This window comes from Cupressus sempervirens, chromosome 11 (assembly GCF_028749045.1).
Source record: "Cupressus sempervirens isolate cs-2001-9-10 chromosome 11, ASM2874904v1, whole genome shotgun sequence".
NCBI lineage: Eukaryota > Viridiplantae > Streptophyta > Pinopsida > Cupressales > Cupressaceae > Cupressus > Cupressus sempervirens.
Window position 1 is genome coordinate 492,957,346 of NC_143128.1, and position 144,179 is coordinate 493,101,524.

Genomic DNA, 144,179 nt, shown 5'->3' on the forward strand with positions numbered 1-144,179 from the left:
TTCATATAGAAGCAATTGGAGATTCTTTGATAATAGTACAAAGAGATGTCCTCAATTTTGATTAGCCTGATGATACTGCCTATAATAATTGGAAAGATAAATTTATGTCAGAAGAGTAGATGCTACAGAATGATGAAACAGAAGATGAGGAGGAGGAGGAAGGTGCAAAAGTAAAAGTTACCCTCATAATTAATGATGAAGATAAGGAAAATCCTTGAATTAAAGTAAGTTTGCAGGTAATCAGAGATGACTCATGGTCACTTATTCTGAGGAATCAGAATAATCAAAGATTTAGATGGTAACACTTTTATCTGTCCAGGTAGAATAATAGAAAGGGGACCCACAAAGGAATGTTCAATGTATTAGCCTTTCTATTATTTTCATTTTGTCTTTTTGTTATAGGTGTATGTAAATATCTTTTTGAGGGACACCTGTCAATCACAAATTTCCCTTTGCTTGTTGCAACTCATGTTATATAAATGAGTTTTCAAGGCAATGTGGTGGTTTGAAACTTGTATGATTTTTGTGTTTCTTGAGAAAAGTACAGATAGTCGGCCTAATAGTATGTATTTGTTTTGAGTTTACTTCCACTTGTACTCTCTGATGACATATTGAAATGATAGAAATAGCAATCTGGTATGGGCTTTTCAATTGATTTCTATTGGTCATTGTATTAGTCATCTAAAAGGATAATACAAAGGGGTATTTATACTATATTTGTGTCATCAATTTCTGTCTCTTTTTTATGGGTTTGTCTACTTTGAAGTCATTTTAAATAAGGTTTAACTTGGCTGAATGCAATTTGGATGGGTTGTATGATGATATCATTGTTGCTTTTAATTCAAGGAATTATAGAAATGCTTCAATGAATCAATAGGGTTTATGAGTTTATAGAAAGAATATTTCATAACAATGGAAATGGGTGATTACAATTTATTAATTCATTTACAAGTTATTTGAATTATATCTCCTGCAAATAGTTAATTTTCTGCCCAATGGATAAGGCACTAGTCACATAAGTCAAAAGTGAGCAAGGATGAATTTTGTTGTGGCATATCAAATCATTTAAAAAAAAAAATCAAAACCATTTCATTCTATTTTGTTTAAAGTTACAAATGCTGGTTACCACTCATTTGCATATAGTTTTCTGAGTCTTAGATAGCCACTAATTCCAAAAATACTTGTAAACTAATAGGAGATTTATAACCAGATCTACTTATAGGGGATGCATATAGATCTAAGAGCTTTTAAAGAAAATTGATAAACTGTGTATGTGCCTGAGGGTAAAATATGAGAATCAGAATGAAACTAAGATAGTTTCATACAACAATTTGCATTTGAATCATCCCTAGGTATACCTACCTTGGTTTAGCAGAGCCTAAAGAGTAGGAAACCATCCTTTGGTTTTGTTGAAGTTGGGTCAAAGTGGTTTATTCATGTAATTGCTACTAGGAATTGGCTAATCCTTAGATTGTATGAGTAATTTCACTGTGATATTGAGCATTTTTTTGCTTAGTAGTTTCAAACACCAATAGGTGGACTAGATTTTTGATCATCTGCAAATTGCTTTCAGCATCCCCATGCCTAGTAAATGTAAAAGGAGCATGCATCTACTCAACTATGCATTGATTGGTACCATTTCCATCACCTTAGGGGTTCCATGATTTTTATGCCTCTACAAACATGCCAAATAAAATCTATTGTTTGGATCATCTTAATTATTCTCTGAGCACTTAATGGCATTGGTTGTAGAGTAACTTTGATTAGAAATACCTCAGTTATGCTTGAACTATAAAGGCAAAGTTTTAATTCTTTTGTTAGGTTGACTTTTCTTTGTTTCTCTGATATTACTCTACAAGTTCACTAAAAATTACCTTTTCCTCTACACATAATGACACCCTATTGTATCTCTTTTAGCCATTAACACACTGTGCAAGATTTCTTTGCCTCTGGTTAATGTTATTGTCTATGTTCTACAATTTGTATGATTGCATCTCTTTGACCTATGAATGATATATAAATGAATCTCCTCTTCCTTGTGTCATTTATTTGGGTTTTTTGATCTTCATGTGATTTTTAGATTAAAACAAATCTAGATGTGTATATATTTTGGTATCATGATGGTTCAAAAGTGCATGTATGGGTAGGGATTGGTTTGAACACTCTATTTTGGTGCATCACCCCTTAGATTAGAATAGATAGATTTTCTTTCTTGCATTTCCTTCTCCTTTTCCCTTCCAAGTGTAGTTAGGTGCACCTTGATAGTGAAGGAAGCCGGCCTCCTCTGCAGACTCAACCTCATAATTCTAGTCCCATAGCTTGGAGGTTGTTTCCATGTTTCAAAAGGTTGTCCCTAGGTAAAATTTTTTGTGACAACATACCTTTCACCATAAAAATCTAATTATTCTTGTAGGACCACTTAGATTTGTTTGTACAATCTCCAACTTCTCTTAAGTACTAAACATTTTACTTGGAAATGGACTTTTCTCCTCTTTTTCTAACACACATCCTTTGTACATCATATTAGTAAGCTTCACAATGTTAGAAAAATCTCTAACTACAAATGTAGTACTGACCTTCACAATGTTATTTTATATGACAAAATATATAATGCCATAACCAACTGTCATCCACTTTAGCAACCAAACATGTCATTTTAGTAGGGTTCAACTAAAATACATTACCTCTTATTCTTGTATTGATACCAATCAATATACCATTCTTATCCTTGATAATAAAAGTCTTTTCTAAAAATGAAAACTAATATCCCTTGTCAACAAGTTGTCCAACACTAAAATATTATATTTCAAGCCATCCACAAAGTAATCATCTTCAGTGTTAATTTTTCCAGCAGGAGTAATAGATCATTTTCCTTTTACATGACATGCTACATTATTTCAACCTCTAACTATATCTCCACCATAAAGTTATTGAATTCAAAAAATCTTCTCATATCTCTAGTCAAATGATGGGAACAAGCACTATCTATAATCTAAATTGACTTTTTCTAATGAAATTTTGATACTAATGCTCTTTCTTCTTTTACTTCTTCTTTTGTTTATTTTTAGGGTTTTCTTCATTAATAGAAACAAATCCTATCTCATCATCCTCATAATCACTATCTTCTTGAAAATTCACAATCTTAAAATTAAATTCACCATCCTTATTAGTATAGAAGCAATCCTTAGGTACTTTTGATTTGTAAGACTTTATAGGCTTAAACTTCTTCACTCTCTTAGGATATTTAGAAGAATAATGACCAAGTTCTTTACATGTACAACAAACAAAAATTTTGTTACCTTTAGGTTCTCTTTTTATAAGTAGGGAAAGTCCTTCATAAATATTCTTATCTTCTTCTTATTTTTCTCAGATACTACTAAAATAATATCCACTTGTACTTGCACTTCTTGTCAATATAGGTTTGTCTCTTTGTATGGTAAAACAAATTTCCACTCTAGGAAATTCCCTATTCTATTTCATCCACATTTTAGATGTATGTGACCTCACAAGAAGAGTCTCCCTTATAAACTTAGGTGTATAGGGAATAACTTGATCAATCATATATGATATTTGATGAAAATAAGGTGTCAAGGTCTTCATGATTTTCCCTACAATCTCATCTTTTGTCTTATCTCCTCCACAACTTTTGATTCCAACAATAATTTGTGATATTCTACTAAAATAAGCTCTTACAGTTTCATCTTCCAACATATTAACATCTTGAAATAAACATATCCAAATTTATAATTTAGCCTTCTTATTATGTTCACCACCTTAAAATGTTCTTTGTAAAGTAATCCAAATTTCTTGTGCAAGACTCAAAGATCTCACCTCTCCAAATTCTATTTCAGGAAGAGCATCAACAATGCTTCTCTAGCAAACATATTCTACATAATAGATATTTTCTGTCTTCTTCACAAGTTTCAAGCTTGTCTTCATCTATCACAATCTTCTTCTTTATATTAACCAACCAAAATTATAGACCCATGCATAACAGATGAGTTTTCATCTTCTCCTTCTAGTTGTCATAATTAACCCCATCAAACTTTAGACTTTATTTTTTGAAATGAATAGCTATGGATCTCATCAATCTATTAAGATTTTCCTTCAAGGACCCGATTCTCTAATATCAATTGTTAGAAAGTAAAGTCCACCAACATAAAAAAGAGGAAGGAAGGCGGTGAATATGTTATACACTTAAAACAAGTCTTAATATCTTTATTAATTTTGAAACATGTAAGAAATAGCTGTAACAACCATAAAAATATGACAATGCACAATAACACTAGATATGATAACTAGGGAGATTTTTAATTAGAGGGAAAACTTCAATGGGGATGCTACCCACAAGATGATGTACTAATATAAAAGTTTCTTGTGAAAGGATAGACCTTGTTAGGCGTAAATGAAATAGAATCAATGCTTATAGTTCCTTGTAGAAGACTATGCATCCTTGTTAGAAGCTTCCAACTATGTTAGGAGTGTATATGCTACTTTAGTATGCAAGAAACACTAATCTAATGAAATCGAAAGTATTAACATTAACTAAATTAACATTACATATATGATAGACAAAAGAGGAACCCCTAATTAGGAATGTGAGCCAAATGAATGGACTCTCCCAATAGGAATTAGCTCTTTGCTTGGTAGATGAGTCTAAGTAAAGGATTGGTATGTATTCTCAAAGGGCTTCAAACTTGCTTCAATGGATGTTGGAATTTGGATGTGGATGTATGTAAAAAGTATGGATTTTGGCTTCTCAAAATAACATTATAACTTTAGCTTAAGGATTGTGATGAAATGGCTTGGGAGGGGATTCAATTTATACGCTAAGGGCTTGAGGGTTTGAGGGCTAAGATGTAAGGATGGGGAAAAGTTCATGGAGGGCTCAGATTGCATGAGAGGAGAGCACATGGATTGTTCTTCCTTACAGCCAATCAGGGAGTGACACATGTCATAGGGTGAGAGGATGGAGGAAAGGGAAAGGATGAGTCAACAAAAGAGGCTCAAGGGATAATATATTCATAAAGACCCTCATAAATGGCTTGTAAGAGCAATGAATGGGCTTGTAAGAGTCTTTATGGCCTTGTAAGAGCTTTCATGGTTGGGTGGTTGGAATATTTTGGAGGGAGTTGAGATTGTTGACTTTGCTTGGTTTAGGAAAGTCTTAAGCTTGCTTAGGGAATGTGACAAGGTTAGGGGGGGATTATAGGTGATTTAGGATTAGATTAAGCTTGTTAGAGATGGGCAAGTGGATGGCATTTAATGAGGGTGGGTGAGTTAGTGGCTAAACTTGGTTAGTATGGGTGGATGGGGTGATTAGGCTAAAATGGAGGTTTAGAGATAGGCTTAGGGTGAGGATGAAGACCTTCTAGAAGAGTCTAGAATTTCCTAGGATGAGGATAAAAGGTTTTTTAGGAAATAAATAAAGTTTTATTTATTTCATGGGTTTTGGTTGAGGAGATATTCATTAAAACATTTTTAATAAACATGAGGATTAATATTTAACTTTAATTAAATATTTTGAGTTGGGATTAAGGGTAGAAAATGATGGGATTAGCCTTTAATTGAAATTAAAGAAGGATTAGAAGATTTTGGAAGAGGTTAGTGGTCTTAAGGAAATTGGCCAAGTTTTGGTCAAAAAATAAATAAATTATTTATTTTGGGATTTTTGGTCAATTTATTAATTAAATAATTAATAAATAAGGAAATAATGTTTAAATAAGATTTAAACATTTTTGGGAGGGATTCCTTAATTAAATATTTTTAATTAAGACAAAGGGATGTAATGGCATAAAAATAAATAAATAAATTAAATAAATAATTAATTAATAAATGATGATGTCATCGGGGACTTTTCAAAAAATAAAAATACTTTATTTTCTAAGGGATTTTAAGTGTCTACATTTTGCCCCTCTTTGATGTGATGTCGCAAGTGGCATGGCATCAAAGATAAGAAAATAAGATGCCCAAGGCTAGAGCAGAAGAGGAGAGAATGGACTGCGAGATGCCCCCTCAAGAAGGTAGTGGAAAGAGAAAGCGAGGCTCGACAGCTTCTTGAAAAAATCAAGAATCTGGGATGAGCAAGGAGACTCAGATTGGCAAAGAGAAGGGGCTGAATTAGCTCAAACTCTCACTATGGGAGAATGAGAAAGGGAGGATCAGAGGCACAAGAGGAAGCAAGCTTAAGACTTTAGGGAAGGTGGAGGATGAAGGAGCAGAGCACTATAAAAATGAATCCTAGATAGGGAGAAGGATGAGGGGATTATAAAGTTGATGCAATAGGATTTCAAAGAGTCAGGTTGGCAAAAGATGGGTTTTAGAGATCCCTAGGACTAGGATGGTGGATCTCGAAAGATGAGGCTTGGTGGATTGATTAGATTGGTGGATCCCTAAGACTAGGATCGTAGATCCCTAAATCTAAAAGTGAAAATTGATTCAAAGAGATACTGATGCATACACTGGGGTAGGAGAGACAGATCCTGGATATGGATGGGGAATAATGGAGATGAAGGGAATCCATTGAAGCTTTTTGAGCAGGGGGATACTTCAAAGAGAAGTATCACTAGGTAGTTGAGCACTAGATTTTCTATAGGACTATTGGTTAATTGCCAAGGTTACCAAGAACATCAAGGCTGTGTCACCAACTATCCAGAGAACTAACAGACTGACTCAAAACAAACATGCAAGGATTGCCCCAGCATCACACATGATTCCCAAAGGAAGTAGTGTGGAATTGACACTGGGTAACCCAAAAGCAGAAAAGAAAGACAAACAAAAGACTTGATCAAAACCATATGCCCAGGTTGCCCCATATGTAGTATAGCATGATATGGAAGATCTGAAAACCTTGAAGAGTGAACAAAAAGATTGTTTTGGAAAAGATACTTCAAGACCCAAAAGGGAAGATTCCAAATCAAAAGAAAGTGAAAATCCAAAAGAGAACTATTTTCCAATGAGATGGGTAGGATGAGGTACTAACGGACCAAGATCAGACATGAAGAAAGCTATATCCTGTAAGGATCTATCAGAGAGTACCTAAGCTGATGGATTTGGATGAGTGATGCGTTTGGCAAGCTGAACTAAGAAGGATAACACTTTGGTGATAGGAGATCTAGCTAAAGGTTGCATTGGACTAGCTAACCAAGATTTGTGCGATGTGCGCCAGATGTTGATCAAGGAAACAAAAGTTGGATAGATACAATGGTACTAAGCTAAAAAGGATGTACAAGCTGAAAAATCCAGATATGTTACAAATGTACAAGGTTGTTCAAGTTTTGATTTTTGTGAGAGGGAAATGTTTGTGAAGCGCGGGATGTCTGTAATAGTTGATAGGTGGATAGGTAGATGGTTTGCAAAAAGTTTAAGTGAAAATGGGGTTCTTTGTGTGCATGTGATAGGATACAAGCCAGGATACAAGCGTTGGCATATAATACAAGCTGGAATATGGTACAAGCTATGGACAAGATTTGGATATACAAGCTATGATACAAGGGATGATACAAGATTTACAAGCTAGGGTACAAGATTTACAAGCTAAGGTACAAGATTTACAAGCTGTACAGGAGGTATTTACAAGCTTCATTAGATTTTGGATATTTGGTTGGAACACCAAGGGAAAAAGCAAGTGTTTTATGGGATGGTGGGTGAATGGATGAGGGATAGGATAGTGATAGATAATGGATTAGTCTTAGTACAAAAGGTGCCTAAATTACCAGGTTTTCACCAAGGTACCTATCCAAGGCACTTGAATTGCCAAGTTTTCACCATTGGACACTTATTTCTCTTTACTATTTTTTTGTATTTTTCAAAAGCTAGGTATACCAAGGATCTTCAAGCATAGAACTTCTTGAGATGAATGATGTTAGTAGGATCATTCAAGAGTTCTCCTTCTGGTGTAGATAGCTGATAGGCTCTGAAGCCAAAGGATGTAGTGACAACATAAGGACCAAGCCATGTAGGTTCAAACTTGCTTTTCTTTTCTCGATCAACTTGGACTTTCATGTTTTCTTTGAGGACCATGTCGCTCGGCTGAAAATGTCGTGGAAGCACCTTCTTGTTGAAATTCCTTTTGAGACAAGTTTGATAGACTGTGAGATGATCATAGGCTTGTTGTCGTGTCTCATCTAAGAGATCTAGCTAGGTGAGTTGAGCTACTCTGTATTCTTCATCTGATATTTGCCCTTGCAAAGATATGCGCAAGCAGGGAAGTTCAACCTCTATGGGTAGTACTGCTTTGGCACCATAGACTAAGGATTATGGAGTTGTTCCTGTGGATGTACAAAAGGAAGTTTGATGGGCCCATAGGGCTGGATTTATTTGTAGGTGCCAATCGCGGTCGGCATCATTGACAACTTTCTTTAGGATTTTGAGGAGGGTTTTGTTAGTTGCCTCTGCCTGGCCATTACCTTGTGGGAAATATGGGATAGAAAAGAAGTGATGGATGTGAAGGGAAGTGCATAATTCTTCCATGTTGAGATTTTCAAAGTTACCTCCATGGTCGGTGAAGATTGTGGATGGGATGCCGAAGCAGCAAACAATGTGGTACAAGATGAACTTGGAGACCTGAACTCCTATAGCTGAGACTAGGGGGACTACTTCCACCCATTTAGTGAAATAGTCTATAGTTGTTATTATCCATTTATATCCATCAGATGAGAGAGGTGTGATAGTTCCAACTAGATCAAGGCCCCAACAACCGAAAGGCCAAGGTGGTGCAATAGGCTATAGATCTTGTGTTAGAGCGTGCACAAGATTTGCGTGCTACTGATATGGGAGACACTTTCCAACAAAGTCACAGGAGTCTTCTTCAATGGTAGGCCAATAGTATCCTACTCTAAGGATTTGTTGCACGAGGATAATACCACTCATGTGGCACCGAAAAGTTTGGAGTGTACTTCTTTTAATGCCATCACGGCCTCATTTTCATCTAAACATTGAGAGAGAGTATCATGATAACCTCGACGATATAGGGTATTGGCTATGATAACATAGCGGGATGATTTTTGGATGAGGTTTTGGCATTGGGTATGTGTAAGGTGAGGGGAGATGATACCATCTTTAAGGTAATCGTGAATCTCATGGTACCAAGGGGATTGGGGACCAACCAAAATACAAATATGGTTTGAGTCCTCATTTGCATAGGCGGGTGTGAGGATCTGCTCAACTAAAAACTCATACTGTGTAATCGCTTGGGAAATTTCCAAGACTGAGCTGATAGTAGCCATAGTGTCTATTGCTTTGTTTTGTATTCGAGGCACTTGTGTAAACTGAAGCTTTGTAAAATGCTAGGTTAGTTGATCAAATAGCTCTTTGTAGGGTAATAGCTTTTCATCTTTGGTTTGATATTCATTTAGGGCTTGCTTGATGATGAGCTGAGAATCACCACAGATTTGTAACTCAATGATGTTCCATTCTACAACTATCTTTAATCCTGCTATGAGAGCCTCATATTCAGCTATATTGTTGGTGCTAGGGAATTGTAGCTTGAATGCTTTTGGAATGTAATCTCCTTGAGGTGTAACCAACAATATTCCTTCCCTTGATCCATGAGATGTATATGAGCCATCAAAATAAAGTTTCCATGGGGGCTATTCTTCAATTAGAAAAATATACTCATCTAGAAATTCTGTGATCAAATTATATGCATCTATTAGAGGTGCATCAGCTAGGTGATCTACTATAGCTTGCCCTTTGATTGCCTTTCTGTCCACACACTAGATGTCAAATTTGCTAAGGAGCATAACCCATTTGGTACTTGAGAGGGTCGATCTTGGAGACTAGTTGGATGGTATGACTTAGCATGTAGTGGCGAAGCTTTTGAGTTGAGAAAACAACTGCCAAACAAGCTTTTTCCATAGGAGTGTAATTGAGTTCATAACCAACTAGGGCTCTACCTATATAGTAGATGGCTCTTTCTCTGTCGTAGTCATCGAGCTATGCTAGAAGTTCCCCTAGAGCAATAGGTGTTGCTGATATGTACAAGATCAAGGGACGACCAGGAACTAGTGGAACCAAGATAGGGGGATTGGCAAGATACTGCTTGAGTTGATCAAAGCTATGTTGACATAAAGGATCCCACTTAGAATTTTTCATCCTTCTTCAGTAAATGTGCAAATGGCGTACACTTATCTACAAGTTGGGAGATGAAGCATCAAATGGATTGAAGCTTTCCCTGAAGAGTACGAAGCTGTCACAGTGTCTGGGGAGGAGGCATGTCTAAGATAGATTTGACCTTCTTGGGGTCAATCTCTATACCTCATTTAGAAACTAAAGCTTAGAAGCTTGCCAGATGTGACCCCAAAGACACATTTCTTGGGATTCAGCATGAGATGATATTTGGCTAACCTATCAAAGACTTTCTCCAGGTCAGCAAGATGATCCATGAAGGTCTTTGGGTAGCTCTTTGATAGGTCTGCCCAAACTAGACCTAGACATAGAAAACTTGGTCAAAGAAGGACTAAGGAAAATATTGGCACTCGACAATACTAGCTGGACACATGTAGATGCTTAAAATCATCCCAAACACTATATTAATTTATTTAATATTTCCTTTGACATTATAATTAATTTTTTATTAATTAATTATATTTTTCATATTCTTCTACTTATTTAATTAAATAGGTTCATTTCCTTAATGTATTTAAATTTAATTTAAATACATCCCCTCTAATGTATTAAATTTATTTAATGCATAGTGCTTGATAAAATCCCCTTTAAACAAATTCTAATTTATTTAAGTCCCTCAACTTCATTAAATTCTTTAATCTTATGATTAAGTTAAATCCTAATCTCATCATAAAACCTAGTCTACACCCATCACTCTCATCCTTCTAAGCCTACCCATTAATTAATCCCACTTAATTAATCCTAAACACCTTTCTAAACACATTTTAGTCCCTACGTGTTTGCTCACACATGTCTAAACAACTCAAGATCCAAGAAAGCTTCCATTTTATTATTTTATTTAAAGCCTCGTACAAGTCTTACACACTTGTTCCCCTTTCCTTTCTCCAAGGTTTCTCACACATGTGTGAACAAACCTTGAGTCATCCCTTTCACCAAAAATTCCTATGTTAAACTTTGCATGACTTGTCTCCTTAGCCCATGTGTCTCCCTTGTGGCACCTATGTGGATGCCACATAGATGCCACCTCCCCAAGGCCTCTCTCAATCCTATAAATGAAGACCTTGTCTCAAGCATTTCTCATCTCCCTCATTTGCATTATTATCATGCTAGTATAGTGTTAGAGATTTCTTATAGATTTTCATGCTTATCACTAACCCTTTGGTAGATGTTAGATTTCTTGCATTTATGCTTTCATATTTCATGATAGCTTATTAATGTTAGTTTACTTCATTTCCATATTCACATCTTTAGAATCCTTTGAGGTTGGCTTACTCATAGCCATTTCTTGAAGGTATTATGCACTCATCTTAGTTTAGATTCATATTTCACATTGCATTTTCATTTCAATCAATTTGGTATTCATCATAGTTGTTTTTGGGGAGAGCACATCCACATCCCTTATTCTTGAGCACACCAACAAGGCCTCTTATGGGCACCCTTATTGAGCTGCTTTGAGGTTGGATGAGGATTCTAGTTTTTTGGTTGCATAGTTTCAAAACTTGAGTCTGTTAGCGTAATATATTTTTTTCTTACTACTTAAATCATTTTTATATGATTAGTTAATTTATTATTCTTTAGTGCTTAAGATTTCTCTTAGGTTAATTAATAATTAATTCTTTTATTAATTATTAATGTGAAACCTAGCTTTCTTAGGCTTTAGGGTTTCATTCACCTTTAAGGTTGAACTCTTGTAATTATTATTTTTTACATCTTGAAATACATTTTGTTCCCACTTTGCTAAGATTTCCAAGTTTTTCTTTTTCCTCTTTGGTTTTCTTTCAACAAAAAGTTATTTTGCATGTAGGTGTTCTTAATGATCTGTGAAGTTGGTTTTCTCAACTTCTACATGGTATCAGAGCTTCCTTCCTACTGCCTAGTCTAGAGAACTTGAAGTTGTGATTCAAAGACAAAAAACTAGCTTTTTGTGGTTGTTTTTCTTCAATCTGGAGGAGGCACCTTTTTCTGGTGCACTTTGAGCAAAAATGGATGGTACCATTGCACTCATAAGGCCTACTATAGTCAAAATCCATATAAAATTTGTCATTTTTGGCCATAATAGCCTCTGGGAAATTTCTTCCCTCTCCTAGGTTGTACGACTCAAAAAATGAGGAATTTTTTTGGGAGCACCACTACAACACCACCCATGCCCAACTTGTGATGCTTCACCCTTGCTAGTGCACTGCCTATCCACCACCTCTACTGCCACTGCCACCATCACATTTTCGGACTACCTCCTTGTCTGCCCAATCACTATTGCTGGCCGCTAACATCAACAACCCGATGGGTGACATCAACAATCCAGCGGCTGGAATTTTTTTTTTTAGGGATGGTAATTTTCCCAGTGACCAAAAAAAATTTTTTGGCAGATAGTCACTTGATGGTCATATGGCCATCAAATTTTTTCTATCTCTATAATTTTTCTAGAGAGCTTATTGTTTGGAGTAGTTAGTTTTTCGATCATATCTTTTGTATATAGTGTCTATTTTAAGAAAATTAAATATCATCAGAAATTTATTTCAAGCCATAGATGTTGATGCTAGTTCCATTTTATAACTCAATCATTTGACCTCTTATTTGTGGTGTTGAAGTAGAGGCTTTAGTTTCCTACCTCTTTGCATCTGACGTCTAGGTTTTCTTCTAGTTTTTGTGCCTTAGTTTTTTCTTTGGTATATGAGGGATAAATTTATACATTGTGGGGGGGGTGCATTTTCCTTTTTGTAATTTAATTCAGAAATGACCCTTCTACTTCTATCTACTTTCTCTCAATGGAAGAATCTTTTGTCGCCTACCTTACACCTCACAACTACCATACTTGGAAAGGACAAATGACTAGATTGCTTATGGCAAAGGGGTTATGGTCATGTCTCAATGTAGCTCTACCATTTCTACAGAGACCTTAAGAGGTTCTTATGTAGTGAAATAAGATGGATGAGGCAATGGTCCTCACTACACTAAATATTTTAGATAGGTTACTGTTTCACCTAGATGGTTTGACTACACCCAGGGCTATGTGGGACAAGTTTTCCACCTTTTTTGGCATAATGAAATAGTTCAGGGTTCTTCAGATAGATGTAGAGTTCACCTCCTTGGTACTTGAATCATTCACTAGCATTGAGGACTTCTTGATGAAGTTCAAGTCTTTTCGATCTATTTTATAGGTTGTTGGAAAGACAAATTCAAATGATGAGTGTATCTTTTTTATTCTCTCAAAGCTTTAAGGTCCTTGTCAAATTTTACTTCTACCTTCTACTCCACTATAGATGCACTAGGTGCATGACATGTTATGCCCTCTTTTGGGACATTCTATGATAGGTTAACTTGTGAGTAGTCCAAGATCACTTAGATGGATTCACTTATAGGTTCATAGTCATAGGCATTACTTGCTGAGACACCTTAGGGTACACAGAAGCAAAAGTTGAAGTAGATATTAGATTCCTCTTTTTTAGCACTCTGCTATCCCATCATCTTCTTCTAAGAAGGAGAAACAAAAGAATGAGATTCCAACATGTTCCTACTATTAGAAGGCATCTCATGATGAGTCACATTTTTTTTAGAAGAGATTTTATGGCTATGAAAAAAAAATTGTAGATTTGTAAGCTCTTCTTCATAAGAGCACAATTTCCTCTCCATCCTTTTCTACCTCATAGGGGCCTGATTTTTAGTCTTCTTCCATATCTTTGACATCTACACCAAATTTTGGATAGGGTCATGCATTATGGGCATCCATTACATCCCCTTCCTAGGTCCCTTGGATACTAGATTCAAGTACTTCTCACCATATTGCATCTTCTCAAGGGGTATTCTCTACTATTAAGGCTTATCTCATTCTTCATATTGTCAAGGGGAATAATAGTGCCCTAATATTCTATAAGAAAGGTTTAGTTGGAATTCAAGATGGCACATTCAATGATGTATTGTATGTTACATCTCTATCTATAAACCTTCTCTTGATTTATCAAATTACACACAGTGGATCAGGGAAGACAATTGAGTTCACTGTAGATTCATTCTTCATTTAGGATAGTGCAATAGAAGGGCTTATTTCTATAGGGATAGTTGATCATACCACCTATCTCTACACCTTCTCACACTTTGGTCCATCATCTCCATTGTTGAAGCATAGATCTTCTCTTTTGTGAGAGCATCATGTGGTGCAGTAAGGATTCTTGAACCTTTGTTTTGTTCCCGAGATAAATATTTTGACTACCACACCACATCCTGTTGAGGTCTTTTCTCTTCAATTAGGTTCTTCTTTAGCTCTTCTTGACCCTCTAGCTCCATTCATCATGCCTCCAAGTGCACTTATTGAGGATTCTATAGAGGACATTCATCTCCTCTTTCATGAAAATGTTAGCACCCCTGTCAACTCACCTACATTGTGGATTCCTTTTTAGGATCATCATATTTTCTCCTTTGAGCATGAGTTAGGTCTTCCAGTTTCCTCTCTCATTCAGGGGTTTCCTTGTTCTATGCCTTTGTTCTTCCGCATTGGAGTTTCATTGGTTTGATCATTCCTACAAGAGCTCCATCATTTTGGGGGGGGCTTTGGTGTCTCTTCTCTCCCTCATGGGGGGCTAGTTGTACTTATGGTTTTAAGAGTCTCTTGAGCCATTTCCTTTTTTTTATCACTTTTTTCTATCTCTATTTGGAGAGGAGTTTTTTCCATTTGGTTTTCTCCTTTGTCTCCAGTTTACAAATATTTTCTTGTATTGGGTACTTGATTAGGCCTTGTTTCTGGGGACCCATTTATTGATTTCATAGCTATGTTAGGTTTGTTTTTCCCCTGTGCTTAGCATAAGGGCGAGGGGGGGCAGGGGCGGGGTTCTTAGAGAAATATTTCATTTTCTTACTACTTAAATCATTTTGATTTAATTAGTTAAGTTATTACTCTTTAGTTCTTAAGCTTTCTGTTAGGTGCATTAATAATTAATTCTTTTATTAATTATTAATGTGCAATGTAGCTTTCTTAGGCTTTACGGTTTTGTTCACCTTTAAGGTTGAACTCTTTTAATTGTTGTTCTTTACATCTTGGAATTCATTTTTCTCTCACTCTATTGAGATTTCCAAGCTTCATTTTTTCCTCTCTGGTTTCTTTTCAGCATCAGGTTATTTTGCATGCAGGCATTCTTGGCAAACTATGAAGTTGGTTTTCTCAACTTCTATAGAGTTTAACATTAGTTGTATTTTGATTTATTTTGGATCTTTGATATGCACATGTACAAATAATTTTTTCTTGTTTACATGTGCTCTTGATAGGTTAGGATTTCTGCAATACATTTTGACATACCCAGTGGATCCACGTCCCTCTTCCACTTCCAAAATTGGGTCAAAAACTCAGATTTCATTGTTAAAAAACCATGCATTATCATCTATGTTGAGATGCAGTATCATCTATGAAGATGCTTCATCATCTTTGCAAATCAACATCTCCACTATTTGGCATCTCCACTTGTGACAACTTTTCAAAACCGTTTCATACTACAAACCAAACCCATTTGTCATCTCTATTTCATGTTGACATGTCTATAGTTTTGATTATCATTTGCATTATTTTACTTGGTCTGTCATCTCCATCATGGGTGACCTAATATCTGTAGAATCTTAAATTGTTGTCTCCATAGTTTACCAGTAAAGTGTCATTTGCATTGTGGGCAGACTTAAGCCTATCATCTACAATATTCTAGCATCTCTAAGTTTTGGCATCTTTGATATTATTTTTTCTTCTACAATTGTAATGTGTAAGTGAAAACCATACCGTACCGATTTGTGTTTTTTTGTCTTCGAGTTTTTCATCTCTATTATTTGTCACCTCTTCCTGTATTTTATCATCTTTGATTATTTACATATTGAGTTATGTTTTTGATGCCTAACTCACTAATTATTTGACATATAGGGATTGCTAATCTGATTTTTATTGTAGGAGACAAACCTTGGAGTATTTTTAGTGATTTTAATCACTTATAGGATTTAGATGAAAAATGAACTTTTATAAATTAATCACTTATCCTTGGAATGTGTGTTGCAACTAATACTAAAATCCAAGCAAACTCTTGAATGCATTTAAAGGTAACATTACACATACACTCTTGAATGTTTTAAGGGAATTTATAGACATTTCATTGGAATTAATGTTGCTCAAACACACCGTTGAATGCCTTAAGGAATGAACAAGATTTTTATTGGAATGGATGTGTAAAGTAACAAAATATAATCTTGAGTGCCTTAAGAAACTAACATTCTTTTCATTGGAATGAATTGTTTAATAGAAAATACACTCTTCAATGCTTAAGGATCAAAGAAGAATGAGATGAAATATTTCAGTTGGGTTTAAAACATGCTCATACAATCTTGAATTCTTAAGGGACAAATAATCTTGCTATGAAACATTTGGACTTGGTGCTTAAAATGAATACACTCAATCTTGAATGACTTAAGGGAATTTGTTCTACTTTCATCAATTTTCTTATGTTGATGATGATCGATTTAATTTTGTTGACAAATCCTCACTTTTATTATGTTGACGACACTGTCAAGTTGGAAAGAACAATGTATGCTTAAATGTGAGTGTCTTCAAGAGTAGATAGAAAATCTAAATCTTCATTGGAAAAGAACAAGTGGCTTTTAAACCCCGAGGCCAATTACCTCCTCTCATGCCTTCGGGTGATCTTGAGTGCATAAGAAATAAGTGGTCTTATTTTTATTTTTAGGAGGCTTGCTTGGCAATTTCATCACCCCTTAGAATGACCTCAACTCCAGTATTTTGGCAGAGTATAAATATCAGGAGGTGACTCAAAAGATACCTCTCTTGAAAGTAAAATCTTGTCACTCTTGGCTAAGCCCCAAATAACTTTATGAATTTGGGAAGTGAAGGTGGACATTCGGGTTACCATCTCCTGCTGGCTATTAGGAACTATTTTATTTCACCTATAGATTTGGGCCTCACGTACCTTGTGTATATCGAGGACACCCTCAAGTCGATCTTTGTTTGCAGCCTTATTAGGATTGTTGATGTGTTTAGTTTGCTTGAGTGTTTAAACATCCAAAAACCAAAACCAAACATCAAATGGGTCTAAAAATGAGTGAAATGGTGAGCTAAACATTCAGTGATCAAAATGGTTGTAAATAGGTCCTCCTCACCTATGGTTTTTTTCATAAGTCCTTGTACTTGGTCTAGCATTTGAGATTCATTGGGTCTTGTTATTCACAATAATTTTTGTAAGATTCTTGTGCTTGGTCTTTTAATTGGGGTTATCTTGTTCTTGCCATGTCTGACAAAGTCAAACTTAAGAAGGTGAAACTATCCAAACCATTTTTCTACAAGGAAAGAAAAAGCCTAGCACATAGTGATAAATTTTTTTGATACACTACTAAAGAAATAAAAAAGGAAGAGGCCAAATAGGATCGTTACGAAAAAATCTTATACAATGCTAAATTTTTTAATTGTTATATTTTCCCTAGAGTAAACCTGAGATTTCTATTTTCATTGAGAGAGGATTAAGCCACACACATATGACTGTATCACCCTCATTTTCCATACCAATCCATTTGTGAAGTTTCTAGTCTTCCATTTGCAAGATTTCCTCTAGAGAGCTTGATCATTTGAACCTTATTCCTTTGGCGTAAGAACATCTTAGTTACAAGAATTCTAAGTTTACAACATTAGACTTTTATCCACAAGAAAACATTTGTCATTGTTGCACTCACTCATTTGGGATTACAAGTCTATCTCCAAATATTGAGTCCTTTATTCGGTGTCCTATCCCACCTAAAGATCACTTGTCCATCTTTGGTAGGAGAAAGATACTTTTTATCCTATATCACACTAGATTTTCCAAATCAACAAGGTCTTTTGTTTACATTTAGATTTTTTTCCCTTTTATAATATAAGATTTAGTTTCTCTCTCACATCTCCTTCCGAAAAATTCCACCCATTCATTTGGTCACAATTGTATGGTACAAACATGATTCGATAGACTCATATTTAAACCTATGTCTCATTTATTGGAATCACTAAGACAACAAGAGATGGAGAATCCTTTTCCTCCTTGATCAACCTCATTGGGGAATACATTTCCCCCTAGTACAAACTGTGGTATGCCTAGCTCAACATCCACACAAGAACCAAATAATCATTTTTGAAACACCACTCTAGGGAGTAACACACATGATGAGAAAGAAGTATACCAAGATAAAGACACCATTAACAATAATAATATCCCTAGTGATGTTCAAACATTTCTTAAAAATCTATACAACTTGGAAATATTGAATAAACTATTAGGGGAAAAAAGACTAAGATCTTCCTAAACTTTGTCAAAGATGGTGTTAATGTCCCTACAAGTTTTGATGAGAAAACTTTGTTTAGACAAATTACCAAAGATCATGCTCCCATATTGCCAACTCCAAACACATTACAAACATCTAGCAAGGGAAAATAACCTATAATGGGAACTAGTTCTGTACATACATCAAGTGCTTCAACACAACTGATGCAGGAGCATCTTGGATTTACTTGGTGACTACTTTGGAGTTCATGGGAGAAGGCTCAATATTTTCTTTGGAGGTTGTTTGGACTAGTACTCAGTATGGTCTTGGAGCTTGGCATGGTCTTTGGAGCTTGACATGGTCTAGGGAGCTCAACATGGTCTATGGATATCGACATGGTCTAGGGAGCTCGGCATGATCTATGCAACTCGGCATGGTCTTGGGAGCTCAACATGGTCTATGGAGCTCAGCATGGTCTAGGGAGCTTGGCATGGTCTAGGGAGATTGGCATGGTCTAGGGAGCTTGGCATGGTCTATACAGCTCGGCATGGTCTATGAAACTCGACATGGTCTATGGAGCTCGGCATGGTCTTTAGTTGCTCGGCACAGTTTGAGAATTTGGTGTCTATTTTAGGCTGTATAACTAATTTTTCACAATGAGTTAATGGATGAAACTTTTATAGATTGAAGAGGGCCTAGACTTATACCTATAGTTCGAAACTTGAGTTTTAATTCATTTGGAGCTAGGAGATATCGCAATTTTACTAAGACATCAATTTTGGGAATTTAATTGTTGTAGGAGGCCGAATTTGCCATTTAATTTATGTATTTGCATTTAATTTGTGTTTTGGGCCAACTTGTGGCTTAGATTGTCATAAGTAGGGGTTTTGGGGAAGTCTTTAGTGATTATTCATTCACTCAGAAGAGGAGTGAGGGTGAGAAGTAGCTGAAGAGTGAGTTTTCCTGAGTTTGTGAATAGAGTGCCGAATGTGAGGCAGTTTACAGTAGGATCTTGGATGAAGTTGGAGCGGAGCTAGTAGCTGTGGCTTGGAAAACAAGGAGATTTCTTGGTAGGCTTGTAAACACAAGTTGAGATCTCCCTTGTGGGTTTCTACTAGAGTGTGGATCTGGACTAGCTAGGGTTTGGGATATGATCTTGAGGGATCTTGCAGAACTATTACTTTCTTTGTATTTAGCCATAACCGCGAAAGCCTTACAGCCTGGCACATTGCATGTAAGCAGTTATATTTTATGAATATATTATTTTGATTTGGTATCAGATCTTGTGTTATTGCTTCCTATTATTGTGTTTTCATTATGTGGTTTTATAGTAGGGGGCTAGGACATCTCCTTTGGGGGTTCTACTGCCTTGCACTATGTCAAAGGTTGTTCTAGAAGGCCTTATAGCCTGACACATTACATGTAATTAGTTATATTTTATGAATATATTATTGTGATTTGGTATCAGATCTTGTGTTATTCCTTCTTGTTATTGTGTTTTCACTGCATGGTTTTATAGTAGGGGGCTAGGACATCTCCTTTGGGGATGCTCCTGCCTTGCATTGTGTCAAGTGGTATTAGAGTGAAAGTTGTTCTTAAGTGTGTAGACAGATCACTGAAGCTAAGGAAGTTTACACCAGGACCTTGGGAGGACATGCAAATTGATTGATGGATGCAAAGATGGAAGTTTGATCTTGTTGAGGCATGATCGTATAGAGTTTTTGGATTATAGATCCATGGTCCTAGACTTGTGATGTGGTTCCTGGTTGTTCATGCAAGGTGGTAGGTTGCAATTTGACTTGCAAAAAATTCAAGGTTGTCACAACAAGTGTGAGAAGGATTTGTTGCAGAGGGTTTTTGAAGATCTTGGGAGATGGCTCTGAGAGGATTGGACCTTGAGATGCTTGCAAATCTCTGTGATGTGGTGGAAAGGAGGTTTGATGTGGTGGAGAGGAGGTTTTTTGAGATGGATGCTTGATTTGAAGCTAGCTTGGTTGATCATGTTAAGGATGGGGTAAGGAAGGAATTCCATAGCTATTTATGGAGTTGGAGTCTATCGATTCGGAAGAGAGTCGTTTGGCTAGTTACAAGACTTGTTTGTGAGAGAAGATGGCATAACAAGGTCAAGGTGGAAGAGTTTGGTTTTGTTGATCAGTTTGTGGAGTTTGATATAGAACCTATAGAAAAGCTAACAATTATTGCTAAAGATATTCCTAACCTTGTTGATGCTAGGATTGAGGTTGGTTTTTATGATCAATTGGTTGAGTTTGATATGGAAATTGTAGAGTGCTTGGTCATGGATGATCTAGATGCTGTTGGTGGTGAGTTGTGTGTTGTAGAGCATCTTGTTATGAGGAATGAGATGGTTGGTGTTGAGAGTTTGGCATGTGTTGATGGAGATCTTCATATTGTCACCAATGTGGAGTTGGTTGTTGCTGGTATGGATTCACCAGTTGTTGATATGGATGGATGTTTGATGATGAAGCATTATGTTCAGTTTGTTCCTAGGAGTGAGCATGATGATTGGTTGGATGAGATTCTGGTGTTTGATAGAATGATGTGGACATGGATGATGTGCAGATTGGTTTTCTTATCCTTGTTGGAGTGGAAGTCTTTGGTGAAGATGAAGTTGGTTTTTGCTCTTTCTTTGGGCATCAAAGTGTGGGACACACTTTTCTATTTACCTGGGGAGTCTAATGCAGGACCATCTTGGATTTAATTGGTGACTACTTTGGAGTTCATGGGAGGAGGCTTAGTAGTTGCTTTGGAGGGTGGGTGTTTGGATTGGTACTCAGTATGGTCTTGGATCTTAGCATGGTCTTTGGAGCTCAGCATGGTCTATGGATCTCATTATGGTCTATGGAGCTCGGCATGATCTAGGGAGCTCAGCATGGTCTATGCAGCTCGGCATAGTCTTGGGAGCTCAATGGTCTTGGGAGATCGGCATGGTCTATGGAGCTCGGCATGGTCTAGGGAGCTTTGCTTGGTCTATGTAGCTCAACATGGTCTTGGGACCTTGGCATGGACCTTGGTTGCTTGGCATGGTCTTTGGAACTTGGCATGGTCTGTGGAGCTCGACATGGTCTTTGGTTGCTCAACATGGTCTGAGAATTTTTTTTTTTTAAGGAAATATAAATAATTTTATACAATGATTTAATGGATGAAACTTTTATAGATTGAAGAGGGCCTAGACTTCCACCTATGGTTTAAAGCTCGAGTTCTAATTCATTTGGAGCTAGGAGATATCACAATTTTACTAAGACATCAATTTTGGGAATTTAATTGTTGTAGGAGGCCGACTTTGCCATTTAATTTATGTATTTGCATTTAATTTGTGTTTTGGGCCGAATTGTGGCTTAGATTGGTATAAGTAGGGGTTGTGGGGAAGTCTTTAGTGATTATTCATTCACTCAGAAGAGGAATGAGGGTGGGAAGTAGCTAAAGAGCGAGTTTTCCTGAGTCTATGAATAGAGCGCTGAATGTGAGGCTATTTACAGCAGGATCTTGGATGAAGTTGGAACAGAGCTAGTAGCTATGGCTTGGAAAATAAGAAGATTTCTTAGTGGGAATACAAGCACAAGTTGAGATCTCCCTTGTGGGTTTCTACCAGAGTGTTGATCTAGACTAGCTAGGGTTTGGGATTGGATCTTGAGGGATCTTGCAGAACTATTACTTGCTTTGTATTTGGCTGTAACTAGGAAGGCCTTACAGCCTAGCACATTGCATGTAATCAGTTATATTTTATGGATATATTATTTTGATTTGGTATCAGATCTTGTGTTATTGCTTCCTGTTATTATGTTTCTGCTACTTGGTTTTATAGTAGGGGGTCAGGACATCTCCTTTGGGGATGCTCCTGCCTTGCATTGCATCAACAACCCATATTCCAATTAAGTGCAAAACACATTCAACAAATCATTAGTACTATGCCTAACACAACTACACATGCTAGTACTCCATAGTTAACCTTGATAGGTCCAGCTATAGGATGCTTAAACATTGGGCAATAACCTATACAATAAATGGCAATCCCAACACAACCAATGTACTCCTCCTATTTACAAATGCCAACAAGTATGATGAAAACATTTGTGCTAATCCCAATGACTGCATATCAATACAATTGCCAAAGTGGGACATTGCCACCTCCACCACCTCATAATATGTTTGGGAATACATATAACTTTGGAGGTGGGTTCATCAATTCCCAACAATCACAGATGCAACCAATCTAGGATATAGCACAACAATTACATGAACTCTAAAGTTTGGTCAACAAAATGAGCAACAAAGGGGTGAAAGATTTCTTTTTTGAGGAAATTTGTCCCTTTTCATTTGACAAATCTATCAATATGATACCATTTCCACCAAACTCTCAAATTCCTAAATTTGACAAATACATAGGGAGACACATGTCCCATCACACATCTCAAGGAATTTTCTATCTTAAGTCAAGAAGTTGCTTACAGGCTCTTACCTTAGGAGGCTCTTCACAAGAATCCTTGGAGACCCCACACTTGAGTGGCTAATGAATTTACCCAAAGGCTCCATTACCTCCTTCAATGACTTGATGGAAAAATTCATAGCAAAATATTCCTACAACATTGAACATCATGCCTCATTAAGTGATTTGTGCAACACAAAACAACAAACCAGTGAAATATTTGCCAATTTTCTACAACAGTGGTAGCACTTTGCTAATTGCATGCCCTATAAGATTGAGGATTCCCACATTGTAGACATATTTATTAAGAATTTCATTACAAAGATGTCTTTCCAAATGAAGATGGCTAGTCCTAAAGACTTTTCCACATTAGTCAAGAAAGGAAAGAACATTGAAAATGGACTCTTAGACAAGGGTTCCATTAAACATTATAACTCATCATCCTCAAACAATGAAACAAGCAACAATGGAAAACTAAAATTTTGGTCTAGAAACAAAGGTGTTACCCACGATGGTGTCACCGATGTCAAAAGTATACAAAACCTTCAAGGTAGAAACAACAACAACAACAACAACTATCACAATAGAAACAACAACAATTCAAACTGTGACAATTAGAATTAGAATCAAAACAATGAACAATCTTGCAATCAAACACAATTCTTTCCTCACAATAACAATAATAACAACTACAATCATGATTATGACTGAAATAGAAAGTTCACTAGCCTTCATGAACCCTTAGATGCCATATTCCAAAAGCTAGTGGATCACCATTTGATGATTTTTTCCAACACATAGCCTTTTGATGAAAATCAACCCAAATCCAAGTGGTATAGGGAAAATGAGTATTGCAAGTACCACTACATCAAAGGACATGACACTAATAAGTGTATTAAACTCAAAATCTTCATCCAAAATCTTGTCAATGATGGGGAAATTGAGGTTGAAGGAGGACCACCCTTTAAAAATACTAAACTAAAGATATTTCAAAAGTCATTCCCTAACCACAACAATGACAATAGCAATGGAAAAAATAATATGAATTCCATGCCTAATGTATTGCATTATGACTATTCTACTAATTACATATTAGGATTTGACTCCTTGTATGGTAAAATAGAAACAAATGATATATGTGGTTTTGACTCTATGTGTGGCCACATTGAGGAAGTAGACACTCATGTAAACACCCTTGTCCTATAAGTAGCTAATTATGGTGCAACCACTTGGTAGGGAAGAATTACTTTGCAAGTTGCCACTCCCAATCCCACTAATCCATCAATTCCACATGTGCCTACTGTGCCATCCACTTGACAAAGACTCGCTTCTCACTATGATGTCCTATCTTAGTTAGGGAAGAATCTTGCACAAATATCCATTCTCGAGCTTGTCACTACCTCACCTATCCACAAAGAAATTATTGAAACTTCTCTTTTAGAGTTTTGTGCTCTTGAAAACATCAATGCATCCCAATTCAATGTCATGATTGGATATCTTGCTGCACAACAACACCTTGTCTTCATAGACAAAGATTTCCAAGGTCCTAATCACCACCACAATTTGTCACTCCACATTGATGTCCTTATACAATGACACAAAATAAAATGAGTCCTTATAGATAATGGATCTAGTTTGAACCTTTGTACATTGAAGATGATCTGCTTCGTGGGGCTTCTAGAAGACCTCCAAGATATCAATAAAATGATAACCATAAAAGCATATGATGAAATAGAAAAAGAATCAAAAGGGTTTATCATGCTACCACTAAAGGTTGGGTTGACTATAATCAATACCGAATTCCATTTCCTAGATTTGGACTTACCATATAACATCTTGCTCAGTCAACCCTAGATACATACACTAGAAGTGGTCCCATCTACATATCATCAATACTTGAAATTTCCCCACTAGCGAAGAGAGGTCACAATTCTAGGAGATCATTTTCCCTAATGAATTTTTTTTTCCAGTTAGTGAGTTTGCTAAGGTTATACCTAGATATCTCACCATAGAAAAAACACCTTCCACAATGATACTAGATTTATCCAATATTGATTCTAGTTCCCATAAAGGAAAAGAGAAGGTTGAAAATATCAAGGTCAATACTGCAATAAATAAGGTTACATTTTTTGATCAATGAATGGGAGAGTATAAGTTTGAAAATGCCTTGTGTGTTGGACAACTACCACTCTCCCCATGATCATTTGGTAAACCTTCCCAAATACCTCCTTCTACAAATAAGGATACTATACATGTTAATAAAACAACCTTTGAACATTGGAGTTCACTCAGTGATGAACACATGGAGTCTAATATCTTAGATTAGCTATATTTTGATAGAAAAGATAATCCTATGGAATTCCCTAAAGATAAGTATGTCAAAGCTCCTCCCATCATTGAAAATGTGGGATATCAAAACGCCAACCTTGGACCTAATGAAGATGGAATTAGACAAGCCCTTGAGGCTTCTAGTTATCCTAAAGGATGAGGTTTGGGCTCCATTAAACCCAAGGTTTCCTTTGCTAACAACTATTGTATAGTTGAATCTAATTCTGAGACTAATTAGGAGCAATTCTTCAAAGTACCATTTCAATACATTGAGGATGACCTAGGTAACTACATCCATGCCATTACCATAGCCAACTTGTCATCCACTAACCTACCCCTCACCAACCCTAACATGATAGATTGGGACCTTCAAGACACACCACCAGATCTCAATATCTATAACTCTAACGAAGCTGTGATGACACTCTTTGGCCTTAAGAATCTCTAAGATTATGAACATGAGATCCAATACAATGAGGAAACCTACTTTGGTAGCCAAGTCAACTCTCTTAGTCACAAAAGTGAAAAAGAAAGAAAAAGTAAACAAATAGAACAAACATCCTCTAGTGAAAACTCTTTTAGAGAACTCTTGGATGAATAAAAAGACAAAATAAAGGATTCATCTTCTAGTGAAAACCTCCTAGAGGTGCCAGAAGAGGTAGAGACTGACTTTCCATTCAGAACTCTACCACCAAAAAAGTCATCTATATTAAATGAAGACATAATTCTAGATAACTTGGGTATATTAGAGAATCCACAAGTCACCTACATTACCACTACCTTAAGTCTAGAAGAACAAAAAGTGATGACTCAATTCTTATAGAAAGGAAAAATCAATTTTGTATGGACATACAAGGACATGCCTGATTTAGACATAGACTTAGTTGTGCATCACCTAGTAGTGGATCCAAAGATTAAACCTATGAAGTAGAAGTTACGCAAGATGCATCCCAAGGTAGCACTTTTGGTCAAAGTATAACTACATAAAATGTTAGTCAAAATTTATCTAACCTATTGATTATCCTGAGTGGGTTTTCAGCATTGTTCCTATAGGTAAAGCCTCTGGGGGCATCCACATCTATTCATATTTTTGAGATTTAAATCTCGCATGTCCTAAGGATGATTTCCACTCCCTAACATAGACATTATAGTGGATTTGACTACCAAATATGAAATGTTGTCTTTAATGGATGGCTTCTCTAGTTATAATTAGATCAAAATTGCAGAAGAAGATCAATACAAAACAAAATTTACTACCCCATGGGGAACCTTTTGTTACCAAGTCATTCCTTTTGGATTGAAGAATTTTGATTCCACCTATCAACATGCAATGGTGACAATCTTCCATGATCTTCTACATGTAATTATGGAGGACTATGTTGATGACATTCTAGGAAAATCTAAGACACGTGATTCCCACATTGTTGTTCTTACCACCATAGTTGAGAGATTGGAGAAATACAAAGTGCACCTGAATCCAAAGAAGTGTATTTTTGGAGTCCAATCATGAAATTTATTAGGGTACATAGTGTCAAGAAGAGGTATTGAGGTAGACCCTGCAAAAGTGAAAGCCATCATGGAAATGCATCCACCTACTATATTGAAATAACTATGTAGTTTTTAGGGATGGTTACTATCCATCAGACAATTTGTGTCCCAATTAGTAGATAAAGTTCATCCCCTCCAACAATGGCTTTAAAAAACACTAAGTTTCAATGGGATTGCCTATGTCAGAAAGCATTTGAGCAAGTTAAAGTATATGTGCCTAATCCACTAGTACTAGTCCCTCCAATTGCAAGATGACCATTGATTCTCTATATTTTTGCCACTTTAGTTTCCCTAGGTGTTCTTTTAGCACAACTAGATGAAAATGGAAATGAGCAAGCTATCTACTATCATAGTCAAACATTAGTTGTCTGAGTTGAACTACACTGATATAGAGTGAGCTTGTTTGGCTGTAGTCTTTTGCACATAGAAACTATGTTGTTACATGCTTAATCATTCTATACACCTCATTGCTAAGATAGATCCCCTCAAGTATTTTATATCAAAAGCTTCCCTCACTGGCTAGGCTACAAAATGGGTCCTAATTTTAAGTAAATTTGACATTGTCTATAAAGATCACAAGGCCATAAAAGGACAAGTCGTTACTGACCAACTTGTAGAAGCTCCTCTTTAAAGAGATCATCCTATCATAGAAATTTTTTTAGATGACACAATTATGACTATTACCCCTAGTAAATAATGGAAGCTTTATTTTGTTGGTTCTTTCACACAGAAAGGATCAAGGGCAAGAATTTTTTTTGTTACACCATAGGGAGACCTTATCCCTAAGTCTTATAAAGTTTCATTCCCTTTCACAAACAACATAGCTGAGTATGAAGAATTAGTAATAGGGCTTTGTCAAGTTATCTGATGGAATATGAAGAGCCTACTTGTCTTTGGAGACTCCCAATTGGTCATTAGGTAAGTCACATATGAATATCAAACAAAGGATGAAAAGTTGTTGCCATATCACTAAATAGTTGAAGATCTTAAAAAATACCTTACTAATATAATCTTTTAGAAGATACTAAGGACTAATAACAAAGTATCAGATGCTATGGCCACCATTTCCTCCATGATTTCCATGCCTAAATATAGTCCTAAGTGTGAGTTTCTTGTTGAGAATATTTTTCTTCCTTCTGACAAGCAACTTGAATCATAGATGGTGTGTGAGATTGTTGGTCTTGAGTCTCCATGATACTCTAAATTTTTTGCCTACCTTTGTCACAAAACAATTCCCATGGCCCTTTCCACAAGCCAAAGAAAAACCCTCATCTGTTACACTACCCAATATACTATCCTAGGTGACACACTTTTCTAGAAACACTTCAATGAAACCCACCTCAGACGTCTCAGTTTATATTTAGCTAGAATGGTGTTAGAAGAGGTTCACAAAGGAATTTGTAGTGCCCATTATAGCAGCCTTGCATTAGCAAAAAAGATCCTCAGAACGGGTTATTATTAGCCTACTATGGAAGTTGATGCCTATCATTTTGTGAAATGATATGTTCCTTGTTAGCAACATGGAGATTGGATACATGCTCTTGCCTAAGACCTTCAACCCATCATTACACCATGGCCCTTTTCCTGCTAAGTTTTTTTATCTTATAGGTCAAATATATCCAAAAATTTTAAATGGCCACAAGTATATTATTGTTGTCACTGAGTACTTCACAAAGTGGGTTGAAGCTATCCCTTTAACCTATACTCTTAGAAAATAGGTTTTTAAGTTCATCTTGAACTACATTGTCTGTTGTTTCTATATCCCTCAAGACATCATGATTGATAATAGAACTCCTTTCAAAAATTAGGAAGTTCTTACACTATGTAGGAAATTTGAAATTACCCAACATTTCTCCACCAAATACTTCCCCCAAGGCAATAGCCAAGCTGAAGCCACTAATAAAACCATTTTGAAAATCCTAAAGAAAACTATTGATGCAGTTGGCCATGATTGACATTTCCAAATTTCTTCCACCCTTTGGGCCTATCATACCTCTATCCATATCCCCATAGGATCCACTCCATTTTACCTTGTTTATGGTTTTGAAGTTTTTTTACCCATCAAAATTGAGCTCCCTTCCCTCAGAATCTCTCTCAGGAATCTGATGTCTGAAGAAGAATACCGAGTTTCTCACTTGGAATAGCTGCAACTCCTTAATGAGAGACACTTCAATGCCTTAAACCACCTCTACATGTATCAAAATAACCTTCAACTCCAATTTCACAAAAAGGTCAGACCTTGGGAATTTGAGGTGGGTGACCTAGTTTTGCAGCATAACATCAAGAATCTACAAAACTATGAAAAGAAATCAAAATTTGATGCTATTTGGCTTGGTCCATTTATCATTATAGAAAAATATGGTTTTGGGGGATATTAGATTGCCACTTTAGAGGGAGATCCGCTCCTTGAGCCTGTAAATATCCAACATCTCAATTAATTCTATGCTTGAGTTTCGCAGTTCCTGTATAGTGTTGTTAAAGTTCTGTAAAAAATCAAAAAAATCAGAAAATCAAAATCTCCAAAATCATTTGTAAAATGTTCCTAAAGAAAAGAAAAAAAAGAGAAAAAAGTTACTAAAAAAATTTTGTTGGTCCATTATCTATAAGACTCATCTCACTTCACCACATTCCCCATGTTTTCATCCCATCTTTCTGTAGAAGTCTTATTTGAATTGCACTTGTCATGCATCTAATAAAAGACCGCTTGTCTATGAGGCATTCATTTACTATAATCTTTCAAAAGACCTCTAGTTTGCAAGGCACTTTCTTATCAAATGTTTGTCCTACTCCCATTACACTAAGCTTTTTTACCACAATAGTGACTGTAACAAAACCTTAAAAAAATCACCATTGAGATTAAATGCCTTGAGAAACTTGTCCCTTTCACACAATTTCTAGTGAATAATCACAAACATTTTAATACAATTCAATCAAACAATCAACTTTCACCTTATAGGATGCATCCTTCCTACACAGGCTTAACAAATTCACCATCAAAAAAACATTCATGGAAAGAATTGTAGACTAAATGACTACTTGGTGATAAGATCTTTTGTTGATTTTATCTTTGTATGTCATTGATAGCCTCCCCAAGTGTGCCCTGATCTTCAATATCTTGGTATCATTTGAATGGCTTAACCTGATTACATGGGTCATTTTATGATATCATCTATTTTCATAATTCTTTAGCACATCAATATTAGTATTGAGTTATGGTTATGCATTACTCATTAGGGGAAACAGGTTAGCACACTTTCTACCAAGCTCCTTGAAAAGAATTTGGGTGCACCAAGACCTCTCTTTATGTCATTTATTCCATCATGACTATGAAAACTACATCTATTATCCTAAAGTCTCTATTGTGTTGAGAGTGTAGTCCATGCAAAGGAACCTTGTCATCTATGCTACTATAGCATTTTATGCATAACTCCTCTTGCAATATCGAAATAGGGTGTTCTTTACATATGAACACAATGGAATCCCATGCATTCATGTAGTTAGGATGTGTTTAGATTAATCATTATCCAATTCACCCTGCTTCATTCTAATCTTACCAGCAAGTCATGCAAGGCCTTCTTTTAAGCCTCTTTCTTTCCCTCTTCCTTCATGTATATATTTTTGAGAAAATGGGGCAAAATATATTCCTTTTTCACCCCATTTCCTCTAGGGGGCACCCTCCCCCTCCTTGTCACTAGGACACAACTCTTGCAACTCCTCTCCTCATTGGGGAAACCTATATTTTCTTTTCTTTGATGCAATGTCATCCCAACACTACATCAAAGAGGGGAAAAATGTAGACACTTAAAATTGTCCTAAACACTATATTAATTGATTTTACATTTCTCTTGAGATTATAATTAATTATTAATTATTTATTATATTTTTCATATTCTTCTACTTATTTAATTACATAGTTTCACTTCCCTAATGTATTTAAATTTACTTTAAATGCATCCCCTCTAACATATTAAATTAATTTAATGTATAGTGCTCCATAAAATCCCCTTTTAAATGAATTTCAATTGATTTAATTCCCTCCACTTTATTAAATTTCAAGCCATATCATTTCCATTGAAGCCATATAATTCCCTCCCTTGGTTAATTGTGTATTCTCTTTGATGTTACACAAAATGTCATATCATTGTCAGTCAGTGTATGTTGAGCTCACTCAGTCATTGAAGATAGTTTCCTATGTCTGTCAAGAATTCTAGAATTTTCCAAGTTCAAAACTCAGTGACTACTAAGTTCACTTAGGCATCAAAGGGAAGATTGTATAAGTTGAGAGTTAACCGAGATCACTCAGTTAATGAAGTAAATGTTAGATGGAACCATTGTTAACCAAGCTCACTCAATTACCAAAGCAATTTTGTTGATATGTAGTGTCAACCGAGTTCACTTGGTTAACACAAGAAAATCATCTCTGAGTTAGTGCCTACCAAGTAGGGTCAGCTAATGAAGGATTTTCTTGTTTTGATATATTCAGTTTAATTGATTTGATTGTTGGTTCTAGGCAATTGAGGAGATGAATATTAAGTATTCTAAGTTGTATTCAAGCCAACTTGACAATATATATGATATTAATATAAGGTCAAATTGAGGATTAAATGTCTGGAAGAGTATTGAAGATTTGAATATGCTTAGAGGAAGCGAATTAGAAGGATAAGCAGAATATCTTTATGGAGCTGCAAAGATACATTCGATCAAAAAGGATCAAGCATACAAGCTAGAATTGAGATTCATAATTAGTAATTTAGTTGCATTATAAATCAAGTTATCTCATTGTTACTCTCTAACCATTGTAGTAGTGATGTAAATTTTTTAATAGAGTTGACTTAACAACTATTTGTAAATCCTCTAACAAGGTGTCATTTCTAGATTGAAGTGTCTAAAGACCTCTAAAAAGACCACTCCTAATAGGGTGATTAAATCCTCTAATAGGGTTACACCTAACAATGTGTTTTGTAACCTTTAACAAGGTTAGCTCCTAATAGAACTCACTTCAGAAGAGTGAAAATCAGTAACTAGTTTCAATTGGTAGTTTTTCCCATATTGGGTTTCCACATAAAATCTTGGTGTTACTTTTGTTCATGCTATATATTTTATGTGTATGCAACTAAGTTAAGTAAGATTAATCATAAATAATATCTTAATATTTTCATGTTAAGCAATTACTAGGTTATTTGAGTGTTTTCTAAGTTACAACATTTGCTAGTGTAAACTGAGTGACTGTGTGTTTACCAAGCATTAATAATTTTAGTGAAGTTTATGTTATGTATTAATATCTAATGGATCTGAGATTTATTTTTGTGGTAACTGATTTATCCCTCCCCTCTTAGTTACTCCTCTTATATTTCCAACAATTGGTATCAAAGCTTCTTGGTGCTTGCAAAGAAAGGTTTCGAGGACCTAAGCTAAAGATCAGGATGTCTTGCAAGACAAAGATTCCCAAGTTGAATAGACATAACTTTAAAGCATAGTAGGGGATTATAAATTTTCACTTGGAAACCATTAGTGACTTAGGTTTGAAATATTTAAACACTACTTAAAAAGCTCCTACTAGTACAATGACTGTGAATGAAATTTCTAAAAAGAAAAATCATAATATCATGATGATTGACATATCATCATCTCTTAACTGTGTTTAATTTGATGAGGCCAAATGATGTGCTACTAATCATGCAATGTGGACAAAACTAAAGAAAATCCATGGAGGTGATGATAATGTGAAAAGAGCCAAGGCAGAAAGCTTGAGAGGTCAGTTTGATCGGATGAAAATGAGAGAAGATGAAAACATTGTAAAATATGTTGAAAGAATAAATGCAAATGTCAATGCCATAAAAGCCTTTGGAGGAAAAATAAAGATGTAATAGTGGTAAGAAAGGTACTCAAAACACTTCTTCCTATCTATGCAATCAGAGTGTCTGCTATTCAAGAGATGAGATGTGATCCAAATAATGAGATAACCTTGGATGCTCTAGTTGGAATATTGACTGTAATTGAATTGGATAACTATGATAATTATAATCCTAGTTCTAGAAATCTTGAGTTTGAATTTGAAGCCAAGGTATCACTCAAGAAGAAAGCTAAAAGGTCTAAAAGAAAACAATCTAAAAGTGAAGAGGAAGACAATTCTAACAGTGATCTTGAAGCCATTGAAGCATTGCTTGAAAGAAGGTATCCCAAAGGCAAAGGAAAGTATAAAGGTAAAATTCCTTTACTCTATTTCTCTTGTGAATAAGTTGGACACATTGTTGCAAGATGCCCAAACAAAGAAGACAAACATGAAAAGAAGCACAAGAGGTAAAATAGCAAGAAAGATTTCAAGAACTTCAAGGACTACAAGGACAAAGGTAAGAAATCTTGTTTTATGGCTAAAGATTCAAATAGTAGTAAAGATGATGAAATGGTATATATTTTTATAAAAGATAAATCTAATGATGAAGGAGATAAAATGAAACTTATCTCTCATGTTAGAAAAATTATACATGGATTATTGGTAGTGGTTTCTCACATCATATGGCCAGTGAAAAAACAAAGTTTGAGCATATGGAACATTATGATGGTGGAACTACGAGATTTGGAAACAATGAACCTTGTTGCATAAAGGGAAAAGGTTGTATCTCAGTAACTAATGAACTTAGATGTGATAATGCTTATTGGATTGAAGGACTAAAACATAATATAGTGAGTGTGGAACAATTGATAACATTGGAATCAAGGTAGAATTTATGAATGAGAAGGCCAAGTTACTGGATGGAAAAGGAAGCTTGGTTGGGTCTGGAAAACAAACAAAAGGTAACCTATTCTACCTAGATCTCAATGAAAGTTCATGTTTTATTTCTCAAGTAGAAGAAATTTGGTTGTGGTATAAAAGGTTATGTCATGTAAACTTTGATAATCTAATCAAGATAAGCAAGAAGAAAAGAGTAAGAGGTATTCCTAGTCTAAGAAAACCTGATATGGGCCTATGCAAAAATTGTCAGATTGGTAAGATGGGAAATACAAGTTTCAAAAGCAAGGACTTGTCATTCTAAAGAAGTCTTGGAGCTAGTTCATACATACTTATGTGGACCTACTGGAATAGAGAGTTACAATGGAGATAAGTATTTTATTCTTTTTTTTGATGATTACTCTTGAATGATGACTATAATGTATCTAAAAGAAAAGTCTGAAGCATTTCAAAAATTTAAGTGTTATCTGACAAGAGTAGAGAAAGAAACTAGAAATAAGTTGAAGTGTTTGAAATCAGACAGAGGTGGTGAATTCATCTCCAATGAGTTTAATTAATTCTACATTGAAAGAGGAATTAAGAGACAAATATCAGCCCCTGGTACACCACAATAGAATGGTATAGCTGAAAGAAGGAATTGATCCATCATGGATTGTGCAAAAACCTTGATGATAGAAAAGAATATTGCAATCAAACACTAGAAGGAAGTACTCAGTACTACAGTGCATACCTTGAACAAAGTAAAACTAAAGAAAGACTCAACTCAAACTCCTTATGAACTTTGGTATGGCTACAAACCTAATATAAGTTACTTGAAAGTATTTGGTAGAAAATGTTATATTTTGAAGAAATCTAGGAAAGATAAATTTGATGTCAAAGGTGATGAAGGCATATTCCTAGGTTACTCCTGTAGAAGTAAAGCATAAAAGTGTTTGAATCTAACTACTCATAAGATCATAGAAAGTGAACATGTAAGAACTGATGAGTTTTCAAAAAAGAGTGAAGAAGAGAGCAACAAAAAACTTGAGGATTATGGAAGGTTTGTTTACTATGAACATGATAAATTGAAAAATCTAATTGGAAGTTAGGAAACCTCACCTCTTAAGTCCCTAAAATCTCTAGAAGCACTTGAGTTGCAACTAGTGCAAGCTGAGTCATAATTTGAAGGACTTGAGTCATAGTCAAAACCTATAGAGCTATTGCTAGAGAAAACTGAGTCTGATGGACTCGAGTCATAGACAGTGGGACCTGAGATTGATATAGAAGATCATGGTGAGGTTAGTGGAACAAATTCTAAATCCAAAGTACTATTGAAAATCTGATTGAAAAGCTCATTGTTGAAGATCAAAGAGGGAGATTGTTACAAAGAAGGAAGATTGTTGTTAAAAGAGTGTTTTCAATCATTGTTTTTCATTGATGTCAAACATGCTATTTGTAGGAATGACATTTTCTTATAAGATCCAAGTAATATCACTTAGTTGATTGATGAAGAGGATTTGATCAACAAGATGTAACAAGAACACCTAAGGGAAAGGTTGAGTTATGATGTTGTAATGAAGTGCAAGGATCAATTAACACAATGGTTAAATGATTTATTGATAACATACTCAAAGACACAGAGGTTGGTCACACTTGGAAACAATGGAGGAATAAGTTGTAACAAGGTTAACTGCAAAGCTTAAACTAAGATCATTAGTGGGTGCCGAGAAAGTTAGTTGAAGCTGAGAAAATTCTCAATTGGAGCCAAGTAATAGGAAATTCTAGTGTGTGCCGAGTGATCTTTAGGTGTTGAGTGAAGTTCAAGTGTTGAGTATCAACAAATCTTAGTTGATGTCAAGTGATCTTTAGTTGCTGAGCATCAGAAAAAACATAGTTAATGCCAAGTAACACAGTATGTGCCGAGCACCAGTATTTCAATAGTGTCGAGCTACTGCATTATTTTAAATAACAAAGATTTGCCAAATCTAAGCCAAAAAAGTGGTTACCTTGAATTTTGTGAACTAGTTGGAAGATAAGGATGATGAGATGGTGGCACAAAATTCTATTTAAACTATTTTTAGATGAATTCAAGAGGATTATTCAAGATTTATCTAGAGGAAACAAAATATGGGTTAGATGTAATAAATCCTACCTAATCCATATGAATTGAAACTAAAGAATGAAAGAATTGAGTGGGAAAGGAGCTCAAAGACTTCTATTTAAGGAGTCATAGAGGAAGAAGAAAATGCTACTGATGTTGTTGTTGAAGTGCCAAATTATGAAGAGTTTAGAAGGGTGTCAAGGAGAAGACATCTAGGAGAAGGAAGAGCACAAAGATTCTTCTTCTACAAGTGGTCATGAAGAGATGATTGCACTGGTACATTGAGCATGGAGACTCAAGGAGACTAAGCTTGAAAAGAGGCCAAGCTGTCAGAGTAGCAGAGATTGAAGGCAAGGCAATGGTATGAGTAGAGAAGTGATCTGAGATCTGCAAGTTAAGTTGTATGTTGTAGTCAGGTCAAAGATTTTCTAATACTCTCTAGCAATTGTATTAGATATGAAAATCCTATGGACTTAGGTTGGTTTAATAGCCATTTGTAAATCCTTTAATAGGGTGGCATTCCAAGTGAATGTTCTAAAGTCCTCTAACCAAGTGCACTTCTAATAGGGTGGTTAAATCCTCTAACAAGGTCACATTTAACAGTGTGTTGTAAGCCTTTAACAGGGTAGACCTTTCATAGGGCATCACTTTAGAAGAGTGGGAATTGAGTAGCATGTTACTGGTGGTTTTTTTCAAATTGGGTTTCTACGTAAATCACTGTGTTATGTGTTGATTTCTTATGTCTTATGCTTGCATGTCAATTTATAGTAACTTGCTGGTTACAAAAGTTAAAGCTTGGATGAATGAATGGTTGAATGGCCTCACTATACTTAGTGATAAGTTTGAATAGGACATTTATTTCTAACAAGTACTTATGTTGGAAACATATGTCAAAAGGCACCATGCACCTGATCAGATCATTGGAGACAAGTCAAATGGAACAATGACAATAAACAAATTGAAAGGTAAATGTCTGCTTATTGAATTTGAACCTAGATTAGTGAAAGATACTTTGGCTAATAAAAGTTAGATTGAAGCTATGAATGAAAAAATAGATCCGATAGAGAGGAATAAGACTTGGACTCTTGTTCCTAGATCCAAGGATAAAAATGTAATTGACAAAAAGTGGGTTTTCATAAATAAATCAAATGAAGATGGAGAAGTTTCCATAAACAAAGCAAGGTTAGTATGCAAAGGTTATTATCAAGAAGAAGGTATTGATTATGGTGAAACTTTTGCTACTATTGCTAGATTAGAAGGTGTTATAACTTTACTTTCTTATTTTGCATATAAAGGATTTTAAGTTTATCATTGAAGCATTGTATGTTTTTAAAAAAGCTCCCAGAGCTTGGTATGAAAGACTTCATAACTATTTGATAAAGATTGGATTTCAAAAAAAAAATGATAATGATAGCCTACATATCAAAGGACCAGACAAGAAGATTGTGCTAGCAAAAATATTTGTGGATGACACTTTATTTACAAGAAATGATGATTTATGCAAGGCATTTTTAGAAGAAATGAGTAAATAATTTTAGATGTCCATGTTTGGAGAAATAAAATTGTAGTGCCTGCCCCTAGATCGCATTTCTGTTATCATTGTCAAATTCCTTAGGCTGATTTTATGCATTGATTAGTTTTAGAGATACTAGATTTGTAATATTAAGATATTATTTCATGTTTTGGATTACATATATACTTGTTGATTTCATTTCACATGACGTTAATGATGTCTTAATGATTCCTAATTAGTAAATGTGGTTTCTTTGTAACAATGTTAACGTGATGTCTTTAATGATGATTATGTTGTGTTGATAGAGATGCATTATTATATGTACGCATTTGATATTAGACTTGTGATTTTTACGATACTTACCCCATATTTGCATGTGTATGGTGCGCGTTTTTATTTTATCTTTCTGTCTGACGTGTTTGATATGGTTAAGGGAGGGAGTCGTAGTCACCTGCTAGTCGAGATCTACACGATGAACCACTCCCCGCCATTGTCTGTTTAGTTTAGATATATTATATACATGTACATGCTCATCTTTTATGCAGGATGCAGGTATCGGGCATCGACTTCCCTAAATTGCCAGGATGAGCGTGCCCTATTACAAATACTCAAATGGTGAGAATGGGAAGATAATGATCAGGTCCAATCCTAGCCATAACCTAAAATACTTGTCCTGCAAGGAGGACTCGTAACAAACTGTCTACCCTTTTTAAATCCGTGAGTCCTTTGTGCGTATGTTGTTTTGTGAGTCTTTGATGAATTTCTATTAATTAAGTCTAATTAATAAATTAAATTAATAATTTAATTTAATGGAAAATTATTATGATATTTTGAATATTTAATTATATTTAATTAATTGAGAAATTAATTAAATATAAAGAATTAAATTGAAGATAAAAGTTTTAAGATTAAATTTAGAACATGATAATATTTATTTAATTTAATAATAATATATTTAGAGTTCATTTTTAAATAAATGCTAAATATTATTGTTATTTAAGTTAATAAATATTTATCAAATTAAACGTTCTAAATATATTAAAAAGTTAAATAAAGTTTAAATTTAGAACATGATTATATTTATTTAATTTAATAATAATATATTTAGAGTGCATTTTTAAATAAATGCTAAATATTATTGTTATTTAAGTTAATAAATATTTTATCAATTAAGTTTCTAAAAAAATGAAATTAAAAGTGAAAAGATATTTAATTATCATAAAGATTATAGTTTGCATGATTTATGCATGAGTTGAAAATAAAAGAAATTAATTGAAAAGATTAAACATGTGAAATTAATAAAGATATTTAATCGCATTAAGTGCGCATGAGATTTATAAGTTATAAATTGATTAAAATAGAAGTTGAGTGGAAATTAAATAAAGAGATTTAATAATCCATTTAACGTGCATGAAAATATGAAAGATAAGATAAATAAAGGTTGATTTTAGAGTTAACGAGATTGATCAAGAGACCTCTCGGGTAAACGCACAATTAGTGCTCCGATTGTAGGAAGAGAACTCCTTATCAAAATTTGAGGGTTCATTTTTCAAGGGGGAGTTTTTCATACACAGATTTGAGGACACACACAGGTTTGAAGAGAAAATCAGAGGGTTTGGAAAAGAAGGGAAATTTTTCGTAGCTTGAAGGGTTTCACTTGCAGTAGGAATCTTTATCTAGCTGCCACTGTTTAGCATCAGATCCAGGTAGGATCTTGTGGTTTAATTGTATAGTAGTTTTCACTTTTCAAATTTCTGTCTGCTCCGTGTCTTTTGCATGTGTTGTGTTTCGGGTATGCAATATTGTTCTTGTTTGAGAAATATATGTACATGGCTTAGATGGATACTTCGTTGAAATGATTTTTAAAGGATTGCATAAGATTGAATAAGAAATCAAACAATACGAGAATCTATTAGATAATTGAAAGAGGGTTTGAGGTTTAAAAGTAAATTTAATTGAGAAATTCGAATATTAGACAAACTTTTTTATCGGATGGTTTGGGAAGAATTTGAAATTTGAAATAGGACTTTGTGCATTATATATTTATATATATATGGTTAATAGAAACTCTTCTATTAGACCATAATTGCAAGATAGGTTTTATATATATATATATATATATATATATATATATATATATAATTTAAAATTTATGGGAATGGTTTTTATTTATTTTACATATAAAAAAAAAAAATTTAAAAAAGAAAGTATAATTTAAAATTTAGGGGGGGGGGAGGCAGGGCCACCACATCCCTACCTCCCACACCCTAGCCATAGCCTCTAGGGCTGAGCGCGGCAGGCATAACTACTGCGCGCGGCAGGCAAGACTGCTGTGCAGCAGTCGTACCTGCGGCCGCAGAACAACGCAGGCCGACGGGCCTTAAAACACATCCATTCTCATTTTATTTTATTTTATTTTTATTTATTTATTATTAAAGTTTATTAATATTTATTAATATTTAATAATAAATTTTACTTAAACTTTGATATTATTTACTAATGTATTTTTAATATGTTAATTTTATTAATATTTAATAATATTTTATTAACAAGTTTTTTTATAATGTAAATTATATGATTATTTAGTATTTGGTCTAATGAATGTTATTATGAATTTATTAACATTTATTATTTTTATAAATGAGTAAGATTATTTTAATTTTATATTATTAATTAGTTTAATTAAATGAAATTTAATTAAAATTAATTAATATAAGAGAGTACTTAGTGGAATTTAGAATTATTTTAATATTGGCTTTAATGAAATTGAAATAATTAATTTTATTGGAAGAACAATCATTATTATTTTAATAATTAATTGATATTGAATAAACAGATGGGTTATTGGATGGAATAAACTAAGAATCTTATAACTTGAAACGTATATTAAAACGTAAACTAAAACTTTACCTGTAACCCTATTGTGTCCTTTTAAATCAAATCCAATCTATGAAACTATATTGTTTTGCTTATATTGTCTATGCTTTGGGTTTTTGGTGTTGATTAGGTGTTGACCAGTCTAGGACGTACACCAGAGGTTTTGTGAGATTTCTGTTATACCATTTATGTGGCTGGATGTTATGATGTGTTTTGTGATTCATATTGGAGATTATATTTATGAGATTTATCTTGTGGAGAAATTATGTGCACTTGGATGGGAGAACCATCTTGTTATCAGGTTGTTTGTTAAGGAACCGAGTTTGATCGTTATGAGTGTTGTGGTATGGGACACAACTGTGCTTAGGAGAGGTTGTCTAGGTACGTGACTTGGGAGTGGCTTGCATAGGGGTCCGGGACCCAAAGTGGTCAGTACCAGGGTAACCTAATGCAAGTTATGTAATAAGTGATAATCTAGTACGTAAAATTTATGGGGGGAAACACACTAAAAAGATAAGTTAGAGATATTTGATCTACCCATGCCTTTAGTGCTTGTATAGACTAAGGATGGGAATGAGATGAGTGCCTTGTCTTCTTGAGAGGGCTTTCTAATTTCCATATGTGTGATGTTGAGGGTCCGGGGTTCAGAGTAACCAGTCCTGGGTAACTCAACGCTTGAGGGTCCAGGGTCTCTTAAGAGATCAGTCCAGGGTAACTCAAGCAGCCATGTGATGACACTCCCTAGTATGTAGCCTAAGTCTCCTCTGTAGATTTTGTGTATCTCTGGTGGTGTACTTATTGTTGGTGGTCTATCTATTGTCAGATGCGTTTATTTTGGTTATTTACTTTCATTGATGATGATTGGTGATTCATGGATGATGTACTTTTGACATGTGGCTTTTGACTTGAGGTGATTGTCTTTTGTTGACTTTATCTTATGATATTGGTATTTGGTTTATACTTGGTTCATGTATGATGTTTGATTATGTGGTGTCGGTATTGGATTGAGTGTTCTTACTTTTGGATTATTTTATTTTCTTGAGTAGCATGTGTTACCTTTGAGGTAGTTTTGGCTATTAGGAATTCCATGCCTAGGAATGTTTTATGTTTGATAGCCATTTGTGGATCGTTCATTATCTTCCCTGCACGGTGGGAGTGGAAGCCTGACTAGGTAACCACATGGTCGGGAGGTAGTGCCTTCTTACCATTTGGGTCCCCCTTCACATTGTCAGCTGTTGGATGTTCATTGCAGAAGATGTACCTTTATCATTCTTATTTCTTATCTTAGAGACTTCTTTTCAGATGATGTATATATGTTATCATGTATTCTGATTTATTGTATCTATTTTCACATACCCTGCGACATGTGCAGTGGATGTTATTTAGTGGATGTACTTTCATTGTATTATTTAAGTTATGCTTTGCTTATGCGATTATGTATCTATTATTTCTTTATGATCATGAGACATTGTACTCAAAACTTAAACTAATTAATTTAAAATCATTAAATGTGACTCAACGTAAAGGAACTCTTGAGGAATTGAAACTATATCTGTAATTGATTATGTGTATTTGATATGTATGTTCTTATTGCTTCCGCATTAATGTTATCTTGATGTTGTTTAAACTTTTAAAAAAAAAAAAAAAAAGTTCAGTAAACATTGTAACATGTTAGGTTTATTTCTCTTGGGTTCTCAAGCGGGGGGTTACAAAAATTCTTTGTTGGATTGTAGATCCAACAGAAGAAAGATGGTATCTATATTACTCAATCCAAATATATCAAAGAGATACTAAAGAAGTTTGGAATGGAAGATTCAAGACTAGTTGGAACACCTATATCTATTGGACATAAGCTTTCCTAAAATGATAATTCCAAAGAGGTAGATAATACTACATACATATCAATGATTGGAAAATTGCAATATTTAGTGCACATAAGGCCTGATATTGCATTAGCAGATGATATGGTGGCAAGATTCTTAGAAAATCCAAAAGAAAATCACATGATGACAATCAAGAGAATCATGAGGTATTTGAAAGGTACTAAACACTGTGGCTTATGGTACAAAAAAGGAGGCAATTTGGATTTGAAAGAATTCATAGATGTTGATTGGGTAGGAAGTATTGATCATAGCAAGAACACCAATGGTGTAGTATTCTTTCTTACTAAGAGACTAGGGTCTTGGACAATAAAAAAGAAGAATTGTATTTCTTAGTCCACAACAGAGGAAAAATATGTGGCAGTAGCAGTTAATTGTTCTAATATTTTTTGGTTAAATCAACTATTGGTAGGTATGAAGGTATAAATCAAGGATCTAGTGGTTATCTTTTGTGATAACACCAATGCAATTAATATATCAAATAATCTTGTAATGCATACCAAAATCAAGCACATTGCTATAAAATATCATTTTTTGAGAGAATCAGTACAAGATAAAGAGGTAAGATTGGAATATGTGAATATTAAATAAAAAATTATAGACATATTCACTAATCCATTACCTAATGATGCATTTTTGTATCTAAGAGGTCAGCTAGGGTTCATTACCCTATCTAAAGCTCACTAAATGAAGTTTAGTGATGCATCAACTAGAGCATGTTGAAGCAGTATTGAAAAGGGCACATTGCATATGAATCAGTACATGAGGTACATTGATATTCAATGAATATTGTCTTTGGCATGAGATGTCAAAGAGGGAGAGTTTTTTTTCATATAACAGAAAACTTTATAAAGAGGGAGAGTATACATTTCATAGAAATTTTATAAAGGAAGAATTTGCAGAGATGTCAAAGAGGGAGAACTTGGTTTGATATCAAGAGACAAAGTTTTGCTAAGAAAGGGAGAAATTGAAGGTAGCGAGGGTTCACACTGATAGAGGGAGTTCTCATGGATGAGAATCAAAATGAAACTAAGGATATGTTCCTTACTTTATTCTTTCTCTAAAATTTCATTTTATTATGACATGTTGTGTTGCCATCAATGAAAAAGAGGGAGATTGTTGAAAATAATTGGTTAATTATGTATTGTCTTTGATGTTACACAAATTTCATATCATTGCTAGTCAATGTATTCTGAGATCACTTGAGCATTGAAGACAATTTTCTGTCTGCCAAGCATTCCAGAGTTTCCCAAGTTTAAAAGTCAGTGACTACTGAGTTCACTTGGGCATCAAAGGGAAGATCACAAAAGTTGAGTGTTAACCTAGATCATTCAGTTAATGAAGGTAATGTTGGATGGAACTAGTGTAAACCTAGCTCACTTGATTACCAAAGGAATTTTGTGAATATGCAGTCTCTAAGTTGGTGTCTACTGAGCAGAGTCAGCTATAAAAGATTTTCTTCTTTTGGCATATTGAGTTTAGTTGCTTTGATTGTTGGTTCTAGCTAACTAAGGAGATGAATATTAAGTATTCTAAGTTGTATTCAAGCTGACTTGACAATATGTATGATATTAATATAAGTTCAAGTTGAGGATTGAATGTGTGAAAGAGTATTAAAGATTTGAAGATGCTTAGAGGAAGCGAATTAGAAGGATAAGAGAATATCCTTGTGGAGCTACAAAGATACATTTGATCAAAAAAGATCAAGTATACAAGCTAGAATTAAGATCTTTAATAAAAAAATTAATTGCATCATAAATTAGGTCATCTCATTGTTACTATCTAACCATTTTAGTAGTGATCTAAATCTCTTAATAGAGTTGGCTTAACAACTATTTATAAATCCTCTAACAAGGTGACATTTCTAGATTGAAGTGTCTAAAGACCTCTAAAAAGGCCACTCCTAATAGGGTGATTAAATCATCTAAAATGGTCACACCTATTAGTGTTTTTTGTAACCTTTAATAGGATTGGCTCCTAATAGGACTCACTTTACAAGAGTGAAAATCAGTAACTAGTTGCAATTGGTGATTTTTCCCATATTGGGTTTCCACGTAAAATATTGGTCTTACTTGTGTTCATATTATTTCTTTCATGTGTATGCAACTAAGTTAAGTAAGATTAATCATAGATAATATCTCAAGATTTTCATGTTAAGTAATTGCCGAGTTATTTCAGTATTTTTTGAGTTACAACATTTGCTAGTCTAAACTGAGTAACTATGTGTTATCGGGCATTAGTAATTTCTATGAAGTTTATGTTATGTATTGACATCTAAGGGATCTATCATTAAATTTTTTAGTAATTAATTCACCCCTCCCCTCTTAGTTACTTCTCTTATATTTCCAACATATACATATGAACTTTTGTTTTCTTCAAGAGTTTACATTGCAATATTGCATATATTCCTTCCAAAGAAATGCAACAAATAGACTTCAAGAATCAATCTTGTACAAGTTCTCAATATGGATCCACATTCATCCATCCATTAAAATTCAAAGAGTGCCTCAAAAATATATTTACCACCCAACCACATGGAGCCATAAATGGTCTACTTCCCCAAGATAGGAGACAAGACCATGATCCACATAGGTTCTAAGGTAGTCTAAGGCTTATACCCCAAAATCAAAATACAAGGGTAAGACAAAGCCACATAAGAATAATGTCCAAGATAAAAATCACAAGAAAAATGGACAACTAGAGGAAAAAGTAGAGAGAGGGGTTCAAATGAATCTAGGTGAGTGCCATTGTACCTTCCCAAGGTGTTGGGATTAACCACCTAGGCTTAATGATATCCTTCCATACATAACACTTTTTCCTTGAGTACTCTAACTCAGATAGACATGATCGAATAATGTTGGGATCAACCATCTAGGATAGGGATCCTTAATATACGCATGATGTATGTTTCCTAAGTACTCCAACAATACTTCCACAATTATCTTATTTAGTGTGTGATCCCCAAATCCTAACCCATAAGTTTATATTATTATTATGTTACCACTTATTAACTAACTGACATTTGGAGCCTATGAAAGGTCCTTGCCTCCAAACATAGGATCCGTGGAAGCCACTTTCAATCCCCAAAACCTATGGTGAGACACTCACCTAGGGTTTCTACTCTACTCATCAAAAAATCCAAAAGTATAAATAGTTTTAATGCATAATAATCTAGGGTCGCATACCACTATTCCCAAAACACTAGCTCATACATCAAACAATATTCACATAAAGAAACATCATAGAATCAAAATAAATTAATAATATTTATCTTTCAACAAGCCACAAAATTCATAAGCTTCTAGTGACAAAAAAAATTCAATTCAAAAATTCAAATCAATCAGTCAAGAGAGGGAAGACTAGTTTAGGGAACCTTTCTAGGGTAATCCACTAAGCCCTATTTCATCAAATATGCAATAAGATGCAACAAACACATGTCAAAAAATTTGTAAGAAAGAACATCACATATCTAGAGAGTAAGATGCCTCTTATGTAAATACAAGGTCACAATGATAATCTCATATTAGTTTTGACAAGGCAATGACAAAACACTTAAGTCATTATCTAGAAGAAATAGAGTGCATGTTGAGCATTAGTCTCCAAAAAATACATGCCAAGCAATATGACAGTTAGTGCTGAGCACTAATAGGTGCCAAGCAATCAATGTGTGTTGAGTCATTCAGGTGTCAAGATTGCAAAAGAAGCCAAGTAAACTAGTATGTGCCGAGTGATTCAAGTGTCAAGTAAATAGTGAATGTTGAGCTATTCAAAAGCTGAGTTACACCATTAAAAGCAGAGTGAAGGTTGAGCATCAGAGCCTTTGGATGCCAAGTGAATAGTTTATGATATAGATATTTTTAATAGCACAAACTTTTATGTAAACCATTTTTGGGCCAACATACACAATATTTTATAATTGTCGAAGATAAGTATGGAGCCATATTACAAATCCCTATGCAATACATGTAACTAATCAGATTGATAGAAGCATTAGGTGATAATAAGGATCAACTGTAGTTGTTGATTCTTACCAATCTATCACCACCAATGTTTATTTAAGAAAGATAAACCCTAAGAAGTTTAGGAGTGTACGAGGAGATGAATGCTAAGATTTCAAAAGTTATTCATGGTGGCTTAGATGGCTATGACAGAGTTATACTTTATAGAATTAGTTTGAGAAGAACAGATTAAAGAAGTGAAAGGATAGAGGAGACATGTTTGATCAGGATGATCAAGGTTTAAACTATAAGGAGGAGATATGACATCAAGTAGCAAGGTGCTAACCAAAGGATCACACTATTGAATCATTCTAATAGGTGTTAAAGAGAAAATCTCTTAATTGAGTAGTCCTAACAGGCTCTTGTAAATATCTTAACTGAGTGTTTTCTTCATTCTAAGTTTAAATCCTTTAACATGGTGAGACCTAATAGTCTTTGTAAGCCTTTAACATGGCATACCTTTCACAGGTAGATCATAGATTATGATAAAAAAAATATTGTATCCATAATTGGCCACACTTTACAACTATAGTAGTGAAGATTTGTGGATGTCATCCCCACCTCAGTTTTACCTTCTCATTGGAAGGTTTCTAGGTAACTAAATTTATTGTGTTATGTGTTATTTATTTTATTCTATGGATGTGATGCATGTTAAGTGATTTCAGTTTATATGTTAAGTTATGAGATATATGTTGGTGATATGTTTTAAGAAGAAAAAGTTTTAAGTGTTGATTCAACCAACCCCACACCCCCCCCCCCCCCCCCCCCCCCTCAAAACTTAATTTCCCATTTTTATTTCCAATAATTAGTATCAAAGCTTAGCTTCATAGAAAGGAAAAATTTACAACTTTAGAGGTAAGATCTTGAAGATGGAAGTCTAGAAGTTGGAAAAGACTATTGAGAACTAGAAGATTGAAATACATCTTTCCCTACATTAACTCAAGGAGGCAAGATGAATTGCAATGCTTATTGAAGAGAAGAAAGGTATTGGCTATTTAGAAAAATGACACTCAATACCAAGAAGAAGACACTATTGTATTGTTTGAGGATGGAAACTCAAATGAATTTGATGTAATAGTTGTAGATCTAATGGAAAAGAATAATGTTGTAACTGAAGAAGTCAAAAATCTTAAAAGAGAAAAAGAAGTACAATTGATATTTCTATGTGAGACAACTAAAATGAAAAAGAAATATAAGGAAGAAAAAGTCATGATTAAAGAAGACGAATAATGACTAACAGACTTGAAGAGAAGACATCAGATTTGCAAAAGCTTACTAACATCCAATTGGATACAATGAATTAGTTGATGCTTGCAAACCATGGACAAAATGGAAAGGACATTGTAATGAAAACCCTAAAGTCACAGAATGATCTACTGCAAAATAAACTATGAGCCAAAAAGGAATTCATTGAAAGATTCAACAAACCAAGCCATAAAATAGTTTAAGAAATTGATGGAATCACCAAGACCTAATAATTATATTGTTGGATTGGGATACACCAATACTAAGGAAGGAGAATCATCTAGAAGTGGTGAGAAAAGGAATAACAAAGGTAAGAACTAAAATCACACTTGTCATAATTGTAGAAAATTGGGTCATACAACAAATGTTTGCAGGAGAAAAAATGTCAATTACAACAAATCTTTTCTCTAGTTGTTAAAGGGTTTCAGGGTCCCTTCAAAACCTACTTTTATTGTAATCTAAAACAAATGTTTGCAGGAGAAAAAATGTCAATTAGAACCCCAAGCAGAAATACAAAGGATACTGCTACAATTGCAACAATCAAGGACATCAAGAAAATGAATACAGGACCAAGACCATGAGCACTCAAATATTTGAAGGATATTGTTACAATTGTTAGAAGTATGGACATAAAGAATATGAATGTAGATCCAAGCCCCAACAGGCATAAAAAGAATAGACAAAGGTACACCAAAATGGAAATTCCTATGATTGGGATTACAACACAAGGTATAGTTGTCACTATTGTCAAGAATATGGACATGTTCTTGAAAATTTCATAAGGACACATTTTATAGAGACAACTACAATACATGGTTGAGTGAGATTACATGCTTTAGTTGTCTCAAGAATGGTCATGTAAGAAGAAACTATCCAACTAGATCACCAACATCAAAAAAAGAATTTACTAAACGTAAAGAAAAGATCAATGTTGAGAAAGTAAAGGTACAAATGAACAAGACATGGAGAAAGAAGGAATATTTTAGTATACCAAGTTAAGATGAGATCACTTCATCCAATGGATCAAGTGATCACATCACTCCCAACTAGGCAATAAAAGGTACGTGTGGAACTAACATTTGAAAATTTATATTATGCATCAGTTCCAAATATCTAAGATCTAAAAAGAATAAATATGAAAGAATCAAGATGCAATGAATAAGTTAAGAGTATGAGTTATTCTATAGATATTTTGTTTTCTATGTTGGTGCCAAGCATGGAAGACATCATTGTTGTTGCCAAGCATAAAAGAAATTATAGTATAAGCTGAGCTCACTATTTATGTTGAGCTTATTGGGAGTTCTATGCAAGCTGAGTGCATTGAAAATCCTATATTGGCTAAGTTTATAGCTATATAAGAACTGAGCATTTATTGCCAAATTTGAAGGGTTATATAATCAAATTTTGACTCATTTACATCCATTAGAGTCTAAACAGCATGAAGAGAACAAAGGTGATTCGAAAAAAGAGATTCAAGTGTTTGCAAACTAGATTCAACTACTACTCAACATCAATCATTAGATTCAAGAGGTATTTAACGAGTGACAAGTTATATTCTATGGTTCTTGCAAACCCTAGGAGTAAAAAAGGTAGCTAGTTCTTCGTCAAATGTTAGAAAATAGGGAAAAGAGGTTTTCAACATTTAGTTGATAAGAAATGATGTTAAACAACCCCCATTCTAAGCAATTCCTAAGATTGTATACAAGGTAGATCCGCCTGGTGTGCTATCTATGATACCAAAAAAGGTTCTCATAATCTAGGATGTGAGATGTTACTATACTAGAAAGATTGGAAAGGTAGGAGATATGGAGATTAGAGACACCTACCAGATGCTATGTGATAATGATGTTTTGAGGGAAGAGAATAATATTGTCGAGTAAAAAGGTTAACACGTGCCCTATACTTTCCTCAAAATTTTAAAGCTAAATGGATTTGGATTGTTCTAAGCCATATACATGACAACTAGATTTTGTTAGAGGGTGGAACAATCAAGGTTTCCAAGTGGATTGTGCATAGAGTAACAGGGTATCCTACCCTTTATCGATAGAAGAGCATGCAAAGTGATACAAAGGAGGTTATTGAAAAGAATATAGTTGTCATTTATATTAAGAGAGGGATGTCAATAGATACTATTTTGGATACCATTGTTGCCTTTGCAGTCAGAGTCATCACCCATAAGTTCTTTCAATCAAGCTAATTGAATATTTCCTATATAACAATGGATTTAGGTTACAAAATTGTGAAGAGAGATCATTCCTATGACTTTGTTGAATTACAGCTACAACAATTATCAGAAAACTTGGAAGATATTAGGAAGGCCAAAAGTGCATCCTATAAGTTTGGTTCCAACTTTGATTGTTTTCATATTTTTCTATGTTCAAAACATATTTTCCACTTTTGGTAAAGTTTCTTGGAAGACCAATAGGTTAGTTACACAATAGATTTCAGAATTCATTGAGCAACTTGGAGACAATTCTGAGTTAGTCATGACTAGCTGTTTTGAGGATTTTAAAAAATTCATGAAACAAAGATTGAGGATTCATGTATCATCAGTGGAACAACATTATAATGATGTGTGTTTCCTAGTTGATGCAGATCATACATATGTACAAGAAGCAATACCTAGGATTGGATGGTTAAAACCCTTGCAATATGAGATCAATGTGGATGAAGCCTCTATAATAATCACAGCCTTACTGGTAGAATAAATTGATAAAGATGCTACATCTTTTGGAAACTATGATGAAACCAAATCCAGAATAACTATTGACTTAAAAAAAAATACAGTTTTGAGAAAGAAGAACAAACTTGTAAAAAAGCTTAACGAGAGATTTGGTGAAGGTGAAGGTGAAGGTGAAGAAGAAGAAGGAGAAGAAGATGAAGAAGAAGAACATGGCCAAGCATCATTGAAACTTATGCAAGGCCTAGGTGAGGATGTTGAAGGTGCCAAGGAAGAAGAAGCTAAGGAAGCACCTAAGGAAAAGGAGAAGAAAAGGAAAGCAAAGACTCAAAAATTGGAGAAACCTAAGAAAATTCTGAAGAAATCACAACAAAAGCCAATTGTACCTATAACTAGGTCAAGCACAAGGGAAGCCACTATATAGGCTAAAGAAGTGACAAAGTAAAAAGGAAAGAGAGCCAAAAATGCAATAGATTTGTACTAACCTACTCCAAAGACATTGAAGAGATTAAGGAAGAAGTGTACACCTAAAAAAGATTGAGTTTAGGAGAAGACAAAGTATGATTACTTGAGCGAATACAAAGTGGCAAGCCACAATCCCTATTCTGGCATTGATAATTTGTGTAAAAACATTAAAACCAATGTAGATTTGTCAAGTTTTACACATTTTGATTTTGATAAGCTAGAGAGTGTTGATAAAAATAAGGTTGAAGAGTCCATATATGATATGATGGCTACTTTCAAGACCAACCCTTTAGAGATTGCCAACTCTCTACCAAAAATTCTTTATGACAGAATTGAGAAAAAGTTGCAATTCAGTTTGACCATTGAGAGACAAATAAGGGAAACTACTCTAGCACAAGTAATGCCTAAATTGGATAGAAAGATGATTGCCAAAGAAATGAAGAAGCATAAAGGGAAATTTTCTCCCAAATACAAAGCTTTCCATATTCTGAAGAAGAACATAGAAGATGTGGTAACCACTAGTATATCAATCTAGAAATCTATTTATGGGTTATCCACTAAAGCTATAACTGAGAAAGGTGAAGAAGAAGAGCAAGAACCTGAGAAGGATGAGGAAGAGAAAGACAAAGAGGTGAAACCAATCAAGGAAGGTAATGTGGAGGGTATTGAAGGAAAAAAAATGAGGCAAAAATGAAGAAGAACAACAAGATGTACATGATACATAGATGTTGAGTGCCAGTCCCCCACATGATGATCATGAGGGTCAACAAGGATCAGTGAGCATCAAGGATGTTCCTGATAAAACAACACAAAATGTCTATCCTTTGATTGAAGATGAATTGAAGAAAATTTAGCATGACTCTACCAATGTAGCAATTTTATGCAATAATCCTATATTGGTGAGAGTGGATGAGATTCAATAGGAAGAAATTGCATCTATAGGGGATAAGGTACAAGGTATATCAAATGTGTCCCAACCAACTATAGAGATAAATGAAAAGGAATCACAGAATCTACAAAAAGATCAAAGTGTCAACCTAGAAAAAAAGGATGATACAACTAAGATACCATCTGCAATGCCAACAATTGTCACTTAGATGAAGGAGACAAAAGAGCAATCTATAAATACATCAATGCCCAACCAACAATTCAGGTTTACAAGCTATACGAATTGTTGAGAAGGATGGAATAGAAGTGCTTAAGGGTTAGGAAGAAAGTCCTGTAACTATTCCACCATCATAGGGTGATTTCCAGAAGGAAGGAGACAAGACTGAAGAGTTGAAGATGACAACTAAACCTAAGGAGAAAATTGTAATATAGACTTTGGTTACCTTGCCAATTTATACTTCTCCTCTCAGTAGTCACACTCTTCAAAGGTTTAGTACACATACCACACCATTATAGATCTCAAGATCAAGTTCCACCACACCCAAGAGTGTTGAAGTTACATCATTTGAGGATGTAAGCTTGGATGAAGTGATTGAGTTACCATAGTTTTATTTGAATACAATCACAATTGAAGAGATGAACATTCTCTAGTAATCTTTATAGAGAAAGAAGAGGCAAGAAATATTAAGGAGGGAACACAAAAAAAAAGCAAGTCTAACATGAAATTAAAGACATATTCATGGATTCTTTAAACCTCCCAGAAACTAATGAAGATAAGCCCATAATAGAGAAACTTGTCACCATTTTGTACAAGATAAAGGATGAAGACCTGGATTCTAATGTCAAATTGTTAGAATGGTCAAAAAGGAAATTTCATACAAAGGTTTTAGAGAATATATCTAGTGCTATTGCACTATGATAGGTTGATCTAGCAACCAAAATGGAAAGTGTGAAGAAGATATTAGAGAATATTTTCTCTCTATACAAAAAGTTATGCAGTATTGATCTATTCACTCAAGAAAATCAATAGGCTATTGACCAACTACAAGGAGATTTGAAACTCAAATGTAGTACATTACAACAATCTCTTGGTCAAAGTCATATACACTTTTAGAGGTTACTTACTACTTAGAGTAGCCTTGCCAAGTTGCAAGAAAAAGATGCTAATATCATATCTACTTTGATCAGTATACAATCCATGTTAACACCTCACATGGAAGTGTTACACAAGGAACTAACCTATGTTGAAACCTTGATGAAGAAAGACTCCCAACTTTCTACACATGAAGGCTTAGTTGACCTTGCTACTAATCTTGGTATATAGATTCATTCATTAGATGCAGCATGTGATAACTAGGATGTAACATTAAAGATCATACTGGAGCTACACAAACCATTCCTAGAAAAACACACTATAAGTGTACAACCCAAATGACATAAGTGTCAGAAAAGGGGGATATGAAGTTTTGTGATAAGTATTTTTGTGAAATTTTGAAGGAAATTTATCAAGAAAGCATATCTAATCAATAGGAGTAATGAATGAAGAAACATAAATAGACATGAATCATTTAATCATGGAAAGTACTTGGGCAACAAGATATGAAGGATATACAATAATTTTGAAAATTTTAAATTTTTTGAGAATTTTATATATGAGCCAAGTCATGAAGATATATTTTTTGACTTATGCATTAAATAAAGTTGTATATGCCATGACAAAGTGTTTTTCCACTCATGTTAAAGGGGGAGATTGTTAATCTTAGATTGGTTTTGACAAGGCCATGACAAAACACTTAAGTTATTATCTAGTAGAAATAGAGTGCACATCGAGCATTAGTCTCTAGACAATACATGCTGAGCAATATGATAGTTAGTGCTAAGCACTAGAAGGTGTCGATCAGTCAATGTGTGTCGAGTCATTTAGGTGTTGAGCTAGTAGGAGGAGTCGAGTAAACTAGTATGTGCTAAGTGATTCAAGTGCCAAGTAAACAGTAAGTGTTGAGCTATTCATAAGTTGAGTTACAACATTAAGAGAATAGTGAAGGCTAAGCATCAGAGCCTTTGGATGCTGAGTTAACAATTTATGATATAGATGTTTGTAATGGTGCAAAATTTTATGTAAACCATTTTTTGGCCAACATAAACAATATTTTACAATTTTAGAAGATAAGTATGGAGCCATATTACTAATCCCTATGGAATATATGCAACCAATCAGATTGACAAAAGCATTAGGTGACAATAAGGATCAACTATAGGCATTGAATATTACCTAATCCATCACCAGCAATGTTTATTTAAGAAGGCTAAACCCTAAAAAGTTTAGGAGTGTGTGAGGAGACAAATGCTAAGAGTTTAGAAGGCATTCATGGTGGCCTAGATGGCTATAATAGAGTTATACTTTGTAGAATCAATTTGAGAAGAACATAGCAAAGAAGTGAAAGGATAGAGGAGACATATCTGATCAAGAGGATCAAGGTTTAAATAGTAAGGAGGAGATTTGACATCAAGTAGCAAGGTGCTAATCAAAGTATCATGGTGTTTAATCATTGTAACAAGTGATATAGAGAAAATATTTTAATCGAGTAGTCCTAACAGGCTTTTGTAAATCTCTTAATTGAGTGCTTACTTTACTATAGGTTTAAATCCTCTAACAAGGTGAGACCTAACAATCTTTGTAAGCCTTTAATAGGGAAGATCTTTCACAGGGTAGATCATAGATTATATTTGTTACCCCCATGTTTGTCTTGCCACTGTTATTGTTGATATCAATTTTTTGCAAAGTCAAAGTTGAACTTGATCCCTTACCCCTTCCTTCAACCTCAAGTTTAAGTCGATATTATTTACAAAAGTTTAAAAAGATAAGATCCTCTTTTAGTTTTCTGGTCAACCCAAACATGTCTTGTGCAACATTGAAGTTGAAACAAGAAAGTGTCATTTCAACTTCAACTTCGATTTCCCTTTCTTTAATGGTTGTCTTTTGTTTTTTCTACAAGGATTTATTAGGTAAGTAGACATGATTTTAAAGACCCCACATTCTTTTAGGAACCTAAGATGTAAAAGGAGATAAATGTGACAGCTAAGAAACACGTGTCAAAGTACTAGTTGTTTTTGGAAAAGAAGGTAATGATCGGTTGACATCATTAGAAGTGAAATGGTGTATTGATTTGACAGGGATAATTAACTAAAAGTGATTGAGAGGTCTTGTCAATTAAATAAACACGCTGGTATTAATTTTTCATACCCTCCATATCTATATACCATATTTATCCATAATTTTCCAAAATATCACTCCTTAAATTTTCCCTTTTTCTAGTTTAATTTCTTATCTTATCTTGTCAGAGCCCAAAACATGAAGTTGGTAAGAACAAAACTAGAGTCCTTGGCTTTGCAAAAATCAGTGTGTGTAAATTGACCTTCTCTATGTATTTTCATTTTTCTTGTTCTTAGTTTTTGTTAAGTTTCTTTTCAACATTTATTTTTGCAGTCCTTTGTTAAAGTAATCATGACTTTTTTTCCACCTAAGCTTCCTAAGCCTGAAAAACCTTTCTTATTGAGATCCTAATTTGAGATTTGGGACACCTTCCTGATTAATGTGTATTAAGCTAAGCTAGTTGAAAGAATTAGGAATGCACTGAGGGACCCAAATACCAAAAACTCGCTAGTAATGGGTTGGTAGAAGTCACAACATTCCCATTCATTATTGGATGCCCATAATTGATTATTGAGTGTGTGAACCATTATGACCTCCTTACTGGATGTATCAAGAAGGTCATAGGTGAAGTTTTGGCTAGAATTGATAGGTTATAGTTAGTTCATCCTTAAACATTCCTCATAAAGAGCCTTATGAGCTATGAACATTTGAAGAAGCTGAGCGCTTGTATGGAGAAGGAAAGAAGGATTATGATTCTATTGTGGCATAGACCTATCTTTTAAAGCTAGCACTAGGAGGCTCAAGGTTACCCAAGCTGCTAACCATTGAGAATTTTATCAAGGAAATTCTCGACATAGTTTTTCTGTTCAATAGCATAAAAGGGAATGAGCATGCCTTCCACTAGGGGGATTGGATCTACTTTTTCATCTAGAAAATTGTTGAAGGAGAGAAAGTCATTGATTGGGAAGATTTGATAGTTGAAGGTTACACAAAGGTCTTTTGTGTTTGAATAACTTTGGCCTATTATTCATTTCCTCCTTTTTGGTTTACATCCTAGCTATATCTAGAGAATGGGACGGTCTTCCACATGAGCCTTGGACAAATGACATGACTATCTACCAGTACTATAGAAACTTGCAGGCTAGGGAACCTTATAAGGAATACTAGAGAATTAATGATGTGTTTCTAGGGAAACTGGTTTTTGAGCTTCAAGGTCAAGAAAATTGTAGGTTGTCTGAAGAATTTGTACAAGCTATCAAAGTTTATAGTTGTTATTATATCCAATTTCCTAGATTCACTTATCTTAGAGTCAGAGGCTTCACTGGTGAACCTTTAAAATTTCCATGCTACTGCCTAGATAATGTCATCCTATTAGAAATCTATAGGTAGCTCATTAGTATTATGGATTTTTTTGAGAACATTAAGAAAACTCCTACTTTTCTATTTCCTATAGAAATTGGTCACTACAGATGTCCCAATGTCAAATAGGATATGTTGACGAAGTTGAAAATGTCCAATCTATGCTTCAAGTCCTACTCTACTAGAAAAGTCTTTGATTACATGGGTTTCACCAAAGAAAACCTCAAACATGCATCCTCTCTCAAACATGTTCCTCGCTTAGAGGATTACTAGGCCAATTGCTCTGAAGAATTTGAAGTAAGGAAGATATTATGGTCAAGAATGACCATGGGCCAAGTACAAGCATTTAGAATTAATCTTGACACTACTAGTGTAGAAGAAGATGATAGTAAAGAGGTGGTTGATCCCTTATATATTGAGAAAATTGAGTGTTTCCCTATCCATGAACTAGATTGGAACAAAATAGAGGAAGATGATTTATATTCTTGGATGAAAAGTGTGTTGAAAAGGATAGAAAATTGGTTGAAATAAAAAATAAATCAAGTGCCTACTCAGAAAATCCCAAAAAAGCACTCCAAAGTTAGAAAAAAGAAGTCTTCCAAAGAGCTAACTGTTGCCTCTAACTATAACATTGATGATTCTATTGCAGGCTAAAAGGAATTTGAAGCTGAAGTGTTTGTTCCTCAGGTTCAACTTCAAGTTCAATCTAAGGTAGTAAGCACTAAAAGAACTACTCACTCAAATATCAAGAGAAAAAGGGCTAAACAAAGCAAAAGAGGAAGTGGAATCACAATAGACTTGGATTCCTCAAAAGTCAAGATAATAATAGAATAGATCCCTAGCCCTGATATGTTTGACACAACAAAAATAATTGAAGGAGGAAGTGCACCAATGGATACATTGGCTCTAATTTATACCATTGCCACACTTGGAAAGGGACCTACGACACCTAAATGGTTAGAAAATTTTGTAGAGAAGTGAAGCATGGTCCCACTCTCTATGCCAATGGATGATCTAGTAAGTAAATGTATTGGAAAATATTCTAAAGAAAAGAAAGAAAAAAAAAAGTCTCAAATTGACTTTAACAAGAGCACAAGACAATGGTTGGCAAAGATTAACAAACTTCCCCAGGATAAGCTCCAAGAGGATCTAACACCTCAAGATTATCAAGTATCTAAATAAGACCTACGAAAGGGATCTAGAATATTGGATATGAAAATATTTGAGGCATCTAACAAAAAGATTGTTGATCAGATGTGGAAAGATGCCAAGGAGAAATAAGACATGAAGGAAGCTATGAGGAATATGGCCCAGTACATCAATGTCATTATGCACCTAGAACCAAAGCCAATCAACGAGATGTCCATCATTGTCGACATTAAACCTCCAGCCAACCAATAGTTTTTAGATAACCTACAGGAGTGCAAAGCTATTGTCAAGACTATTGAAGAATGGGTCCAATTTATCCAAGATGAGATAATAAAATAGGTGAACCTTCTAAGTGGAACCCAAAAGGAGACTTCTACTATTGTTAAGAAGGTTGAATCAAACATTGAAGAATATGAGAAAGAGAGAGATAATTGGGTGAGAGAAGTATTGTGGATTGGAGAAATACAAGAGTATGGCCTACAAAAGTTTCTCTTCAAGTTCCCTATGGCTAGTCTAGATGATAAAACTCTTTATGTAATTATGGAATGTATCAAATGGAGAAATGAAGCAATTATGTAGGGGATAGCTGAAATCAAAGAGAAAAATTTCGGGGGTGAGGTTATAGATGACATAATCCTTAGAGATTTGAAATGGTTCCATAAAAAATGTGTAGGAGAGGATAAAGTCTTTGTTTCCCCCACATGAGATATTGTTCAACAGATACAAAATAAATTTTTGGAGGTGCAAGGGAAGAAAACACCTTCAAGACAAGATTTTTCCAACATAGCACATGTTCAAGCCATGTTGATAATCAACTAGAAGCAACTGGAGATGCATGAAGAAAATATTTCAAAGCTAAAGAAAGAGAAAGGAGTTTGGAAATAGAGGATTTCTTATCTTTGCCTACCTCACCAATCAATTATCTCATCCTTTACAATTGTGTGCAAAAGTTAGAAAGCCGAAAGGATCACCTTTTGGCATAGACAAAGTCTCATGACACCTGGAGTCTTCTAGTTGGATATTAGCTATCTTTTAATTTTTAATTTCAATTAGTTAGCATGGTTAGGTAACCAAAAAAAGCTATCTACTCTTGGCAAGGTAATTTTTGATTCAGTTATCCATCCTTGGAGAACTCATATATATAATAACTAACTTCTAGAAAGGGTCAACCCTTGGTAGATACAAAACGAGAACTATTTTTGATTTAGTATCTGTGCTTTGAACTTTAAAAGGATTTTTGCTATGATAAGTAATATAAAATTCTACAGTTTTATATGTTAAAGTCTTTCTAGAATAGGTAGTGCTATCTATTCTGTAGCGATTTATGTTCTTGTAGAGATGAATCATTTGTGAAAGATTTACATTATCTTATTATAGTTTGAAATCTTGTTTTTAGGTTGAAAGAGTTTGAGGGAAGAAGGATAAATCTTAAGTTCATTTCATCTTTAATGATTGATCATGTGGATGATTATTGTTGTTAGATTTGAATGGTTTTTCAGCCTACACATTCTCTTCATTTTTATGAATTGATTGTTTAAAGGTTTTTAGCATTTTCTAAAAAAATACTCATTGGGAAGGTTTTCCCTCAAAAGAGGAATTAACAAATATCTTTTCAAAATGGTAGCTGCACCTAATAGTATTTCAAAGCAATACTAACTAGAGAATTCCTTGTACCTTTGTGGGAGTTCAATCAGTTGGTTTATCAAGAATTTCCCTCTTTATGATTTAAAATCAAGGGAAAAAGTATTAGCTAACAATATTCAAACACATTGTAGCCATAATTGGTCACACTTTACAACTATAGTAGTGAATATTTGTGGGTGTCATCCTGACCTTAGTTTTACCTTCTCATTGGAGGGTCTCTGGGTAACCAAATTAATTGTTTTATGTGTTATTTACTTTATGCTATGGATGTGATGCATGTTAAGTTATTTCAATTTGTATGTTAAGTTATGAGATGGATGTTGGTGATATGTTTTAAGAGGCAAAATTTTTAAGTGTTAATTCACCACGCCCCCCTTCACACAACTTAATTTTCCATTACTATTTCCAACACACAAAACATAAAAGTAAAAGGTGATTTGTTGATTCCTAAAAACTGACCAAGTCTAATTTTTTTTCAAACTTCAAAATCTAAAATCTTTATTTTAACTCCTATGAGATTGAAACCTATCTCAAAGGGTACAAGATGTATAATATAAAATAAAAATTTAAGTATAAGTTGCATACCTTTCCTTTATTATACTTTAAGTTACATTTTATGTTATACCAAGGCACTAAAAACTAACTCTATAGGTCTGATTTGCAAAGCTTCCCTATTGTTGCACATACTTTTCTTGCCTTCACATTTGTTTAACATAGCTTTTATTTTATGCTTTATTTCTACACATTCATCTCATATACCTACGCATTTTTTGTGTAGAGTCTCACATTTTTTTAATTTCACCAAATCTGCAAATATGTTAAGCAGATCTAATATTTGTTCATTATAGCTACACTTTTTTAATCTATAGTTGCACTTTTTTTTCTTTAAGCTATGCTTTTTCTTCCTAATTTTTCACATCAAGTGAAGGACACATAGATCACCTTCAAAGGAGATCAGACAATAAGGAATATAGGGAAGATATTTAGGGAGATCTATTCATTCATCCTAAAAAGAGATAATTATTAATAAATGGTAGTGTCTTCTATTTCTCAGTATCGATACAAAAGTGGAAGATAAGGCACTTTGAAAAAGGGAAGCTAGATTACAATACAATCTCCCATGTGACACAAGATATATATTTCTAGTAACCACTTGATTGATGATGGGGACTTAGCATAGAAATACATTGATAATAAAAAAGTACTGAGTGCATATGAGCAAGTAAAGCTAATTATTAATAGTGCCACGTTGGACATATAATAGTCTAAAATCCTTACAAGCCATGCTATGCACATTGAAACAATAATAAGAGTACCAATAGTCCCTAATGTTAGTAGGCTAGTAAGTAATAATGTATGTGATATACATGCATTTTCAAATTCAATTAAACTTGGATTAGTAACATCGTACTTATTTCCAAATCTTTAGTATTATTATGAAAGGAACTTCTAATATTATATGAATTAGAAAAATATTAAAAGACGTACATATTTTATTACTGTAAGAGCTATTTTTCTCTAAGAATATTCTTGTAGGAAGAGGGAGATTGATATCAGATTCAATGGGATCCAATTACTTAATAAAAGAAAACTTTGGATGAGGATATCTAAATATTAATATTTACAGGGAGTTTGAAAATCCATGTGTGTGATTGCTTGATTTTGATGGGCCTACCCATGTGTACAACATGATGAAGTGACAACTTCTAGATGATTATCACTTGTATCTACAAAAGTTATTGAAATGTGAGTATCCTTCAATAACTTAACCTTCTATTGTGATACACATTTTATGATGTTTGAATCAAATCATAATAGATTGTAAACTTTCATGGTGGATTAAGTTCCTTAAATAAACCATGGAAATCTATTATGATGGACATCTTATGATGTCTGAGAAGATCATGATAGATGATATCTTGCATGGTGGATTAAGTTCATTAACCAGACCATGGCCTTCTATTGTGATGGACATATTATGATGTCTAAGCAGATCACAATAGAATACATTTGTATAGTGGATTAAGTTCCTTAAATAGAGCATGGCCTCTATTGTGATGGACATCTTATGATGTCTAAGAAGATCACAGTAGAAGATTACTTTCATGGTGGATTGAATTTCTTAAACAAAGCATGGTTATTCATATGGTAAGCATCATTGAGAATGTGTGTGTACATACTTTATAAATATATTGAGTATTTGGTGAATATAATATGTTTCCATTCTAGAGGCAAATACTTATGTTATCAAATGTGATATCAAAATGTTGAATATCTTCTGATCATAGATATTCTTATATTACATTGATAATACCTAACCATGTGTTTATCCTCACTAACTAAGAGGGAGCGCTGACATTTTGTAGCTTTTGTCAGATAAATTCTAGTGAAGATATGTATATATATATATATATATATATATATATATACACACACACACACACATATTGCATTGTTATTTATATATTAGAGAAATAGATTTTATATATATATATATATATATATAATGACTATAATTATGAATAGACATGTCCCTGAAGAGACATGTATAGTCATAAGTCATTCTCCATATAAATATAATTGATTGTTGCAACTGAAAAACATATACCAAGTACATGGAAGTTCTATTACATTTGTAGCAATCAAGGAAATCTAACACAAACATATGCAAATGATTAAGTCTACTACCATCTTCCATGCTCACCATTACTAACTCCTAGTCACCATTAACATATAGAAAAAAACTATGTAACCAAATTTGTCATATTTTCTTGTACATTAGTATGCTACCAACTTTTACAAAACAAACATAACTCATCCAAAATACCACATAAAGTACCATGAACATAAAAATAATGTATACATTCATTCTTCTACCCAAATTTAAGCTCACACATCCAAATCTATCTCCCACTGTCTATGTTGAGCTAATAGTTATCTTGGGATACAAAAAATCTAAGTTTTTCATAAACCAAAGAATATATTTTGACATTAATGATAGAACCTATCATCAATAAAAAAATATCTACAACACTGCAAAGAGAAAAAAATATCTTCCATCCCTAAAAATCTCCCCCTTTTCCATTAAAAGAAACATATGGTGAAAAACTATCAATGCATACATGATCATTAAAAATATAATTTTGTGGATATCCTCAACATATACAATCTTCAAACTTTTTATGCATGTACCTTCCTAGATAAAAGGTTTTTCATAGATTCTCTCCCACTTTGACATCAATGAAAAATGAGCTAATATGTCAAATATTAACAATATTTTTTAAGGAATTTCACTCATAAGAAATCTTTCCCCCTTTGATGATGAACTCTTAAAAGTACCTATATTGTATCAATCCAAACTTTAACAAAAAATAAGGTCAAATGCCAACAACATTTTTATATAAATTGTCACATAAGAGGTCTAGATTTGGCTCTACACCATGTGATCACTTCCCCTAAGAAGTAGTGCCAAGCACCATGTCTAGATGAAAGAATGCACTCTAAAATTACTTAATTGATGCATTTTTTCATTATTTACTTTTCATAAGGAGGGCTCATCAACCCACACATGCCTCTAAGATATTCAAAAGTGTCCTTAGGAAAAGGTTTAGCAAAGATATTTGATTCCTTCTCCTTGTGCTCATATATTCTAATATGATTTCCTTCTCAATAACTTTCTTTCTTTCAATTATTCTTAGTATCAATATATTTAATCTTTGTATGTAATAATGGATTTTTGTATTATTTATTGTACTTGTATTATCACGATGCATGATGATAGGTTCAAATAAATTTATTCCAATATATTTTAGGATCTATTTCATACACATTGACTAATTACAATTATTCTCTAATGTTACATATTCTTCTTCTACATTAGATTGTGATGTACAATCTTTATTCTTACTTAACCATGAAACTAGTTATCCTCCAAGAAAAAATGTACCTTCACTAGTACTTTTCATGTCATCAAAAATTCTTGCCCAAACTACATTAGTATTAGCATATAATGAGAAATCATTTGATCTATCATATCATAAACAAAAATTTAGTTTTCCCTTCAAATATTTGAATATTCTTTTTACTGCTGTTAGGTGTGATTCTTTAGGTTCTACATGATACCTCACATAATACCAGTTGTACTTGCCATGTAATGCCCCGCCTGGAGATCGTTGGAACAAGGATGAAATAGAATCCAAGATAATAATAAAAATTTACAAGTATGAGTGCACATGAAATAATCATACATAGATCACATAGATCGCAATAGAAGACTTAACTACCATCTCGGTAACCAACAAATCTCCAAAGGTCACTACCAAAATTGACACAGTAACAATAGGAAACAAAAAACCAAAATGACAAAAATACTAATTATTTAAGATCTATCAAGGCATGGAAAATTAGTTAAACCTAAAGGATACTAGAATCACCAAAAATAAATCCCTGAAAACCAGTAGAGATGCCCCCTAGTTTTTGCGTGAGGACCAATAGTAGATAGATTTTTGGGTGAAGATGTGTAACATGCCCTGAGAAGAAATACCTTTCTGCATGAGGATGTGCACCAATTGGCACGAGAAGATACCTGGCCAAACACCCAAAACTAGTGTAGGGTTTCACACAAGAAGGTGCCATAGGCTGTGCAAAGAAACCCAATACACCACGTGAGGACTTGCATTCTCATGTGAGAAACTACAATTTCATGGAAGATCCCAAAAGAACAAGCTAGAGAACAAAAAGGTAAAAAACTAAGGAAAGAATTTCCTCCACACTAGGGAGTACTGGATCCACGAATCGATGCATAAACACTCAAGCACACTACTGACAGATGGAAGCAACACCTAACTATCTAACAAGAAATGAGGGGAAAGTGTAGAAGGAACATCATAGTAAATAGAAATAACATCACAATGAAAAGAAATAACATCGCAATGAATAAACCAACCAAACTAAGTACATGGTTCCTCCCAACCATAATAGTGCCATAAGACCATCATGGGCCCTAACCATCCCCCACACCCAACATCCCAAGCTACTAATCAAAGCATTGGTATTATCATATAAGAATATCACTACTAAACATGCTACAACATAAGCATAAGGAAGTCTAACATGCTAGGAGTAAATCATAATATAATCCTACAGAACTAGATAATATCATATATCATATGCTAATCAATATAATAAGGAAATGCATCAATAACTAATATCATCTAAACATGATATACAAGCATCCCAATGAAAGCATAAATCACAAGAAAGCATACTTTGGTACCCAAAGCACCAAGTGAAAACATCCAAAAATGGTCACACTAGGACAATAGACCATCTCTTCACACTGGTCCCTAGTAGTGGTATAGGTAGCTACACCTCCCAACCATGTGGAACTCGTAGGCTCACTCTTGACATGCTGATGGAGATAATGATCCAACCACAAACACACAAAAAGAAAACATCCATGGCTAACACACATGCCAAAAAATATGATGACTAAAACCAAGAAAAAGACAATGCATATACTATAGGTCCTAGTCAGACAATCAATGGGCTACTAAGTAGGGGCTAACATCATGGAGAGTCGCTTGGCATCCAAAAGTCCAAGCGTGGACTATGCAGATTCAACTCCTCGATGGAAGACTCTAGCACACCACATCTATCTAATATCTTAAGTTTCATTACCACCCAATATTTATTTAGTTATTACTTAATTAAAACTTCCTTTGCCAACCCTCTTGGCACAATGATCACCAGGATACAAGATAGAAGCCCCTTCCATATGCTACCCTACCCTACCCATGCTCATCCAATGATGAGTTCCCATAGGCATGCAAATTCCCAACCCAAACCCAATGATTATAACTTCCAAAAGTACCATGGAAGATCAGGCCTTGTAAGCCACTTGATAATGTACACGCATATACTCATGCGTAGTGCACCACCATCATGAAGATCATAACACAAGGACTGGATGAGAACACAAGCAGAGAGTCTCTTGATTGAAAATAGACTTATGAGGACAAATGTGACACAAATCCCAATGCAACATAAAAGTGCAACAAAAGTTTGACTAACATCCAAATAGATAGTCCAAGTCCACGACCAAACTCATGCCAAGAAAAATCGAGAAAATAGGGTGGCAAGCAGAATGAGGTACAACCCACAAAAATTGAAAAACTTTGAAATTAAAACCCATTTAGCCTTTGTGTACAAAAACCCCAAAATCCTAATAGTATTTGAGTTTAGACACCATATGAAAAAATGGCCAGCATAACGGTACAAAACCCCAAATCCCCATCACCAAAATAGGGAAAATGTTCATACTCGACCAATCGGGTGAAACTAGCAACTAGAAATGAAGGGGAACACTAGTTCTCACCCTCCTAACAAACTACTACGAGAAATAGAAGCTGAAACAAAGTGAAAAAAAGAAAAAAGAAAGGCCATACCTAATAGCAAACGAAGTAAAAACTGAAAATAACCCAATAAAACAAAATGCCCACTGAATCTATTAAAAATCATGACAAAGCAAGGTCTACCTGAGCCAGATCCAATGAAATTGATCTCATGAAAACCCCAGGCTCATAGCTCCCAGAACAAACAAAAATCCAATCCTTCAAGAAGAGGATTTTAAAAAAGCTCTCCAATTTTCTAATTGCAAAATTGAAAAGTGAAAATACAAACCCCTTTTTCAATACTTATTCACTTTTTGAGTGAATAGTCAATTAGGGCAAATAGCCAGTTAGACTAGCTAGAATTTGAATCAACCTGAATGAAAACATGTTATTCCTTGTAATGAGAATTCACCTAAGGCAAAGCTACCATAAATTAAATTTGAGAATATTTAAAGCTCAAAAACTCAAAATCACAGAAAAACCCTTAACAACTTTTGCGACAATGCAAACCTCTAAATGCACATACATGCTTAATGGTGTTATCACATAATGCAAATGATTTCAAATTTAATAATCATCGAAAGGATCTAATTTAAAAAATTAAATAAGGGTACATCGACCATACAAGGATGACATTGGTAAAATATGAATAGTTGAATCACTAACTCCATGTGCCACTACTAGGGATACAATTCATGCACACTAAAACACACAATCAAGTGCAATTGCATATAATATCATAGTCAAAGCAATAATACATTAAAACCTAATTAATCCATTTACATCACTCACATTTGCATAAAGCATAAAGAGACAAGAATGAATTAAATCACCATAGCATAAAATCCATCACATAACATAATCCAAAAAGTATGTCCAAATACTAGATAATCAGATATCATCATAGATCTGTTGTCATCTCAAAATGTCATCAACATGCAAATATGATAAACCAAACAACATAGAATTATGACATCTACTGTACTGAATCAAAGTATAACATCTGACCCTCAGGTCATCTCAAATTACATACAATAAGAGTATCAAGTATCTCTCGAATTTTAAAAAAAAGACAAGGTATAGACTACAAACACGAGGGGCACTACATGCCATGTTAGGTCTAGTATGAGTTAAGTATTGTAAACTACCAATCATAGATCTATATCTTGTCTAAATAGTTATAGGGAAATCATTAATAGTATTCAAATTACAACTTATAACCATAGGTGTTCCAACTGGTTTGCAATCTTCTATTCTAAATCCTACTAGAAGTTCTTTAAGATACTTAGTTTGAGATATAAAGATACCATCTCCAATCTAAGTTATTTGTAATCCAAGAAATTATTTCATCCCTCCTATCATAGACATTTCAAATTTACTTTTCATTTCATTAGAAAATTTGTTACTTACCTCATCATTTTCTCCAAAGATAATGACATCTACAAAAACTTTAATGATCAAGAATCTTTCTAAATTAATTCTCAGATATAAGTTACTACCCACACTTCCCTTCTTGAATCCCAAACACAAAATAATGTTAATCTAAAATCACATACCAAGCTATTTGAGTTTTCTTTAAACCATCGAGAGATTTATTTAGATTAAAAATCATTTCTTCTTGCTCTATTGATGAAAATCCATCTGGCTACTTAATGTGTACCTCTTCCTACAATTCTCCATTCAAGAAATATTATTTAGTATCTATTTGACACACTTTAAATTTCTTTTTAGCTTTATATTGCAAAAATAGTCTAGGTACTTCTAATCTAGCTACAAGGGTGAATGTTTCTTCAAGATCAATTCCTTCTTGTTGTGAATAGCCTGTTAGAGTAAATAATTAATTAATTGTTAATTATTTATTCTATTACTTAAGCTTACTTAGGTTAATGCATGTAGTTGAGGTTAGTTGTTGACAACACAGGAGTTTGTTCCCTTTAGCATACTTATCTTTTCCACCTCTTGTGGATGTGTGCTTAGTTGTCAACCTTATCTCCTACCTCATTCCAGCTTGTTCTACAAGCTTCCATGAGGCCTTTTTGTTTGGTCTCTCACTCATTGTACTTTCATTCCATTTTCACATAGCAATTCTAATTTCCTATTGTGAAATATTCTCTTGTACGATATTTGCTTCAAGATCTTTGCTCCCTAGGTTTCTCTTCAACAAGCTATTTGCATTGCAGGTGATCTTGGCACAGTTTCGGAGTCAAATTCTCAACTCCTACATGGTATCAGAGCCTCCCTACTGCTTTTTGTTCAAAAAATTTTTGAAGCCGTAATTTGGAATCACAAACTCTAGTTTGTTTGTGCATTTTTCTTCAAATCGAGGGTAGAGAATTTTTTTGGAGCACTTTGGGGTCAAATGGACACTGCTATTAGATTTGGAAGGCCATTTATAGCTAATTTTCATATAAAACTTTTCATTTTTGGCTACAAGCATTTTTTTTGAAATTGTTTTAGCCTCCCAAGTCACTATTGTATGGACGTAGAGCAAAAAAATTAAAAATGTGCGCCGCCGCAGCAGGGCTCATGCGCCCTTGTGGGGCTGCCTGTGCACCACCAGCATGCCTCTCGCTCACCGCTCAGCCGGCAGCTCCCACCATAGCACCACCAGCAGACCTCGTTGCTAGCACGTCACTAGTGCACCACCAACCTGCAACCAGGGAGCCACTGATGCCAGTGGCGCCGCCGGGTTTTCCTCCTAGGCATCACCACCACTAGTGATCCTCTCCATTCCATCACCCTACAGCCTCTCTAATGCTGACATCACTTTTCCATCATGTGATGTCATCTTTCTGTCAACTTGACGTCATTTCCTGACTTGCTAATGTCACTTTTTCGTTAGTTGACGTCATCCGAGCTCGCGCCCTGTTGATGTCACCTTTTTGGTTGGTGATGTCATCAATTTGACAACTGATGTCATCTTCTTGATGATGGATTTTTTTTGGTGGCATCCTTGTAACAGCCATACGGGTGTCAAATTTAACACAGTGTCTGTAATTTTCCAACAAGGTGCATTTTTGGAGCAACAGTCAATTTTTTGGCCATAACTTGAGCATACGGAGGTCTTTTTTCGATCTGAAAGAAGCGTCAAAAAGCTGACTTAGAGATAGAGACATTGGTGCTAGTTTTGTAAGATTTTGAGTTAATTTGAGCTCCCATTTTTGGTGTCAAAGTTAAGGCTTGTGTTTTCTCCTATTTTGTGTCAACAAATCCAGGTTCTTTTCCAATTTTCTCACTTTCCATAGTTGTTTTTCTAGTATTTGAGGGATATTCTTGTATGTTTGTGGGGTTTTGTCTTTATTTTCTATAATTTATTTTAGTTAAGACCCTTCTACTTCCATCTTCTTCTTTCTCTCAATGGTGGATGCATCTGTGACCTGTCTCACACCACACAACTACCACACCTGGAAGGCACAAATGACTAGGCTTCTCATGTCAAGAGGTCTATGTTCTTGTCTAGATGAGAATCAACCTATTCTTATGCAACCTTTTGAGGTTCTACAGCACAAGAACAAAAGGGATGAAGCCATGGGACTGATTGCACTCAACATTTAAGAGAGTCTCCTATTTCACTTGGATGGTTTAACTACTTCATGGGCTTATTGGCAGAAATTTCAGACTTTGTTTGGACAAGTGAATGAGTTCTAAGCACTTCAGTTGGATGTAGAATTGACTTCTTTGTCACCAAGAAACTTTTCCACCATCGAGGACTTTCTGATGAAGTTCAAATCCCTACATGCAATTTTACAAGGATGTGGGAAGAACAAAACTGATGATGAGTGCATTTTTTTGATACTCTCAAAGCTAAAGGGGTAGTATCAAGTTTTTTCTTCTACTTTCTACTCCACCATGGATGCCCTTGGAGACAAAAATAGGATGCCTACATTTGAGACATTTTTTGATAGGTTGACTAGGCAATAGGCAAAGATCCAACATGTGGATGGCTCTGGCTCTTCTAGCCAAGCATTGGTTGCTCAAAATTCTAAGGGGAAATCAAAGAAGAAAGGAAAATCGAAGAAAGACACTTCAAAATCTAATCCTAAGCCTCTAGCTAATCCACCAACAAACCGTCCCAAGGGTAAAGATTCTTCAAAGTCAGGTGAGTCTACCTCCAAGACCAAGAAGAAATTGAGTGAGAACTATAGTTTTTGTGGGAAAGATGGACATTCAGTTTCTAGGTGTTGGAAATGATTGGAGGCTTTAGAGGAAGCCATGAAGGAGAATCAAATTTTAGCTCCTCAATCTTCATCTCCACCTGCAGGGAAAGGTCATGCTCTTTCTGCATGAGCTATGACTTTAGCACCTTTATGGATTCTTGATTCTGGGGCTTCTCACCACTTAACAAACACTCCTAAGTTGCTTACTTCACTTGCTCCTTGTACCACCACATAGATTGCAATTGGGAACTCTTGACAACTTTTAGTTTTGGGTTCTGGCACTGTTGCTTTGGCCAGGGGCTCTCTATAGGATGTACTTTGTGTTCCTGATATTTCGATGAACCTTCTGTCTATCTATCAAATTTTCCACTCTAGCTCTGGGAAGACAGTTGATTTCTCACCACATGATGTGGTTATTTGGTACTTGCATGATCTAGAGATGATTGTGACCATTGAGAGTGTTGACTCTACATCTCACCTCTACAAATTTGATGGATTTGAGTCTTCTGATGACATAGGTTCATATTTAGTTGCACATGCAGATTCAGTAAGCATACTTTGGCATGAACACTTTGGGCATGTCAATTATAGATATCTTTAGCAGATGAGCACATAGGCACTTGTTCTTGGGCTTCACTAGATTTCCTGTCCAGATGGTGTTTGTTAGGGATGTGCACTTGGCAAGCAACATAGGGATTCTTTTCCACATGGATGAGCCACTATCATTTCCTACTCCTTTTTTGAGTGCTAGATATGTGCTTACATTCATTGATGACTTCTCTAGATGCACATGGGTGTACTTTCTTAAGTACAACTCTAATGTCTTTGACTCATTTCAAGTTTTCAAGGAATTTGTAGAGAAGTAGCTTGGGCTTTCTATTTTGCGGATACACACAAACAATGGTGGGGAGTATGTGAACCATGCTTTCAAAGATTTCTATACTAAGCATGGTCTTCAGCATCAGATTTTAGTGCCCTACACTCCTCAGTAGAATGGTGTGGCTGAGAGAAAGAATAGAACCCTTTGGGAGATGGCAAATTGCATGATTCAGTCTAGGTCCATGGATTCATTTTTTTGGGTAGAGGCAATCAATTGTGCCAACTACATTCAAAATTGAATTCCTTACAAGGCACTTCGACATATGACTCCTAAGGAGGCTTGGTCCCATGTCAAGCTTGATGTGTCATCATTCAGAGTTTTTGGGAGTATAACATATGCATTTGTACCTGATGCTCAGAGGAAAGCAATGGAACCAAAGATTCGACCATTGATTTTTGTTGGGTATTGTGAGGATGTAAAGGCTTATAGGTTATTCAATCCTGATTCTAGAGAGGTCCTATTTTGACGGGATGTCCAGTTTGATGAGAGCCCTCCTGTAGTACATTCCTCGCCTCCAGTGACTCCTTCAGCTCCCACTACTCCCTCTTCATCTCCACTTCGTTTCATGGATGATGAGGATGATGATCATGGTGATCCAGATATACCTCCACCACAGGATCCTCCCCAAATGCCTAAATAGGCTCGAGCTACTGTTGAAGCTAGAGGATCTCTAGCTGTTGACCCATCCACTTCCTGTCGCACCTGTTCTCACACTATGAGTTCCAGTCTACTCAGTCATGCTGTTAGTACTGACCCTCAGACATTTGTGGAAGCAACAAGACATTTAGAATGGGACAGTGCAATGGATGAGGAATATTTTTCTTTGATGAAGAACCATACATGGGATCTTTGTTCTCTTCCTAAGAGGAGAAAACTAGTGTGTTGTAAGTGGATTTACTACACTAAGTATGTTGTTGATGATTCAATTGATAAGTATAAGGCTCACCTTGTTGTGAAGGGTTTTTCATAGGTTGGGGGTGTTGATTACTTCGAGACATTTGCCCTTGTCGCCAAGATGAATTCTATTCACCTTGTCTTATCCCTCGTAGCTTCACAGGGATGGTTAGTTTATCATATGGATGTGAAAAGTGCCTTCCTACACGGTGCTATCACTGAGGAGATTTATATGGAGCAGCCTCCAAGTTTTGTGCAAGATCCCACCTTGGTTCGCAGGCTTCGACATTCATTATATGGTCTCAAACAAGCCCCTAGGGCTTGGTATGAGAAGATGGACTCATTTCTGCTGTCTATAGGCTTCACTCATTGCCATTCCAATCCCATAGTATACATTCAGCGTATTGGTGATGAGGTTCTAATTCTTGTTTTGTATGTTGATGATCTTATCCTTACAAGTAGTTCATCATCCATGCTCTAGGATGTTAAGCGTATTCTTTTTTTGTATGTTGATGATCTTACCCTTACAGGTAGTTTGTCATTCATGCTCCAGGATGTTAAGCATGCACTGATGGACCAGTTCAAGATGAATGATCTTGGTTTGTTGCACTACTTTCTTGGTCTTCAGATTCATCAGTCTCCCACTGGCATTTTTGTGTATCAGAAAAAGTATGCTCTTGACATGCTTCGTCACTTTCACATGCTTGATTGTAAGGTTGCTCCTACACCACTTCATTCGGGTGTTACTTTGTCTACCTCCTGCTCTTCATCTAAAGTGGATGCTACTTTTTATCAGCAGTTGGTTGGCAGCCTATTGTACTTGACACACACCCGCCCTGATATTTCTTTTGTGGTTGGCCTAGTCTCTCAGTTTTCTCAGGACCCTCATGAGAGTCATTGGCAAGCTACCAAGTGTATTCTGCACTACATTCAGGGAAGACTTATGTATGGCATTCACTACACTACAGGGACTCCACACATTGTTGGCTATACTGACTCAAATTGGGTTGGTGATGTTGATGATCGGAAGTCTACTTTTGGCTTTGTGTTTTGTCTTGGCTCCGGTCCCATCACACGGTCATGCAAGAAGCAGCATGCTTGAGCACTTTCATCTATAGAGGCTGAGTACAGGGTCGTAGTTCTCGCTATTCATGAGGCTTTATGGCTTCGTTAGTTGATGACTAAGTTTGGCTTTCCTCCTGATTGTCCCACTATTTTGTGGTGCGATAATCAAAGTGCCATCCACATTTCTTGCAACCTAGTGGAACATCAGCATACCAAGCACATTGAGTTGCATATGCATTTCATCTGTCAGTTGATCCAAGATGGTGTTATTGCATTGGAGTACATTCCTACCACCGGTCAGGTTGCAGACATCTTCACTAAGCCTTTTGCATCACCTCGCTTTCTTCAGCTACGGTCAATGCTTGGGGTTACAGAAGTTGTCCTTAGGGGGATTGGTTGAGGCCATCCTTCCTTCACTTCATTTTTTTTCAGCATGTTGTTTTACCTCTTTTTGGGGGAGAGTTTTTCCCATGTGGTTTTCTCTCTTTCCCTGTTTTATAGAGGTTTCATTTAGTTGCATTGTACTTGGGTACCTAAAATGGCCTAATTGCCTTGACCCATTTTGCATTTTTCCTTTGTTTTATGAGCTTAAGGAATTCACCTAAGTTGCACTTAAGGGGGGGTGTTAGAGTAAATAATTAATTAATTGTTAATTATTTATTATATTACTTAAGCTTACTTAGGTTAATGCATGTAGTTGAGGTTAGTTGTTGACAACACGGGAGTTTGTTCCCTTTAGCATACTTATCTTTTCCACCTCTTGTGGATGTGTGCTTAGTTGTCAACCTTATCTCCTACCTCATTCTAGCTTGTTCTACAAGCTTCCATGAGGCCTTTTTATTTGGTCTCTCACTCATTGTAAATTCATTCCATTTTCACATAGCAATTCTAATTTCCTATTGTGAAATATTCTCTTGTGCGGTATTTGCTTCAAGCTCTTTGCTCCCTAGGTTTCTCTTCAGCAAGCTATTTGCATTGCAGGTGATTTTGGCACATTTTCGGAGTCGGATTCTCAACTCCTACATAGACTTTACATAATAGTCTTGCCTTATTTATTACCACTTCTCCTTTCTCATTCATCTTATTTCAGAATACCACTGGTTCCTATTAAATTTTTTTCTTAAGGCCTAGGAACCAATACTCATGTATTGTTCTTCTCAATCTATTCTAATTCTTTCTTCATAGCACTAACCCATGATTCATCTTTACATGCTTTACCAATATTCTTATGTTCATATTTTGAAATCAAACATATTTCATTTCTCATTCTATCACTTGTCATTACTCAACTATTCACATTTCTAGTAATATGGTCATCAGGGTAATTTAAAATAACATATCTTGGTGTTCTCTATTATTCTCTAGGTTCTTCAATTTGTACATGAATTATATTATCAATCTCAAATAATAGTTCATTCTCTATATTTTGATTTTGTATTGGTCTTTGAATTATACTCACTTGATTTGTATCCTCTTCTAAATCATACTCAAAATTTATTTCTTGCACCTAAAATCTTTCATCAATTCATACATTTTCACTTTCAGTAATCTTCTTTAGCTTTAATTTATAACATTTATAAGCCTTACTTTTAGTAGAATAACCAATAAATATGTCATCATCAGTTATAGGATCAAATTTTCCTATTTCATCATCTTCCTTAATATAACATTTACTTCTAAAGTTTCTAAAGTATTTTATTGTAGGTGTTCTACCCATTCCTTGTCTTTTTTGAACTTTATTCAAGGTGTCTACAACAATATTTATTGTTTCTCTCCAATGTACATGTGATATATTACCTTTAAGTAACAGTGCTCTTACTACCTCACAAATTGATCTATTTCTTCTTTCTGCTGCTCCATTTTATTGTGGTGTTTTAGGGGTCGATGTATATCTATGAATTCCATGATCCTCATGATATAAATTTATTTTTTCATATGTAAACTCTCTTTCTCTGTCAGATCTAACATTTTCTCTTGAATCCAAGTTTATTGTCAACTTTTTCTTTAAAGATCCTAAAATTATCAAATGCTTCACATTTTTCTCTTAAGAAAACAAGCCACACCATTCTAGTGAAATAATAACTAAGAAGAGAACATACTTTTCACCATAGAATGTTCTTGCCTTTGTAGGTCAACATAAATATCTGTGTACAATTTTCAACTTTTCTGTAGTAGAAAATACATTTCTTTGAAATGTATTCCTTTTATGTTTTGTCATCACACATTCCTTGCAGACTATGTTAAAGGGTTTCACAATTGTAGGTAAACCTTTGACTACACTAGAATTACTGACCTTCATTATGTTATCAAGGTTTATATTATAAAATCCTTTATGTCATTACCAAATATCATCAACTTTTACAAAAAAAAAATTATCTTAGAAGGATTTAACTAAACTACATTAAATTTGGTCTTACTACCAGTTTCAATCTTATTTCCTTCTTTATCATGGATTGGACATTTTCCATTAGTGAATTATAAATGGTAACTCATTTCTACAAGTTGTCCAACAGTTAACAAGTTATGTTTCAAGTCATGAAAAAATAAAATATAATATGCGTTAGTCTTACCATCAAGTGTTATGAAAGTTTTTCCCTTAATCAAACAAGGTATATTGTCACCAAATCTGACAACGCCTCCATCATACCTTTTCAAATGAACAAACTAGTTTTTTTTACCTATCATATAATGTGAACATCCACTCTATATAATCTAGTTTGATATATTTTATTGAATATGTTAAATATGTACTTTTTATTCTACAATAGAACTTTCATCCTTGATTGCAACAAATTCTATCTCATCCTCATTATCATTATATTAAAAGTTAATTTCCTTGATTTCGATCTCATCGTCACTAACATAAAGACATTCCATAGGAAAATTTGACTTGTAGGGTCTAGTCTTAGTATTAACCTTAGATTCTCTTGTAGGACATCTTGATGATTGATTTTCTGGCATGAATAAAAAAAAAGGTAACTTGTCCTTAAATACTCCCTTACCTTCTCTCTCTCTTTCTTTGTGACCAAAGCTTCAATTTCATCCATCTTTCTTTCTTCTTATTCAAGTTTTGTCCAATCCCTAGCATAATGTCGAAGCTTCTACTACTAGTGTTTTCACTCTTTGTTAGTATCCTTTTATTTTAATGCACAGTAGCTTTAAATGTAGTTTCAATTCTAGGCAAATAATCTCTTTATTTTGGAGTTTTAAAAGCTTGTAACTTACCAATTAACATCTCCATCTTGAATCATTTGATGAGAGGAATGAATTCCCTAATAAAATTGTCTTTTTTCTTATAGGATGGTGCCAAAGATTAGATAATTTTTTATACAACTTCATCTTCTAATATTAATCCTCAGTGCTCTTTATTCCAGTTACAATCTATGTGATCTTTTGTACATATTCTCTTATGGTTTCATCTTAGCGCATTCGAGGCATTTCCTAATCTAGCTTTCCAATTCCACAGCTTAGCCTTCTTTGTATCTTCATTACCTTCATAATTTTTTTCCAATTTAATCCAAATAACATGTGCTAAATCAAGTTATTTTACATCAATGCATTATGCTTAAGATAAATTCCTACCAATGTTTCCCTTGCAATCATGTTGTGCTCAAAATTCTTCTTTTCCTCATCTATGCAAGAAGATAGGCCGCTTTTAGTTTTGACAATAGTTTTTTCTTTTGTGATCAACCAATAATCAATTCCCATATAGATGAGATGTGCTTTCATCTTGTTCTTCCAACTGTCACAGTTATTACCATCAAATTTAGGACTCTCCTTTTGGTAAGCCATTGTAGATATTCTTAAATGCTAAGCTTCCTTCTTAAAGAGGATTTGATGCTTTGATACCAATTGTTAAGAAGTAAAATCCACACACAATATGGGGGTGAATCAGTTGTGAATAAATATAATTAAATCCAAAATTACAAAACAAATTAACAAAAAATAAGAAATCATACATCATTACACAATGATTCAGCTAGCTAGGAAAACCCTTGATCAAAGGGAAAATTCCAGTGGGGATGGAACCCAATAGATATTGTACTAATATATAAATTCCTCATGAAAGGATGTGACCTTGTTAGAAGCCAAATACAACTCATTTAGTACAAGAGTCCCTGTTAAAGGAAAAATCCATGTTAGGAGACCTTGAACTATTTTTAGAAGGTTCTAACCTTCTTAACAGTTGATAAGAAATAATAGACCCACTATCCAAATGCTTTGACAAAATTAAAAGAAGGATCTTTCAGGATAACATATCAAATAAGCATGAACTGACTAATCTACAACTTGCCAAAATAGTTCCTTTGAAGTCCACTAACATCCAAACAACATCTCTACTTTTTTTTGATATTTTACCATCAAGGCTTGCATATATACATCTCATACAGACATTCCAAACAAGGAAAATGTCTTTCCTTTACACCTATTACTAATAATTAATTAGGTATGTCTATTAGAGCTTCCCCAATGTAAAATTAATTACATAGGATCGTGTTAAGGTACACACACCTTCATAACCATCTATACAACCATTACATAAAATGACCCACACATTACAATAAGAATATATCATTTTCCAATGGTATTTCACACACTACAACAACACAATTGACTATAAATAATATGCATCACATGTTACACTTTAGTAACCTTTTCAAAATAAGCTAAAGGACTCACAAATTGAACATACATACATGAACAAGTTTGTTGGATACAATTGTTCAATTGTGTGTTGTCTTTGATGTTACACAAATGTCATATCAGTTATCACTCAAAGTCTACCAAGATCAGTTCGTCAGTAAGGAAAAATATAGAGTCTACCGAGCTCAGAAGGTTAGCAAAGCCAATTACAATTTCTACCAAGCTCACTTGGGCGTTGAAGGCTTCTCTGGCAGAGATTAGTTTCTACCGAGCTAGAAAGGTCAACAAAGGAAAGTTAGTTCTTAACGAGTTCACTCAGTCTCCAAAGGATTTTACAGAGTTTGTAGTGTTTACCGAGCTTCACTTGGTTAACATTGGAAATCATTTTCTAGAGCAGTGTTTACTGAGCAGGGTCAGCCAATGAAGGATTTCATTGTTTTGGAAAATAAAGTTTATTTGTATAATTTAATGATTGTAGCCGACTGATGTATGGTTTATTTGTATTTAAGGATTAGATATCCTTGAAGAGGAGCATAGTTGTATTCAATCAGTGAGGATCTATTGAAGCAGAGCAGAGATTTGTATCAGCAAAGTTTAGTTGCATCTCTTTCAAGTCACTTATTGTTACTTTCTCACCATTGTAGCAGTAATTCCTAAATCTCTTAACAGAGTTGGTCTAATAGCCATTTTGTAAATCCTCTAACAAGGTGGATAGCTCTACTAAATTTTTCTAAAGTCCTCTAGAAAGGCCACTCCTAGCAGGGTGATTAAATCCTCTAATAGGGTCACACCTAATAGTGTGTTTTGTAATCTTTAACAGGGTTGGCTCCTAATAGGGCTCACTTCAGAAGAGTGAAAATTGGTAGCTAGTTACTTGGTAGTTTTTCCCATATTAGGTTTCTACATTAAATTTGGTGTCTCCTGTTTTCATGTTATTTACTTTTGTATGCATGTTAATAATTGTGAATGCTTAAAGTTCAATAACAAGTTAATCTACCGAGTTACATCATTTCTCTATGTGGCTACCGAGTGACAGTAGTAACTAGTTATTTAAGACATCTAAGGGATTTGTGGATTTGTTTTTGTGATAACTGATTCACCCCCCCTCTTAGTTACTCCATTTATATTTTCAACACAAGTCTACTACCATCTTTGATGCTCATTAGAATCAATTATTTCTTGCCATTAAGATATAACAAAAACATTGTCACTATCTTTGTCACATTTTCTTGTAGAGTGGTTTGTTACCAGTCTTCAAAAAACAAAACATAACTCATCTAAAATACCACATAAATTATATTGAACATACACATGATCTTTACACTCATTCTTTCGCACAAATATAAGTTCACATATCCAATTTTGTCAATCAATATCTATGATGAACTAATAAATAGCCCATGATACATAGAATCTGAGTCTATCATGAACCAAATAATATATGTTGACATCAATGACAAAAAATTTTATCAATACAACATATCTACAAAATTTCTAAGTGCCAAAAATATCCTTTATTCATAACACTTCCAATTGTTAACATATTCAAGGTCCAATATTACTGGGGAAGGGGAATAAATAATCAACTAACTTCCAACTTTAACGAAAACCTCATAGAATTGATTAACCAATATTAGATCTAACATCTAATCATTCATCCATTAATTCCCTGTTAACTTGTGAAACGAACCATTAGATGGCTAATAAAAGCATCCCCACAAGTAACCCAATAACACCAACATTTTCATCTAGAAACCCTTGCTTAGAAGGAAAAACCACATCAAAAATTAATAATTGTAAGTATTTTGTATTCTTCTAAAATCCATCCTGTTGAAGGCTTTATCCTCTTAGAATCTTACAATGATGCTCAATTAAGAGAAAACCCAGTTAAGAGTCACCCAGTCAAGGGATTTAGCTCAAACCTATTAAGATCTTTACTCTGTTAGGAGTAACCACGTGAACTGATTTTCTAACTAAAATTATTGAACCACCCTATTAAAGGAACTAACTTCAAATCCTTCTTAAGATCCTACTCAACTTGTTAGAAGTGACCTTGTTAGAGGCTTTAATCTCGGTAACTTGTTAGGATTAACCAATAAGAATGACCCGAGAAAAAACACTTCAATATTGCTTGAATAGATCCCTTTTAATTCAACATTTGCATCTCCTTGTGTACATTCAACTACCAACTTAATCACACAACCCTTGTCAAGCACTATTCACTCTCGCTTATACTTGTAAAATAACAATCTACCATGTAAATATACTTCACACAAATAGGTGAATCCACCATCTTATTCTAGATTTGTTACAATTGAAATCAACCATATCTTGACCAAAATGTCTTACCAAACCCTTACTTATCATCAGTTGGTATGAAAATATCAAGCACTTTAGTCGTGCATTGATCTAACAAAGAACATCTAATAATATCACTTTTTCCAATGAACATACTTCCAAGAAATTCCATAGCTACCAATATACAACTAATCCATCAAAATTTTTTGATTTCATGTCATTTCCACATCATCAACTAACTCATCATTGCAAAAGATCTACTGGAAGTAACCTACATGTTACCAAATCAAGATCAAACACAAACATTCAACTTGTTCTTCATTTTCATTCCCAAATTGTCTCCAATCGGATCCAAAACTTTTCTTCATGTAAACCAAATCAAACACAACTTTGGTCATAATCTAACAACCAAGTAAACAACATAAATCTTGAATTTCATCACTTGAAACATCAATGATTTAATAGACCAATCAAATCATTCATTGTTTGTCATAAATTGCTCAACCCAGTTGATCTGTCTCTCTTCAATCAAACATAACTCACTCAATACTTATGTGTGGTATGAAATTACTAATATAACAACTAAAAACATCTTTAAGTCTCACATGCCAATCACACACTTTAACTCATCACACAAACCAACCACACACTTGATTTCTCATCTGCACAACACATGGCTTAGCTTCCCAATAAATAGTTCATAACCAACTTTCAAGTTGACATCAATGATAACACAATATTTGATTTAATCATCATCTAACACATGATTCGAAACATATGCATAAGTTATGTCAACACATTACTAGGATTGATCATGTGTTGGTATTATTGTATTGAAAGTGATTAGGGTAGGATTATGACCATCTTATGTGCACAAAAGGATAACTTGAGTAATATGGCATGTAACTTATGATAGTATTTTAAGTATTTGTAAAACAAGAGTAATAAATAGGGATTGTACTTATATTTTGCATAGTTTTGCATAATTAACATTTAACTCTTATTGTCCAATGTTTTTAATTAAGGAAAACATATTTTGAAGGGAGATTGGAACCCTTTTACAAATCGAAAATATTTCAATGTAGCCCAAACCAGACAATACTACAACCCATAGGTGGAACAAGTTGCTAAAGAACTAGGTGACCATGGTGGCAATCATAGATAACACAGTATACCTCAGCCACAAAAATAGGTTTGACCGAGCACCTAAAACCCCATGGTTTAAAAAAAGTTGACAATAAGACCCTAACCATGCAAAACTACAAAATGCAGTAGGCCAAAAAGGCCAATAGAGCCAAAATGGGACAAGGACTCAAGATTTCCCTTTCGGTCCCTTTCTTATTGTCCAATGTTAAAAAAACAATAAAAAAACATTAAATTAGGGAGTAAACCCCTGCATTATTTGAAAAGGTCCAAAATAGAAGATAAATAAATGAGAGTAATTAAACCCTAACTAATATCAACAAAGATGTAAGACATCAAGATAGATAAACAAAAGAGAAAAAGGATTAGGGCTAAGTTGGAACTTGGTTTGATGTTTCCCTTGATTCACAAATTGGCTATTGATTTATTCTATTAAAAAATTAATCTTAGAGATTCACCACACCAATAATATATCATATTTATTTGATTTGTAAAAGTTATATCACCATTACTCAATTGCCATTACTAATTAAAAATACAAACTAGTTATCCTTATCATATTCCACAAGGTAGCAGGTATGGCGTGCAAGTTTTCGTTTGTGGCTAGGGCCTACGTGCCCTAGCTCGACTTGTGACTAGTTTTTCTCCCTGTTGCATGTCATTTTTTCATTTTCAAAGATTGGTGCTTGCTTTCGCTTGGGTGGGCACTGCTAGTTTGGGCGGCTTGGTCCTCCTTCGGTTGTGGGTGGGTGTCTGCATCTCATCCTTTTCCACTACCGCATCCTTGGTGGGGGTCTATAGTGGGTGTGGTTAAGGGGCTTCTGCCCTTCTTTCCCACTTTAGTTTGCTAAGTCCGAGTTCCAGGTGTATGGGGGAACTTGGTATCGCCTCCTCCATGCTTTTTGGTGGAGATTTGGAGATGGGTGATCCAGCTTCGATAGTGCATGCCAGCAGTAAGGTTCTAGTTGGTAAACACCAATCGGGGGAAGGAGAATCCTCTTCAAATGGGAAGATCTGATTAGAGAAAAATAATGGATGTTTGTAGAAAGTTGAGGTTCGACCAATTTTGGTTATTCAACCTGAATAGGTTTCAGAGGATGTCAAGTACTAGAGCAATCATGCTCTTATTTGCAAATTTTTGGGCCTTCGCCTTTCACAGCCTCTGTTGGATTCTTGGGCCTGTCGGGTGTGGAACCCAGAATGAGATATGGAGATTCTGGTAGCAGCTAACAATTATTCCATGGTTATCTTCTCAAGCATGTCAGACAAGAATAAGGCTTTTGAAGGTGGCCCTTACTTTTTTAATCAGGTGGGGCTTTTTATCAAGCCTTGTCACATGGGCTTTAACTTTGCTGAGGAAATCCCCTCTTGAGTTCTAGTGTGGGTTCACTTGCTGAGCCTTCCTTTGGAATTCTAGAAGGAAGATATTCTTCACTCAATCTCAATGCTTCTAGGAAAACTTGTGGGACCGGCTACATAGACTCAAGATCGTAAGGTAATCTCTTTTGCTCGTATTTGTGTAGAAGTTGATTTAAATAATCCATTGCCAGATTCTATGGAGATTTGTATGGGATCAGTTTCCTAGATTCAATAGTTGGATTATGAGACCCTATCGTTTAGATGCAAAATCTGCCATGGGTATGGGCATTTAATTTGCAGATTTTTTAGGAATAAGAACCCCACCTTGGATGCTCCCGAATCCCCTAGAGAGGACAAGGGGAAGGCTAAATTATCTAATGGACCTATTGATAGTGAGGGATTTACTCAGGTTAAATCTCGTAATAGAGGTAAAAGTAAGAAGAGAACCTGGATGGATAGGCAGACTGAGGACACCTTTAACAAGTTTGATGCTCTTGGAGACATGGTCCAAGAGGAAGGTATCCCAGTTGAGCTCTCTCCTAAGGCCAAAGGTCAACATGAGATTCTAGTTGGGGATATGTAGAGAGAGGATCAGTTTCTAGTTACAGGGGACCTACAAGCCAGGCAGTTGGATATTTATTTGCCTCCTCTTGTTCAGGATATTGGAGATCTTCATGGGTCACATGGTTCGAAGGGCCTAGTCTTGGTGGCTCTTGACCCCCTTATGCCTAAGGGGACCTTTGATTTTGAAAAGTGTAATAAGGCTCCTCTTGTTTTAGGCATATAGTAGAAATCCTTCAAAAGGGGGCCTTTAGATAAACCGTCAAAGAGTGGTGGGAAGACTAATCAAGAGAAGGTGAAGATTATGGGTGAAAATTTGGTTGAGTCTGGGTCTGTGAAACCCATTGATTCTCATTTTTCCCACCCCCATAAATGATTTTGTTGTCATGGAATGTAAGCGGGTTGAACATCCCCAGACAAAAGGTTGTTCATAGATTAATTGAGTCTTAGTCTCCTGATATGGTCTTTATTTAGGAAACTAAACTTTCATTGGATGGATTGGCTAATTGTGTTGCATGTATCTGGCCCCAGGGTTCTTGGCAGGGGGTGGGTGCCTTGAACTTTTCAGGTGGGGTGGATTGCTTCTGGGACCCAAGGAAAGTCTCCCCCTTATGGTGGATCTCTAGTCGGTCCTCCATTTCTTTGGTTGCTACTAGCTTTGAGACTGGAGAAAGGTGCCTTTTATCCAATATTTATGCTCCTATTGATTTTACAGGTAAATCCCAGTTATGGGCTCATATTAGATTCATCTGGTCCCTGGACCCCTTTCTCCCATAGATTATGGCTAGAGATTTTAATGTAGTTACTAGTCTGGAGGAAAAGTAGGATGGGCTAGCTAGGCTGGACCCATCTTCAAATCTGCTTAGAGATATGATTGGCTCATTGATTCTCATTGATGTGAAGCCAACCAACAGTGTCTTTACATGGAATAATCAGAGATGTGGTGGTGAGGCTATCTCGGAAAGGCTTGACAGATTTTTGCTATTGGTTGGACAACAAGTGGATCACCAATTCTAAAATTCTTGACTGGAGGGGTTCAGATCACTGGCCCATTAAGCTTTCCATCACTTCATTTAGAGTCACCAACAATCCCTCTTTCAAATTCCTGTTGATGTGGCTCAGAGACTTGTCTTTACCTGATCTTATGGTGGATTGGTAGTATGAGGGGATGCCTTCTCATGGTATGGCCATGTACACTTTTAGTAAGAGGCTTCAACATGTGAAGTACAGGCTTAAGAGATGGAATAAACAGTGCTTCGGGTATCTACATGTTCAAAAGACTCATGTTCAAACCAAGCTAGATGATATTACCCGCTAGATTTGTGACCATGGGTTGAACTCTGAGCTAAGTAAAGCCGAGTCTTCAGCTCTTAAGGATCTGGAAGAATGGGAGCTTTAGGAGGAGATTTTCTAGAAGCAGAAATCTTGTGTCGATTGGCTTCAAGAGGGGGATAGGAACATTGTTTTCTTTCACAACTCTGTTAAGGCATGAAGGCATGGAAATTCTCTCTCCTCTCTTGTCTTAATTGATGAAGCACAGATCTTTTCTTGTGAAGATATTTCTAGGGAAGTAGTCAATTACTTCTCTGATCTCTTCTCTAGGGAGGATCTTTTTGTTGGGCCTGAGGAGCGGAACATCTTAGATTATATCCCTCACCTTGTCTCTGCTGAGATGAATGGCGCCCTCTTAAGCCCTATCTTGCTGTCTGAATTGGAGAAAGTTGTGTTTAATATGAAGAAAGGTAAGGCCCCTGGCCCAAATGGTTTTTTGATTGATTTTTTTCGAGATTTCTAGGAGATAATAAAGTATGATCTCCTAGAGGTGGTCCAGGAGTCACATAGGAATAAACAGATGCTGAAGTCTTTGAGTTCTACCTTCTTGGCTCTCATACCTAAGAAGGAAGGGGAAAATCGGTTGGACCAATTTAGGCCTATAGCATTATGTAATGTTGTCTACAACATCATCACCAAATTGATTGTTGAGAGGGTCAAGCCACTCCTTGGTTCTTTGATCTTTGCTGAATAGGGTGGCTTTGTTGACGGAAGACAAATTTTGGATGGGGTTGTGATAGCAATGGAGGTTGTACACTCTATGGCTACTTCTAAGAAGAAAGCTATGTTCATTAAACTGGACATGGCCAAAGCTTATGATCGAGTGAGCTGGGAGTTCTTACAGAAAATTCTTTTGACTTTTGGGTTTGCTGAGGAGTGGGTGGATTGGATTCTTAGCTGTGTGACCTCGTCCTTCTTCTCAGTTCTTATTAATGGAGAACCTTCAAATTTGTTTGGTGCCTCTCGAGGACTTCGACAAGGGGACCCTCTATCTCCCTACTTGTTCATTATCATGGCGGAGGGTCTTGGTAGATTTCTAAAAACTCAAGTGCGGCAGAGACTTATCTAAAGCTGGAGCTAGAAAAATGACCATCCTTCGTACTCTCATCTTCAGTTTGTGGATGATACCGGATTGATGGGCATGGATAGAATCAATGAGGCAGTGAATATTAGGAAAGCTTTGGATACCTATTTGAAAGCCTTGGGTCAGAGAATTAATGATGATAAGTCTTCCATTTATTTCTTTAATACTCCTTGGCTTATTCATTGGAATTCTTAGATTCCAAATTGGTTCCCTTCCTTTGATGTACCTCAGGGTCCCTTTGTCCTTGGGTGCTCAACGAAGGGACTACTGGTAGGGGATTTTGGATAAATTCAGGAGTAAGGTTAGTCACTAGACTTATAGATGGTTATCTTCTGATGGGAGAGTGGTTTTGCTAAAGACTGTGGTGCAGTCTCTCCCCATTTACAGGTGCTATGTTCAAGGCTCCCCCTCTAATTTTGTGAGGGACTTTGATGCTTTATCTCAGCAATTCCTTTGGTCTAGTAGCCTTCTTTCCTCGAAGTGGAGCTTGGTCAAGTGGGACTCTGTGTGTAGGCCAAAACATGTTGGAGGCCTTGGACTTTGTTCGATGGCTCTTGTTGTCACGACCTGGGCTACCAAGTTGTATTGGCGATGGTGTAACAATCAAGACCAAGATTGGGCCAAAATTATTCCCCATAAGTACTTTCTTGGTGCGGATTGCTCTGAGCTGCCACGACTTCCTTTGGTTGGTAAAGGTTCCTGCATTTGGGATACTCTTAAGAAGGGAGCCCAACTAGTTAAAGAGGGGGTCTCTTTTGGATTTGTAACAGAGGTTCGGATACTCTATTTTGGCAGGACTCTTGGGATGGCCACCCTCCCATTATTTCTAGCTTTCCCCAACTTCTACCCCTTTCCCATACTTTTACTAATGCTGGCTGGCTTAAGGTGGAGTATTTTAAGACCGTCAAATGCCTAGGTCAGGTTGAGGTGACTTGCTGGAAGGATTCTTAGGAGTGGCTGGTTGGTGGATCTGATGAGGATCGTGCCCTTCTTTCTAAAGTTTTGGAGAATAGGTTTTGCAACTCCCTTAATGGCAAGGACAGCTTGGCTTGGAGCCCTAGTCCAAAGGGTAAATTTACAGTGGCTCAAGGCTATGCTATACTTGACAGGAACTTACATGGTCTAGCTGATGTGCACTGGTGGAAGAAGGTTTGGAGCAACTTTTTTTGGCCCAAATGCAATTTTTTCTTATGGATGTTAGCTCAAAAGAAATGCCTCACTTGGGAGAATCTTCACAAACAAGGTTTTCAGGGACCTTCGGTTTGCTTTCTTTGTTTACAAAATGAGGAGTGTGCCTCCCACTTGTTTTTTCTCTGTCCTTTTTCGAGAGAGATATGGCATAGATGGTGGGAGGCTCGGTGTCATGGTTGTATTCATGCTACTTCTCTTATTGATTTCTAGAAAAGTTTGGGCAAACCTCCAGTGAAGACTTCTTTCTTACAGGTTGCCTGGATGGTTGGCCCGATTTTCATTCTCTGGAACCTCTGGTTGGAAAGGAATCACAAAATTTTTTGTGATTCCAAATTAGGAAGTTGTCAATTATGGAAGATGATTCTCAATAGGCTCCAGGAAACGATTTATGCAAAGTGTGATATGTCTGATCTTATAGCTCCTAGGGATCATGTTATTGTGAGGAATCTGAACTTGGGAGATAACAGCTGGGGATGCACTCTTGGAAAAAGACCTAGCCATGTTAAGTAGCAGGTTTGTCAGGATAGGAGGTGGTCTCCTCCCCCGATTGGGATTTTGAAGATCAATACGGATGGCTCTTCTCAGGGGAACCCTAGTCATGTCGGTATCAGAGCTATTGGTAGAGGCAGTGATGTTGGTGTGGTTTTTCTCCTCTCTATTTACAAGGGTATACATTCTAATAATCTGATGGAGGCCCTAGCTATTAAGGTTGCTATTGAGCGTAGTTGCACTTTAGGGTGGTAGAAGATCATCTGTGAGTTTGACTCTCAAATCGTTGTGGATATGTTGAATAACCAAAGGTTGGAAGATGTTAGTTGGCAACTTGCCTCTTTGGCCAGACAAATTCTAAGTCTTTGTAGTTCCTTGGACTCTATCTCCTTTTGTCATATCCCTCGTGAATGGAATAGAGTGGCAGACAGTCTAGCAAACTGGGCTTCAGAGAATGTGGGTAGATGGGATATTAATGGTAGGGATGAGTTACCTTCTAAGTATTGTGAGATCATTGAACAATTTTTACTAGAGGACAGGAGTATGTAGTGTTGTTTTGGGCCTTTGGCCTTTTCTCTATATCTTGGATTTGATTCAATAAATTTTAACCCCTCTTTTTCCAAAAATAAAAATAAAAATTCCACAAGGTAATGTTTTTGAAATATTAAGCAACCAAAACAAGGGGATGGCTCTTACAAAAATTGTCTTACCAGCCAACTACCAACAGATTACCATCAGAGCACGAAGACATAAAGCAACCCCTAACCAAGCTTAACACACGAAAAACATAATTTGAACAATCGAGGATCCCAACAGGGGAATCTAGCCAAAAGTTTAAAAACCAACAAAATACCAGAGTACCATAACCAACCCCAGTTCAAACATAAAAAGTTTTTAAACAAAGGCATCACTACCTTAATCCTAACCAGGTTAGCGACCCACTAAAGAAACCGTGAACACATAAAGAAACCAGAAGAGGGGACAAGGCACTAGTTAGCCTTCTCATTGCCTTCCCCTTGACAAGGACATTAACCTAGTTTTCTGCTAGGAATCCGAACAATAATTTGGAGTCCTCCTGGTTTAGACCCTCCTCTTGATTACCTTGAAGCAATTGCAGAGTGGTAGTCGTCGCATGAGTCACTTTGATGGTGAACTTAGACAAAAGGCCAAACCTTTCCTCCAAAACCATCGTTTTATCTCTAAGCCCCTTTACCTTCGCGTTCATAACTGCCACTGTTTCCTCCAAAGAGGAGCACAACTTGCACTTCTCCACCTCCATGATGTTAACTTGCAAAACCAAGGAATCAGAAATCATCTTCTCTCTAGTGTTCGCTTGAGCAAGGGAGGAGGCCATCATGGGAGAGGGAATCTTGCCATCCACGGTATTCAAGAATTGATCTAGAGTACGATCCACTGTATTCATTGTGAGGGACGCAGAGACATGAGTCACCTCCTTGCTCTCATTATCCTCATCCCTTGAGCCTGATGACGAGGAATCCAAAGTATCAACCTCCATCTCCACATCCCCATCCTTCTCCGCTCTACATCTTGTTGCCTTTTGCTTCATCCTTTGCTTGGCGGGGAGGGGGAGGCTCACATCTTCAAAATTCGACTCTTCATCATCCTGCGAGATAGTGATTCTCAACCTCCTCTTAGCCTTCGATTTTACAAGTCTCCTAGACCTTCTACCACCTCTGATCTCTTTTGAATCAACTGAGGTCTACCTCCATCCCTTTCTCAATTTTTGCCCTCTTCCCAATGGACACCAAGGGGCCCCTCTTAATCTCAGCAAGGGAAACGCTGGGAGAAGGTCAGGGAGTGGAGGCCTTAGGGTTAGTGATTCTCAAAGGAACGTGGGGAGGGCGAGGGTCATTAAAGGCAAGGATATTACCAATCTCCACAATTCTAGGGGTAAACAGGGCGAAATGGAAATGGTAGAGATGTTAATAATGTTACTATATGAGTTGTAATACTTAATGGGGGCTTAAATTTCCTTTGGATTGTTGATCTTATCAAATGTCAAAGGTTTTTAATTTCCTTTATATTATTAATCTCATTAAATATCAAAGGACTTAAAAGAATTTTGGGTCCCATTAGACTTAAAAATTTGATACATTTATCTTGCTCAATAGAATGAAGGTTATAGGATTAATTATAACTCATCAAAGATTTCCACATTCAACTCAATAATTTTTTAATAAGAATTATATATTTTTAAATAGAATTAATTGCCAAGATGATAAATGAATTCTTTATTATTGCTTGAAAATCACCAATAATTTTGACAAAAATTATGACTCAAATAATCATCAATAAGATTTATTAGCTTTTTCAAGAAAATGAAAAATTCACTAATAAAAATTTCTTTTTCCTTTTAGGACATGTCATCTAGGTAGCATGATTACTTTTAGTAAGGGCAATTTAGTGATTTGACAATATTATTATTTTTAAAATATACTATTACTATTAATTTAAGTAATTGTAAAACATTGAATCTAAATAAAACTGTATGAAGATTGAACATATGCTAATTATTTGAGGCTAAAAAGTTAATGTGAATTGAATCAATAAACTTTATATTTAACTCCTCTATTTAGAAGATGGGAAAAAAAAGAGGTTCACAAATTAGATTAAAATGAACAATATTGAAAAACAGAGAAAAACTATTCTAAGATAAATAACCCAACATTAAAAGATTGTTTAAGTTTGAAAAAGAATATAGAATAAAATATACAATAAAGTCAACGAGCCCTTGGTCTATTGATGAAGTTGAATGGCTCACAACGAGCCCACCAGAGATCGATGACGGCGGGATCGTGCCTTGGGCGAATTTGGCAGCGTGGATGCTCCTCAGGATGAATAGTGACTTTCGCTCAAGTACCTAAAACGTGAATAGTGACCTTCGCTAGTTGGTTGGTAGCTAACAGGCTTCGTGCCTCACAGGTCTAAACCCTCCAATATATATATATATACAATAAAAAGATAAAAATGAGGAAAACACAAAAGTTAATACATTCAAGCAGATATCATTGACCAAGAAAGTTAGCAAAACTTTCCTTGGAGCCAATGTACTGTACAGAAATAAAAATTTCTCTTCGATATACAATAATCCCTTGCTGTTTGGCATTGAGCTTCAATTGGCCAACAGAAGGCAATTACGAGAAAACAAAATGGAAATTCCAAAACAAAAATAAAGATTTCATTGAATACCCATGAATCCTTCCTGTTTGACATTGAGCGTCAATTGGCCAACAGAAAGCAATTGAAAGCAACAAAGAAATTCCCCAAAAGAAAATGGTATAATTTTCCTTGAATATACAAGAATCCCTTCCTGTTTGGCACTGACCTTAAATTGGCGAACAGAAAGCAATTACCAGAAAGCAACAGGAAAATTCCACCCAAAAAAAGAGGGAAAAAGAAAGAGGTGCTAAAGTTGCAAGTGCACTTTATTCTCCTGCTCAATGACATCTAAAAGCAGGGGATCGACTTTGATTTGGGCGTGAACTTGAACCTGAAAGGCGCGTCCCCATTTCCAAAGCCAAGCGCTGCCATTAATGGTCACCACTGCCGTCAAATTCATCTCTCGGGCCGCAATGTCTCCCATTAACTCCTTCAAATGCTGCGTGACCTGCAGACCGTCCATCTTAGCGGGCACTTCCAAAATCTCGCACGAATTAGCTCCTTGCCGCCCCGCAGGCACCTGTTGAGAACCAACAAAATGTGAGATTTAATGCAAAAACAGCTTGACAGCACTAACCGTAGATAAAACAGCTCGAAACCCTAACCCTAGATAAAACAGCTCAAAACCCTAACCCTAGATAAAACGGCTAAAAACCCTAACGTGGAGCTTGCCTGGGCTTGGGCGAGCAAAGAATCGCTGTAATAGATGTCCATGACTGTGCTCTTGTATTCAATGGGAGCCGCGTTTGGATTGGTGACTTTGATGTTAATGGTGAGCTCCACGTCAATTACTGCGGCCGGCAAACCAGAGATTGTGCAGAACCTCAGCTTGAAACCTTTCAAGTGAATTGAAATTACTTGGAAAACTGGATCTTTTGGCCTCAGAAAGTATAGCAGCGCGCCCACGCTTCCAAGAACTAACCCCAACTGGATATTCCCCATTTTTGCAAGGTTGAATCTTTTGAGATTTTGAGAGTTACAGATGGATTCCCCAGGCCAAATCGTATATCTTCTTGTGGTTGGTTTTCTTCGTTAGGTATGTACGGCTACTAAATATAACAAGAGTTGATTTAATAATATGGCTGGAATATTTTAATTGGAGTAGGCACTAAATAGAACTTACTTGTTGAGCTGAACTAATAAGGAATTATGGTTTTCTATTGAGTGATGGGAGGTATGATGAAAGACAATTGATTTTTAAAGATTCAGATTGGGTTTTGGATGCAAGAGATGTGAATGATCAAATTCCAAGTAGATGAATGGTTGAGACAATATTTTACAAGGGAGAATGACCTTGGTAATCTCGATTTTGATTGGAATATGTAATATTGTACTTAAAATATGGGATTTTCTTTAAAATAGAAGAGGATCTTTGTTGTCTACATTGACTTGGAAATATGTGATGTTGTTTAAAGTAAATGTAATTTGTGTTATGCACTAGAAGTGTCTACCCAATGTTGTACAAGGTAAAAAATGCTTTAGTGGTGGTAACAAACAATTTGGAGCTAGTTAAGGTATTGAAATGTGCCAAATTCCCCTTCAACCTTTGTCAAGTCTCAAAAAAGGGTTAATATTAGTTTAAGTAAAGAGTTGTGTGTTGTAGGAAATAAATACTATGAGTGGCTGGCAATGAATGACATTGACTTGGTTGTTGATTTCTAATTATGTGAGTTGATTAAAGCTTGGTCCCATAGTATAACTTTAGTGGTGGCAAGGAAAAAATCGGAGCTTGCTAAGTTAAAGTGTGGAAGTGTGCTAACTTGCCTTGGTCAAGTCTCAAAAGTAGGTTAATATTAATTTAAGTAGAGAGATATGTGTGGTAGGGAATGAATACTATGAGTGGATGGCAATTAATGACATTGACTTGATTGCTTATTTTTAATAATGTAAGTTGATTAAAGCTTACTCCCACAATATACCTTAAAACGTGTCATTGAGTATGAATATCAATTGCTAGAGAAAAAGACTTTTAGTTGATATGTGATGGTGGATAACTAGTGCTCTTGATGTACCCATAAGTGGAGAGGAGGTTATATTCCTTTCAAGTGATATTCAATTATATCATTTGGTTCATTTTAATTTTAAATGGGTTAGATTGGTGTCTTTACATATTCAACCACATGAAATTCAGAATTTAGAGGACTAATTTTTTGTTGCTCTATATTTTACATCCACTTTAGTATCTATGAAAAACTAGATGACCATGAGCGGTAAAAATGTGTAGAGGAAAAATAATATCAAATATATTACTTGATGAAGTAAATATGTATGTACAACCGATGAAACCTATGCATTAACTGAAAATGAAATAATTCGTTGCTTGATTTGTGCATGCTTAATTGAATATGTAAAACAAATATGGCTAGAAACAAAGTATAACCATATAAATTTACAATTATAATATTAAAATAAAAGAATAGGAAGCACGAAATGGCTTATGGAATGTAAGAGTAAATAGAGAATGCAAACATGAAATCGTGTTGGTGTATGTATTAGAGAGATCTGCCACTATTCTACCCCTTTGAAGACCATGGATTAGTATATCGACTTGTTAAAAATAATAACACCTTACCCTTGAGTAGCAAGATCAAGTGAAATCATGTAGCATAGAAAGATAGAACATATGATAATGTTAACATAATCAAAGGGTTAAACATATGTAGTGGGTAAGTGCAGAAAGACAAGGGGCCAAAAAGGGGGTATAAGATGCCACTTTCTCCTGAAATCAACAAATTCTAAAATTTGAGAAGAAATTGAAGATACTTATAGTCAAAATTCATAAATCTGACAAAGAGGATTTGTAGTACTTTGAATCTAGTTTAGATTTTTTTTTAAATGGAGTTTAAGACCCTCAAAAAGGGAGAGCACAAAAAGTGGTCTTATCTTTTGTGAAAAAACATAACATAGTGTCTAGTATGCTCCTTCTAAAATGTTAACTTCAAAAAAAAAAATTAATCACGTGTGTGAGTAGTTAGCTAACACCACAGAGTTTATCCTAGATTTATCTCCTAAATTTTTAATGTGTATTTGATTGTTTCAAATTTTGTAAGTGGAAAAAATCTAAAAACATGAAATTTTTATGTGCCCCCTTATATATCATTTTTTTGTAAAACGTAGGATGGGGTCTAGTTTCTAATAAACTAAGTTGTTGCAAAAATTGACGAATGAGCCAAAATCTAAGCCCAAAATGCTACACATTTATTTTTGACAAAAACTGGACATGCATTCAAAATAAATTAGAGATTAGAATCTTATCATAATCAAAATTTAAAATATATTATATGTTTCGATAGCTAACAAAGAGTCATATAATATCATGTCATTTGATTTTATCGTTATTCAATCACAAGTAAACTTGACAAGGGGTACACAAATTTTTATGGATTTTTTGTATCCTTGTTGGAAAATATGTCTCAAGCTTGTTTGAATCCTCCAAGCATTTGGGTTGGCTATCCAAGGCAAATATAGGCCTTAGTTTTGGTAGATTTCACTAGATTTTAAAGAATGTACATAGAATAGCACACATGCACTATAGTGTGTGCATATTATTTAAATGCAAATGTTATTTTGAGGTTTCATTTGGTATAACCTCAAAATACAATGCATTTGTATATTGCATATGCACTATAGGGCATACATGTTATAACTTGTATGCACAATATAATGCATTGAAAAAGGCTCAAAAGGGAGGTAGAAAAAATATTGAGAAGGTGGGGAGTGAGAGAGGGATACCTTAATACCCACTAGGGCACCTTAGGACTCATTCTAACTCCTTTAAGACCCCTTACCATACATTAGTATATTGAAAAGATATAGTTGTAATCTCATGTTCATTAAGAAAATACCATGTGTCATGGAGTACTATATAATGTAATTCATTAATAATTTCATCCTCAGTAGAATTCATTACTAGAATCTATTGGAAATGAAATACAAACTAGGAGATCGAGAGCGGGGTGTATATCAGGAACCACTTAAACTTCTTTTAGTTAAACCACTTTGTTAAGTTGTCTAATCTACTTAAAATAGTAAAGTAACAACACCATAACACAATATTTGGTAATCCAGAAGCCCTCTAAGTAGAAGGTAAAACTAGGGTGGGGATGACACCCACAATGCTTCACTGCTGCAGTAATAAAGTTGGCCTATTAAGGCTTGCAAATGATCACTTCTGGTGATCTTACTTAGTTAAAAGCATTAAGGACAGTTAGGTCCACCTTGTGAAAGGATTTTATAATACAGTTAAGTATGTACTCTATTAGGAGTTTCTTCAAAGGACTGTTAGGTCCACCTGGCTAGGGGATTTGGGATTGATGCACCTATTAGGATGATTCAATGGATTGATCTCTGAAATGCAACTTTGATTGTTGATGAAGATCCTTTGAAGTAAACTGGTCACCTAATTGTGATAGATGAGTCTCTTCCTTGGAATTCCTATAGCCTTCAAGTCACCTGCTCTTCCATATTCACTTAGTGCTTGAATGATAATACAATGAATGATATATTTTGGATAAACAAAATGCCTTATAATTATATCCATCCAAATAATTCCATCACAGGTCAGCTACAACATAACTAATTTCAAAAATAATTACCAAGTTGTCTCAGTGTTGTAACTCGGGTCCAATGGCTTACTCAAGTGATATTGAAGATACCTGGGCAACACTATCACCTTGGCTAACTGTAGCACTCGGTTGATACTAGATACTTGATTCATATTGATCACTTGATAGAGACTTCTGACTTGTTTCACATTATTTTGCCACCTTGATTATTTCCTTGGAACAAAATTGTTCTACTGACTCGGTTCACACTAGAGCTCGATAGACTAGAGTTCAGTAGACATTGTCAACTCGGTTGACACTACAGCTCAGTGTGAACTATCAACTCGGTTGACATTGCAACTTTCTACAAGGTTAACATTATTTGTTTGGTTCCTTTGTGAGCTTGGTTAACACTGCATACTAGTAACTTGATTACTACTGTCTTTTCATTATGATTAAGTGTTTTGACACTAATTGATAATATATGTTGCCATGAGATTAACAATCTCTCCCTTTGGCATTAGTGACAAAAATACTCATCATACACAAGATCTGAAAAACTTCTTCAGTCAAACTCCCCCTTTGAGCATGCTCTATTCTGTAGCTCGGTTTGCACTGAAGACTCTGTAACTCAGTTTGAACTAAAAACTCTGTTTTTGGTTTTTCAAAATTATTTTTATATTTCTTCTTTTTACATATCTTTCATGTTGTACATATGAATATAAGTATGTACATATACTTTCTCTATATACTTTTCCTTTGGTATATTGTACTTTCCCCCTTATTTTTGTTTACAAATGCCAAAATCTTTACAAGGTTATGCCAAAATGAGAAAGAAAATCATGGTGTTCCTTTAAAATTATAGACAAGGTCTTGTCCTAGTTATCTTGTAGCACCTTTAAAATGTGAAGATCAATTTGAATCTAATTGATAACTCATACATGTGATTTACAATTGATAGTTTTGTGTCCTTGACTAATGTCCTTGCATGATCCATTCTCTTATGCATAATGTCCATGTGGGGAAGTATCATACCTTGTATATCAATTAATGTTGCCCTTATTATGAACTCTTCCCTTAGCATTTCTGCTTGAAGATCTGTCAAAAGTCTGGTCTGTATAAAATAATTGGAACTGGAGTTTGGATGAAGTGCCAACTGATTTACATTGTTCTTCAAGTATATGCCAATTTTGGCCAATTTCTCTTTTATTTCCGTAGTAAAGTTGGTGGAATCACTCAACTTTACAAATAAAGATACAACATTATTTGCAAGAATTTCTAATGCAGAGTTTAAAGTAGATAGTTCTAGTTGATCAATTGCTATCTTTTGTGCTATATTTTCTAGGACTTTATTCTCAAAACTCCTTTTAGCTTTCATAAGGATTTTTTCAGGCCCATTTCTATCCTCATTGAACTTATACACAATATCAATTAATTGATCAATGATAGGGGCTTTATCATTTACTTCTATAGATAGAGCATCTACAAATATTTCTTTGATGTCTTCCAAGACTTTGCTCCTATCTCTTTCAACCCTTAGCATTCATTACTTTTCTCTTTTCTTCCATAGCTCTCCCAAGATATCCATTTCCTCAATAGGATAGATTGGATTGGTCCCAATTCGAGATTACAAGATCCTCATCAAGATCAATTGCATTAGCTATATTCCCTTTGTCTTTTCTCTTGATTGATGAAGAAGGAATGATTTCTTTGCCCTTGTCAACCAAATCCTTCTGCTACTGTAGCTTGGTTGAAGTTGTGGGTACTTGTTACTTAGTAACCTCTGGGAAAGAGCTTGGTAAAGGTGAAAAAATCTTCACTTTACTACTTGGTTGAATTGGATTCAACCCAATAGATTGTTGCTTAGTTGTTTCCTTACGTGGAGTGGTAGGAAGTGATGTCAAAAAAGCTTGAACCCTTGCCTAAAGTTTTTACCTAAAGGCAACATTGTGAAACATGGAAACAATCTCCAAGTTGTGGGACTTGAATTATGAGATTGAGTCTCCAGAGAAGACTGACTTCCTTGCTATCAGGGTGCATCTAACTACTCTTTCAGAGGAAAAGGGAGAAGGAATGCATGAATGTAAATTACATAATCTAATAAAAAAGGGGCGATACACCAAAATAGTTTGTTCAACCTTATTTTTGCCAAAGAATGCACTATTCACCAACATAACATCAAAATACACTAATTCAATCTTTGTCTCACTCCAAAAATTACATATAGATCAGAAACCAACTAAAATGCTACCAAGAAGGAACTTCTCTCTATATCATTCAAGGCTAAGTGGATATTAATATGCAAATTGAAGAATAGAAGAAAAAACATCAACAAAGGTAAGGAAGTTCTGCACTTATATTAATGGGAGAATGAGGTAAGATAAAGGGTTACATTTATTCATAAACAAAAGGAAAATTATAGTAGTAGAGCATATAATACAATACCAATGAATCAGAAAAAGGTTGACCCTAAGAAATGTTGCAAAGTCTTCTTTTATTGTTCAAGCATAACTCAAATAGCTTCTACCCTAAGGAAAAAGTCAATAATTGCATTTAAGATTACAGAGAACAATCACTATAAATTTGGGAAAGATATGATCATACTACACATCTAGATGCAAGAAAATCATATCATTCACCAAAATAATAGCCATGAGAAGATAGAAACAGTGGCCATTATTTTTTTAACCTAGTAGATGGATAACCAAGCAGTGATGGAGTGTCCCTTTACATTTACCAGGCATGGAGAAAGAAAAAATGGTGGTTGTAGGTGATCAAGAAGATTAGATTTTCCATTAAAAGAGTTGTTTGCTTCATTCTTGACACACAAATCAGACAAATTAGCAAGTCAACTGAGTTTGACTATCTAATCCTACCACGTGGCCCAATGCTATTTGAATATTCTGCCACCCTATTTGGCTTTCTAACTTTATGTTGACCTGTTGATTGTCTAATTGTTCATGACTTTGCCACTCGAGCCCACTAGGACACATGTCAACTTGTCATTTTGTTGCTATGAGAATTCATTGTACATTTTTTTGTAGTGACAAAACAACGATCCTTGATTTGTCCTAAATTTTATGGTAGAGAAAATATAACATCTTATGAACTATAATGGGCCTGCTTGGACACGTATTGCATCGTCTCTATCTCACCATGATTAATGACCTTACATCTTTGGTTAGTGACATAATGACAGCCTCACATCTACTTTTAATTTGACGCTCTTGGAGATGCATTGATCCTTGTTAGTACCTTTACCAATCAAAACCTTTCCCTACGCCAACTCATTCTAACACCCCTTCACTTGTGGTCCACAGATGAAATAGGTCTCACACGTCCATGTGTCACATCATCACTATCTCTCTATGAAAATTCATCATACATTTTTTTATAGTGACAAAGTGACAATCATTGATCATCTTTAAATCAACAGTGCACAAGGGGATGTCAAGAAACTAGCCCACTTCAAAAGGTAGTAAATAGAAATTTGACATTTGTTACCTCGTCTAACAATTCTACTAGCTGCAAAGAAGAAAGGCCCACCTGGGATACGTGGCATGTTTTTATTATGTCGCTATGGTGAAAGGTCTAGCAACTTTCTATAGTGACAAAATGACAACCGTAGATCTATCTTCAATCTATGGTTCTCAACATTTCATTGACTATTGCGCATGACTCAAATGAAGGGGCCCCACTTGAATGCGTGTTACATTGTCATTATGTCACTATGAAAATTGATTGTAAAATTTTCCATACTGACATAGCAATGTTCTTTGATCTCTTTTTAATCAAATGATGGAGAAAATATGGGCCTGTCGAGGTGTTTATAACATGAAAAAATTTGAAGACCTAGGTTATAAAGATAACCCAAGTTTTAAATATATATCCAATTGGAATTCTTTAGAATAATTGAGAGGGGGGGTGAATTAGTTATCCAAGGTGTAGATGTACAAATAAAACTTTTCATAGCTTAGTGAACCCATATCCATAAAACATATTCATCATGCATGCATCCATTAGATCATACAATCACTTAAACTTGTAGGCTACTATCAAATCAATTTTGTAGAAATGTAAGCATGAAACATAATAGATTCAATAACACATTTTATACAATGATTTTACATGGAAACCAATTTGGGAAAAACCACTAGTAACATGCTACTCATTCTCACTCTTCTGATGTGATGCCCTGTGAAAGGCCAACTTTGTTAAATATTACAATGCATACTGTTAAATGTGACCTGGTTAGAGGATTTCAATGACCCTGTTAGGAGTGAGCCTTGTTAGAGGCCTTTAGATCATTCACTTGGAATGTCACCTAGTTAAAGGATTTAAAAATGACTATTAGGTCAACCTTAATCCAAAGGATTTACCCTAGACTAGTACAATGATTAGAAAGTAACAGTAAAACTTGATTAGATAACAACTTACAATACACTTGTAGATTACAGATCTTTGTTTCAGTCCCCCATTCTGCTTGGCTTTCACACACATTGTGATAGCTTGTCCACTCTTCAAGCATCCATATCCTTAAGCTTTCTTACTTTCCTTGCCAATAACAATCCCTTTTGTTTGGTTACCGAATGAAGCAATACCTTAGTCTCCTTGTCTTCCTTAGGTTCTCACACATGACAACTTTTTCTTCTGACCATCCATCTCTATAAATAGAAAATTTAGATGTTTTTTCGTTCATCCTCTATCTTCCATTTTAGCATTAGGTAGGATTAGGTAGGATTCAATGAATCTACCCATCTTTTCATTTTATTCCCTTCTAGAAACTTCTCCTTCAATCATCTTTGAATTCACCTCAAAATGGCTCATCTTGAATTTTGTGCCACTAGCTCATCAAGCTTATCTTCCACACGGTTCACACAATCCAAGAAATCAAACTTGTTAGCTTAAATTCATCAAATTCATGATCTTTCTCATAATGTTACCACTCAGAATTAACTTGCTTCTAATGCTCGACAGAAACTGTGTTGCTCGACATCTACTATCAAATCACTCAGCATGAACTAAAGTTTACTAGTTCTCGACATCAACTAAACTTTACTCAGGTAACACTGCATCACTCGGCATACACTAAAATTTGACTTTTCTCGGCTCCAACTAATTTTTAGTTCTTCTTACACTAACTTTCTTAGCACCTACTATGCAAACTTTTAAGCCTGGCAGACACAATTCATTTTACTTGTTCTTGTGAAGTTGATCAGTGTATCCATCCTTTGTAACTTTAAGTAGATAATCAATGCACCTATATCATAACTCAACCTTTCCTCTAGGTGGTATTGTTACCTAATTTGATTGAATCCTCTTCATCAATCAAACAAATGATAGTACTCAAATCATCTAAGTAATTGTCTTACCAACAAGTAGCAAGTTTGACATCAATGACAAAACAATGATTGAAACACATTCTTATACTTGTATCGATTTGTTTTCAAAAACCACCCTCTTTGGCATCAATGGCAAACCAAACTTAATTAGTACAACCAAAAATAATACCAAAAAGAAAATATTCCTTGTATTGAAGTCTCTCCCTCTATCAACAACTTTTATCTTCTGTATGGGTCACAAAATTCTGTTTTGATCAACAGACAATCAACTCATCCTTATGACTCCCTCTGGATCACTTCTTATATCTCCCTGATCACTATCTCCCTTTGAGTAGATATCTTGTGTTTCTTCTATCTGTATCTTCTATAATCTCCCTCTATGGATTGCTATATTTCTCCCTTTTCTCTGCCTTTCTCCCTCTTTGACAACAATGTTAAAGACTTGTCATCGTAATATGCAAATATGAACATTTTTAGTTTCTCCCTTTGTCACGTAGCTTGTGATTGATTTGTAGCTCTAGCTATTTGATTAATTTAGGCAACTCCTAAAGTAAGATCCACTATATCAATGTGTAACATATATCAATCATCTTGTTTGATGCATGACACTTCTCATGCTTCTTAAATAGCCTTGGATAGGGGTATCACCCCTAGTTTACCTCTTAGATACTCATGAGTATCCTTAGATAATTCTTTTGTGAAGATATCAACTATTTTCTCTTTTGTGTTAACATATTCCATCTTCACCTCTTTATCTTGAACTAACTCTCTCAAGTAATGATATTTGATTGCAATGTGCTTAGTCTTTGTATGCATCACATGATTCTTTGATATATTTATAGTACTTGTATTATCACAATAAAGTATCACAAGTTTAGTGATTTCCTCCTTCATACCTTTGAGTAGCTGTTTGATCCATACAATGTTTGTACAATTTACTGCAACAACAACATATTCAACTTCAACAATAGATTGAGACATGTAGTTTTATTTCTTGCTAGTCCATGTAACTATCCTTTTTCCTAAGAAAAATGCTCCTCCACTAGTGCTCTTTTTGTCATCAGTATTTCCAACCCAATCAGCATCAATGTAGGCTCTCAATTCAAATTTCTCATTTTTATTATAGTATAGACCATAATCTTTTGCGCCTTTCAGATATCTCATTATTCTCTTAACAACCATCAAATGATTCTTCCTGGGATTAGCTAGGAATCTTGCAACTATCCCAATAGATAATGCAATATCATGTCTATTGTGTACAACATGTTGTAATTTTCCAATCATAGACTTGTACAATGTTTTATTCACTTCAGCTGAATCATCATTCTTTGACAATTTATATCTTGTCACCATAGGTGTGCTTACTATCTTGGAATCTTCCAATCCAAAAGTTTTTAGTATCTTCTTTACATATTTTGACTGAGTGATGTATATTGTTGGAATTATAGATGGAGTAACTGAGAGGGGGGGGGGGGGGGTGGTGGGTGAATCAGTTGCCACAAAAAAAAATCATAATCCCTTAGATGTCTTTAAATAACTAGTTACTACTATCACTCGGTAAACATTCATAAAAATGTTGTAACTCAGTTGATTAGCTTGTTACTAATCCTTAATCATTCACAATTATTAACATGCATGCAAACGTAAATAACATAAACACAAGAGACACCAGATTTAACATGGAAACCCAATATGGGAAAATCCACCAAGTAACTAGCTACCAATTTTCACTCTTCTGATGTGAGCCCCGTTAGGAGCCAACCCTGTTAAAGGTTACAAAACACACTATTAGGTATGACCCTGTTAGAGGATTTAATCACCCTGTTAGGAGTGGCCTTGCTAGAGGTCTTTAGAACAATTCAACTGAACTGCCCACTTTGTTAGAGGATTTACAAAATGGCTGTTAAACCAACTCTATTAAGAGATTTAAGAAATATGGCTACAATGGTGAGAAAGTAACAATAAGTGACCTGAATGAGATGCAACTAAACTTTGCTGATAAAAATCTCTACTTTTCTTCAATAGATCCTAGCTGATCAAATACAACTCTACTTCTCCTTCAAGGATATCTGATCCTTCTTCAAAATTTTCTTACTCTGCCTTTTCACACAATCAGCTCATTGCATACTCATTCCTTACAATTAGAATCCATGACTTGACCTCTTATTTATACATTACAAATTGTCAAGTTAGATCAATTACAAGTTACATTTACCAATAAACCATACATTAGTCAGCTACAAATATTACATTAAACAAATAAACTTTATTTCCCAAAACAATGAAATCCTTCATTGGTCGACCCTGCTCAGTAAACACTGCTCTAGAAATAATTTCCTGAGTTAACCATCTCAACTTAGTTAACACTGCAAATTCTACAAAAATTTTTGGTTTCCAAGTGAACTCAGTAAGAATTGAATTTCTTTCATTGACCATGAGAGCTTAGTAAGAACTGTTCTCTACCATAATTTCCTTTGATGACTGAGTAAGCTCAGTAGACACTGAATTTCCTTTGCTAACCTTGAAAGCTCGGTAACAATTTTTTGCACAAGGTAAAGTCTAAGAATGCTCAGTAGATGCTATAAATCTTCTTTGCTAACCTTCTGAGGTCAGTAGACTTTGTCTTTTGCCTTGCTGACCAATTGAGCTTGGTATACTCTAACTGATAACTAATATGACATTTGTGTAACATCGAAGACAAAACACAATTGAACAATTGTACCCAACAATATATACCATATTTCATCTAATGTACTTGCAAACCCACAAAGAACTTGATCTCTCCAAACATAGACATTTCAAATTCTTTCTTTGTTTCATTTGCAAAAGCTTTGCATAAAGTATCTTGACCTCCAAATATGATATCATCAACAAAAATTTTAGATAGTAAAATACCTTTTCCTTTCTTTATCTTCAAGTATAGATTGTTGTTATCACCAGTCCTCTGAAATCCAATCTTCACAAGATAATTATGAAGCCTTTCATACCATGCTCTTAGTACTTGATTCAAACCATATAAAGCTTTGTGTAGTCTACATAACATGTTTTTGTTGTTAGCATCAAAAAATCCTTCTAGCTATTCTATATACACCTCTTCCTCCAATATGTCATTCATAAATATAGATTTAACATCCATTTGATAAAATTGGAAACCTTTGTATGCAGAGTAAGTAAGCAGAGTTCTTACTCCTTCCAATCTTGCAAAAGGTGTAAATGTTTCTCCATAGTCTATCCCTTCTTCTTATGCATATCCTTTACAAACTAATCTTTCCCTACTCCTTGTGACTTCAACATTTTCATCTAACTTGTTTCTATACACCCACTTGGTGCCAATCACATTTTTATCTTTTGGTCTAGGAACTAGAGTCCATGTCTTATTTTTCTCAATTTGTTCAATCTCTTCTTTCATGGCCTTACTCTAGTCCACATCTTCTAAGGCATCTTTCACTATTTTAGGTTCATGCATGCTAAGAAAACATGTATCATTTCTCAACTTGTTCCTTGTCATTGGTCTTGCATCTTTATTTCCAATGATTTGTGTTGTAGGGTGATGTCTCTTGACATACTTTGACAATCTTGGTTCTGCTCTATTTTTCTCATTTGGTCTTTGAACTTCTGAATCACTATGTAAATCTCTATCAGGTGGTTCAACATCTTTTTCATGTATACTAATCTAAGATTCAAAATGTGCCTCAACTTCATTCTGTAACTTGGTACCTAATTGTAACACAATTCCTTAATACAACTTGACATTCATAGTATGTGACTCAACAGTCACTAAAACTTGTTGTTGATTTGCAACTTGATTTACAACATCTTCATCAGTAGATATAACTTCATAAAAATATACAAATGATCTATATTGCTCTAGTTCCTTGATAGGTTCAACCTAATGTACTTTTGTATGTTCATCAAATTTCACATTTGCACTTTCTACAACTTTGTTAGTGTTAGTATTTAAACACTTATAAACTTTACTTCTTGTGGAATAGCCAAGGAATATACCTTCTTCACTTTTTACATCTAGTTTACCATTCCTGAAATCCTTGAGAATATAACACTTTTTTTCAAATACCTTAACATATTTTACATTGGGTGAGTATCTATATCGGTCATAGTTCAAAAGGTGTTGAATGAGTACCTTTTTTTACTTGCACACAGTTCAATGTATAGATGGTTGTACTTATAGCTTCTCTGTAGCATTTTAAAGCAACATTTTTCTCCATCATGAGTGTCCTAGCATAGTCCATTACAAATCTATTCCTCCTTTCAACAAATTCCATTTTGTGGAGGGGTCCTAGGTGTAGATGTCTATCTTTTGATTCCTCTATCATTACAAAACATATGAAACTCATTTGATGTAAATTCTCCTCCTTTGTTAGATCTCAAACATTTTAGACTTTTAGTTGTTTCCTTCTCAAATCTTTCTCAGTACCACATAAACATTTGGAAAGCATTAAATTTCTATTTCATAAACATAACTGTCACCATTCTAGAATAATCATCAAAAAATGGCATAATGTACTTATCTCCTTTGTAGCTTTTCACATCAAATGGTCCAAACAAGTCAGTATGAACAATCTCTAATATTCCTTTAGAGATATGAGTCTTACTCTTAAAATTAGACTTTGTCATTTTGCCTAACTAACATTGTTTGCAAATTATATTGTCAGGCTTCTTAAACTTAGGCAAACCTATGAATCTTCTCATGTTACTGATACTAACCAAGTTATCAAAATTAACATAGAATAACCTCTTGTGCCATAGCCACACATCATCAAATTCTACAACTAAACAAGTGGCATGCTCCATATCGAGCTAGAATAGATTACCTCTAGTTTGATAACCTTTACCAATTAGTTTTCTATCAGTATCATATATCTTAGCAATCTTGTTCTCAAACTCAACCTTACAACCTGAACTATTTAGTTGTGATACACTCAACCAATTATAGTTAAGTGATTCAACATAATAAGCACTGTCACATAAAATATTTTCTATGAGTTTGATAGAACCTTTTCCTTTTATCAGATAGGGTGTATAATTACCAAACCTTACATTATTTCCATCATAATAATTCAAGGCAATGAACTTACTTTTATCTCCAGTCATGTGATGTGAACACCCACTATCAATGATCCATCTGCCATTCTTATTCACACAAGACACTAGTGTAGTTGCCTCATCCTCATCATAATCACCCTTCATTGCAACATACACTACTTCATCATCATGATTGTCAGATCCATCTTTAGCTTCCTCTTCAATAATGTAGCAAGACTTCTTGCTTTTTTCTTTGTAATCTTTGTTTTCTTCATCTCTTCTACTTTTGTACTTGTCTCCACCTTTGCAATTCTTCTTCTTTGGACATCTAGCAGCAATATGACCAACCTCATTACAATTGAAACACATGATAGGTAACTTACCTTTTAATTTTCCTTTACCTCTATGAAATCTCCTTGCTGGTAGTGCTTCAAGTTGTTCTACATCTTCCTCATATGTATCACTATCATTGGAAACATATTTTACCTTTTTCTTCTTCTCATTAGGTTTCTTCAATGATAGCTTAGATTTGAAAGCATATTCAACATTGTCAAGTTTGAAATTATCAAAATTAGATAGCTCAAAAGCAGTGAGCCTACCTACTAGACCTTCAAAGAGTTAGATTAGAACCTGGTACACATCTCATTTCTTGTATTGTAGAAGCTCTAATAGCACCAATGGGTAGCAGTGTTCTCAAAATTTTTTTTAGTACAGTCTCATCATCTATCTTACAAGTAGCTCCTCTTATTGTATTAACAACATCTTTTATCCTAGAGCAATATTGAGAAACATTCTCACCTTCTTGCATTCTGATATCATCAAAATTACCTCTAAGACTTTCAGATTTGGCTCTTAGAACATTTGTGTCTCCTCCATAAATAGTGTGAAGAGCATCCCACATTTTATTTGCACTATCACAACCCTTGATATCATTGAACTTGCAATAACTTAAGGTAGAGGTAATCTCCAACATTACTTGACTGTGTTCTTTCTTCTTTTTTAGATCTTCAATAGTTAGGGCTCTAGTAGGATTGACATGCTCTGTGATGATGGTAGATTGTGCATGATCTCGAAGACCTCCTAGGTGTAGCTTCATCAAAATTTGTCATGCATAAAATTTATGTCTATTAAGCTTGGGTATCTCTCTTTTTGACATCTTGATCTTTTGCTTCTAGTACCTTCAAACTAGTCCTCTTAAGTAGATGGCTATGATACCAATTGTTGGAATTCTTTATAATACTTGAGAGGGGTGGTGAATTAGTTATCCAAGGTTCAGAGGTACAAATAAAAATTTTCACAACTTAGTGAGCCCATATCCATAAAACATATTCATCATGCATGCATCCATTAGATCATATAATCACTTAAACTTGTAGGTTACTGTCAAAACAACTTTGTAGAAATATAAACATGAAACATAACAGATTCAATAACACATTTGACACAATGATTTTATGTGAAAACTCAATTTGAGAAAACCACTAGTAACATGCACTCATTCTCACTCTTCTGAAGTGATGCCCTTTGAAAAGCTAGCCCTATTAAAGGTTACAATGCACACTTGTAAATGTGACCTAGTTAGAGGATTTTGATCACCCTATTAGGAGTGAGCCTTGTTAAAGGACTTTAGATCATTCACTTGGAATATCACTCGGTTAAAAGATTTACAAGTGACTGTTAGGTCAACCTTAATCCAAAGGATTTGCCCTAGACTAGTACAATGATTAGAAAGCTTGATCTGATAACAACTTAGAACACACTTGTAGATTATAGATCTTTGTTACAGTCCTCCATTCTACTTGGCTTTCACACACTTCAACTCTAATAGCTTGTCCACCCTTCAAGCATTCATACCATTAAGCCTTTTTACTTTTCTTGCCAATATTTGTCTCTTCTCTTTGGTCACTAAATGAAGCAATACCTTAGACTCCTTGTCTTCCTTAGGTTCTTGCACATGACAACCTTTGCTTCTGACCAACCATCTCTATAAATAGAAATTTTTGATATTTTTTGTTCATCCTCTATCATCCATTTTAGGTTTAGGTAGGATTAGGTAGGATTCAATGAATCTACTCATCTTTTCATTTTATTCCCTTCTAGAAACTTCTTCTTTAATCCTATTTGAATTTTTCTCAAAATGGTTGATCTTGAATTCTATGCCACCAGCTCATCAAGCTTATCTTCCACATGGTTTACACAATCCAAGAAATCAAACTTGTCAACTCAAATTCATCAAATTCACATTATTTATCATAATGTTATCACTCACCATTAACTTGCTTCTAATGCTCAGCACAAGCTATAATTCTCAACATCCACTATCAAATCACTCAGCATGAACTAAAGTTTACTGGTGCTCGACATCAACTAAACTTTACTCAGCTAACACTATATCACTCAACATACATTGAAATATGACTTTGCTCAACTCCGACTAATTTTTTGCTCATCTTACACTAACTTTTCTTGGCACCTACTATGTAGACTATTAAGTTTGGCAGACACAATTCATTTTACTTGTCGTTATGAACTTAATCAATGTATCCATCCTTTGCAACCTTAAGTAGATAATCAATGCACTATAATTTCACTATCTTAACTGATATATGTACTCCTTTCCATATCATAACTCAACCTTTACTATAGGTGCTATTGTTACCTCATTTGATCAAATCCTCTTCATTAATCAAATAAATGATAATCCTCAAATCATCTAAGCAATTGTCTTACCAACATGTAGCAAGTTTGACATCAGTGACAAAACAATGATTGAAACACAGTCTCATACTTGTATCAATCTATTTTCAACATATCCCCTATAACATTTGATCATTTGAATATTTTAAAATATGATCGTTGGACAAGCTTGATAGGAAAAACTCACATTTTGGTAAGAGGAAAAATATGGCTAACAATCTTCTTGACTTAGAGTGGATGCTTACACACTAAGTATATGATGAGTGACCTAAAGAATCCAATGGGATATGGAGTCATAAAATGAAACCTGTGCTTTGTGAAACCATAAGTCTACCTCTGTCTTCTCTACAACTGCAAAATTTCAAAACTTGGCTATCTTATAGAGAGATAACTTGTGCTCAACACTTCTTGGAAAACTTTAAAAACTATCCTAATATATACAGAGAACTCTAATCCTCTCTAGAAGTAGGGCTTGAGGTAAATCTCATTGACTAGAATTGGTAAGATATCACCATTGGGCCTAGATAGTTGGAAAGCATTGGTCTACTTGCAATTCATGATAACATAAGGTCCACTCTAGATAGCATAAAATTTGGAGTGCCTACCTAGTTTATCTCTATCTGCATCCCACTTGAGGACAAGGTCTCCCTCTCAAAAAACCCTAGCTTTGGCCTTCTTGTCAAATCTCTTTTTGACCTTTTGTTGATGAATATCAAGTTTTTGCATAGCCTGTTGTCTCTTTTCTTCTAACTCCATCAATTATGCCATCTTGATTATCATGGCATCATCCTCAATTAGCTCCAAGTGATGAACTAATTCAAGAGAGAGGAATTTAGTGAAATAGGAAGCCTAGCCTCCCTTCCATAAACTAACATGAAAGGAGAGTTCTGAATAGCCCTCTTAGGTTTGATTCTATTAGTCCAAAGGGTTGTAGTTAGCTTTAAATGCCAACACCTTTGGTTATCTTCAATTGTCATCCTCATGATTCTTATCAGGTTCTTACTAGAGGACTCAACCAAGTCATTGCCTTGGGGATAATAATTTGAGGATGCACTAAAATATATTCCATGATCAACTACCCAAGAACAAATATGAATCCCAACAAAGGACTTAGCATTATTAGATATGATTGTTGAAGGAACAAACCTAGTAACAATTCCATCAAGGAATCCAATCACCAAAGTTTCTGTGACATCCTTCAAAGCCACTGCTTCTATCCACCTTGTAAAATAATCAGTTGCAGCTAGGATCCACTTGTGATCAAAGCTGGAAGGTGGATTAATTAGACCAACAAAGTCCATCCCTCATTGGGAAAATGGTTGATCAACCTGAATAGGATGTAGGGGAAGAGATGCTAATCTCTATTTTCCTGAAAAGAAGGCGCACTTCTCACAATTCCTTATATGTTTATAATAGTCATGGAATAGAGTTGGCCAATAATAACCAACTCTCTTAATATTCATGGCTATTGTTCTAGCTGAGAAATGGCCACCATCAGGACCATCATAAAATTCCTTGATCATCCTATTAGTTTGATTCGTGTTGTAACGCCCCGCCAAGGGATCCAAAAGAATTAACCTAAAGTTTCACTAAGTTTGCTAAACATTTTTTTTTTTTTTTAAACTAAGAAAGTATAACCTACACATCAAACACATAGTAGCGGAAGCAATAACATGTAATCATCGACAAACATACATTGTAAGTTACATTTCTTAAAGATCCCAAGACGTCGAGTCACTTTTAAAGTTAATTAATTCTAAGTCTAACAACTATCACATACATATGAAAGAATAATCAGAAAGTCCCATGTCCATAATATACATTTGTTCCAAATGCCTCTCGGAAAATTAATTCGGAATGCTCAATCATCCACTGTACATGTCACAGGGTATGAAAGGCTTAAAAGAATATACATATGTAAAGATAAAGATACAACATCCTCAAATCCATGATACAAAGTACAGTAAAAATATATGAAACTATTCCCATACATGATACATCCATACATCCATAATGATAAAACATCTATCATAAAATCTAACCATCCATCATAATAATCCAAGAACATAGTGAAGGTAAATGCCAATCACGAAAACTCCAGCCACGGTGACCACGGAACGGATCTCAATGGTAAGAGTAAAAGCACTACAACCCGACCGCGTGGAACCTAAATGGTCCACTCCCACCATGCTGAGGAGATAGTCTTAAGTCCCAAATAGGATAACAAAACCTATAATCATAAATACTCTCTAAGTCCAGGAAATCTTATAAGTATGCTAACTCAAGGGTTCCTAAAAAGATCGACATCTAAATCCCAGAGGTACCACAAGACACGTAGGAAACCTAATATGCAAGCGGAAAATTGTCATCGCAAAAGTCACATAGAAGTTACCTGAGCAATCCCTTAGGAATCTCGGGTTCCTACTGATTCTGCGGCCACTAGTATCCTCTCGTACTGACGAGGCCTACTATGGAATGCAAGGTCGTAACCAAGTGTTCTCTCTACCCCATCCTAGTCTGTACTAGCACTCATGGCATGGGAGAGAACATACAATTATCTTGTTAGGTTCATTTTCTCTCATTTAGTGTAAATGTTTTCACTTATTAAAACTGACTTACAATGGGTTTCTCAAGGCAGCCTCTTAGGGCTCCGACCCCCATTGCAAGCCACTTCCCGACTCTACACATAGATAACCTACCTTAGGCTTATGAAATCATAAATCAAAGAATCATAATAATACCACCTCAGTCCTATACAAGCAACTGAAAAACATCATAAAAGATAAGCCACAAAATTACATCAGTTCTTCATGAGCAATAGATATTATCAATTAGTAATCATATGATCACGATAATTCTCTATTAGCAACTGAAGGCATCGATGATAAGTCACAAAATCCAATGGTTCTCCAATGAGCAACCAGAAAGTATCCCAATAGTAAATTACAATACTGATCGAAGACTCCAAAATGGTCAAGTCAACACATGACATCATCAAGAACATAACAAATACTTCAGTCCTTTCAAGCGAAAGAAAAGAAATCCAATTATAACTGATCGAGACTCAAAAATGGTAATCAAATATAACTGATCGAGACTCAAAAATGGTTAAGTCAAGGATCTCAAATACGTACATCTCAGCTTCACACAAGGAAACTGGAAAGCAATAACAAACAGTAAACACAATCATGTCATAGAGCACTTCATCACATTACCATGGTCAGGTTAAGAAAGATCGAGACCAAATCATCATGACATCACATTCACAACCCCGAGCCTCTGGTAACTACCTAAACTGGTCAACACTAAACCAACCCCATAAAACTCAAAGCACAAAGACAACATCAAAGTCTCAGAGATTGGATTTGAAAGTATATTATTGAGTTAAGGTAAGGTTTACGTTTCAGTTTAATGTCGAATTTCAAGTAACTAAGTTTTCATATCTGCCCCTTACGATTAACCCATTTCTATAATAACTTTCATTAAATCAATAATCCAAATCTATAATTTAGTCAAATAATATTCATTATTAATTAACTTAATTAAACTAATTTTAATTAAATTAATCAATAATTGCTTGTTCTACTTACTTATCTTAATCTATTCATTAATTGTTAATTTATTAATATTTAAACCAAAATTATTAATAAATTAATATTTACAAACTATGTTTAATGCATTTAATATTTATTTATTAAATATTAATAAAGATAAAACTATTATTAATTTAAAATATATTATAATTTTATTAATTAAAAATTTTAAACAATAATAAAATTTGTTTTAAATAATTAAAAATTATATATATATATAATGAAATTAACAAAGTATTTTTTTTTAAACCAACGTTTAAAGCCCGTCGGCTTTGCCGCAGGCTTGTGGTCGCAGGGCTTGCGGCGACAGGTACTCTGTACCTACCGTCGCAGTACCTGCGACACAGGTATTGTTGGCCCGCCGACTGTGGGGGTGGGTACGGGGTGATTCCCTCCCCCCCACTAAATACATTTATATATATATTATATATATATATATATATTTAAATAAAAACAACGAATCTGTTTTTAATCAATCTTTTTTTTTGAAATTTAATTTTATTTGAATATAAATATATATATATAAATTTGTAACTATATATATATTAAAATAATTTCTTTTAATATATATATAAATATATGTATTGAAAAATTATTTCCTTCTCTATATTGATATATAGAAAATAGTCAATCATCCGAACGTTTAATTTAAAATTTCAGTCTAAGATTCAACCCTTCCCATTTAAATTTTGTATATAGAAGTTTATAGACAAGTATCTGATAAATTCTAATATTGTAATGTTTAAACATTCATCATAGAGAATTCAGATTTACAAACCCCAGACACGAAGAAGACAGGAAAGGATAATTGCGTATTTAATCGATAATAAAAAACACAAGACCCTACCTGATCCTGATGCTATTATGAAATCCCCAGGAACTGTAAGAGAATTCGCTCCTCTCAATAACCTTCTTCCCAAAATCTTTCTTTGCTATTCACCTTCTGAAAATCGCTTCCAAAAGTTGTCTCCCCCCAAAAATTCTCGTCCAACTTCCTATGTCTCAAAAATGAACCCCCAAAGTTGTGATAAGCAATTTCTCCTCAAATCGGGGCACTAATTGTGCGTTTACCCGAGAAGACTCTTTGCACAACTCAGTTAACTCCAAATTAACCTTTATTATCTTTTCTTTTATTTTGCATTCAACTTTCATGCACATTAAGTTGAATTATTAAATAACTTTATTTAATATTCCACTTGACTTCTATTTTAAATTAATTTATTACTTTAATCTTATGTGCACTTTTAAGAAATTAAAATAACATTATTAATTTCTATAATTTAATCTTTTAATCTTTTAATTTAATTCTCATATTTAAACTCATGCTTAGATCATGCGATCTAGAATTCTTAATAATTTAATATCTTTCAACTTTTAATTTATTTTAGAACTTAATTGATAACATATTTAATTAATTTAAATAACAATAATATTTAGCATTTATTTAAAAATGAACTTCAATTATATTATTATTAAATTAAATAAATATTATCCTGTTCTAAATTTATCTTTGAACTTTAATCTCCAAATTTAATTTTTTTATTTAATTAATTTCTCAATTAATTAAATATTAAAGATATCATAATAATTCTCTATTAAATTAAATCATTAATTAATCTTTTTAATTAGACTTAATTAATAGAAAACACATCAAGGACTCATATAACAACATACGAAAACCCTACATAGAAAAGCATATACTAAATCAAAACAAAAAGGTTATAATCCTGAAATTACATCATTTGATGCATTCAGAGGGTACTTAACTCAGATACTTGTCCTAATTATCAATTAGGACAATTGGCTAAAGGGTTTAGGAATTGGACTTAAGAGTTTATCTCCCCTCTCTTACCATTGAGACAGTGCGATAGGGTACGCTCATCCTGACAATTCAGAAAAGTCGATACCCGGTACCTACAACCTGCATAAAATTCACGCATGTACAAACACAATATTCTAAGCTAAACAGACAATGGCAGGAAGTGGTGCATCGTGTAGATCCCGACTAGCAGGTGACTACGACTCCCTTCCTTAACCACATTAGAAACACCATACATAAATAAAACAACATGCACACCATACACATGCAGTATGGGGTAAGTATCCATAAGAAGCACATGGAATAATAAACCATCTAACTAATCATCATCGATAACTGAAACCATTGAATAATCATCATACATGCATGAAATATAGAGTACCAAGTAATCTCATCATATAATAAACTGAGTGTAAAACAACATCTGATAATCTCTAAAATAATAATACTAATCATCAAACATAAATTGGCCTAAAAGAGTTTGGCAATGATATAAAAAATGTAGCTCGAAAATGTAGACTAGGGGCAGGCACTACATCCACCCCCCTAGACTTAGGCTTACTCCTGGAAGCCTATAAACAAATAGGGATATAAATCCCGTAATCTAGATGCATCCTCCCATGTAGCTGAAGAGTCAGCAGTAGGGTCTGATTGGACCCTTACCTACTCTATGGTTCGACCCCTGAGGGTCAACTCCCGCTGCTCCAGAATACGAATTGGCTCCAAAGCCAGCTGCCTGTCCTCTACCTGCAATGCATTCCAATCAAGAATATGTACAACGTTAGGAATATACTGTCTAAGTACTAAAACATGGAAAACATCGTGAATGCGAGCAAGGCTGGGCGGTAAAGCAAGATGATAGGCAACTGGACCAATCCTCTCAAGAATATCGAATGGTCCCACAAAGCGAGGTGCTAGCTTTGAGCCCTTTCCATAATGGATCGGACTCTTCCGCAGACGCACTCTCAAAGAAACCTTCTCTCCCACAACAAACTGCTTATCTGACCTATGTGCATTAGCATACTTCTTCTGCCTATCCTGTGTTGTTGTCAAGTGCTCTCGGATACGCACCACCTGTTGCTCCATGTCACGAAGCATCTTTGGACCCAACAGGATGTGATCCTCAAGGCTATCCCAACTCAAAGGTGTATAACAAGGGCGTCCATACTTGGAAAGGTGCCATGCCAATAGAACTGTGATACCCGTTGTTGTAAGCAAACTCCACTAGATAGAGATAGTCCTCCCAATGAGTCTGTCTATCCATCACATACATCCTCAACATATCTTCGAGAACCTGATTCACTCTCTCTGTCTACCCATCTGTCTCTGGGTGATATGTTGAACTGAAATTCAATTGTGCTCCAAGATCATGCTGTAGTGATGTCCAAAATGCAGAAGTGAAAACATGATCCCTATCCGAAATGATCTTTCGAGGAATACCATGTAGTCTCACAATGTCACGCATGAAGACATTAGCTACTGAAGCTGCAGTGTAGGAAGACCTGATTGGTGCAAAATGTGCCACCTTGGTCAACCGGTCAACGATGACCATGATAGCATCATGACGACGAAGAGTCATAGGTAATCCTACTATGAAATCCATAGAGATGATGTCCCACTTCCATGAAGGAACGAGATTCGGTTGCAAAAGTCCTGTCGGATGCTGGTGTTCTGCCTTGACTCTTTGACACTCAAGACATCTAGCCACAAAATCAGCAATGTCGCGCTTCATCTCAGACCAATAGAATAAACATCGCAAATCTGCATGCATCTTCTTGACACCTGGATGTGCCGAGTAAGGTGCACGATGGGCCTCTGATAGGATCAATATGAAAAGCTCATCCAGTAGCGGCACATAGATCCTTCCTGAATGTCTCAAAAGGCCATCTGACTCTAGGAAATAGCCTGAAAACTTAACCTCCAAGGGTTTCCCTGAATTGATCTCACTACACACCTCCAAATACCATGAATCAGTGGGGAGTGCCTGAAGTATCTGACACCTCAAATTGACACTAAGAGTCATAGATGATATCACATGTTTCCTGCGACTCAAAGCGTCAGCTACAACATTCTCCTTCCCCTAGATATACTTTACCTCAAAGTCATACTCGCACAAAAACTCCATCCAACGCCTTTGCCTAGCATTCAGATTAGGCTGCGTGAATATGTACTGAAGACTACGGTGATCGCTATGTAGTTCAAATCTGTGTCCCAACAAGAAATGTCTCCATCTCACTAAGGCATGAACTACTGCTGCTAACTCAAGGTCATGTGTAGGATAATTCAACTCATGATCCTTGAGTTTGCGTGATTCATATGCAATCACTCGACCATTCTACATTAGAACTACTCCAATACCCTCAAGGGAAGCATCCGTACACACCATGAAATCACCTTCTGGATCAGGTACTGCTAAGATCGGTGCACTGGTCAGAAGCTCTTTGAGTTTCTGAAATGCTTCTACACATTTTTCTGTCCACAGAAACTTCTTTCCTTTCCTCTGAAGGGAGGTAATAGGGTGTGCTATTCTGGAGAAGTTTTGAACAAATCTACGATAATACCCAGCTAGACCCATGAAACTACGAATCTCCGACACAATAGTGGGTGTAGGCCAATCTACTATTGCCTGGATCTTTGCAGGGTCTACAGAGATACCTTCGCCTGAAATAACGTGTCCCAAATACTGTATCTCTGATTGGAAGAAATCACACTTTGCCGCATTGGCATAAAGTTGATTATCTCTCAAGCACTGCAAAACTAAACTCAAATGTTCCTCATGTTCCTTTTGGGACCTAGAATATATCAGAATATCATCGAGGAACACAAGAACAAATCTATCAAGATAGGAACGGAACACCCCATTTATTAAGCACATGAAAACTGATGGAGCGTTCGTCAGCCCAAAGGGTACCACTATGAACTCATAATGCCCGTAGCAAGTTCGGAAGGCGGTCTTATGAATATTAGCCTCCTTGATGTGAAGTTGATGGTATCCTAACTTAAGATCAATCTTAGGGAACACTGTAGCCCCCTTGATCTGATCAAATAAATCATCAATCCTTGGTAAAGTATACCTGTTCTTTATTGTCACCTTATTCAGTTGTCTGTAATCAATGCAATTCCTGATGTTCACTGACATGCTCTTCCCTATTCTCTTCTTGAATGGGGCTCTCATGGATAGACTCATGAACACTAATATCTCTGCCTCATCCACGGCCTCTGCCATGGCCAAGGCTACGGCCTCTAACGGAAGATCTCGTCCTAGATACCATCCTACAATAATATCCAAGACACAAGATGCTAAAATAACCATGAGACATACTACTGAAACACATAGATAAAAGACACATGTTTTGCAAACAAGATATTTTCAATTTTCAGTTTACCTATAATTTCAGTTTAAGTATAATTTCAGTTTTGAAGACTTAAGTGTTGAAGTATGAAAATAAGGTACTAATAGTTTACATAATGTTTCAGTTCAACTAGTTTCAAGTTTCAGTTTAAGGTTTGCATTTTTATTCAACTAGTTAACACTCGTGGCGTTCCAATATACCCAGAGCTCCCAATGTAGAATCTCAGGCTCTGATACCAGATGTAACGCCTCACCAAGGGATCCAAAAGAATTAACCTAAATTTTCACTAAGTTTGCTAAACATTTTTTTTTTTAAAGCAAGAAAGTATAACATACACATCAAACACATAGTAGCGGAAGCAATAACATGTAATCATCGACAAACATACATTGTAAGTTACATTTCTTAAAGATCCCAAGACGTTGAGTCACGTTTAAATTTAATTAATTCTAAGTCTAACAACTATCACATACATATGAAAGAATAATCAAAAAGTCCCATGTCCATAATATACATTTGTTCCGAATGCCTCTCAGCAAATTAATTCGGAATGCTCAATCATCCACTGTACATGTCACAGGGTATGAAAGGCTTAAAAGAATATACATATGTAAAGATAAAGATACAACATCCTCAAATCCATGATACAAAGTACAGTAAAAATATATGAAACTATTCCCATACATGATACATCCATACATCCATAATGATAAAACATCTATCATAAAATCTAACCATCCATCATAATAATCCAAGAACATAGTGAAGGTAAATGCCAATCACAAAAAACTCCAGCCACAGTGACTACGGAACGGATCTCAATGGTAAGAGTAAAAGCACTACCACCCAACCACATGGAACCTAAATGGTCCACTCCCACCGTGCTGAGGAGATAGTCTCAAGTCCCAAATAGGATAACAAAACCTATAATCATAAATACTCTCTAAGTCCAGGAAATCCTATAAGTATGCTAACTCAAGGGTTCCTAAAAAGATCGACATCTAAATCCCAGAGGTACCACAAGACACGTAGGAAACCTAATATGCAAGCGGGAAATTATCATCGCAAAAGTCACGTAGAAGTTACCCGAGCAATCCCTTAGGAATCCCGAGTCCCTACTGATCCTGCGGCCACTAGTATCCTCTCGTACTGACGAGGCCTACTATGGAATGCAAGGTCATAACCAAGCGTTCTCTCTACCCCATCCTAGTCTGTACTAGCACTCATGGCATGGGAGAGAACATACAATTATCTTGTTACGTTCATTTTCTCTCATTTAGTGTAAATATTTTCACTTATTAAAACCGACTTACAATGGGTTTCTCAAGGCAGCCTCTTAGGGCTCCGACCCCCATTGCAAGCCACTTCCCGACTCTACACATAGATAACCTACCCTAGGCTCATGAAATCATAAATCAAAGAATCATAATAATACCACCTCAATCCTATACAAGCAACTGAAATACATCATAAAAGATAAGCCACAAAATTACATCAGTTCTTCATGAGCAACAGATATTATCAATTAGTAATCATATGATCACGATAGTTCTCTATCAGCAACTGAAGGCATCAATGATAAGTCACAAAATCCAATGGTTCTCCAATGAGCAACCAGAAAGTATCCCAGTAGTAAATTACAATACTGATCGAGGACTCCAAAATGGTCAAGTCAACACATGACATCATCAAGAACATAACAAATACTTCAGTCCTTTCAAGCGACTGAAAAGCAATCCAAGTATAACTGATCGAGACTCAAAAATGGTTATCAAATATAACTGATCGAGACTCGAAAATGGTTAAGTCAAGGATCTCAAATACGTACATCTCAGCTTCACACAAGGAAACTAGAAAGCAATAACAAACAGTAAACACAATCATGTCATAGAGCACTTCATCACATTACCATGGTCAGGTTAAGAAAGATCGAGACCAAATCATCATGACATCACATTCACAACCCCGAGCCTCTGGTAACTACCTAAACTGGTCAACACTAAACCAACCCCATAACACTCAAAGCACAAAGACAACATCAAAGTCTCAGAGATTGGATTTGAAAGTATATTATTGAGTTAAGGTAAGGTTTACGTTTCAGTTTAATGTCGAATTTCAAGTAACTAAGTTTTCATATCTGCCCCTTACGATTAACCCATTTCTATAATAAATTTCATTAAATCAATAATCCAAATCTATAATTTAGTCAAATAATATTCATTATTAATTAACTTAATTAAACTAATTTTAATTAAATTAATCAATAATTGCTTGTTCTACTTACTTATCTTAATCTATTCATTAATTGTTAATTTATTAATATTTAAACCAAAATTATTAATAAATTAATATTTACAAACTATGTTTAATGCATTTAATATTTATTTATTAAATATTAATAAAGATAAAACTATTATTAATTTAAAATATATTATAATTTTATTAATTAAAAAATTTAAACAATAATAAAATTTGTTTTAAATAATCAAAAATTATATATATAAAAAAAAAATGAAATTAACAAAGTATTTTTTTTTAAACCAACGTTTAAAGCCCGTCGGCTTTGCCGCAGGCCTGCGGCGACAGGTACTGTCGACCCGCCGACTGTGGGGGTGGGTACAGGGTGATTCCCTCCCCCCACTAAATACATTTATATATATATTATATATTTTTAAAAAAAAATATAAAAACAACGAATCTGTTTTTAATCAATCTTTTTTTTTTGAAATTTAATTTTATTTGAATATAAATATATATATATATAAATCTGTAACTATATATATATTAAAATAATTTCTTTTAATGTATATATAAATATATGTATTGAAAAATTATTTCCTTCTCTATATTGATATATAGAAAATAGTCAATCATCCGAAAGTTTAATTTAAAATTTCAGTCTAAGATTCAACCCTTCCCATTTAAATTTTGTATATAGAAGTTTATAGACAAGTATCTGATAAATTCTAATATTGTAATGTTTAAACATTCATCATAGAGAATTCAGATTTACGAACCCCAGACACGAAGAAGACAGGAAAGGATAATTGCGTATTTAATCGATAATAAAAAACACAAGACCCTACCTGATCCTGATGCTATTATGAAATCCCCAGGAACTGTAAGAGAATTCGCTCCTCTCAATAACCTTCTTCCCAAAATCTTTCTTTGCTATTCGCCTTCTGAAAATTGCTTCCAAAAGTTGTCTCCCCCCAAAAATTCTCGTCCAACTTCCTATGTCTCAAAAATGAACCCCCAAAGTTGTGATAAGCAATTTCTCCTCAAATCGGGGCACTAATTGTGCGTTTACCCGAGAAGACTCTTTGCACAACTCAGTTAACTCCAAATTAACCTTTATTATCTTTTCTTTTATTTTGCATTCAACTTTCATGCACATTAAGTTGAATTATTAAATAACTTTATTTAATATTCCACTTGACTTCTATTTTAAATTAATTTATTACTTTAATCTTATGTGCACTTTTAAGAAATTAAAATAACATTATTAATTTCTATAATTTAATCTTTTAATCTTTTAATTTAATTCTCATATTTAAACTCATGCTTAGATCATGCGATCTAGAATTCTTAATAATTTAATATCTTTCAACTTTTAATTTATTTTAGAACTTAATTGATAACATATTTAATTAATTTAAATAACAATAATATTTAGCATTTATTTAAAAATGAACTCCAATTATATTATTATTAAATTAAATAAATATTATCCTGTTCTAAATTTATCTTTGAACTTTAATCTCCAAATTTAATTTTTTTATTTAATTAATTTCTCAATTAATTAAATATTAAAGATATCATAATAATTCTCTATTAAATTAAATCATTAATTAATCTTTTTAATTAGACTTAATTAATAGAAAACACATCAAGGACTCATATAACAACATACGAAAACCCTACATAGAAAAGGATATACTAAATCAAAACAAAAAGGTTATAATCCCGAAATTACATCATTTGATGCATTCAGAGGGTACTTAACTCAGATACTTGTCCTAATTATCAATTAGGACAATTGGCTAAAGGGTTTAGGAATTGGACTTAAGAGTTTATCTCCCCTCTCTTACCATTGAGACAGTGCGATAGGATACGCTCATCCTGACAATTCAGGGAAGTCGATACCCGGTACCTGCAACCTGCATAAAATTTATGCATGTACAAACACAATATTCTAAGCTAAACAGACAATGGCAGGAAGTGGTGCATCGTGTAGATCCCGACTAGCAGGTGACTACGACTCCCTTCCTTAACCACATCAGAAATACCATACATAAATAAAACAACACGCACACCATACACATGCAGTATGGGGTAAGTATCCATAAGAAGCACATGAAATAATAGACCATCTAACTAATCATCATCGATAACTGAAACCATTGAATAATCATCATACATGCATGAAATATAGAGTACCAAGTAATCTCATCATATAATAAACTGAGTGTAAAACAACATCTGATAATCTCTAAAATAATAATACTAATCATCAAATATAAATTGGCCTAAAAGAGTTTGGCAATGATATCAGAAATGTAGCTCGAAAATGTAGACTAGGGGCAGGCACTACACGTGTTGATGCATCCCAATAAGGCTCCATTTAGATCCTTCCTGAAAAGAATCCCATTCACTAGGATAAAGGGGATAGATTGCAATCTGAATTGCCTTCTTTTGGCTCTATATAATCCTTGTGGATATTGGTTGTCATGTCATGTATCCAATTATTTAGATTCCCATCCCCTTCTAATTCTGCATTTTATATAACTAGAGAAACCTCCTCATTTGTCTCCTAGGATGAAATCATCTATTCACATAGTCCTTTACCTCTAACCAACTTGGTGATCTTGATGTCTATGTCATACTCCATAACCTTAGTGATCCATCCAACTCTTTTTTCATTGATGTGCTTGTTTAAAAGAAAGTCCTTCATACTTGCATGAGGAACCAGGAGTTGGATCTTGTTTTGACATAAAAGATGTCTAAATTTCTTTAAAGTTCTTATGAAAAAGAGGACCTCTCTTTCCACATAATTGTACTTATCTTCATAATCCTTTAGCCCCTCACTGAAAAAGGCTACATGTTGTTCTTCATTAGCATCATTTAGCTATGTCAAGACAACTGATACACTTGACTCACCTCCAAGGGTATAGAAAATAGAATCCTTATCAAAAAATTTATTGGTAAGGGTAAGAGATGATGTTATTTCTACCTGAATATCTTCAAAATTAGCTCTCCCTTCCTTTTTATAGGTGAAGATCATATTCTTTTTTAGCATATTTGTAAGAGGCTTGACCATGGTAGCAAGATTAGGGATAAACCTTCTCATAAAGTTCATTCTACCAAGGAAGCTCTGCAACCCTTTCTTATGAGTAGGAAGTAGGAGAGCAAGGATTTCCTCTACCCTCTCTGGATCTATGGTTAGCCCATCTCTTGACACAATGATTCCTAAGAGATTTCCTTGATTAGTGGAAAACACATACTTTCTTTGATTCAAGGATACACCATATTCTTTGAATTTGATGAATACTTGCCTTAGATGACCAAAATGATCTTCCACATTCTTAGAGTATATTGTGATATCATCAAGGTAGACCAAGACAAATCTCTCAATCATATTCTTTAAGGTCGTCTCCATTTCCTTTTGAAATGTGGCACTTGCATTGGTTAGTCCAAAAGGCATGTTTTTGATAAGGTAAACAGGTTTTAAGGGGTCCTGAAACCCATAAGTTTAACAACAAGAAAGGCTGAAAATAAGCAAAAAAATGCCCAGCCAAAACATAAGCCTTACGGCTGAAAATAAGCCCAAAGGCCCAGCCCGAAACAACTGCCCACTAAAAAGGCCAGAGAACCAACCAGAAAAACAGAGACCAGACAAAAAGCCAAAGCCAGGAGAAACAAAAACCAAAGGACAGAGACCCAACCTAGCAGACTACTTCTCCATCTCGAGCATGGTCTGGGCAGCTTCGGCGCACTCTTGTTGCTCTTCTGCCTTATGATCCTGGGCGCTCGTCAAATCCTGCTCCATAGTGCTGTCCTTGGATTTATCCACATCCAGCCTATCTTTGTCTCTGTTCTGTTTATCATCTTCCTCCATTTGGTTCCTGTCTTTGAGATTTTCCAAGAGAGAGAGGATGTTGTCGTTGATCAAAACGAGGAGGGAGATCATTTGACTTGCCAGGTCATGATTGTAGTTCTCAATATGTTTTACTCTCCTCTCCATCAGAGTCTCCCAGCTGTTCCGGTCGCCTTGGCTTTCTGCACCTGTCTTGCTCTTGATTTTTTCCATTTGGGAAACCCTATCTCTGACATCCTCAAGCTCATGGAAAAGCCATTTAATTGATCTGAAGTTGTCGATCATGCTATTGCAGGCATTGTTCAACAGATTCATGCCCGTTTCTCTTGCATTATCAGAAATAGCCACCATAGCCGGGTTAATTAGCTCATTGAGTTTAGGCTTCTCGAGGTCGTCCACCAGGAGTTGGGGGTTCATCGCCTCTCTGTAGATTCCCATAGTGGCCGTTCTCACATTGAATTTGAGCCGTCCTTCCCAAGATTTTATCTTGGTCGATAAGCAACTTTGCCTCTGTCGAAAAATCTTTTCCGACATGCCAGGTCAGATTATTGGTGGCGTTAACCCCTTTATTAGCAAACCAATCAGCGACTGGGTTTGCCTCTCTGTAAACATGAGTGACGTGGACCTTATCGAACTTTGTGAGAGTGGCGCAAGTCTCAGCAATTATGTTCGCAATCATCCACGAGGGAGGGGAAATACCATTAATGGTATTAATAATGTTTTTGGAGTCCCCCTCAAGCCAGAGTTTAGTAATCCCGGCTTCAAAAGCCAACTTGACCACCTTACTCGCAGCTCTTGCTTCAGCCAAATGAATAGTCTGGATTCCCAGCGAGGAAGCAAAGGCAGCTATTCCCTCCCCATAGCTATTTCTTATGATTCCACCGCAACTTGAAGGGCCTGGGTTACCCTTAGAAGCCCCATCAAAGTTGGCTTTTGACCAACCATCTGAGGGGAGAAGCCAGCTAGCATCTTGCCTTTTGAGGTTCCTGTCTTTTTCTTTAGCTATCTTTCTGTCCCCTTCTCCTTCTTCTTCCTCCTTCAGCACTTGGAGATTTTCCTTTACATTCTTCGAGACCTTCCTGCCAAGGATTATAGCCGGCTCCTCTCTGTCTCTAAATATTCTATTATTCCTTTCCTTCCAAATTCCCCAGCAAAAATGGGGTAAAATCCAGTCCGAGTGATCCTGCCGACCAGCAATCTTACAAAGACCTTTCCACTGATGGAAAAAATCCATGAGATTATCCGGTTTGCACCAGAGGGTTTCATTATCATGTGTGATGACATTCCACACCTCCCTGGCATAGTCACATAAGATGAAAATGTGATTTTCGATCTCAACTTGATTCTTACACAAGGGACATCTACTGGGCATAACATGTCCTCGCTTCATGAGATTGTCATGAGTAAGGATTTTGTTCTGAAGAGCCAGCTAGTAAAAAATGTTGATCTTTGGAGTGAGACCCAGAATCCAAGCCTCCGCCCAAGGGTCCTTCTCTTTTAAGCTCCAAAGGGAATTATAGCCTGAGGCAACAGAGTATCTTCCATTGGGATTATCCCTCCAGACCAGCTCATCCCCCAAATTGATAGGAATCATGGAATTGAGCATAAGCATTATAGGAGTCAAGTCCTCAGAGATGAGGGATAGGTCACTCCATTCCTGGCCATTCCAATAATCACAAACTTTGGACCCAATTTGATCAGTACAAGCTTGCATCCATCTCTCAAAAATAGGGTTATTGATAAGTGGATCTTGGGAAAGCCATCTATCCGACCAGAACTGGATGTCCTTCCCATTTCCCAATTTCCATGATATCCTGGCCTTAGCCAGGTCCCTGGCTTTCATGATCCCATTCCAAATGTTCGATCCTTTTGGGATATCTTCATTAAAAAGGGTGAAAAGAAGAGTGGGTCTTCTAAGGTACTTGTTTACCAAGGTGTCCCTCCATTCACCGGTGCTACTGAAGATCCGCCATATTTGTTTAGCTAGGAGAGCCTTATTGAGGTGGGTGATCTTTCTAATGCCCAGACCTCCGTACCTCTTAGGGAGGCAAACCTTCTCCCAGGCAACAAGAGGGTATCTTTTCTTCCCTTCATTACCATTCCAAAGGAAGTCTCTCTGGATTTTCTCCATTCTTTCAGCTATTTTCCCCGAAATTCCAAAGAGGCTCAGGGCGTAGATTGGCAGATTTTGAAGAGAAGATTTGACTAAGAGGCATTTCCCCGCTTGACTAAGAGAGACCCCTTTCCAACCAGCCATCTTCCTGTTGAATCTGTCCAAAATACCATTCCAAAAAGACTCCGGGGGTGAGGATCCCAAAGGGAGACCAAGATAGGTAGAGGGGAAAGAGCCTACCCCACAACCCAGAATCCTGGCGATTTTTCTTTGTCTAACCTCAGAGGTGTTGATGAAAAAGAGCAAGCTTTTGTTCCAATTAATCAGCTGACCCATCCCACTGGAGAAAGTATCAAGAATCTTCTTCAGGGTTCTGGCCTCTTTGATAGAAGCTTCCCCCCCCCAAGATAGTATCGTCAACAAATTGCTGATGAGTGAAGGGAACGTAATTAGAGGAGGGAAGGATCCCTTTGATACAAGCCTCACGCTTTCTACAGTCTATAATCCTTCCTAAGCATTCAGCTAAAATGATGAACAAAATGGGCGAAAGGGGGTCTCCTTGTCTGAGGCCTCTGGAAGGTTTGAAAAAATTAGAAGGGACTCCATTAACCAGAATAGCCAAGGAGGAGGTGGACACCAATTGAGAGATAATTTTGCAAACTTTACTGTCAAAGCCAAAAGTCGAGAGGACCTTCCCAAGGAGAGACCAGTCCACCCTGTCATAAGCTTTAGAAAGATCCAGTTTGAGAAACATACCTTCCCGTTTGGATGCCTCAAGAGAGTGGATGACTTCGTGCACCATCTAGATAGAATCCAAAATTTGTCTCCCTGGAACAAAATCCGATTGATGCTGCGAGATTATCATGGGCAAGATCTTGAACATTCTTAAAGTGAGAACTTTAGAGATGATCTTGTAGAGAGAGTTGCACAGACTAATAGGTCTAAAGTTGTCCAACGAGTCCGCCCCAGGGGATTTAGGAATGAGAACCAAAAAAGTCGAGTTTAGCTCCTTGAGAATAGATTTGGCTCCAAAGAATTCCTAGACAGCCTGAACAACCTCTCCCATGATCACCGGCCAGAACCTTTGGAAGAAAAAAGTGGGAAAACCGTCCGGGCCTGGAGCCTTGTCAACAGGCAGAGAAAAGAGAGCCTCTCTAACTTCTGAAGCATTAGGAATAGCATAGAGCTATTTATTATGGATAGGTTGAATGAGCTGAGGGATACAGTGTAACAAATCCTCCTGGTCCAAATTGGAAAACATTGGGTCCTCAGAGAGAAGGCTAGAGAAAAAGGAAACAACTTCTTTCGAGATGGTAGATTCTTCAGTTAACAGCTCCTGCCCCTTTCTGATACCATAGATCCTGTTACTAGCACGGTGCTTGAGGGTGGTTAGGTGAAAAAACTTAGTGTTTCGATCTCCTTCCTTTAGCCAGGTGATCCTCGATCTTTGCCTCCAAAATTTTTATTCCTTATTAATAATGTTATGAATTTCAGACAGGGTCTTGAGCTCCGAAACCCTGTTGGTCTCAGTGTAACCTTCCTTCTGAATGCAATCTTGGATAATAGTTAGATTATCAAATAACTCTTTCTTTTCATGGAAGATATGACCAAAATCAGACTTGTTCCAAATTTTAATCATCCTCTTCACGTTGCTAAGTTTTCTGGTGACTCTGAACATGGCTGAGCCCTCCACCTCTATCCCCCACCATTTCTTGATATTATCCAGGAGGTCAAGGTGAGAGGTCCACATTTTCTCAAACCTGAAAGGATGGTATCTCCTGTGTACCAGAGGGGAAACTAAAAGAGAAATGGAAGAGTGGTCCGAACCAATTCTAGGAAGCAAAGATAGTCTGCAGCTGAAGGATTGAAGCCAGTCCGAAGATATAAGAGCTCTATCCAGCCTAACCTGAATGCAATCATGGCCTTTTCTCTTATTTGACCAGGTAAAGGATCCGCCCTTAAGCTCTACGTCCATAAGGGCCAGATTATTTATGAAGTTAGAAAGATCCTGTTTACTTTCCCAATCCGGGGGGGCATACCTCCCTTTTTCTCTTTATCTTCTAGCGGTGTGTTAAAGTCTCCCATGATTATACCTTTCTTAATGTCACAATCTTGCACCATATTACCAACTTTGGTCCAGAAGTTTTTTCTATCTCTCTTATTATTGAGGGCGTAAATATTCACTAAAAACTAGGAATCATTGGTGTGCAAATGTTGAACTCTGCAGAAAATAATGTTATCTTCATCATACTCAGCTACTATATTGAAATACTTATCATTGAAAAGTAACAGCAATCCTCCAGACGCTCCTTCAGAGTTAGAGGCTATGCCCTTCATGCTATTGTTGAACTTAATATTTTCCATCCTTTCCTTCTTCATTTTAGTTTCCTGGATTAGAAACACATCAGGCCTTTGGTCCCTTATCATATTTCTAATAACTTCTTGCTTGTGGATTCCATTGAGTCCACGAATATTCCAAGATAAGATCTTCATGATTTAACTACTGAACATGCTTCCTGGATGGTGCGCTGCGTACCATCCTTAATGTTTCTTCTGGCTTCCTCTTTCCTGATTTCATTCTTATTTTTCCTTCTCACTAGGTTAGATTTGTGGCCGAGATCAGCCTTGGCCTTGCTTCTAGTAGAAGGGGGAGATACCGGAGAAGGGTCCCTGCTATTCTTCTTCTTTCTACTCCTGACTTCTGTCCAAGGATTCTCTTCTCCCTCTAGTCCTTTGTCCAGCCAAGCATCAATTCTCGCCAAATCTTCCATTGTCGATGCAGACAACCTCTCTATGATTCTGTTTACTATTGAAGGGGGGGGACAACACACCGGGTTAGGGTCCTAGGACATGGGTTCCCCCTCCTTTAGTTCTTCCATGGAGTTCGGGACAAAGGATAGTTTCAAGTCATCCTCCTGAGAATCTAGAGGGGGAAGAGTCATTTTTTCACCTGTCTCCTCAGGTTTCTTCTCAGATTCCTTCGCATTGGGGAGAGGTGTTGAATCGTCTTTCACTCCTTTCTCTTCTCCCCCTCCTACGTTTCTAGTCGCCCGAGGAGGCCCTGATTCCTCTTGGGGCGCATTAGGAGCAGTATTTGTTTTTCCTTCTGCCTCTCCATTTTCCTTGACTTTCAATGCTTTTTTCCTCCATTCTTTTTTGGGATCTAGAGAATCTTTTATCCCCCCTTGTGGACGAGCCTTTCCCACCGTACTCTTCCCTTTGAAAAGTGGGCATGATCCAGCCTTGTGGCCAGCCTTCTTACAATGGAAACAAGCAAAAGGCACACTTTCATAGTCAATCTTTTGAGATCTGTTTCCCAGACAAGATTGTAGTTCTAAAACTTGAGGCATGTCCTGGCCTTCGATGACTCCTACACAGATTCTTGCATAGTTCAATCTTTTCTTAGCTGCTGTGACAGGGTCAATGGAGAGGAGCTCTCCAAAGGTCCTGGCTATGCCATCAAAGACATCCTCATGCCAGTATTCCAAAGGAAGTTTCGGAAGTCTTAACCAAACTGGAACCTGAGATTGAAAATCATTGTTCAAATCCAAGTTGGATGTCCATTTTTGCAATATTAGGTTGGATCTGCCCAAAGACCAGTTCCCAGCACATAGTATACGAGAAAAATCTTCCGAGCAAGAGAACTCGAAATACATGAAGCCTTTGGCCATAGCAGTCACTTCTACATGCCCTTTAAGGTCCCATTTTCTCCTGGTAAATGTCCTCACTACATCAATATTAGGTCTTGGCCCTACAAATTTTCCTACCAGAGTGTTCACCATGCTTAGGATATTGTGGTCAATAATTTCCCTAGGGATTTCCAGAGCAAAAATACCTTTCTCCTTATCAGATTTGTCAATGACTTTTGGGAAAGACGATTTACCTGATGGTTTTATCCCGAAAAGATTCGACCAGCGTCCCCATGCCCCAGACGGCCCACTGCCCACATGGGGGGGAGGGGGAATCTTCTCACCTGGATGGGGCATCATAACCCATGGGTCCCCATCCTTTGAGGCATCCTCATCTTTCCCCTCTGTTTCCTGCCCTGCGCTTGCTGCATGCCTTGCTGCATGCCCTCCTGCAGACGTGCTCTCCTGTCTCCCGCCTTTCTCCAGATTCGAAACAACGTGATTCGAATTGCAGTTCCCGCCCGCTCCATCCCTCTCTCTCAGCATGCCCATTGTTAGTTACATGCTTCTAAATAGTCCAAAAGGCATGTTACAATAGGCATAGATGCCCCATTTAGTAGTGAAAGCAGTCTTACATCTATCAGAGTCTTGGACCAACACTTGGTTATACCCTAAAAACCCATCTAGGAAGGAGAATCTTTCAAAGCCATTGATCTTGGACAAGATTTGTTCAATGAAAGGGAGAGTATGGTGATCATTAAGAGAAGACCTATTTAGGTCTCTAGAATCTACACACAATCTAATTTCCCCATTCTTCTTCCTATTAGGAACAAGGTTAGCTACCCAAGAAGAATGCTTAATAGGAAAAATTGTATTGGCCTCTATCAGCTTGGATAACTCCTTTTTCATTAGTGGCTCAATCCTAGGATTAACTAGCCTTTGTTTTTGTCTAACATGTTTGGCATTATCACTCAAATCTATGGTATGCTTAAACAAATTTGGATTAAAACCCTTTAAATCATCATCTGTCCAAGAAAATATATCATTAAACTCTTGACATAGATGAACAAAATTTTCTTGTTCAATTTTGGAACACATCTTTCCCACATTGAGAGTTCTCCCATTAGCAACAACAACTTGTATGTGGTCATCTTCGTTTACAGCCAAGTTTGACCCTCTGCTCCTTGCTTGATCACCAAGATTGAAGATATTCTCCAAAGTAATTAGGCCTTTGGGTAACTTTTTTGAACTGAGGCTCATGATTTGATTACCATACTAGCCTTGTAGCCTAGATTGATTCCTATCAAAGAATTCTACTTCATTTTGTAGAAAGTTGATAATTTGTACATTGGAGTAAAAAACTTGCTAATTCGTATTGTTGCCTGGGATAACAAGTCTTACAACCACTTTGATCCATTGCTCATTTTCATCTCCAGCATGCTCTAGTACATCATAAGAAGTACCAATTGCTACAAATCTATCAACATGTTTATTTTCTCTTCTAGGAATACCTTGAATACCAAATGCCTAAAAATCCTAAAGAAAATCCCAAACTCTGTGTTTATATGCCTTGAGAAAATTGTTCTTTGTGCCATTCTAGATTCTTACTTGATTAACAACCAACTCATTGTCCCCAAATACACTTAGAGCCTTGATTCCTCTCTTTCATGCAAGTTGGAGACCTTGGATTAGAGCTTCACACTCTGATACATTATTGGTGTAGTTGAATTGCAGCCTATAAGAAAAATAGTACTTCCCCAATTTAGGAGAGATGAGCATGACACCAACCCCTGAACCATTCTTATTCCTTGAGCCATCAAAGAACATGCTCCACGATCCATTGATATCTTCTTCCTTCTTTATGAGATTAGGAATAGGAGCATCTTTATCTAATATGCAATATGTGCCAAGGTCTATCTCTACAGCTTCTTGTACCATTTCAAATTGATAAGCAATGGCCCACTCATCTAAAAGATAATCAAGCACTTCTATTAAAGAAGTGGTAGGCTTATGAGATGTATATCCTTCGTCCTCATCCCCAATTGTATAATTCATGTTTATAGGGCTTGGAGTATAAGTCTTTATGTGGTTAAGGGCTAGAGGCTCTACCCTTATGGAAGCTTTTGTCCCATAGCTTGTTCTAAATAACATATAGGACCAATATGCTAAAAATGTGACCTCCTATTTGTGCAATGAAATCTCTAGAAAGACAAATGCCAAAATGTGGTTCAACCTCAGCTACTGATATATCTTGCATTATAGTACAACCAAGGCATACATGCAAGACCATTTTCACATTTTTAAGGATCCCTATAGTCTTGATAGAACTACCATCCAACTGAGGACATCCCTCACCATTGGTTCATACTTAATACCAAGAAGGTCAACTAAGCTTCTAGGCATTATAAAACTACTAGCCCCTGAATCTATCATACAATTATGAACTAGTTTATCTCCTATGATCAAGGAAACATAAAAGGGAGGAGGCCTAATTTTCTTACTTGTTTGTCCCCCTTTTATTGGTTGCACAAGGCTTGTTGCATCATCTTCCCTAGGTGGTTGATCTTTCACCTCTATGCTCTCTAACTCTTGCTACAGTAGTTTCTTCTATGACGGTATAGTAGCAACAACATCCCATATAGAGATATTGACATTAGTCTTTTTCATTTGATCTACCGCATTGAAAGGAGAATTAGCTACTTTGACTAAAGTCTTTGGAGCTGCATGCATAGGTGGTTGAATTTGAGAAGTCTAAGGTTGAGTAGACTTCTTGTTGCTCATATCTTGCCTCTATTGAGCAGCAACATTGGGTTGTGCATTCATCACTAACACATGAGGAGCAACATATGAAGTTGAAGCTTGAATATGTGGGGGGATAACATCTCCAAAAACTAATTTTTTAGTTCTAAAAATTGTGAGATATGAGATCATTATTAGCATTACAATGCTCATTTGGATGATGGTTCATGAAAGAGAAATCACCCTACTATTGTAGATGAGAAGTATCAGTAGGTTGGCTAACATTATATTGTTGTCTTGTTGCTTTCTCTTGTGTAGTCAATGCTAAGTAAGACTCTGCCTTCTGGTACATACAATATCTATAGGAATAGTTACAAGAAGGGCATAGATCTTGATCTTGAGAAAGATTATTCTAAGAGACTAAAGCCCTACTTAGGTTTGTATTTTTAGTAGGGGTATTGATAATAGGTCTATTATGATTATATGGGACATGACCTTGATCTCAATTTGGAGGCTTATTATGTATGGAACCTTGATACTGAAGTGGGGGAGGCTTATTTTTTTGAGCTTGCTGCCTTTCTAAAGTCACCACCCTATCACTCATCTTTTGCATTGCTGAGAAGCTATCCTTTAGCTTCTTCTCCTAACCCTATAACTTCTTGTCGATATTTTGCATCATGGATTGCATCATATCTTCAATTTTATCTATTCCATTTGAAGATGTGGAGGCTAAAGGGACAATAGCAAGAGGATGACTTGTAGGTGTGGTAGGGATAGGGGCTATTTTAGGTTGATGATTAGGCATATTAGGAAAGAAAGACGTTGGATGCCTTGGAGCAAACTTCCCTCCTTGTATCAAGATATTTTCTACTCTTATAGCAATTTCATAGGCATCAGGTAAGACGTCTCCTACCATGGATTGTAAGGTGGTAGCAATATCACTATAAAAGGCTCTTAGGTAATACAAGAAATCATTACCAGGGGAAGGCTTTACCGTAGTAAGTATTCGATCCTGTGTCTTTTGAAACCTATAGTTAAAATCAATCATATATTCATGGCGGCTCTCTTGATAGTTGTTAGCTTCTCTAAAAGTGATAGGTGATCACTTTTTTCTTCAAAGTGTTTGCGAAGTCCTACTCCTAATCTATCCCAATCAGTAATAGAGTTGTGTAGTAAACCTCTATACCATTGTAATGCTTTTCCCTTTAGAGATGAAGCTATAAGCCTAACAACAACACCATCCTCTATAATACCATGTATATTACAAACATTTGAATTTATTTGAATATGTTCTACAGGGGAGATAGAAGTTTCACCAATGAAACCAAGTATACTTTTGAGAGCTAATACTAGGATACCATGTCTTTGAGCCAAAAGGAGAGGACTCCAACCATTAAACATGGAAAATTGATGTGCTCTAGGTTGTGCCATATTGTAATGCCCCACCCAAAGATTCTTGGAACAAGGATTCAATTCAAGCCAAGATATATATATATATTTTAACAAGTATGAATGCACATGACAACATCATATAGGGACTTCACCAGCAAAGATCACAACAGAAGACTTCACCAACAATCCAAGCAACCAATAAATCTCCAAATGCCACTACCAAACAAAAATGACAAACCACAGAGGAACACAAATGATTTTGAATCTAAAACATTCCAAATTCTAAATCCAATTCCAAGGTATTCAAGAACACCAAAGAGGATAGTCAAAACACCTCAAAAAAACTTTCGATCAAATTAAAAAGTGTCTGTTGTCTGCCCAAACAAGTTTTTCCAAAACTTAGGTGATACTTTAAATCAACATAGTACAATACTTTCCAATATCATACGAACTTTCTAATGAAGGCATGCAATACAATCAGGGTTTCAGTGACACTTCATAAGAAGGTGTGTTCTACTTTACCAATATCGTATGACCTTGCTCCAAGAGGCATGTGATACAACAAAGTGTCACACGATAGAGTTTACAAGGGGATGCGATACTTTCTAGTATCACATGATTCTTCTCCTTTGGACGTATGATACTTTAAAGTATTGCCCAATGCTGATGCATGGTTGTCGAGAGAAAGAGAGAATTACTCTAAGGGCCAAAATAAGGGATTAAATAGAAATCAGACCTCAACACTAGTGAGTACCAGATCCATGTAGATCAAGGAACGAGCACTTGAGTGTATAAACAACAAGATGCCATGAAACAAGAAATAGAAACATCTAACCATCTAAGCCATAGTAGTAAAAAGGATGTACTAAAAGAAACATTGTAGTGTACAGAAGCAAAATCACAATGTAGAGAAATAACATTGCCAAATTAAGTACATGGTTCCTCCCAACTGTCAATAGCATCATAAGACCATCGCGGGTCCTAGCCATCCCCTACACATAACATCCCAAACTACCAACCAAATGGTCGGTGCTATCTTATGAGGATGTCACTACTAAAATGTGCTACAACATAAGAATAAGGAAATCTAACATGCTAAACCAATAAGCAGTAGATACACCAACGAAGCAATTCACATCATCTAATCATATGCTAAACATCATAATATAGGAATGCATTAATTAAAATATCATCATCTAAACATGATATCTAATCATTCCAATGAAAGCATAAATCACAAGAAATCATACTTCGAAACCTAAAGTATCAAGTGAAAACATCTAGCAACGATTGAACTAGGACAATAGACTATCTTTGTACATTGATCCCCAGTAGTGGTATAAGTAGCTATGCCTCCCAACCATGTGGAACTTGTAGGTCCACACCCTTCATACTGATGGAGATAATGATCCAACCAAAAACACACATAAAGCAGAACGTCCATGGCTAACACTCATGTCAGATAGTATGGTGACTGAAACAAAGAACATAGACAATGCATAAATTATAGGTCATAGTCAGACACTCAATGAGCTACTAAGTAGGGGCTAACATCATGGAGAGTCACTTGGAATTGACAAGCCCTAGCTTGGATTTGTGCAAACTTAACTTCCCAACAGAAGGCTCACACATTGAAGCACTGTTGTATTATCTTAAATTTTATTACCATTCACACATTATATTTAGTTATCACTTAAAACTTCCTTTTCCAACCCTATGGCATCATTACACTAGGCTACGAGATAGATGCCCCCTCCGTATATTACCCTACCCTACCCATGCTTATCCAACAATGAGTTCTCATAGCCATGTAAATTCCCAACCCAACAACAATGATCATAACTTTCAAAAGTACCATAGAAGATTGGGCCTTGCAAGTCACCCGACAAGTGTACACGCATATACTCATGTGTGGCACACCACCATCACAAAGATCATAACACAAGGACTAGATAAGAACACAATGAAATATTTCTCAATTGAAATAAGCTTGGGAGGATGGATTCTACATGAATCCCAAAGAATAATAAAACCATACATCATGAAATCACTCAACCAACCTCAATTTGGGAGTATGGATTCTACACGAATCCCAATGATGCAACAAGACCAAACATCATGAACTCACTCGACTGGCCTCAATCCAGAAGTATGGATTCTACACGAATCCTAGTGTCCATTAATCAATAACAAAGGTCCAAAAGAGACAATAATACTAGATATAAAATCACTCAACCGAATACAAAGTCAAGAGTACATATGCAACACACATCCCAATGAAAACAAAAAACTGCAACAATGGTTTGTCTGACATCCTACGGATAATCCAAGTCCATGACCAATATCATGCCAAGAAAACTTGAGAAAACTGGGTGACACACAAACCAAGGCAAAAAACCTCAAAACTCAAAAACTTTGAAATTAAAACCTATTTGGTCTTAGGGAACAAAAGCCACAAATTTCAAATAAAATCTAAGTTTGGAGCCCATATGCAAGAACAACCAGCATAATGATGTAAAACCTTAAACCCTCATCTAAAAAAATAGGGAAATGCTCATACTTGCCCAACTAGGTACATCTAGCATACAAAAACAGAGGGGAACACTAGTTCTTAGCCTCCTAACAAATGGCTATAAAAAATAGAAGTTGAAACAAAGAAGAAAAAATAAAATGGGAGAGCCCTACCTCACAGCCAAAAGGGTAAATGGGAATCTAAAGCATAAAATAAAAACCCCATAGAAGTAGATAGAAATTGCGGTAATCCAAGGTCTCCCAAGCTGGATCCAACAAGATCAACCTCACAAGGATCCCACACCCAAAACTCCCACAACAAACAAAATAGTAAATCCTCATGAAGAGGATTTTGACTTTTACTCTCAAACTTTCTAATTCAAAAGTGAGAAGTGGGGTATTAAATTCCTTTTTGGATACTTATTCACTTTTTGAGTGAATAATCAATTAGGGACAATAACTAACCAACCTACTTAAACTCCAAATTGACCCAAACAAAAATAGGCTATTCCTAGTAATATGAATTCATATGGAAAAGCTACCAAGAATTAAATTCAATAAATTAAAAGCCCAAAAACCTAAAAACAAATAAATTTCTTAACAACTTTTGCAACAATGAGATCCTCTAAATGCATAGACATGCTCACTGGTCTAATCACATAATGCAAATGAGTTTGTATTCAATAATCACCAAAAGGATTAATTAAAAAATTAAAATAAGGATACGTCAACTATATAAGGATGACATTGGTAAAATATGAATAGTTGAATCACTAACTCCATGTGCCATTGTTAGGGATATAAATCTTGCACACTAAACAACATGATCAAGTGCAATTGCATATAATAACATAGCCGAAGCATTAAATGCATTAAATCACCTAATTTAACTATTTATTCAATCATACTAAATAATCTATTTACATTACTCATGTTCACATTAAGCATAACAACATAGGAATGAAGTAAATAACCATAGCATTAAATCCATCACATAACATAATAAAAAATATGTCGAAATACTAGATAACTAGATATCATCATAAAACACACTATCATCTCAAAAGGGCATCATCATGCAATATGATCAACTAAACAACATCTATGATACTAAAATCAAGGTATAACATTTGACCCTCAGGTCATCTCAAATGCAAAATAGAAGATAAGTAAATATCTGTAACACATAAGCAATGATTCCAACATGGAAAAATCCATTTCTAATTATTTAAGAATTTAATAATGGTTGTTTAAACAACATTAAGAAGGAACTTTAAGCACATAAGTGAACACAATAATAAACATGACTAACCACTGCTACATGAACCTAGTCTAGTGTAGCAGGGTTATAATACACAATGCAATCTTTGCACACATCTTAGGATAATCATGAAATAACATCATGATACCACATCGATCCTAGTAAGAAGTGGCACAAACTTTAGTGAACCATAAATCACATCATAATCTCATAAATCAACCATAATCATAATCAAATCGATTGATATAGTAACATAAATCCAATCACCTCAAGGGTGTAGACCACTCATGGTCTCAAACACGATCACTCACCAAGAAAGATCAACAAAGTTGCATCCATCAGGATGACTTATAGAAGTCAAATGCGAGAGGCACTATACATATGAAATAGTGATATATTCAAATGAAAAGATGACAACCTAGGCTATGATTTATCAACAAGAGGAGTGGAGAGAGATCTTCCAGGTGTATATGTTACTACTACACTCCTAATTGGTGATAGAGATAATCTATTTCTCTTTCTTTGAGGGTTTGAAAATGAGAGCCTAGTGTATTGAAAATTACCTCTAGAAGATGCTCTTGTATGAGATTTGGGCATGAATCACAAATTTGGTCTAGAAAACAAAATATAGAGTTGGAGTTGTCAAGTACTTGAAAATGAGCCTCTTGAAGGCCTGAAAATACTAAGAGTAGCACTCTCTTCTTAGCTTGCATTTGAGGTTCTTTTCTTGACACCAGTGAACTTAGAATGTTAAAATATGAGACTCTCACTAGGTGTGCCAAAAATTGTTATCACAAAAGCTTGCACCCTTGCCTAAAGTTTTTACCTAAAGGCAACCTTGTGAAACATGGAAACAATCTCCAAGTTGTGGGACTTGAACTATGAGATTGAGTCTTTGGAGAAGACCGACTTTGTTACTATCAAGGTGCATCTAACTACTCTTTGAGAGGAAAAGGGAGAAAAAATGCATGAAAGAAAACTACCTAATCTAATCTAAAGGGGGTGATACACCAAAATAGTTTGTTCAACCTTGTTTCTACCTAACAATACACAAATCACCAACATAACCTCAAAATACACTGATTAAATATTTGTCTTAATCAAACAATTACATATAGATAAAAAATCAACTGAAATGCTACCAAGAAGGAACTTCTCTGTATAACATTCAAGGCCAAGTGGATACTATTATGGAAATTGAAGAATAGAAGACAAAACATCAACAAAGGCAAGGAAGTTCTACACTTATATTAATGGGAGAATGAGATAAGACAAAGAGTTACATTCATTCATAGATAAAAGGAGAATTGTAGTAGTAGAGCATAAAATACAATACCAATTAATAATAAAAAGGTCAACTCTAAGAAAGGTTAAAAAATGTGCTTTTATAGTCCAAGAATAACTTAGATAGCTTCTACCTTAAGGAAAAACTCAACAATTACATTTAAGGTTACAGAGAATAATCATTGAAAATTTGGGAAAGATTTGATCATGGTATGCATCTAGATGCGGGAAAATCATATCATTCACCAAAACAATAGCCATGAGAAGATAGAAACAATGACCATTAATGTTTTAACTGAGTAGATGGATAACTAGGTGGTGATGGAATGTCCCTTTACATTTACCAGGTATGGAGAATGCAAAAAAGGTGGTTGTAGGTGATCAATAAGCTCAAATTTTCCATTAAAAGAGCTACTTACTTCATTCTTGACATGCCAAATCAGACAAATTAGCAATTCAATTGGATTTGACTATCTAATCCTACCATGTAGCCCAATGTCATTTGAATATTCCAGCATCTTGTCTAGCTTTCCAACTTTATGTTGACCTATTGATTGTCTAATCATTTATGACTTTTCCACCCGGGCCCACTAGGACACATGTCAACTTGTCACTATGTCGCTATGAAAATACATCATACATCTTTCTATAGCGATAAAGAAATGACCCTTGATCTATCCTAAATCTAACAATGGAGAAAATATAACATCTTATGAACTACGATGGGCCCATTTGGACACCTATTGCATTGTCGGTATCTTGCTATGAATAATGACCTCACATCTTTGGTTAGAAACATAATGACAACTGCACATCTACTGTTAATCTGATGGTCCTAAACATGCATCAATCCTTGTCAATACCTTGATCAATCAAAACCTTTCCCTATGCCAACTCATTCTGACATCCATTCTCTTATAACCCATAGCTGAAATAGGTCCCATACATCCACATGTCGCATCATCACTATCTCACTATGAAAATTCATCGTACATTTTTTTATAGTGATAAAGCAACGATTGTTGGTCATCTCCAAATCAACGATGGAAAAGGGGATGTTAAGAAATAGGCCCACTTCAAAAGGTAGTGAATGGAAATTTGACAGTTGTTACCTTGTCTAACAACTCCAATAACCACAAAGAAGAAAGGCCCACCTGAGATACGTGGCATATTGTCATTATGTCGCTATGGGTAAAGGTCTAGCAAATTTATATAGAGACAAAATGATAGTTGTAGATCTGTCTTCAATCTATGGTTCCCAACATTTCTCTAACTACTGCACATGACTAAAATGAAGAGGTCCCACCAGGATACATGTCACATTGTTATTATGTCACTATGAAAATTGATCATACAATTTTCCATACCAACATAGTGATATTCATTGATCTCTTTTCAATCAGATGATAGAGAAATATGGGCCTACCAATGTGTTTATAATGTGAAACAACTTGAAGACCTAGGATATAAAGATAACCCAATGTCTAAATATATATCCCCTATAACATTTAATCATTTTAATATTTGAAAATATGACAGTTGGACATGCTTGATAAGAAAGACTCAAATTTTTGTGGGAGGGTAAAAATTTCTAACAAGTGATGAGATGACCTCTCCAACAATCTTCTTAGCATCATAATCCTTAATTGTCTAAATTTTTGGAAGAGCTCCTTCTTCCTTGATATCAAAAATTGTTATGCACATATTTTTTGTGGACTACATAACATCTTCTATCTTATTAGACAAAATTTGGAAGGCTTTAAATCTAGGTGTAATGCCCCACCTGGAGATCCTTGGAACACAAGGATAAAACATGCACTGAATAATTTTTTTCTTAAGATAAGTTACTAACAACAACATAAAGTAACCAAGTGCAAGAGTGAAACAACTATACAAGATAATAAAACAAGGAACATGGGTAAGCTCACATGTTCACTTACACCAACGTAATTCTTATAAGAACTTCCAAAGGTCTCCAAGCACAAAACCAAAACTTACAAACCAATGATCATATGAATTATTTGAATAAACCAAGGAGAGATGTTCTTTTTAAGCCCCAACAAACAAGTTCCTATCATGATTAAACATACAAGTCCATTTCCACCTAACCATAACATAATAAAAAAATACAAGTAGAGACCAACAACAACCACACACCAGACAAGGGCTCAAAGTTACAACCATTCACCTACTAGACACCATGTTGAAAGATAAATGTTGAATCCTAAAATTTGGCTAAGTTTGAAATCTTGAAGCCTTAAAATTTTCTAGAATCTTTATCTTAACTTAGAAAGGTCTGGAACCTGTCTCAAAGGATTTTTCGCATATATTAAAATATATATGTAAAGTATAAGGATATAGTTTAAACCTCATAGAAAATCGATTTTAAACTAGGAAGGTGTAGAACCTAGTAGGCTGCCCAAAACCAACTTCCAAACTTTCCTTGACCAAGCCTAAATGCCCACTGTCTCTTGCAGGAGGAAGTGCACTAGTCTCTAGTCCTGCACAAGACTTCACATTGATGCATGTGTGAAAGTACATTACTTCTCATGAGGAAGTACCTTCATCCACGCAAGGATTCACATCACACCATGCTAGAAACTACACACTCCACATGAGGAGGTACATGCTCACGTGAGGGAGAATGTATGTCTATGCGAGACAATACATTCTCATGTGAGGAAATGCCCTTCCCATGCGAGGAATTCCAACAATGCAAAAATGAGGTAAGAAAAAAATGCATAAAAACATGAAACCTCCACATCAGGGAGTACTGAATCCAAATAAATTAAGGAATGATCACTCGAGAGCATAAGAGACAAGACACCATGCAACATGAAGGAGAAAAAATCTATCCATATAATCCATAACAGCATATGAAATGACATGCGAAAAGAAACACCACAATGTACATACATGGTTCATAAGCCAAACATCATATGAAGGAAGCATAAACATCTAAGCACCAACACAACTAAAGCTTGTGTATGGTTCCTCCCAACTATAATAGCATCATGAGACCTCAAAGGCCCTAGCCATCCCCTGTGCATAACATCCCAAATTGCCAACTAGATATTCAAAGCTATCTTTTGAGGGTGTCACTACTATAATGTAAGTAACATCATAAGAACAAGAAGATCTAACATGCTAATCCATCAAAGCATATATACTCTAACTAGAAGTGAGTCACATCATCTAACAATATGCTATAACATCATAATAAAGGAATGCATCAAATGAAACATCATCTAAACATGATATCCAAGCATTTTAATTAAATCATAAATAAAAAGAAACATACTCTAGAAACTCAAAATACCAAGCAAACACAAGCACTAGTCTCAACTAGAAATAGATCGTTTCTGTACACTAGTCTATAGTAGTGGTATAGGTAGCTACACCTCCCAACCACATGGAACCCATAGGCCCACTCTCACCATTCTGATGGAGATAATAATCCAACCACAAACACACATAAAACAAACATCCATAGCTAACAATCACACCAAATAGTAAAGAGGACTGAAACCAAGATCATGAGACAATGCAATTACAATAGGTCCTGGTTAGACACTCTATGGGTCAACTATGTAGGGAATCTAGTGGAGTGTAAATTGCTTGGTATTGAAAAGCCCAAGATAAAATTGGCATAGAATGAATCCCACAAGAAACCATCACACTAGCGTGGAATGAATCCCTTAGAAAACTATCACACCATTCTTTCGGAGACATCATACAAGCATTCATTTATCTGAGTTAAGTTTTATTACCCATTTATTAATTTAGTTATCACTTGTTATAACTTCCTCACATTACCCTGTTAGAAAGTTCCCAACCCAACCCCAAATGAAATAATCCCTCAACTAGCTTATATCTGGGAGTTGGGGTCTTGCAAGGTCACATCAAATGCACACACACATGCTCATGTGCGGGCACAACCAACTTCACAAAATAATCAAGAATAATAAGGGTTGGATGGGAAACAAATGACATAAGTAAAAAAATCACTCAACTAGCCTATATCCGTGAGCATAGATTCTACATGAATCCAAATTATGAAGATGCCATGTAACATGAACACACACTCTACCAACCTCAATCTAGGAGTATGGATTTTCACCCATCCCAATGCAAACCAAAAAGATGCAATTGTGGTCAAATTGAAATCCTACGGATATTCTAAATCAATGACCAACACCATGCCAAGAAAACTCGAGAAAATTGGGCGACACACAAATTGAGGCAAAAACCTCAAAAAACCAATATTGACAAAAATCCATGAGAATAAAACCCATTCTACCCTCGATTAAATGAGCCACAAAAATCAAATAAAAAATGGGTTTGAATCTCATATGTAAAAGCAACTAGTATAACAGTGCAAAACTCCAAACCCCTATCCCAAAAAATAGGGAAATGTTCATACCTACCCAATCAGGTAGAGCTAGCAATAAAAAATAGAGATGAACACTAATTCTCAACCTCCTAACAAATGACTACTAAAAATAGAAGTAGAAATAGAGCTGAAACAATAAAATAGAAGAGCCCTATCTCACAGCCAAAAGGACAAATATAGGAATCTGAACAACAAAATAAAAACTTGGTAGAAACTATTGAAAGTCACATAAATCCAAGGTCTCCCCAAGCTGGATCCAATGAGATCAACCTCGCGATGATCCCATGCCTATAGCTCCTATAATGAACAAAACAATATTTCCTCTTGAAGAGGATATGGAATTTACTCTCAAATTTCTATTTCAAAAAATAAGAAGTGAGGAATAAAATTTATTTTTGGATACTTATTCACTTTTTGATTGAATAAAGTATTAGGGTAATTAACCAGGTCACCTAGTTAAACCCTAACTCCACAAAAAAAAAAAAAGGCTATCTTAAGTAATTGGAATTCAACTATGGCAAAGTTACCAAGAATAAAATAAAATAAAATAAAGCCCAAAATTCCCTTAACCAATAAATCAAAATAATTAGATAACTTCCATGATGACTGTGGATTCCTAAATGCATAGATACACTCACGGGTCTAATCACATAATGCAGTATGAATCTAGATTTACCAATTACTAGAGGATTGAAATAAAAATGAAAGATATATTGTCCATACAGGGATGATATTGGCTTAACATGAAAGGTCTAATCACTAACTCCATATTTCATTGCCAGGGATATAAGTCTTGCAGTTTAAAAAATCACAAGCAAGTGTAGATGCACAATATATAATAGTCAAGGCAACAATTATTTGAAATTGTATAATTAAAACATCTAATTAATTTTATTAAAATAATCCATTTAAATCATTCATTTGCACAATAGTAAAATATTACTACAAGAATGATGTAAATACTCATAGCATAATCACATCACAAAGGAAGATCATCAAGGTTGCATCCATTAGGATGACTTACATAAATCCATTGGGAGAGGCACCACACTAGGAGTATGTTACCTTCATAATTAGACATTCCTCCTTGATTCATTTTTCAAAGAGATTAGGCATCAACTTTCTTAAGGTTTACTCTCTGATGTCTTTTTCTATTTTTGCTGCATTGGTCCAATGCTAAGAAACAACCTTCAGTAAGGCTTTAGGAGCTTGCCCTCTAAGTTCAGAAGGTTCACATTTCCATCTTGCCATCTTCTCAACTAATGCATCCTCAATTTTCTTTTGCTCCTCTTTGCTTCTAGAGTTATACTTGAAGTATTTGAATCCTACCACACCCCTTCCTTCCTTTATACTTTTCAGTTGTTTCTCAAAGGTAGGGGTGCCCTCTTCAAAGAGATGATTGAGCTGTTATCTTCATCTTCATCCTCTAGCCTTTTTTTTTCCTTGGGTTTCCTAGCTTTGAGGTAGTAATCACAAGAGTGGACCTTGTAGTTTTCCTTGGTGGAGGCTTGGATGGGGTCTTCACCTTCTTCTTAGGAGGTTCCCCTGCCTCTTCTTCTTCTTCTTCACTTTCCTCTTCCTCTTCCTCTTCTACATCATTACCCTTGCCTTCAATGAGTTTGAGAGGTGAATTTGATTTGGCAATTTTTTTTCCAATGCTTTCTAGCGTCTTCTTTCCTCTCTTCAAAATTTGAGGAATCTAGATCTCAAGTGAGATTGTTGTCTTTGCTTCCTTGTATGTTCCAAAATAAGTAGCCTTGGGATCTATGAGCTTATTGATGAGAGCATCAACAATGTCTCTTGTCTTATCAATATTCACCTCATATGATAGAAGTTTAACCCATGTTGTCCTAGGTCTAGTTGCCTGAATGTGAACTTTGTCACAGTTAACCAGGAAGCATATATCTTGCTCATAATACAAGTTTCTTAGGGATCCTAAGCTTTCTTTGTATCCTTTCCTTGAAATTGTCAAAGTATGCATCCATGATGCTTTCAAAGTTCTCACCCATCTCATTTTTGAATTCATTAATTTGATATATAACTAAAGTGTCTTTCTTCCAAACAACATTTCCTTTCGAAGGAAATAATTTATGTACATAAAAGAACAAATAGACTAAGAATGAGCCAAACTTACATGAATTATTCTTGGAATCTCAAATACACTTAACATTCTTTCTCAGCTAGGTGAGTTGAAGCTTGGCTAGGTTAAATGATAGATTCTTCTTGACAACCTTGTATGCGAGATCAACTACCTCACATGGTATGTTGTTTGCATGACTTGAACTATAGATTTTTTGTTCAATGACATGGATGCCAAACTTGATTTCCATGTTAGTCACATTGTTAAGCTTCATGCCTCTTCCATCCCATTCAACTAGGGTTAGCTTTGTCAATTATTTCCAACCTAGGGTTTTAGTAGCCTTATATTTCTCTATCATTGGATACCCTTGTATCCCATAAATCATCTTCTTCATGATGGGATAGGACTGCTCCAACTAGAATGGCATATCATGGATTTGGCTTAGTATAAACCTGATCCATTTGATTCAAATGTTCCTTGGCATGTGTATGATGTGGGTTAATCCCTTGACCTTAGGATGTTTGTGCTTTGGATTCGGTACAACATTATTGCACAATGCACTATATGCCTGATCTAGCTCAAGATTCTCTAGTTCTTGAATAGAGAAATGATAAAATGACCTAATGTCATGAATAAGAAGTACTTTTGGAGATATTTACAAGTGAGCTCCTTAAGAATCCTTTTCTTCATCGATTGTTAGATATAGCTAGAATTTCAAAGGAATATAGTCCAAACTTTTTACCAACAATTCTAAGCCCTTCTTGATCTTTGAACTAGAAGATATTTCCATGATGCTTAGTTGATGAAGGAATTAAAGATGTTATCTTCACCTAAGAATTTCCCTCAACAAACTTGCACCTAATCACTTTGGGGGCTCAAGGAATGTTGTACTCTTTAGAAAACTTTGAATTCGTAGTGAAAATGAAACTGCAATTTCTCCTTTTTATCATTTTTTTGATTTTAGGTTTTCATTAAATGCTTCATACCTAGGTAGGTAGAAGAATCTTAGTTTCGTCTTCAACCCGTGAATGCTCAACTAACACTAACTAGCCATGCTTGGTTGAATCGGTGACTCGGTCAGATTTGTCCATGCTCGGCTGGGTCGAAGGAGTGACCCAATTAGGACTAATAGCTTGGATAGGCCTAAGGTGTAGCTTTATTAGAACTAACAACTCAAATAATTCTGAGTCATTACTTCTATCTAAGTGCATTTGATATGATGATCTAGACTATCTTGCTTGGATG

General features: G+C 35.4%; 1 protein-coding gene across 1 annotated transcript; it reads right to left on the reverse strand.

Annotated features, from left to right (window-relative positions):
• Positions 1 to 88,853: 88,853 nt before the first annotated feature.
• LOC149530519 (Late embryogenesis abundant (LEA) hydroxyproline-rich glycoprotein family) lies at positions 88,854 to 90,243 on the reverse strand. The gene is made up of 2 exons (XM_089810665.1): positions 89,717 to 90,243; positions 88,854 to 89,564 (listed from the first exon to the last, which is right to left on the reverse strand). Exons 1-2 carry the CDS (start codon positions 89,984 to 89,986, stop codon positions 89,292 to 89,294), a joined length of 543 nt encoding a protein of 180 aa, XP_089666791.1. The 5' UTR covers positions 89,987 to 90,243; the 3' UTR covers positions 88,854 to 89,291.
• Between the last annotated feature and the right edge of the window lie 53,936 nt (positions 90,244 to 144,179).

Coding starts and splice junctions, on each gene's coding strand:
- LOC149530519 (XM_089810665.1), bottom strand. CDS start 89,986: ATGGGGAATATCCAGTTGGGGTTAGTTCTTGGAAGCGTGGGCGCGCTG. Junction 89,565..89,716: donor CTTTGCTCGCCCAAGCCCAG/GCAAGCTCCACG, acceptor GGTTCTCAACAG/GTGCCTGCGGGGCGGCAAGG.